We start from the raw sequence: 142,073 nt of genomic DNA, 5'->3' as shown, positions 1-142,073 counted from the left end.
CCACTTGAGAAAGTGAACGATTCCTACATGTTTCACCAGTTACATTTGGAGAAAATCGGAATCTTCAAGTGCAACAGGCATATATGCACCAAATGTAAATTAAATTTAACTTATTCACGACTTACACAACTGTCCGTATCTGCAAAAGAAACCGTCAGCTGAATGAAGATCGTAAAAGAGCTACATCAAACCACCAAAATACAAAATCATTACAAAATTCAACCTCATACATACACACACCAATCTAAAACTCTAACAAAGAAAAAAAATTCGTACACCAAAAAAATCAAATTAACAACTCAATTAACAAAAGCCTCACACAACACATCAAACGCAGATCAGTTCATAATGAAGTCAACGCAACTCAAACAACTAGGCAAAAGACAAAGAAACTCACCACTGACCCCAAAAACCCAAGCTTCCACCGAAGATCTGCGAGTTTATCATTTCCGTCACTCATTCACCGATCCATTGCTCGGAGTAACAAAGAACAACAAATCAAACGGCCTGAACCAGACAAAAGTCTTCATTATACAGATTTTACAAGTGATGTACACATACAGGGGGGTGTTCTACGTGTATAGGGGAGGGAGAAGTGCAGAAAATTCGAGAGAAAGCGAGGGGAGGTTTGTTTTGTTGTGCAGTCAAGAGGAAATGTGTCTGTATCCTAGAGAGAGAGAAAGAGAGTGAGAGAGAAGGGAAAGGAGGGAGGGGGGGTGCGGTTTTGATATTGAAATGGCGACGAAATGGAAATGCAAAGCAAATGAAATGAAATTATATTGAAATTGACGCGAAATGAGAAAATGGGGAGTCGAGTTATTTGGAGTGTGTGGGTCCATGAGGGGAAAGCAAAAGCGGGTTCGGAGCTTGGACGGCGCCCACTACGCCATGTTTGGCTACTAATTTTTTATTAAAAAAAAAAGTAAAAAAATTGTTAATTTATTTCTAAGCCCTTAATAAATTCTTTCAAAATTAATTATAAATTAGTACTACTAATCTTTTATAAGCTTTATAATTTTATTTTATTTAAATACTTCATGAACTCGTTTTTAAATAAGTTCTAAAATCCTATAAGCTCTATAGACATCTGATAATATATAATTTTATATGATATTTTAAATAAATTTAGTAATTACTCTCTTAGTTGTAATTAAATTTGTGAGTGTTTGAAAAAAAAAATGAAAAGTGAAAAGAAAAGAAATTGAAATTGGAGTATATGAAAAATAAGTTACTGTTGATAATTTTATCATAAGATGCAGAAGTTGGTAGGGAATTGTCTATAGTTTTGCTTAAATCAATTTGATGGCCATAAAAATAGGGTGGCCCAAACGGTCCAAAAAGAAGAAATGAATACATTACTGCTATAATTAAGAACACCAAGATAAAATAAATTAAGTAAGCAAGTATAGTTATTTTATTTTAATATATTTTTATATTATAAAGTATATGATGCACATACTTTTAAATTTTCGTATACATTACTTCTCCATATAAGAAAAATCAATTATTATATATTTTTATTTATCTGTCTTAGTCATTGTATATCCTACACACACACATACATATACATGCGTGTGTACCTTTTTGTGTGCTTGTTGTAGATGATATTATTATTTTATTACAATCTATTTCCATAATCATCTTATTTTATTTCAAATAATATTTATATACTATTAAAGATCAGTTTAATTTACAGTTTAATTCCAAATAAGGGTTTTTTCACAATCTTATTAAAAAATAAGGTAAGTTTTTTATATTTATTTTTGTTCTTCTAAAATAAATATATAACCATGTATATTTTACATATTGTAACTGATATATTATATTTTTATATTTTTGCTAACTATCAATACGGGAAAACGCACTTATTATAATCAATAATTATACCAAAAGCATAAATTGTCATAACGTATTAATATAATTATACAAGTGATTAATTCTATACCAAAAATCGCAATACTTGCCCCAACTCAATTTGACAGCAAAGTGCGATTTTGATAATTGTCAGGTTGGACTTGGACTAAGTTTTTCAAAAATCACAAAACATTAGGTTGGGGCGAAAAATTACCTAAATTAGCCCATACCACACCGCGTATACTCCTAGGTGGGATTTTCTATACGTATATACATATATATTATAAATATACAGTCGTATAAATATTATACATATAAAAAATACATAATATAATTTTTGTATATAATTATATTTATAAAATTAAATTTGATTTATTTTTCTATAAAGATAAAATCTAATGATTGTAAAATAAAAATACAAAAAAATAATTTTAATTTGAGATATTTGTTTGAATTTCTTGGACAAGACAAAGAAAAAGGACTCCTATTTAGTGAAGTTTGTAGAGGGAAAAAAAAATTGAAAAGAAAAGAATATTAAATATCTTCTCATTATTATCTTCAACTGTAATAATTGAGATATAATAATCACATAAATGGCATGTTTACTTTAATTCAATGGATAAGCTTAGGGATTCATTTACGCTTAATTTGGACATGTGGATTTGGAGTTAAGAATTTTACTTAAATTCGTAATAACAAATTACTATATTTGTTTGAATTATCTCTTATTAATTACAATGAATATAAATTCTTTAAACCCTTATTTTTAAACTATTTTTGGAGTAGGATAGATTTGAAATACACTTAATATAGAAACATTTAAAATAATTATGAATTTTTCTATTCAAATGCAACTTAATTTAAATTATGTTCCGAGGGATATATTTGGGAATACGAAATGAATTTGGAGATAAGAATTTATGTTGTGTCCCTATTGTTTTGAAATGCAGCAATTTACTTCCATTGTATTTTTTAAATTAAAACAATTTAGAAAAGCACATAGGGGCAAATTGCTTTATTTTGAAAAATACAGAGGATAAAAATCCTATTTTATTTCTGTAAAATGATAATTTGTTCAGTTATAACATCACACAAAGATAAAATCCATAACAAAATAGGTGAAAGAGGTAGAAAGATGTCAATCTGTTTTCTTTAACTCCTTCAGCGGGAAATTCTAGTCCAGACCGGGTGCGATCGAATCTGAACCAATCATATGGCAAGTGTATTGCACTTACCGTGTGATTAGTGTACAGTTCAGAGAAAGTGACCAATTCCATATCAAGTAAAATACACTTACTTTATAATTGGTTCAATCCAATTAAATTTAATTCGGATAAAAAATTTTCCCCACTCTAAATAGAAGAATGAGCCGTTCCCTTCAACTTCCTCCCCTTAGATGATTCTCCATCCTGAAGCATCGGACGCTTCTCAAGCAATGCACCGTTAAGACCATTATGAATTGTCGACAGGGCTTACATTATGTATGGAACGCACAACCATTGGCAGTAAAGGAAAGGACAGTGGCGGCGTAGACTGAGTTGGCGTGCATGCTGACAGTGTGAGTTCAATCTGTGTGTGTGTCAAAATTCGATCCAATCAATCAAAATTCGATTGGATGTATATGCCTCCTCCATCCAACGGTGCTTCACAAGTTTTCAGACCGGAGATAGAGAGGGCTTTGTCCGGAAATAGAGAGGAGAACAATGAAAGTATTTTAATACTTTTCCACTTTTCCACTTTTCCGACATGCCTTGTGATGTATTATATGCCTCAAAAGAGTATTTTTTTTATGAATTTTTTATTTGAAAAAGGAGTTATTTATAATTGAGATAAACTTTCGGAACGTGTTAATTAGTATTATAGATTAAACAATCCTTTTCAGACGAAACTATTCTTATAACGGTGAAAATATACCTCCTCATATGCATTAACGTATGACGATATATGAGCATAATTTAGTCATAAGAAGATTTATTTAACCTGCTATAGATCAGTAATAAGTTAATTAGAGGTAAATATAAATTTTTTTTTTAAATTTTTGTTAATATCAGCAAATTCAAAGAGTGTTTACTAACATACGACTTTTTATTAGATTGAAGCACACCTCATAGATGATAGACGAAATTTTCTAGATCATAAAAACTCTATATATAATTATACCAAATTTCAAAAAAGATGAGCGTGCTTTTTTAATTTAGGGGACGCCACATCACTCCCCTCTATGGGAGTCGATGGCTAGATCCAATGGTGGGGCTAGAAAGTGTGGTAGGAAGTTGTGTGGAATGAGAATAACTGAAATCAAAATACACAAAACTCTATACAATAGTAAAAAGTAGCAATATTTTAAGCTCATGCTCCAAACACATAATTTTTTCGGACCAAACTAAAGTAAATTAATTAAAACTGACATTTTTAAAAAATTATTGTCCTTAATCACTATGTATCGATTACTTTTCAAAAAATAAGGAGTATTTATAATTATGTCGGACTTAAGAAAAAATATTGTAATTCATCCTAATTACTATCCTGAAATGATTTTGGATAAAAAAAAATATCACTATCCCTAAAAAACTAAACTAAAATTGAAATTTTCCTGAAACGACAAATTCCCAAAATATGAGACGGACATCATGACACCAACCTAGAGCAACTCCATATCAACAAAGCAACTAATGATTATCTTGCAGTACAAAATTCATCAAACTTCTCTTCCAAAAACCAAAACAAATAGAGCACCACCCACACAGCAAGTGTCAATATGCCGTATCCCGACAGTGTTGCACCAAACAAGAGAAGCGCGGAAAAAGCAGCACAGAAAGGATCGAGTTAGCAACACAACATATTACATAGTACGTATCCGGAGTCAACCGTTCTTCTTGTTCTTCGCTTTCCCTTTAACGCATGATTTCACAAATTGCTTCAGACCCTTCTTCGGAGATGGTTTCTCTACCGATGCTGTTGAGTGTTCTTTGCTCCTCTCACCCTCTAACTCTTCTTCCCACTGCAGACACAGCTGACAACGAAAACAAGCCGCGACACAAATGTAAGTCAACCTTAACCTTATCAAGATTCACATGTATGCATGTAATATCGACGATCCCCCAACATCATCGTCAAAGTCTAATCACACAGTAAAACTTCATCGACATCCCTAAAGTTTAGATATATTATGAAAAGACCCTAAAAGGTTTCAAATTAACTAGAAATGATCATCATGTATTGCTTGTTATAGGCACATCATCATCATCTAATTTTTATGTAAACACCTCAAGAACTCAATTTTTCCTGAAAAATAAAATCCGATACCACTGAAAAGATCGTATAATATACTCATCCCCACAAAGTCATAATCCCATCTTTGAGTTTTTACCTTCAAGATACGATCCTCTGCGTGAACGAGTCTTTCAATCAACGTCCCTTTCCGCTCGACCTCCATGATCACCTCATCAACAGGGCGACAATGCTTCTCGAAGCCCTCGGGCGAGAAATCAGCCAATGAGAAGGGGTGGCCGTCGCTTGTGAGGGTTCCACTTGAGGTGGTGGATGCGTATGAACTCTTGGGAGAGTGGCCAGCACTCCGGATGTCCTCCAATTGTTTCAGCTGAAATCCATCCAATACAGGAACAAGATTTTTAACATAAATAAGAAACCAAGTTAAGCACTCCCATACCAACTGCTCTTGCCTGAATTACCGACGTACACAAAATTTAGGCCAATCGAACTATATACTACTACAAGAAAATGGAGCAACAACTATGATAACATTCGATGCTAAAATCAGCGCATCGAGCTAATTAATAAGTAAAATTCCTCATATATATTTTAAACAATTTATTGATAAATTCGTTACCAAGTAATTTTCGTTGCCAGCAAATATTTGCATCGAACCAAGTAGATTAACAACGAGAACGTTAGTTACTAAATATTCGCCTTGGGTTTATATAGCCGTAGCTAAAGCTCTAGCCACGACTTTTTTCTTTTAAGTATAGTAATTAGTTGAAACTAAGGATCAAACTTTTTTCTGGTGTGATACGAAAAATAGAGAGCCGTATGATTATACGTAAGAGATATAGCGAGCCATGGAAGCTATGTATATAGTACTACAAACCGTAAAAATACATGTATATAAATACGTATATATATGTAGAGTACTTACGATGTTATCAAGTCGATTGAGCCTGGAGAGGATTGGTTCTTCTAACCCCGTCATTCTTTCAGATGTGTTGTTGATCATTTCCTTAGCTTTTTTTTTTCTTTTTCTGTTTGTGCTCCCGAAAACTAGTTAACAGACAGCAAAAGGGGCAGAGACAACCGAAGTAATCTTCTTGCTCGTATCGATCGTCGCAGAGTGTGTGTTTTTGGTGTTTATTATATAAGGAAGAAGATGATGATGATGATGATGATGATAAGAGAGAGATAGAGTTAATAATGTCGGGAGTGGTGATACGTGTGGTTCGTTGTGGGTGTTGTAGTAAGTGGTGAGACGACACGTTTGATAGGGCATATGCAGATGTATTGGAGGCCACCACGTGTGCGCCTCTCTAAGATTGGAACTCTGGGCATTTGCAGGCATGTGGGGGTGTTTTTTTTATACAGTATCTATCGTTTTTACGTGCATATAATAAATAATTTTTTTATATTTTAAAATATATTATATGCGAATAAAATATATAAATCAGTAAATATATTATAAAAAGAAACAAAGAAAAAAATAATAATTAAATCAACGTAGCTTTTAAAAAGTTGAATAAGTTAGTTATTTTATCTTGAAATGCATTTTTTACTTTACAAAATATTGGTGGAGTGGGGTCATTGACTGTCGTTTGTGTGTAGAGGGATTTTTCTTTTTATATTAATATAGATCATAAGAGGATAATAGCATTTTTCTTTCTTAAAGTTTGCTGTAATTAAATATAATTTTTTATGATTAAAAAATTTATATTTATTATTCTCGATTTTTGCTTCTATCTTATAAATAAATTTCTTCATCGTTCAAAATTTATCAAATTTAATGATATTAATAAAGTATATTCAATGTAATCCCAATTGACCTATTACTAATTTATTGCAAGTTAATGATTCTTTTTATAATCAAATTAATTAACCCTTATACATTTTCACACGTCAATACATGTAAAGAGATATACTTTTACCGTTATAAAACTAGTTTAAGCGCAAAAGATTTGTTTAACCTATAATAAGTCAATCGAGTGTTTATATTAATTTTCATTCAATTCTTTTTATTAATTTCAATAAATTCAATAAATTTTGATTTACAGATGAACTATTTGTTAGTTAGAAATTGATTTTAAAAATATTAGATATAAATTTTTTAATTATAAAAAATTCATATGTATTAAATAAAACTTGAGGAGAAAAAAAAATGTTATTATCCCTATTATAAATGTTAGAGAGGTGTGATCACTTGTCAGCGTTGCATATTGCTTTGAGGATAATATATTGTAAGAGTTTAGGCAGGGCATGGAATTCTTGGTCAAAATTCATTGGGAATTTCAATGGAGTCATCTACATTGTAGAATTTTATAAAACATTAGAGGTTATATGGGTAAATTATATTTGTTGTCTCATAAGTGGACTTGTTTTTAATTTTGATTTCATACATAAATGTGCGAATTGACCTGATGTGGGATCAAAATTGGAAACAAGTCCACTTATGGGACAAAAAGTGTAATTTACCCTTATTTTGATTGTATTGACTAACGGAGAGAACAGTTGCGATTATCAATTGGACGGAAATCCCTCAATGGTCCACAATTGAAAAAAAAAAAAATCACATATGGGATTCAATGTGCGAATTGACCTGAATGTGGGACCAAAATTGAAAACAAGTCCACTAATGGGACTAAAAATATAATTTATCCGAAGTTATATCTTACTCGATGTGCGTGTGAGATAGGATAAAAAACTATTTAATATTTATATATATATAATTTTTATATACTAAATGTAATTTATTTTTAATATAAATGATTGCGTGTTAAAATTTGGGACGTGTAGTGATAAAATTTTATAATATTGTAATTATTTTATTAAATCAAGTATTGGATTATTGCGTAAAAATTTTATTTCATGTTTATTAGCAAGTTATTTATTTTGGATAAAAATATGAAATACCAAAATTAAACCATAAAAAGACAAATTGGTCATTATTAATTTTTTTTAATTTTCTTTTAGCAATTTTCATAGACTTTTGCTAAATCTTTTCCTTCTTTTTACATATCCCCCCCTCCCCCCCCCCCCCCAAAAAAAAAAAAAAAGAAGAATGAAAGACCACTCTTGATCTTCCTCTCATTTTTATACATTTTCAATTAGGAAAAAATGTAAGCAACTTTCTTATAATATTACAAATGAGCAAATTACCCCCTATAAAAAAAAATAGCAAATTATCTTTATGTATTTTTTAAAAGACAGGAATTTATCCCCCCTGTATTTATGAACATGAAGTAATTTATCTTCCTAAAAGGTAAATTACTTCATTTTAAAAAAATACAGAGATGTAAATTACTATTTTTTTATCATACAGTATAATTTGCTCATTTATAATATTACAGAACCCTTTTCATTTATCTCTTGTATTTTAGAGTTAAAATGGGGTCACAATTCTGGGCTGGAGCTATTTATATATATACCAACTGATTTTGAAATAATTAATTTTGTACGAACAAAAAACCCCAAATTTTAGTTTATACGAAATTCATATTATCACAATTAAATAACCCAAATAATTATATCCTAAGCTATCAAACACTTCAAAAATCACAATTAATCAAAAGTCAAAAGTAATTTGGCGTCTAAGTTGTTAAATATCCGTATGGGTGGCAATTGCATCCAGACCAAGGAAAATCCGTCCCGTTCGGGTCTAATAAATGGGGTTCGAGACGGGTCTCAAATCCTAATTTTTAGGACTCGTTTAGGTCAGGGTTAGGTGTCGATTCCATAAAAATTCACTTTGGGACTCCTCCCAGTATATACTTAATTTAATTTTTTAAAATTTTATAAATAAATATGTTATTTACTAAAATTGCCTTAATCCCTACCCTTTCCATTCCCATTTTCTAGTCGGTCCTCTCTCTCTCTCTCTCTCTCTCTCTCTCTCGCCCTAGGTCCCCTTCGTCCTAGTCGCCGCTCGACCTCTTCTTCTCTATCTTTTCTTCATTAAAAAAAAAATAAAAAATCAAATCTATTGCGTTAGATCTACCCAACAGGTTTTATAGCGTGGTGGGGCAGAATAAAATCTGGGGTCGGGTGGGTCGTAGGACCATTCCGAAGTTAGCAAGGCGGGTCTCTGGTCCACTCCAACCCCCTACCCACCCAATTGCCATCCCTAGATCTAAAGGGGTCTCTAACAGATTGAATTTTCTATTTCAAATCATGTTGCGTTTATATTTTATTTAAAAAAAATCTTTTACATATATTAAATTAAGCAAGAGAGCAATATAATTTAAAATAAAAAATCTAATCCAGACCTGAACGGGTCAATCCTTCTTTGTTTTTTTTTTTTTTTCATGGTATATATTGATCCTCCAATTATTTTAATGCCCTCCCCCAATAAAGTAAAACTTTCACTTCTAAATCCATCTCGACAGTAACTCCAAAATTTCCAACCAACTAAACTCACCCTTCTCTAATTTTTTTCTCTCTCTTCTTTGTTATTACATCAAATGCATTCCAAAATTGGGAATTTGTCGCATCATATGCGTACATGTCCTAAAATGCAGCAACATGTATACGAGCATACGTGAAATGAGTAAATACTTCCTTATAAAATTAGCAAATTATTTTTCTGTATTTCAAAAAATAAAGCAAATTATCCCCTATCAATAGTTTAAATAGAGAAATAATTTGCTTCATTTTCCAAAACCCAGAGAGTAATTTGCTAATTTTATTTTTCACATGAGTTTTTTTCTCATTAAATCGCATTTATTTTTCCCTCGTTTTAATGACATAAATCACTTTGCTTAATTACAATCATCCTAATAAATAGATACTCTCCTACAATTAATAAAGAACAAAAACATGAGAAAATCCAAATCATCCTAATCAAATGAATCTCTGCCGTCAATCTGTGTCCTGATCAGATTTTGTGCTATCATCGGACGGCCACACGATCGTCTCCAGAAGCCTATCTCTCATCAGCTTCAAGTTCTCCTCTGAGATTTCATTGTATATTTCCCCGTGGTCGCATTTCTGCATAAACATTATATTACAAACAAAGATTTACCAATTCAGACACAAATTTTATATAACTAACCAGCGATTTGTGCAGCACGTGAAGAAGTATAGTTCAAAGTCGGGGTATCGGAAATAATATCATGTATTGTTCAACGTAAATCTGTACAGATAAAGATATTATTCAACGATACAAAATAGATATATTATAAAATTTTTGGATTATTGTATTTGAAATTGGGAATTTTTCAGACAATGGGAAGTATTTGTAATATTAAACCTCGGGAGGTAGTTGTATTTTTCCTTGTTAAGTTACAACCTATAAATTCGAAAAATAACGGGCAGATTGGGATTTTATCATATCGATAAAGTCCGTCCCAAGTGTATATTAACTAAAATTATCATTAAATATCGACCGATATTTTGAACCATGTGCAGAAGCTTAGAATGATTGGCAAATAATATAATGATGAAGCATTATGTTACATTATTATGTCCAAATTGTACGTCAGGGATTGTTCTATCGATCATTGAAAATAAACTGACGAGAGTGTTGAAATGAGCGTATATTTACCTTAATCCATCGTCCGTAAAGGCTGAGGCGCGTTATCATCACTCGTTCAGCGAGTTCTCGCCGTTCCTGTAAACATCAAAGTAAGAATATTGTGGCAAAATCAAATTAAAATAGGCGATGTTTGATTGCTCGGAGGGCGTAACTAAAATACCTTGACGAGGGTCTGGAGAAAGCGTTGGCCGTTGTTGGGTACGTTATCGGCAACGAAGCTGTCAGATGCAGAAAGTTGATTAATTATATCAAAAGACCTGCTAAGAATGTGTCTTATATTGCAAATATGTGTGTTTATATGTATGTGTACTTGTTGAACCATTTGTACTGTGGGGGATTCATCTCGTAGAGCTGTTCAAGAACGGTCCTTACAGCTTTGAATGTGAAGTAGTTGATGAGTTCCTGCAAGTGTGGAGGATGTTTTAACTTCTTGTCTGAGAGAGCAAACCAAATGAGACAATGGGATTTGCACATATGACAACCTTAATTGAATTCTGGACTATATAACTCCTTTGATTTGAAGGGGGGAAGTAACAGAATGTGATCAGTGTGAGATTGTTGTGTTCTAGTTGTCCAGAAATAAGTCCATTTGCAGTATTGAGTTCTTGATGTATGCTGGTTATAAATGAGTATTCACAAATGTTTGGTAGAGATGTACTCAAATGACCAACATTAGATATTGTAAGAAGAAAGAATTTGGTAGTCACAGACTTGCAAATACACATTTCTATGGAATTAACTTTTAGAAAAAGGTAATTATTTTCCTATAATATGGAAAATGTGCAAAAAATTTCATGTAAAAAAAATAAGCAAATTGTTCTCTTATATTTTTAAAAATGAAGCAAAATACTCCTGTGGCCAGTGGTTTAGTAGACTCACCCCCTTGCATCTGTGCTAGATTTTTAAAAATTAATTTAATATAGTAATATTTTAAATATATTATAAAATATATATATAAAAATAATAAAATCTACATATTGATGGATTAGTTAAATTTGAACTTTAGATTGAAATCAAAATCCAACGATAAATATCAATTTAAATTAAAAAATAAAAAAAAATCACAGTATAACCCCCCCCCCCCAAACGTGTTAGGGGCGTTTTTTATTTATTTTAAAAATATAGAGGTGTAATTTGCTACTTTTTTTTTGGTCATATGAGGTTTTTCTCATTTCCCATGAGTTTAAATTGTATTTAACTCCTTTAAAAAATGTAACCGACTTTGGAAGTTTATTCAAGATTCTCTAATGAAAACTCTAGCCAAGAATGGGTTTGGCGATATGGTAAGTATAATTACACTTATTATGTACTCGATTTCATTCGATCAAACTTAATTTGGATAAGATTTTTCTGTACACACAATACTTCCACAGACGGACTCCAAGCACCCTCCCCAATCATCACGCTCCCTTCTAGTATCGACATTGAGGATGTAATAAGACACCTTAAAGAGCGAATGAGGAAACGCAACTCACCATTTTGACATCATTGAAGGTGTCATCATACTGCCCTCCCAACTCATCTACAACAATGAGACCCTGAGGCTGCTTCTGTCTCTTTCTTGAACTGTGACTCATGATGTAACATGAGAGCATTCTCGAAGACAACCGCCAATTGTGCCATGTATACAAGAAAGAACTGCTCAAATCTGTCATCCTCAGCTTCGTCAACTGCCCTCGTCTCCCTGTACTTCTGTAAGAATACGGCGTGATTTTTAGCCTAGTTGAAGACATGGAGTCCAGGCACAAACACGGGCAAGATGAAAGACTGTCGGTAAAAGACTTCACTGATGTAGCTCCTGCCATGTGAATTACTACAAGAAAGTGAACGTTATTCCCTCTTCTTGAGGAAGAAGTTCTGAGGACTCAAAAAAGAGGGCACCTGCAGTTTGTTGGAGTGTATGTAAAAATCTTCTGTTTTCTTTTTTATGAGCAAGAATCTGAATTCAGTTTGTGATATTTTATGTGGTTTTTATGGTTGTTTTGGCAAGTTTCTGAGGCCCCAATTGTTCCACACAATAGGAAACTAGACAGCCAATCTACTTCGGTGTTTTGTCATCTAATCATGGACTGGGCACATGTTGCCAACTGTTACCAATCTCTTATGGGTATGTAGTAATTAGGTACAAGGATTCTGCATAGCCTGGAATGGGATGTTAGAATCATGTTGCTTTCAGGGCATAGAGAGCAGAGATCCCTCTGGTTGACTGCTAAGATTCTTGCAATTTTAAGTGAAATTAGCACTAAAACTAATAAATGACAGTTCAGATCTTTCTATTCATGTATGTGTAGCATGCATATGCGAAATGCAATATTAGACACTGAACCACCAATATGATAGACATGATAAAATTGTCTTCCAGAAAACAAATCAATGCTTAAGAAACTTTAGAAGATATTTCAACGAATAAATTAATACATTAAAATATGGATGACGAGAGTACTAGTTAGTTACAAACATACAATTCCTTGGAGACGCGTTTGGGCGACCTTAATTAACTAATCTTTTGAGGATTAACAAAAAGATATATATAGCTTTCTTAATCTCTACACAAAAGTGAATTTCACACGGACAAAAAACATACACCAAGTTTGTGAGTGGATAATTCGTGCAATTATCACACATCTACCTCTTGAACTTTGAGTCCAAATTAGCAGTTAATTCCACACTGTTCAACGTCTGGACCGGTGACTCTAGTGGTGAATGGATCGACTCGCACCCACAACAAAGAAAAGATAGATGCAAGAAGAATGGACCATACGACAACAATAGTGGGTGTTCGGTTCTGGCGACCCATAAGACCTTTGAGGAAAGGATAGAGATGAACAATCACCCAGAATGCAAAGAACAGTTTCCCAAAGAGGGGGCCCCATGATTGGTAACCGCTGTTGATGGCATAGGAAATTCCAGCAACAACACCCACCAAGTTTATGATGAGGAGAGTCGTTGGGGGTATCAGAAGCGTAGTCCATTTGAACATGTAAAGCTCAGCAAAATCTCCATCTTCGTCTGAGGCCTTGGACGTAACAGTGAAGTTCGTGTCTATTCCAGCTAGCACTTTGAGCAACCCTTGGAAGACGGCAAAGAGATGAGAAGACACACCTCCGATGACCCAAAACTGCTCGTTCCTCCACCATTCATCAATTCCGACACCACTCCACCTCATTTCCAGTATACCAGTTGCAAAGATGGAGAGAAAGAGGGATAGAAACCAGATACTTGCAAGGTTACTAATCTGCAATACAGAATATATAGTTCTTAATATTTAGTTGTCCTGAAAAATTGTAGTGAAAGATGTGGACTTTGGGGCTGAAATCAAACCTGTGGGATAATGAACTTCCCAGTAAGCAAGCAGACAGCCGGGAGTGTACAATACAATAGAAGAGGAATGGCGGTCACTGGGTAAATTGTGGTATTGACATATGCAAATCTCTCTAGCCATTTTAACCTTCCACCATAGCCATACCATATTGGACAATGCCTGCTAAATAAAATCTCCACGGATCCCAAGGCCCATCGAAGCACTTGGTTCAAACGATCAGAAAGATTAATTGGAGCAGATCCCTTGAAGGCTGGTCTTGGTGGCATACAGTAAATTGATCGCCAGCCACGTGCATGCATCTTAAATCCTGTAAGAATATCTTCTGTGACAGAACCATAAATCCATCCTATCTGCATACAGTGCAAGGAAAATAAATCTATTAATAATTAGACTACTAGTATTTTGAAGTTAACAGGTGAGGCAAAAGAAGTATATTAGAGTGAAAGCATTTGATGTATTTCACTGCCATAATATTTGACTACTACAGTAACACCTATTGCCATTTAATTCAAATGCAAATGTAACAAAAACTATTTAGAATGACAATTCCAAGACGTACATATTCTTCACAGGAACAAGCCCTCAAAGGTAAAAAAGATAAAACAATTCAAACATCTTTAAAGAGATCTTTTGCAACTTAATACAGAACTGGCCCATCAAGATCACAAAGACTGCATTGAAAGAACCACCATAAAACACATATATGCACACAGAAAAACAGAAAAAGAAGAAAAAAAGGAAAAGCCTTCTACAGAAAGGCAAAGTTGGAGAGTTCAGGAAGGAGGAATATAAAGTCATGAGCCAATTCTGCATGAATGGAAGAAATGGCATAAAGAAAGTATGATTTGTTATGAGTCCTCGACCTAACTGCAATACAATATAATACAACTTCCCAGCGCTTAATGAATGTGACACGACACTAAAACTCCTTAAAATATTTACAAACAAAGAGAATATTTGACAATCTATGTTAGATTCTATTGACATATATCACAATAACTCCATTATTTAGGCATCTTACGATTCCAAGGAACTCTAGATGGAAAATAACGAAAGGGTTTACCTCACTTCCCCATTCTGTCTTATCTTCATACCCACAACTAATAACATGAATGGCCTCTTTTAAAAGAGTATCTGGTGTGGCAGACTGAGGAACACCCCCATTCTCCATTAGGGTAGATGCAACAAAAACTGCTGATTGACCAAATCTTTTCTCAAGGCTCATTTGGGACATGAGCAATGTCTTCTCATCATCAAACCCGGCACCTGATCAATCACCAAAGGTTGAAAGAATTAGCAACACTAAAACAAGATAAACTAATAGACAACATACAGATGTTCCCTTAAAATTCTATTCCTGTTTCTCCTTGTAAGGCACAAAGATTAAACTCAATATTATCAAGAAATAGCTGTGCAAGGGAGTGTGAAATTATGCAGAAGAATAAAGATGACTGGATGCCAAAAGCACAAAATTTGGCGTGTCATTAGTAATGCATTTCAGTTTCAATATTCAATGAAAGAACCATGAACCAGTGAAAGCATCTCAAAAGCAACAATTCAGCTGGAGATTTTATGGTTAATAACCCTGACTAATAATGAACCAGAGCTATTGATTTCAAGAGAAGCACACCTTCAACACCCTCCTCTATATCCTCCAAATTGAAGATGGGAACAGTGGGATCGACATGCTTGCTAGATTTCTTTTTATCTGATCCCTTCTTACTTGATTTAGAACTTTTCTTACTTGATCGACCAAAGCAGGAAGAGAACAACCCAGGTTTCTTGTGCTTAGGTTTGTGAGGAGGCTCATAACCATATAGAGCCGTTCTGTTAAAGACACATCCAGTGCCCACGTATACAGGGCCTTGAATGCCATCTAAACCTCTCAAGTTAATCTGATGGGCCAAGAAGGAACAAGTGCATATTAGTTGTGGAAAACAATAAAGTAACTTGTATCAAGTCAATTAAGAAGTCATCAAATAGCAAAGACCCAAAAATGGTTAGAGCAATGATGATAAACTCACATCAAAGAAGACTGTGTTGCGGTTGGCATATCGATCACTCCTATCTATACCATCAAACCTCTGTGGAAATTGAACATAGCATACATATTTCCCAAGATTTGGGTCCATCAGAAAGCACATAGCTTCACGCAAGGCCTTGCTGTTGTTTATATAGTGATCACAATCAAGATTCAACAAGAAAGGTCCGTTGGTAAGAACTGCTGATACACGAACCTGCAAGGTGTTGCATTTAAAATGTCAAACTTGCAAGCAAGATAAAGGTAGTGAAATTACATCCTTTTACCACTTACAAGTGCATTCATAGCACCAGCCTTCTTGTGATGCTGGAATCCTGGACGCTTCTCACGAGAAACATATACTAACCGTGGTAGCTCATTACCGTCACTGTCAAGACCTCCACTTTGGCCCAGGAAAACCTGCAAGCAAGAAATATAGGTGATATATATTTGGAAGAAACCGTGAGAAAATTTTAAGCAACTGTATATAAATTTGAGTTAGAATATCTGCTCATAATATGAATAGCTCTTGCCAAAAACCGAAAGAACAGAAAAATGAGCATCTTCAGATTCTATCGTATTTGATATACACTTTGATGCAAACCATATCACACAAAAAGTAATTTATATTAAGGGAGTTCAATCCTCAGAAAGTAGTAACCTGGATCATTCCTGGATGATCCCTTGTATTATTTCCAGGCCATGGTGTACCATCTTGCATGATCCAACCTTCTTCAGGAACTTTTTGGGCCTTGGCAACAAGAGCATTGATGCGAATTTTGAATTCTTCATATTCTCTCTGCAAGGACAAAGAGGAACAACCATAAGTACTTGACCAAATGTGAAGAGTCGACAGATTATCCCATGACGAAGAATTCTTACCTTCATAGCCCTACGGTCTTTTACAAAGGATGGCTGAACTTTATCTTTTAAGTAGTCAATCTTCTGAGCAAAGTACCACTCCGGAGCCCGTGGTTCAATATTGTACTTTTTGCAGAAAGGAACCCACTTCCTTGCAAATTCAGATGTTTCTGATAAAGCTTCAAATGTCAACATGGCAGCACCATCATCAGAAACATAGCACGAGACCTTGTCCACTGGATAGTCTACCGAAAGAATGGATAATACAGTATTAGCCGTAACAAGAGGAGGCTCCTTTAGAGGATCGACTGTACTGACAAATATGTCAACAGCAGCTAACTGTGATGGCTCTCCTTCACGATCATATCTGTTACACATAATTTTTGTAGTTTTAATAATCAGATGGAAAATAAATTTCATCTGTACATAGAACCAAAAAGAGAAGCCTAGGCAGAAAAGTGGCTTGTGGTAGTTTGACATAAGAAAATAAAAAAAAATAGGTAAAATATGCTGTTTTGTTCAGAAGCTAGACAAAGCGTCCGCATCATCTACCCATGACAGCACAAGAGTTCTAGGATAAACAATTAAAATGCTGCACCGATATATAGACACATGTAGATGGAAATTTTCTCACCTAAGAGCAAGCCTGTCAAGGTACGTTTCACGGTTTACCGGAAGCCATTTTGGGAACTGATCCAGAATCCAGGATATAGCAAACCATATCTCACAGATAACAGAAATTAACCACAAAGCAAATGCATTGGGTACAGGATTGGTTATTCGATAGTGTAAGAAAATGCACAGAATCACTAGCCGCAATACAATAACCATCCTGTAGGGGTTTATTTTTGATGATGGAATAGAAACCTTCCTTGATAGAGGTTGTCGTGCTTCATCATTCCTGCATGAAGAAGAAAAGTCAACTAGATTATTGGTGAGATTTTTGCAGACAAACGAGCACCAGCTAAGGAGTAAGGTCTTCTATGAACTTCAACATTGTAAGTGTTTTTGCAAAATCAATAATCTGTATGTATAGAAAACTTTGAGGACATAAATTAAAAACTCACAGTAGAGAGTCATCCACGAGAACATCTGTGCTAGCATCAATATCTCCAGCTCCTCTTTCTGAAGGAGGATGGCTAGTAGTCATTGGAACAACAGGATTTTCCTGCTTCATCTTCCAGCCATCAACTCTTTCTTTCCAGGCAACATTGCCTAAACCTGGGGATCCAAACTCCCTCACTGGATCTACAATCCTAGCTGCAAAGAAGAAAGACTATGTTAGACACTAGACACTATAAATCAGAGGCTCAAATGAAAAAATGAAAGAAAGAAAGAAAGAATATGATTGATTAAAGACACGCAAAAAGGAGTAGAAGTTTACGTTTCCCACCACCACCAGGAGGAGGAGATGCCATTGAAAGGCGTCCGGGTGATGCTGCAGACAGTTCCCCAGAAACCTGCAAACAGGGAAAGAGTTTTAGCCTTCTTATGATGCCAACTTTGTAGTATCTGCTGGAGAGTACAATATATACAAATAAAGCATAGAAACTCACATCTGTTCCATTTGTAAGCAAAGGAATGTGGTTGTGAGAGACCTCCTTATCATACTTTGGCGCGCCAACACCTTCTCGGCCATAATTCATATGCCAGCTCAACATGCGCTCTGAAATCTTCTGCTTGTCACCATGATTTTCAGAGTAATGGAGATCATCAGCAACACTATCCTCGTCTCCATCACCATGAATTGCAGGACTTCCTGTTTACAAGTATAAAATTCTTCTCAGAAAACCAGATTTTGAGTGCAACACTACAGAAAACTCTATGTTAAGTATGTAACTGAATAATATCTATGATTGAAAGATGGAAGAGAGGCACACAAAGGTAGCCAACAACTCCCCCCACCCCAGTGTAAAAAAGTAAAGGGTAAAAATAAATAAATAAACAAGAAATGAAGAGCTATGATTGTTAAAAGTTAGAATCCCAACCCCACCCCACCCCCACCTCAATAAAAAGAAAGGGAAAAGCGGTAAGTAGTTTTGTCTATTTGGGCATTACATATGGGATCCATTATCAAAGTTCCGTCCTATCTGATCTGGTTCTCACTTTTGAGGCAAATCCTCTTTCACATGAACCACATCTCTGTAAGGGGTCTTCTAGCTGTTATAATTGGTTGCCATCTCATTGTGCTCAATGAAATGCAATGTTATGGGCTAATATTAGCACAAAATCCTGAAGACTTACTTTTAATAACCTTGGAAATTTTCCTCCTAATTCTCCAACTCAAGATTACCGTCCACAATCAATAGTCTAAATTACAATTATCTCATGCTAGCACTAGACTAAGAGCATGATAATAGTTCCTCCAGATAGTGTGCTTTATGTTGAAAGAGAGTAGAAAGAGTCAAATTATTAAGCACTTTTATTGGCATTGAGTATACCTTTATGTCTCTTATATCTGGTTTTGCACTGAGGGCAAGACTGATTTCCATCCTTTCTCTCATATTCATAGCAGGGCCTGCAAACTGGAAATGCACAGACATCGCAAGCAACAAATGGCTCACCATCAACAGTCAAGCCCACATTATCACCACAGATCTGACAGACCTGACTGCCCATGTTCTTCAAGGTCTTTCCCTAGAAATCGAGTACAATAATTTAGTTAAAAGACATTTAATACTCCCAATTCCGGAATCAATCAGAACCACTTCATTACCAGATTTCATGTTGAACCCAACAGAAATCAAACTTGAAGCAAAAATAAAAGCTAAAAGACCAGTGTCCATCAACAAATAAAATTAAGCAATTCAATGAAGAGTCAGAAACCGGATTAAATCATTAAAAACTCAAACTTCAAAAGTATATCAAGCATCAAAACACAAAGATTCCACATTCATCCATAATGAATTGACCAGCACTCTTATACTAACCTTGGTTTCTCCTTCAGATTCCATTGTTGCTTAACTGCCCGGGTGCAATGGATTCACAATCAGCCACGAAGGAGTCTCACTCAGATTTTGACATCCCCAAGGCCGCTAAAACAGAAAGACCTGCAAAACATGATTCCACGTCACTCTTTCATCGGAGAAGCAAAAGAAGGTCACTAAACTTCCCTCAGTTCTCAGATCAGATCTACTAAACACATCAAAGGAAAACAGAGGAAGATATACATGCAAATAGAAAAAATGTAAAACTCCCAATCACGCTGCCAACAGCCAACAACACCACATTTTCAGTATAAAGTATGGAATAACGCCTCAGACATTAATTTGTTTGACTCCAAAATTAAGCAAATATTAAATTATCCCAAATAAGTTGAACCAAGCAACCCAGTACTCCGCTAAAGCTCACTTCCCTAGAAAATCCCTAAAAAATGCACTAGATTCCACTGCACGAATTACAAAAACTGAACAAAATTCTATCAACACAACACCGCACGCACACTCACGTATACACACATACGTGCACGTTGCATTCCACAGTGACTTCAACCAAACTAAACGACAACAGACGACTCACCTCGCGATCCAAACGCTACTGCAATCTCCGCCAAGTGAAGTACTAAATATCCTTTGCAATCAACTAAATTTCCGCCAACGCTCGGTCGATTCTCACAGATCCGGATACAACCGAACAGCAGACAAACAGAGAGAACCTCAAATGAAAAAAGAAGGACCACACATAGAAATGCAGAAGGGGAAATACGGAGGAGATGAGAGAAATGAAGGGCAAAGTGAGAAGAGCCACTGGCTGTCGGCCTCTTATTTTCTCTCTCTTATTTTCTCTCTCTAGAGAGACATATCAGTGAATGTATGTATAGCTAGCTGTTAATGAGTGGGCGCTTCCTAATTACAATATTTTAGTGTGATTTGGCGTGTAAGAGGAGAAAACGACAGAGGGAGCTGCCGAGTGTGAGCTCATTGTTTGTAGAGAGAGAAAGGAGAAGAGAGAGAGGGGGGGGGGGGGGAGGGAGACGCTTGCTCTAATTAGCCCACCGACAGTGCGCATATGAGGGTGGTACTCTCAACGGTTCGTCATTGTAGCGCTTCAAATGCTTGTACATCTCGGACCAATTAATCCTGTCTCTTGTCGGCGACGGGAATTGTGATTATAAACTTTTTGGCCCCTTTCCTCGTAAAATTTAGTGTAATTATTTATATTTTTTTTATTATTTAAAAATTTATGTCTAATATTTTTTTTATATTTATTTGCATTCTACAAACAGATCCTCGTTAGTTAAAATTTATCAAATTTATTGATATTCACAAAAAAATGAATAAAAATCGATATTTACACTAGATTGATTTATTGCAGGTTAAACAATTTTTTTTGACTAAATCACCATTGTAACGATGAAAATATACCTCTTCATATGCATTAATGTACGAAAATGTGTAAGGTAAGTTGGTCATTAAAAAATTATTTGGCCTCTGCAATAAAATAGTAATAAATCAATTATGAGTAAATATGAATTTTTATATGATTTTTTCATTAATATCATCAAATTCGATAAATTTTGAATAACAAATGGACTTATTTATTAAACGAAAATAAACATCAGCGGTACTAAATTTAATTTTTCAAACCACGAGTAGTTGTAATCAAACCAAATTTCAAAATAAAAGAGTGTAATAATCCATTTCTTTAAATACGTCAAACACTCAACAGAAACCTCTCATCTGTCCCGAAGGGACCCAACTTCTCACCAAATACTCCAACCATATTTTTATCGTGTTTTTTAAATAAATTAATTATACAATATCAAATATTTATAATTACTCTAACAACAACATCAACCAATCTAACAACTATTTGCAGGGGATGTGTCAAAAATTTATGCTTTTCTGAAAGTGTTCAGTTTCAGAATGAATAGATAAGTGATTAAGATGTTAAATTTAACAGTTTTTTAAAAAATAATTTGAATCTTTTCAAGACAGCTTGACTCCATGCCTCATGGGAAGGAACCCTCATTTTGAAGTTTTTCATCTTGAATATTTTAAAAACTTTTTCAACATACGCATTTTGGGTCATTCCCAACATCCTTCTAGATCTATTCCTATAGGTCTTGATGCCAAGAATGTATGAAGCCTCACCCAAATCTTTTATAGACAAATTGAGGGGACAACTATGTTTTAATGTCACCTAACATCTTGACATCGTTCCCAATGAGGAATATGTCGTCCACTTATAGCACTAGGAGCGCAACAGAACTCCTACTGACCTTCTTGTATATACAAGAGTCAAAGTCATTTTTGATGAAATCATAACCCATATGATGAATCATCAAAATGAATATTCCAGCTTTGGAAAGCTTTTTTTAGGTCATAGATGTACCTTTAAAGATGGCAAACATTATGTTCTTCTCCAACAGTCGTAAAACCCTCCGACTGATCCACTTCTTCCTCAATGAACCCATTAAGGAAAGCCATTTTCACACCCATCTACCATATTCATTGTCACACCATGCAGCTATGGCAAGCATAATCTGAATGGACTTGGCCATGGCTACGAGTGAATAGATTTCATCAAAGTTGACCCCTGAGTATAACATTTTGCCACAAGCTTGACTTTAAAGGTTGTTACCTCACCTTCAGCTCCAAGCTTATATTTATAGACCCATTTACACCTAAAGTGCTTAACACCCTTAGGTGGGTCCACCAAAATCCAAACTTGGTTTGAACTCATATAATTCGTTTCAAATTTTATGGCCTCAAGCCACTTTCCCAAATCAATGTCTGATATTGTTTCTCCGTATATCTTTAAATCGCTATCTAACTCACTGGTCACACCTAGAAACCTATACGTCTCACGAGGTTGGGATACTCTATATGACATACGGAGGATTGAATATCATCAGTGGGAGCAGTAGGTGCAGGCGATGTCGCTGTGTTTGAGTGACATGTCTCACTTCCTCAAGGAGCAACTCATCACGTTGGGTATATGTTGAAAAACATATTTTCAAGAATATTGTATTACAAAAACCTTTTACTCAGAGGGATCATAAAAATAATATCCTGCAGTTTCTTTTGGATAACCAATGAACCTACACAAACTAGACCTTAAATCTAATTTCTCTTTCACTAGTCTAGGGGTGGAAGACGAGTTGAGCCAACTAGTGAGCTTAGTGAGCAGACTTGATTTGTAGCTCAACTCGAGCTTAAAATACTATACTTATAAGCTCGCGATCCTTTTCTGCATTATATATATATATATATATATTTAATTTTTTTTTTATATATTTAACTCCATATTCAATGCTATATCAACTTTATATTCAAAATTAACCATATATTATAATTATTAAGTAATATCACATATTTAAAATTTGGCTAATGATAATATATGTTATTTATATATTTAATCTCTATACAAAAATAAGCTTAATTAACAAGTTAGCATGCTCGTTATTATTAATATATATTTTCTATTGTATATTAATTATTGATTTTTTAAATTATCTAATAGTTGAAGAAAACCAGGAATATATTTTTGTTAAAAATAACTTGGGATTGTCAATCTACCATAATAAATAAATATTCTAAAATAATTTTTATTTTAATTATAAATATAAAATTTTAAAAAGCTCGAGCTCGAGCCAAAAAGTTTTGAACTCGTCGAGCTTGAGCTTGAGCTTGAATTTTTAGTCAAGCTCATTTACACCCCTACACTAGTCTCTTGACATATTTAGGGCTACCCAACTCTCTCAAGTACTTGTAGAATACAAGTTTGCCATGCCATATTTGTTATGACATTTGAGCCACAGTTTTAGATGGCACCATGTTTAATAATTTAATTATCGTCTCAAGTGCGTACCCCTAAAAAGATAAGAAAAGTTTGGTAAAACTCATCATGGATGAGACGATATCCAACAAAGTCCAATTCCACTTTTCAAATACACCGTTCAAATGAGGCATTCTGAGACGTGTCCACTGGGAAATAATACCATTTTGCTTTAGGTAATATAAAAACTCACTACTTGAGTATTTGTCACCTCGATCTGACCGAATAACTTTAATTTTGCGATCAGTTAGGTTTTTAAGTTCAAGTTTGAACTCTGTAAACCTTCCAAAGGCTTCAAAAACTTCACGAGGTAACATAACCATATCGTGAGTGATCATCGATAAAAGTTATGATGTAAGATAACCCATCTCTTGCCTGCGTATTTTGTGGCCCACATATGTATGAATAGATCAAGTCCAATAGACCACTGGCAAACATACATTATCCAATAAAAGGGCCTCTTCATCATCTTCCCTTTCAGACAAGACTCGTAGGTTGGTAGGTTGTACAAATTATCCATATACAAACTTAAGTCTACTTACCTTCTAATCCTATCTTGAGAGATGTGACCTCTGTGTGTTTTCTTGATTATTTATTTTTTATTTATTTTGAGTAGTCATGAGTAATCAGACCTTTGCAGATTTAGTAGACCTAGTAGATGAGAAAATCTATCTTTTATCCAATAAAGGTAATTTTTATTAATAAAAATTTCAAAACCACAATTGTCTCCAGTGAAACAGAAATGATATTTTTAATCATGGTAGATACATAATTACATTCTTTTAATTCTAGGCTAACGTGATCACTACCAACTAAGTTGATTCATCCTACATCTTCAGCAGCAACGACCTTGCCATTATCAAACCTTAGCATCACCTCGTCTAGCCTTTTGCTTCTTTTTAGCACCTGCAAATTATTACAAATATCAGCTCCACATGCGATATCCCAAACCTAATAAACACAATTAGTAATCATATTATTCTCAACAACCAATGTACCTTGCTCGGAGAGGAGTTTGGGGCACTCTCTCTTTCAAAGCCCTTTCACACGGCAATGGGCGCAGACATCATTTGTCCTTGACTGTTGTTGCGAACCAACCTTCCTCTTTCCCTTACCCATCCCTATTAGGGGAGCAGAGCTCTCTTAGAGTTTTCAGTGGTTGTGAGTGATGGGTGATCGATCTATCTTGATATATTTCAGCCTCTGTACGTGTTTTTACTACACTAGAATAAGACTTTTGATGACCATGTTAAAATATAGTTATGTTAGCTAAGACCTAAATACCGTCGCCTCACGCACAAGACTACTGTGACTCCTCAAGTCTTAGGACTAAATCTTGTGCTATCGCGGTGGAGGATTTCAAGTCATACCGATTATGTCTCATGGATTTTCATATGGCAACTTATACGAGTTAGTTCAATGAACTTGACAACTCTTTGTGAAACACCCCACTAAAAATGCATAGATGTCGTACATTTGTCGTAATGAACTTGTTTCTCGTGAGGATCTCGAGACAGAACATCGAGAGTCCTATGAGACTTGCACTAAATATTGCAGCAAAAAAGAGAGTAGTGCAATTGTCATGTTTTATCAGCGGGAGACGTAGGTCGTCTATACAATTTTAGTAGGCTAGTTAGCAAGATAGTCGACTGACTGAATTGACTCGCGTGAATCATCGTATGAAAGACTTGAAAGTTTGGTCGGTATGACATGAATTCCCAATTTCAATAGTACGACATCAGTCCTCAAACTTGAGATTAGTAATAGTAAGCAAGAGGACTTTCTCAAAGGCAAAGAGATTCTTACCAAGTTCCATGTATGAGCGATTGTAACCTGCTTTTTATATATCAAATAAAGCTATTTTATTTTCATTTTAGTTGATCATCACGTAACATGTTTTTTGTGTATTATATATTGAAATGTAGTGTTAATCAATATATTGTAATAAAAATATATATAAGCAAACATGTTTTTATTTTAATTAATATTTTAAAATTCTAAAACTGAATGAAAAGAAAAAAGAACTGTAGTACTTATACCCCTCTTTGCAACCGCGGATTCCCATTCCTTCACCTCCACATAGAAAGGGCAAAGCCCAAAAGTAACGGGTCGGCTCCCAATTTAGTTAAGAAAACAAACCCTCCTCCATTTTCAAGTCCATCACTCATCAGCCCCCCACTAGAACCTTCGAAGAGGTGGCCTTCCTTCTTCTCTCTTACCCTTTCCCTAATTAACTTGTAGTAATTAGGGTTTCTCTAGGGTCTTACTTGGAACCCATTTCCCTCCAATTCTCAATCCGGGTCGTACAGTTGCAGAACCAAGATTCAATGGTCCGGTCCCACGGCATCCGCCTCGCCCGCCGCTCCCTTTCCTCCATTCTGCTCCACAATTCGCCGTCCTCTGTACACCTTCTCTCTCTGTCTCTTCTGTGTGTATATATGTGTGGGAGTGGTGTGGGTGTTTCGCTGTTACAGTTGTAGTGATGGGTTCTTATTGTTGTTGTACTTGATGGCAGTTATGTGATTCGTTGTTGAAAGAGGGCTGCAGGAACTTCAGCACTGCGTTGTTTGATCAATCTAGAGTTCCTTTTAGTTCCAATTTTGGAAATGGTACCTGATATTTTTGCAGTGAGGATGTTTGTGAGCTTTTTATTATTTTTTTCTTTTGGCTTAACTTATGTGGCTCTGATGCTCTCTGTTTTAATGAAATACAGTTGGTAATGAGAAGTATTGTATGAAGCTGGGATCATTTGGTGAAAATTTAGGCGCAGCACGGTCAATTCATAGCACTGGTAAATTTGACCTAGTGGAGTATTTTCCTTTTCTGTTCTTTTTCCTATTAGAAGTTTTATACTTGTTATTTGAGAATTGGATAAGATGAATCGTATTTCCATAAATTACACATAATGGTAAAGATACACGATCAGATGGTATATAGAGAATATATTTAGCACGACAAGTGCTCTCTAATTTCAGTGAATGCGAACAGAGGGATGTCAAAATTGATTGTTGAAGAGGAGCTATTACTGTAGTTCTGTTACATCTGCACAGTTCTGTAATCTGTAGAGCCTTGTCAAAAGTTACATGTTAGGTAATGGTGTTATCTTTTCTCTTACCCCCTGCTTTATGGTCTTCCCTGGTTAGGACATTTGTCAAGAGATTATTACGATGTACTGGGCATCAGTAAAAATGCAACTGCATCAGAAATTAAAAAAGCTTATTATGGGGTACGTTCCTGGCTCGTCACTTTTGGCATGTTGCTAATATATATGTTGGAATGGTTCCCAAGTCTTTTTCATTACTTATATGATTTACTTGATTCTGCAGCTAGCAAAGAAGTTGCATCCAGATACAAATAAAGATGACCCAGAAGCTGAGAAGAAATTCCAAGAAGTTCAGAAGGCATATGAGGTACATTGTGAAAATTTTTTGGTTTTGCGGAGCAGAACTCATAGGTGTTATCTATGCATGTATTTTAATCTTGTTTTGTGGTTGCAATTTTTGTAGGTCTTGAAAGATGAAGAAAAGCGCCAGCAATATGATCAGGTCTATCTTTGCTAATTATATATGACTTCTTGTAGTAATTTGCAGAGTTTGGTTCCAAGAATGCATCATAATTATTGCGTGCTCACATGGTTTCTAGATGTATATGCATGTACATATGGTTTGGTATATAGGACAGTTTATTCGGATTTAATAATAATTTACATAAAAATTACATAGCGTATGATTCATAGATTTAGAAGTTTGCTCTGATTTTTCCCTGACATCTTACCATGCATAGATACTCTTTATGCTTTTTAAGTGAAAGCTAAATGCAATTGAATCTTTTTTTACTTCGTCTAGATATATAACACAAGTATATTACCTGGTGTATCCCTTGTGTTAAAATAAATTTGAAATATTTAAGCCTACAAGTTGGTGGGAAAAAATATGAAAGCTGAATATGGACTTATCGAAGTGCTTAGGGGCATTTTCCTGTGAAAATTAACTGTATATGCGTTATACATGGATTATTCATGTTAATTGTGGAGGAATACATTTTATTTCCTTCATTCTTTTCGCTTTTATATTAATTTTCCATTTTCTGGGTCTAACTGTTTATGGCGTTTGTATTTTGACAGATTGGCCATGAAGCTTTTGAACGCGCTGGTAATGGCGAAGGTCCAGGATTTGATCCATTTGGAGGTGGCTTTAATCCTTTCCAGGACATATTTAGAAATGCTGATGTAAGTCTTTTGAAGAGGTTATCTCTTCTACTATTTCACTGCATATATGCTTTCATATTTTTCTCAATCAACTAGACTCCTTGAACTATGCTAGCGCTGATTGTAAGACAAGATTTTAATAGTCATTAAGTAGTTTATTGAGTACATTTCTAATGCTTAGTGTTGATGGGTGTATGTAAAAATGTATCTATTTATGCCACTAAATTAGGTAATTGTATTGCAGTACCTATTTTTTGCGGTTGAAGGTTTTGAATGTATACAATAATCTTGTAGCTGCTTTAGAATGGTGGTAATATGGAGATTGCAGGTGTATTTAGTTGTTCAACTCCTAAATTGCTTTTTTAGATCGGAAACTAAAAAAAGAGTTTTTATTAACTGGGATATACTTTCACTGTGGCCTCTCTTCATCTTTTATTCTTTGACTGCAAATGCTGGGCTCATCTGACCCTGCAGCTTTTAAATGCTATCTGACTAATGGCAAAAAGTTTCAAGTGGTGATTTTAAACTCTGTGTCCAATCCTTATACTAATTGCAGATGCAACAGCTATTAAAGTTTTATTCAGACCGCACGGCTGATTGGTTTATTGCCTTAACATATTAATATTTGCTAAGTTGCATTATAGTCTTGTCATTTTTCTCTTTGTACTTTTTATAACTTATTTTCTTAATTTGTGAGATCTAATGTGTTCTGTTTTGGGCATTCTGACATACTCGGTTGTGGAGATCAGATTTTTAACATCTTCAACAGGGACATGGGGGGCGAAGATGTCAAGGTTATGATTTGCTTTTAATGATAGCATTATGAAGTTAATGGTTTTCCTTATCTGAATTCTCACAAATTTCAGCTATTGACTGCAGGTTTCAGTTGAACTTTCCTTTATAGAAGCTGTCCAGGGATGCACCAAAACATTGTCAATCCTGACTGATTTGGCTTGCAATACTTGTGGTATCGCAATATGACTTTCCTCTAAGTAACTTAAATCAAATTCATTGAGTCCCTTAAATCACTATTAAACCATTACGTTCGAATCTTTTAAGTTGGTTACCTCATTTACTTATACATGGATGGAATTCCCGGTTTATAAATTCAGATTTTTATCGGTGATGTTTTCTTGTATTTGGTTCTCAACCAATCTTGAATTGTTAGGTGGAACTGGCGTTCCTCCTGGGACCAGGCCTGAAACTTGTAAACGCTGTAGAGGCTCTGGCATGGTGAGTACCTTCACATCAATACCATATCATTCTGTTGTCATATTGATGAAGTCATACTAATATTTAGGTTTTCCTCTCAGACTATATCACAAAATGGTCCGTTCACACTTCAATCTACTTGTCCAAATTGCGGAGGAGCTGGAAAAATTGTATCGGTATGCAATTTTTAGATATTCTGATAAGATGTGTTTTCGCATGCTCAGTGTATCAGCCTGATTAATTGTTGCTTGTCGCATATTTTAATGTGCCTGGTCTTCATGGGGGCGTTTAGTCTCCCTAGGTAGATTTTTTCATTTGCTAGGACATCTTTCCATCTATGCGGTGAAACAAAAAGTCACTGGTGCTTTTTGTTAGCACAACTGGTGTTATTCTGATTGCTACTTGGACGGAAGACTGCGGTCCACTTAAGAGTGCTGGTCTAGTACATCATGGTTTCAGTCTTCTTAGGAACATCTTTTGACTTTTCAAGAAACAATCAAGAGCACAAAGAGAATAGTTTCCTACTGCAGGACTGATGGTCCAGAGTCACAAAAGAATGGACTCTAACATTGTGATTGTCATGTTATATGTTAGTTGTGTCTGCTCATCTCCACATTATGTTCTTTGGCATGTGAAAATCTGATTGAAGTAATAGTTGATGAACTTGTTTTCATTGTTCTGCTCAGATATGAAGCTTTAACTACACTCTTGGAAGTTTTAAACTTTGTGCTATAAAGGAAAGATCTTGCAGCTAACTCTCTTGATGTATTTTGTGGCTTGCATTATGCATACAAAACAACAGTGGATTACTTTTAGAATGGGATTTTGGGATATTTTTTATGATTTAGAATAATGAAATTGGTGAATTAATAAGATAATTTATTTTCTTTTGGCAACAGAGCTTCTGCAAGTCTTGCAAGGGTAAACGGGTGGTGAAAGGGACAAAAACAGTGAAGTTGAACGTCATGCCTGGTAATTTCATGGAAAAGTTATTTTTCTTTGTGTCTATTTTGTTTTGTTTGCCTTCTTTAGAGTTCCATACTGCATATTTGTTCAGCAGTTAGAAACTTTAACGTACATCATATTCAATAATCTCATTGTTAAAGCGAGATTTGAAAATTATATGGCTCGTATTTTATTACTTATTTGTGTAAGGTCCATTAATAAGGAGCATTGTATCTTGATTCCACAATATATGCAGGGGTGGACAACAATGAAACTATTAAGATTCCCAGAAGTGGCGGAGCTGACCCTGATGGAAATCATCCTGGTGATCTATATGTCATGATCAAGGTTGCTTGATTGGCCCCATTACTACCTCTAGTATTTTTGTATTCTGCGAGGGTGGTCTCATTGTGGTTGCTGATATGCTCATAGTTGTGCTGGTGTATTTTTTACAGGTTAGAGAAGATCCAGTGTTCCGCAGAGAAGGGGCTGATATCCATGTTGATGCAGTATTAAGCATCAGTCAGGTATGCATATGAAGTAGTAGTTTGTGAGGTTTCAATTTTTTTTCTTTGAGAATGATACAGATTGATGCTTGTCTGTATTCTCTTTTTCATGCAAATATTCTTTATCTTGGTTGATATTCTTTTGTAGGCAATCCTGGGAGGAACAATCCAGGTGCCAACTCTGACTGGGGATGTTGTCGTTAAGGTCTGTCTATAGTTACTTTGACTTATTTCTTGTTAACTAAATAAATAAACAATGTGGTAATGGAAATGTGAACATGGAGTTTCGATCTCTCCTTTCGTCTTCAACATTCTCCTTTTGCATATGAACTTGCAATTACTTGTAGCTTTCTCCATTTTTTCCTTATCTTTTTGGGTTTTGGGGGAGGGGGGGGGGTTAGGGTCTATATTTTATGGTCCCAAAAGCATTTTGGTATAGAATACTTAACCATGAGCTATCATCACTGCTATTTATCTTTGGCTCCTATGAAATTCACTATGTATTTGTATATGTTACAGGTGCGACCTGGCACTCAACCTGGCCAAAAGGTGGTGTTGAGGAAAAAAGGTAAAGTTTACCTGGATACCTTTTTCTATGAGTCAATATCACTGATTGATATTCTAGAACTTGCTGGACCTGCATTTACATAGATGTGGAGATGCATGTCGTCTTGCTTGCAGGATGCAGTTACAAATAGGTTCACATTTTTTAGCAGATTTTTGGTTATTTATTAGCTTTGATTAATGGATATCTTATTATGAACTTCATTAAGAAAGAATTTGTCTGGAAAACGCATGTGAATGCTCCACTGACCTTGGAATGAGTTATCATAGCAATAGGCTTCTAGAGATAATAACATGATGATTGCTTCATCTGTGGTGTAGAACTTGCGAGTTTATGCATTTAGGTCATGCTGTATAATTAGTCTTCACTACAGCATTGAAAGAAGTTGTATTGTGTGCAAGACTGATCCCAAGAAAAGGAAACTAATTGTAATCGGAATCAACTGTGATGTTGCCTTTGGTGGAAATATCCTGCCATGTTTGACTAACATTCCATGCTGGATTTCTATTTTCTGAAGGAAGCGCGCAATAACAATCCTCTATATGTTTTGTGCAGGGATTAAAATCAGAAACTCTTTTTCGTTCGGCGATGAGTACGTGCACTTCAATGTCAGCATCCCGACGTAAGTAGCTAAATTGGGCTGGCTTTACTTATTTCCTTTGCGCTTTTTCGTGTAATTTCTTTTGTGTTCTCTCAATACTTTCATTTCTCAACTACAGTATCTGTTGTAAGAGAACTGTGTGTTAACATGAATTATGTTACATGGCCTCCTCTGAACATGTATTTTTCCATGTATGTGCTGAAGAGTAGATTTTATCCATCTGCTGGTGGAAATTTAATGTTAACATGTTCAGACCTCTATTCTTAATCGTCTTTTACATGTCATCTCACTATTTCACTAATGTCTTCCTATTACCTTGTGTCAGAAACCTGACCCAGAGGCAGCGCCAATTGATTGAGGAGTTTGCCAAAGAAGAGCAAGGGGAAGATGATAAAGGGGCAGCTGCAAGTGCATCAGGTTGAACCCTATAACAACTCTGTCGTGCATTAAATTGGCAGTGCTGAAGAAAAAGAATCATAAATTCATACATGGCCTTCATTTCCTGGAGGTGAAAGATTTTGGCCAAGCAATTTTGAGTTAGGAGGTAGAAGATTACAATATTTTTGTACCTTCCCGTTGTGGGGTAGGATATGTAATATTTCTTGGTATCCAAAACTATCCATAATAAACCTGAGAACATCAGAAGAACAACAATTGTTATAGATGGTATTGTGCTGAAAATCAGGTTGGCCAGCAGTTAACAATGTTGTACATAAAACACATTAGTTTTCAGAAGATGCAGCCACTAGATGCTTGTTAGTTTCATTTAGTGACTTGCTATAGCAGCTCACATCTCTCCGAGCTATATATTGATATTCCAGATCCGCATATAGACTCCTTATGCATGCAGTAATGTAAGGTTTTCTAGTTATTGATGTTCTACCATGAAAATCCCTCTAGTTGTGGACTAGAACTCAAGATCAAACAAAGCAAATTTCTGTTATACTTACCAGTACGGATAAGCATGATGAATCTTTGGTAATAGGTTGAGTCAATTGCAACCGGTTAACCTTGATAACATACATCCCCAAGATCTTATGCAGTGATCTTATCGCAAATGGCATAACTTTTGGACTACTGTTATATCAAGGTATGCAGGTCCATATGGAATGGATTCCATAAACCGAGAAGCAAAAGCAATCGTTGAATGTGACGCCATATCAAAACAAGTTAATAGATTGTTGGTTGAGTTATAGTTTTCTAAGCATGTGATACCTAAATGGTACAATGTCCAATGGACCTTGATAAACTTGTATATAATGTTCAAAGTACCAATCGGGTACGATTTTTAGATTTCTAATTTTGTTCATAACGTGTTCCAAAGAAGTCAGCCCTTCAGTTCGATTTTCTTTGTTGGGTGACTTTTTCAGACCAGAAATCGAAACCCTTGACAAGCTATTAACAACTGTAAGCCCACACAAAAAAAATCTTGGCAGCACGCAGTGGATTAATTTTTCAGGCAGGTAATTTGCACACAATAAATTATAACTTACAATAGCCCAAACTGGAAAGGTATAAGTAGCATGTAAAGAACAAAAATGGGCTTCCGGAGAATCTGTGATTCCATAAAAGCACAACGTCTTGGCTGCTACATGGAAAAGTACATACATTTCTCGGACAATCGCAGACAACTTTTCTCTCAAGACAAATTCTCTTGATTATTGAAAGATCCTCTAAACAGGTAAACGCAGAGCGCACATTTTTCATTCTTAAAGCAGAGTGCATGAATAATGCAATTAACTCAATTACGTTTGAAACTTCATTCAAACTGAAAACTACTCCTAAAAGGAACTAAAAGAAAAGCGTTATGGGCTTGGTTAGAAGTATCTTCGGTATTTCATGATGCAGCTTTAGCTTTCGTTTTCAGCTTCTTGGAATCCAAAGCAGCCAGGCCTGATCCTAATCCCATGGGAGCTTGATCTTTTTGACCTGGTTTGGATTGGTCAACTTCCGGTTCTTGTACTCCATTTGAAGTTTGCTTGTTTGATTCTTTCTTTTCCTCATTGTTTGTCTCATTTGCAGCATCTGGTGTGACTCCTGAATTTATTATGTTGAGGAGCTGCGTAAAAGGTGGTAAAGCCTGTACGGGAACACCATGTGAGCGTGTCAAAAGACCCCTTGCTGCTGCTTTTTTCCTCACTTCAGCAGCAGCTCTAGCGGCTCTTTCATCGACGCCCCTTCCTCGGGGAAGGGCTTCACCAATGACCGGACTGTTGAATGATTTGTTTGCTGAGGCGCCCGAACCCCCAGCTACAGCAGCCGCTTGAAATGCTTGTATCAGGTCTGGATGAGCCTGTGGTGTATATAGAATTTATATACAATGCCAAAATATTTACTTATATAATTATACAACAAAGATATCATAACTATACTTATTTAGGGCAACTTTGATGCTTGTATCAGGCAGCTTTAGTAAGGCTACCTCTACAGTTAAGACATCCTGAGTTGAGATTGAATTATGTGGGGATATTTATCCAACTACAGTATGTATGCTTTGATCTAATAACAGTAATGTACATATATTAGTCTTTGATATGTTAATAACATGACTGATGTGATCGATCTTTTCACTCAAAAAGCTAAAAGAATGAAAAAGAAAAAAGAACATTGTATCAGCTACCGATAGACCAGGGGTGCGCATGTTTAGATATAATCCACAAAAACTTATGCCTATTATTTGTATTCCGAATTTACTTTTCAAAAGCAATCAAAAGAGCTGCTCGGACAGACATCACAACTGAATATCGAATCAGTATGAATTTTGCCAATTTAATCAAGGGCTGCAGGCAAGAGACTCAGTTGTACACATTAAATAAGGCTGGGTCATTCCGTTCTTTCCTTTTATTTTGTTACCAAGTACAAACAGATATATGAAAACAAGGAGGAGAATGGATGTTGTAAATACCTTTAATATATCAATAGCCTTTTGAGCAGAAGCAGAATTCAAAGCCTGACCTTTCTGCTTTTGTGCATTCATCTGTCAATACAAAGCAAAGTTTATTTTCTTTCTCAAGCAAGTCGGTGGCTTGGCAGGTAAGGATAGTAATTTGACTAATTGAAATAAAAAACATATATGAACACAAAAAAGAATGAATCATGAAGCGACTAGGATAGAAAATTACTTGCAACTCACGCATCTTAAACGTTTTCATCCAGTTCTGGGAATCCTTTGTCCTAGAGTCATCCTCACCAAGTTGTTTTACAAGAATATCATATGTTTTCTTCTCATGCTGCCATATCAAAGATCAACAATAACATGAAGGCACAATTATCAGTGAGTTCATAGAATTGATATCAAGCTTTCAGAACATACCTGGTGAGAAAGCTTGAAAGCTCCCATACAGTTAAATGCAATAGCCAAAGCATGATAGCACACAGCAGTTTGAATATGTTCCTCTCCTAGCAGTTTTTCATTCTTTTTCAAGGCTTCTTGTAAATATCTAAGGGCTGTATCCATCTTTCCCATATCTTGATACATCATTGCAACATTTATAAAAGTAGCAGCAACATCAGGGTGATCTGGGCCAGATGACAAACTTAACAAAAGCAATGCCCGTGACATATGACGTAATGCAAGCTCTGTCTGGTTAAGACCGTGGTAGAACAAAGCCATATTCCCGTAACTAAAAGAAATAATATGATTCATTATTAATAATTTTGAGGGCACATAAAGTGATAAAAAGATCAAGAGCTACCACCAAAGCACTATAATATTTGCAGCAGGCACGCATCAAGACATACACACACCCCCACAGCGACAGATAAGGGGCCCAAAGGTACCACCTTTTTTGGTCTCCCTTCTTTTCACCAAAGCAAAAATTAATATAACATGTTATTAGGTATGAGATCAGATCATATAACTGGAGGCAGCTCCATAACAATCAATCTACCCTGAGATCCATAAATACTTTAGTCAGTGCTAAACTAACTGTATACTAGTGCCGATCCGTAGAAGAGAGTATTGGGCAAAGTAACTTATTATACTTGTTCACAGAAAATTCTGGAATGGCCTATAAATGTATAATATGAGAGGAACAGAGGAAAGAGTTCATGCCTGTGAGCAGTATCAGGGTGGTCCAGTCCAAGGCAGCGTTCATTTATGATTAGTTCCTTGTGCTGTTGCATTATTGCTCCAGCCATATCCCCAGCATGATACAAGACCATGGCCAAGTAGCTGTAACCAAAGGCCAATTTTCAGTAGCAGCCAAAACATTGTTTAAAGAAACAAATCTGATGACTGGAAGCCAGCTGTAATGAGTAATATTTCAAGAGCCAGTATCATTTCAAAATATTTAGAGTACTATATGATCATGAAAATGCATAAGCAGTTACGGGGAAATACCGGCAACAATTTGCAACCTCTCGATGCATTGGACCAGTGACCTGCATTCATTGTTGGAACATTAGCATCTGTCCTAAAAATTAGAAGTACCAAGAAATCATATAAGTATATAATCATACCTGCTGGAGAATTGTGAAAGCTTCAGAAAATAGTGTGTATGCCTCATTAAGCATTCCCTGAGAAAAGCAATTGAGGAATTCCAATTATAACCATAATATACAAATAAAAGCTCTTTCACACAGCTGTGTCACAAAATTTATAATATCCGGAGAGAAATGTCTGAACTGTGATTTCCTTCCCATCATAAATAGCAGGTGGAAAATGATCTGGAAGTTTGTTGTTGTATTGGATAATGAAGAGAGAATGCCCTTTCACAAATTCTACGACTACATGTACTGCTTACCGCGTAAAGTAACAGGAGATACATATAATTCGAATTTCGACATGAGCGATCAAAGTAATACATACCTCTGCTAATTGAACTTTGCCAGTTTCAACCAGATCCTTGGCTTCGGAACAGACTGGAATTGAATGCTTCACTACTGGTTGGACATTCAATATATCTGAAACTTGGAAAGGTGCCGCAGCATCAAAGTCATACTTGCGAGCAGCAATGGTGATACCAACCTGTCCAAGGGACAATATATAGTCATGCAAATGATCTGGCATTGGAATGACCTTCAGTGCCAAACCATACATGCATCCGGCAATAACTCTTCCTTTATTTGAGAATGAAGAACAATAATTCAATGCAAAAACTCTACCATAAACAAATAGGAAATAAATAAATTTACACAATGGTGCAGAATCACCGACTTATTTTGAAGTAATGGTATTTCTATGTGATTTAGACCGGCAATATACGACTAATACATGCCAGAAAAGTAACTGTTAAAGCACAAAGGACCCAGAACATCCTCAGAGAATTTTCAACAATCAAGTACATTAATCTTAAACAGCGTAACCAATTTTTGCTGCAAAGTTTTCACCTAGAGAGCATATCATGATTATTAAGTGCAGATCAGCAGTTGTCCTCTTTTTCTTCCACTAGGTCCATCCCTTTAGTAATAAAAATTTTCTAAGGATCCATATGTTATGTCAAGGGTTGACCCTGGTTCACTCCTTCCTCAGGACACCTTCATACTTCTCCAAGCCCATGATACCGAGTTCATTTGGCCTAAAAATGCTGGTTTATTCCAACCCCCTCTAGGAAACTTACCTTGCATGCCCTTACAAGATACCAACATTGTGGGTAATCAAAGGTATATGTAGCTATTCTTTTGGTATCAAGAAGGCCCCTTAAAGAAGGAAGCACCAGCTTCACTGGATATCCTGAGAAATTTGTATATAGAAAGTGTGCAAAGACAGAACATATCCTTCCACCAAACAAATACTATTGAGCATGAGAAGTCTGACTGCCTATATAATGACAGAATAATAAGAAAAAGCAAAAAACTAGCTGCCATCTAGGAATGCAGAGCATCAATAGCAATTGCATTGCAGCAACTAAATTGAGTGCCTGGTGAATTTAGAAAAGAAAAACATCACGAGCACATCTGTTGAGGAAATACTGAGAACAGTGGACTACGGCGAACACACAGAAAAATACCCCAGTAGTTACTAATTCAACTTGTGCCACCATATCATACAAGCATACACAGTGGACTAGAAGTATGTGGAGAAAAGAAATAATGGTGGTTTGAGTTTGAAAATTTTCATACTTTCATTGAAACATCGTTACTATTCCAGCCTATTCTACCAAATTGTACACAGTGTATTTCTGCACCCAAGTGAGTAGATGCACAACCAAATTATGAGCATAAGATGGGAATACAATGATGCCATAAAGTAAAGTGCCGCTACCACCATGCATGATATAATGACCACTTGGGTGGGAACAACATGAGCCCACAGACATATATGTTTATACTTGTTTAGTATTTTATTTACATTTGGAAATATGAATATATATATATGTATCCTTTAATATTTACACTAAATTCCATAAAATGACTCTCTGGGCAAGCTTGTGGGTGGTTGACCAAACCCATTTGAATCCAGATTCCAAAAAAGATAAGCGTAATGCATTTCATAACCTGTTTGTAGACCAAATTCCACCCCATTCAGCAAGGATAACCTATTAAACTAGCCCTATTGCCATCCCAATATAAGCTGAAATGACATGACAAATCATGGAAACAACCATTCTTCAAGCCACTCCACAGGGCATGGCAATTGTTGCTGCCATAGTGTATACACATGCAATAACAGTTGGCATTTCTCAAGGAATATAATTTTATTTTCCCATAGATAGGTAAAATTTTAAAATTAGAAACAAATATAAAGAGGAAGAGAAAACAGCCCCTTTTACATAAAAATACACAGTGAAAGTGTGTGCCAAATTGAATTACTTACACGTACTCACAACTAACACTTCTAGTTACATGATATGTTGAACCCCAAAAGAGAACAGCTTCTAAGAAGCACATTCTTCTCCAATTAGAAAATTAAGGTTTCTTTGAAAGATATGTAAAAACGATTGACACTTCAGTAAGATAGGAACTACAGTTTTGTCAAGGAAAAGTTACCTTTTGGCAAAGATTTCGTATAACTGAAATTTTCTTCACCTGATGCCTTGCGTCTTCTGGCAACTCAAACTGCAGAACGAATAGTTCAACAAAATAAATATGCAATTCTACCAAGAGACTGAGACAGATAAATAAAGTAAATCCAAGCTCCAGAACCTGGTATTTTAGTTTAGCAAATTCCTGAATGTCAGACCATAAACTTTCAGAGGTAATACTAAAATACAAGGACTGCTTCTTTCTCACAGATCCTCCATGTCGTGACTTAGCTTGTGCCTTTGAAGACTTCCCTAAAGCATGATGTCCTGAATGAACCTGTAAAACATACTTACCAGGATTCAGGATTAAAGATACTATATCACACACCCAAACACAAACATGGAGCCAGAGGTTAGTAACAATCTCATGACTCATTTTAGATATCACATGCAAAATTACAAAATAAAGTGCCAACTGTTAAATAACAATCTAATGACAACACCATTATGAAATTTTTACATGATGAGAACGCTATTCTACATGATTAACTGCATCTGTTTACAAAGAACTTCCTCAATGCAATGCAGAGAAGCAAGTACTAAAAGCTTCCAGATGAAGAGAGCAGAATATCAGTAAATATCCGATATCAGAAAAATAAACCTGTGACAAGATTAATGGAGCACATAATATACCTTTTTCTGGGTTTTGGAATGTGCACTGTTCATAGCACCTCTAGTAGAAAGAGCCTGAACTTTTCCTACGAAACAGTTGAAAAAATGTGAAATTGCATGCCCAAGATCATGATCTGCTGTATCTCTTAAAACATCCTGCATGTTCAGAGATTGGCCAGAAATGAGGCAAACTTCAAGTAAAACCCAAGAAATTACATATAATATTGGAGATAGATAGTTTCACCAGAGTAATTTAAATCTTGGCCAAATAAAAAGGAATCAACAACAAGATAGCACCAAATATTTATTTGAGAAACACAAACAAAACTAACACAAGCAAGCCGCAGGTAACAGCTTCAACCCCAATTCCATTTGTCACCATCAAGCAAGGGTACCATATCTCAAAAACACCAAATAAGAGTGAACAGTAAGTCTAGCATAGAAGGACTTCCCAAATATTACATGATTCATTGATGAAAACATCCTATCAAGTGCAAGTGAGAAAAAATGGAGACAAGCACAACAAATTGGTCCAAAAGAAGGAAGTTTAAATGGATCGAACAGAACAACTAAAGGTCACAAAAAAACCAATATCAAACTCTCTTCTTAAGCACCCAGCAAGAGATTGCCAGACGAATGTGAAGATAATATACAGAGACTAGATATTATATGTAAAGAAATATATTGCATTTTGGTGAGACCAGAAAGACAAAATGATAAAATAAGTTAACACCTCTCTCAGATTGGATGCCAACCCACCATTCAGTTAAATGGTAAAGTTAATTTAATGCGAACTCCAATTCCATTTCTGAATAAGTAGGTGAGCACAACCAAATGAGCCTAGAAAGACTAGGAACCAAAATGCTATCTTGGCAATGATCTTCAAACATTACCATTCATAGAAGAAAGGTTCAGCTAGTAGTAAATAACTTGAGGATTTGATACCCAAGATAGATTGAATAAATTATGAAACTCCCAGCATTTGTAGTGGGGCATGATTGTCAACCTTGTCGACCAACATATTTCATACCACAAAGATAACCAACAAAACTGACACTGCATTTCAGTAGATAACCACTCTGATACTATCATCATGCTGTAATGTTTTCTTTTTTCTCTGTGATAGGTACCCATTTATACAACTTACAGTCTGACCACAGCTAAGATGAAACCAATGCAAAGCTTATGCATTCAAGTTAAAATAACCATAAGAGAAAAAAAAAGCTGCCCTATCAGAAGCAAGCAAAATAATATTGTAAGCATATTTGAGAAAGAATTCCTCGTCACAAATCTTGACTGTAATGTTAATTACTAAGTTGGTACCTAAAATAAAACAAGAAAAGTATAAAGTTCATGAAATAATTACCTTCTTCCTTTTTCAGGATTCCCATATTCTTTACTATAAGGATAAATGAAAATATTGCAAATCACCTAGTCAAGGAAGTCCCCGTTAAGTGTCCCCTTTAAAGTAGAATGGAGTTAGAACTTTGAGGTCTAAGCTAGGGGTGCAAGGTGAGCCGAGCTCGCAAGCCGGCTCGCATTCAAGCTCAGCTCGAGCTTGAGCTCTATACGTTGTGTTCGTGAGCTCGAGAGCTGGCTCGTGAGCTCACCCCCTTTTTTTTTTAATTTTATGTATATATTATTTAAGTACATATTCAATACTATATCAAGTTTATATTCAAAATTCACCATATATTAGAATTATTAGTCAATATATCTCTTATTTTAATTTCATATAATGATAAAATATGGTATTTTTATTTATATTATTAAAAATAAGCTTAAGCAACAATTTAGTAAGTTTTGATACTTTTTTTGTAAATAAATATTTAAAATTCATTATCAATTAGAATTATTAGTCCATATCTCATATTTTAGTTTTAGATGATACTACAATATGGTATTATAGTTTATATTATATCTAAAAAGAAGCTTAATCAACAATTTAGTACATTTTCATAATTTTTTGTAAATAAATATTTAATAATGCATATGAATTTTATTGTTATAATTTCAATACCACTACAACAAAATGCATTTATTTAAAAGTTCACCATAAATTATAATTGCTAGTCATTATATCATATTTTAGTTTTAGATGATATTAAAATATGGTACTTTGATCTGGTACCACTAACCACTTAGAAATATTTTCCGAAAAAGACCAAAAGACAGATGAAACACTAACAAATTGCCCAAGTTTTCTCAAAACACTCCTTTTCTTAGACAACCCAAACTGAATCATCACAAAAAGTGAACCTCACATTAGTTTTAGTATACTTTAGCCCATTCATATTTCTTGAAGTAAGCGCAATCTCTTAGGAAAACCTAAATTCTAGGCCATGAACAAAAAAAAGATCCGCATATTTATAAAATTAAGAGTTACTGAATTAGGCTTGGATATGATCATCAGCAGCCCCACCATACAGTCAAAACACTAGTTAATCATCATTAAGACTGCTTTCAAATGGTGGATAATTGAAGAGTAATCACCACATCTATAAGTCAGCTGAGAGAATCTAATGTGCCTGATAAATTCTTAGTCACCTTGGCAATGTGCTTAGCAGATCTGACAATAATCTCACTGGAACAAAGATCCCATATATGAGGCATATGTCTGGTCCCTTCAGCTACCTGTGGCACCAATTAAAATAGATGAGTACATTAAAATAGATAACACAAGTAAGCCAGCCCAGCCTCTTATTCGTCGCTCAAGAAACCTGAGTTTCCAATTCAAGCTACATAAAAGGCAAGGCGACATATAATATAAGAAGAGGGATTACACCCATCAAGAGCTTGCAGACCTTTCCAATATAACGAACATTAATCCCATGAGCATGGAGTGCTTCAGTTAAAGTTTGTCCATCCATTGGTGAAACTTCAAGGGTGCTAAGATCATGTATGAATTTAGGCAGTACAACATCTTTAAGATATAGACTTGCTTTCCTCACATTTTCCTCATCTGCAGCTATGTCCTGATATCGTGAAGATTTTAACAACATAACCTCATGGGATTATTGTGCAAAGGAAAAGTTTCCGAAGATTATTTAGCTACCTGTGGATTCCCAGCTAGCTTAAATTCAGTAAAAACGTTAGGATTGAAAAGTATCTCTTTGCTTGTGTCTTCACTCTTTGAGTGAGAACAACATTCTTGAAACTTCTGCTTTTCACCATCCACAGCATCCTGCGGAGAACCATTTACAATCAAATGTGAGCAGAAACTAGGTGAAACATGCAAAATATGTTATATGCCCATGCAACCATGACAGATTATATGCCCATGCATACATCACAGACAACTAAAATCTTGTATCCTACAACCACCAATCCCTTGATTAAATTTTGTAAGCTTTAAGTGGGTTAAGAGTAGATTTCTCAGTTATCCTTTACATTAGAGGCAAAAGCAAATTATTATTGTGTGATAGGAATTTAATCACACTGGAATTGAACAATACATTTGACAGAAAAAATTCGACTCTTTGTCCAAATTTGCAACTACGCAATGCAATGAATTTGGTTCTAAGACAAGTAAACACTAAATACGCAGGCCAGCTTACAGAAGATATTATCTTTCCCACTCAAGCTACAGAGCAAACAGCATCAGATGTTGTCTTGCTTATTACATTAAAGAGTTTAACTGCATGAGCGAGCCAATGACACATTCCAATGGCTGGTTAATTATTTCAACAGAAGAACTTGTGACAGTCAAGTTGCATATGTCACAAGCAACAAGTAGCAAACACTCGAGAAGGTTTTTAAATCCTAGATATTATTATGCAGGTCTTTTCCTTGTCAATTTGTTCATTGTATCGAAGTTCTAGGATCACTTAGGTCCTTTATGCATCTGAGTAGACTCACCAGGTGACAATTTAATACAAGCTGAAAGTAGTCTGAGCTCTGAAAAGAACTAACTTCTTAACGTATGACTTTTTACTGACATGATTTGGTAGAAATAATGCTAGTTGCATTGCTTTCTTTATAATTTGATGAGACAAGGGAGTGCGTGATGGATGAAAACCCCATTTCACACATTCAACTCCAGATGCATGAGAATCCTCAAAGAGAATATCTGGCAGAAAAAGTCCAGCACTGTTGCATCTGCACATTGAGAATGCCAGTATGCATCCAACTTGGTCAAGCTTGATATCCTCACAGAAGAGATTATTGGTCTAGGTCTCCAAGATGATATCAGTAAGCAACTAAGAATAGATGAAAAGAACACCTGATACTATTATATATGTGTATACAGAGTCATTGCATGCATAGCCTACATGCTTATATTCATTGCACCAGAGGATCCTGATCCCATACTTGCTATCATTCAAGTCAAAGCAAATAAAAATTATTCTCACAAAGATCACTAATACCTGTGACTCACTCGTTGATGCTGCATTTGCCTCCGCTTTCACCAGCTCTTCAGAATTACTGGTATCCAAAGAATCAGAAGCGACGGGATTCTCTCCTCCTGATTCACACCCAGACTTCGACTTCTCAGCTGCTTCAGCCTTGTCATGCATATGAAAGAAATTAGTATAAGAATACAAAATACCCAATATCATTTAGAACGGCAAGCTGGAAAGCTGAAACTTACATGGCAAAAGGCAGTTATAAGTTCAGGCCTCAAAATACAAAATCTTGAACCTGCTTCCATATAGTTTGCATCACGAGGAGTGACTCTCATCAAGTCCAAAAGATAATGCCTGGATACAGGACAGCATAAACAGAATGAAACAAGAGACAGCACCAAAAATGAGTCAAGAAAAAGCTACAAAGTTACATCCTCATTGGTTGCCGTAACAGCCAAGAAAAGGTTTCCGTATGTCGCTCGAAAAGTTTTAGCAGTCAACGAGAAGAAAATGCAAAAGATGGACAAAGAAGTTAATATAAGTACAGAATGATTAATCTTGCCAGAGAATTCCCACATTTCACATGTAGCTGACACTTGACTAGTAGGTGAACATGGTCAATTGGGGAATAGAGCGATCATGAAGTTTCTTGTAAACAACTTATCCTCCAATTGAAACCAAAAAGAAACAAGAAGATGTATTAGAAAAGAGCCTGATCGAGGAAATTGCCATTGTTATAATTGCAAATTTTTCTAGATGCAAAGGAACGGCAGACAATTCACCAAGGAAAAGAAGATATTTAGATCGGTTAATGAAAGAATCTAATAAACGATCTGAAGCCAAGTTCACCTGTCATCACTACCAACAATGCCCTTGCACTCAACTGGTGCAGCTAGCTTGAAAACATTACCAGATCCATCAAGCACAGTGTGCTCCTTCAGATGAAGACGTTTGGCTGCTTCCAGTACCTAAAAAATAATCAGAGTTGGCTAATAAATGTTGATATGCTAAGGAAATTATGACATATTATAAAACCGCTCCATATACCAAGACAGAGACAAGAAAACTATTTCACATGGCAAATGGCACAGTTGCAGTGATGAGAATTAGAAGCCAAATTGTAATTATCATATGGAGTTTCACCCTCATGCTTATAGAAAGACAAGGTAACAAACAGAATGTCCAGGCAACCTCAAGAGAAGCAGAAAGCTAACTGCTTGGCTTAAGAAATGATATATGAAATCAACCAAGCAAATCAAAACATCCTGGTGATAATGAATGTTTTAACTTCTTTGCAATTTATTGCCAAACCCCTTGAGGTAGGAATCCACCACCTTTCTCCAAAAAGAAAAAAGAAAAAAGAAACAGCAAGGCATGATCGTGATGATCCTGATTACTACTCCCACTAAATGCATGACACCTGAAGAAAGTGGCCTATACCATCCTTCCAGCAATAAAATTTTAAGGAAAGAGACTCCTGCATTCATGACAAACAAATGTTGATGGCCCAATTCCAATCTCACTAGTCACAAAATCTGCAGAATTGCATCCTCGGTCCTTCAATTGCAGAATTACTTTTTCCAGCTTCATAGATTTTTGTTAAGTCGGAAAGGCAAGAAATAAGTAAATAACCGATAATGCACACACATGTGACTCTGGGTAGTTTCGAAACAAACAGTAAGCCTAAATTCCTCCAGAAATAGTTACGAAGGCAGAAGAATATGCTGCAGTCATATGACAATACTAGAGGTGTGCATATCAAAACTTTCTATGAGTTAAGTACTCTTTGGAGTATGCACACACAAATATCTTGTTCCAATGATTTCAATGTGATAGGTGAGGCATAGAACCATGTAAATAACCAGATAGTAGAATGACTTAGCTCGTTTCTACCTTTGCGTGAAAAGCTTCATTCCAGCAAATTTTCTTGCCATTGTCAACAGAACCATATAGAAGGGAGTCTGATTTATCACCTTGAAGGATTCCAGGCAAGACACTCTAGCAGGAGGAAAGGAATTATATTCAGTTAGCCAAAAATAAGGCAATGTTTGCTACCATCTTTAGATAAAGTTGTTAGAATGAAAAACTTGAACAAGTGAATTCAGTAGCTGGTCATACAGAAAGGGGTGACAATTGAAACAGGGGGTCGGGGTGGAGATCTGATCTTGTTGTGGTTAATGCAAAAGATGCAAGTTGGAGAAATGAAAAGGATACTTTGCAACAAAATACCTACCGTTAAAAAGTTTCCATGCGTGCATATATATAGATAAAGAAAATTATATTTTCCTCAAACATCTAGATGAAACTCTATCCTGATCAGTGCCATGTCAGCATTTCTAAAGTTATAAAGAGACCAAAACTTATATTTTCCTTAAACATCTAGCCGAAGATCTATTCTGATCAGTGCCATGTCTAAAGTTATAAAGAGACCAAACATTCTGTTGGAGATATGTGTGACTAGAGATGCACCTGTGCTACCACTCTATGACCTCTGTAATCGATTATGGCCATAGCAAGATTATACAATCCAGGAACATCAGCTTCCTGGCATGCCTTGGTGCCTTTTAAGTCATTGTTAGCACTTGCATACGTGGCTTGCTCACTTTCAGCCAACTGAGTCTCTACAGGTGCATCAGGGGACAATGTGTGAATGCCATTAATATTTTGCGTATCTGGAATAGAAGATCCATCCGCACTGGAAACTCCAAAAGCTCCTTGTGACAGATTGTTGTCTGTCTTAGAAGAAATGTGCGATGAGGCTGTGGTCTCAACTTTGGAGAGCTCTTCTGATGCCTGTTTCTGGGGCAATTGCTCAAGGTCCGCATCAACAGCAAAACTGAAGAATATGTTGTTATGGACATACCTAAACCAAGAACAAAGAATTAGCAACATAGTGCAAATGAAAATGTGAAGAGCTAGAGATACAATCACTAGAAGTTGCAAAAGAGGACTACACGGAGATTGTGGTCTGCAGGGATACTAAGTCTAGCTTTCCTTATGAATAAGAAGTGGGAAATTCATGTTTAAGTAAAGCTAAAAGAAATGAGAATCATGTATATGAAATGTAGATAAGCATACAAAGTTCAAGTGCCATAAAATATAAAAACCCCTTGGAATAATTAAACTAGAAGTGGTGAATTGGTCGCATTGTCATTAGAAAAGTTGCAAATCCTGTCATAATTCTCCCTGAATTCTAGCAAACATATGCAAACGAATTTCAAGAAAATAAACCTCATGAATTTCATGGATAAAATAATAAATGATTAGGATAATGACCGTAATTGGACATCAAAGTACTGTACTTTTTTTGTATCGCTTACTCACATATGGAAGCACTCTGGATCAGTGGGATTAATAGGTGGAATACATCTGTTAATCACTCCAATAGCACCACTAGTTGCAGCATCAACAAAATCAGAAGTCACTTTGTAAAGAGCTCTATCTCTCAAGATCCTGCAGTAAAAGTATAATCAATAAGTAACAACATCTGATGATCTTACACAGATGGTATACTAGCAAGCAAAGAATGTATAAAGATATATAAGGTGCACCTTTCCTGATGCGTGGCATGTGGGAACTCCCGACAAGCCTGCAGTTCTTCATTCCAATCTCTCTGCATGCCAATCAGTTCACTTCCAAAAGAAAGTGTTAAAGAATTTTCGGCTCTGGCTGCATCACGTTTGTGATCTGGAATCACCGGCATCCAAAGGCAGATGTCAGAATACTTGGAGATTACATAAAGATGCAAGCACGGCGCAAGCACAAAATAGGAAAAAGAAGAAAAGGAGATGATCACATAGAAAGGCAAATCAAGATCTAAAACAACCCAAAAAATAATAAAAACTTACCTAAAATGTTAGAGAGTAGCTATTAGAAAAGTGTTAGTATATGTCAATTCTCCAAGCATCAGTGAAACAACTGAGAAGATGTCATACAAATCCACAACACACAAAAACAAGAAAATAAATAACATATCTAGGTGATTTGGCTTAATAAGCCTTTATCTACAAGTGAAGACGAGTAATAAATAGAAAAAAGATATGACGAACATTTCTTGTACATTTTGTCACAGAAACCTTTGTACATATGCTCTCAGTGTCTTCGTTAGAATTGAGTTCTTGCCCATGATATAAGCCTATCCAGAGCCTCTATAAATAGCCACAGGTCAAACTCTAGCTGGAAACCCTAGGGTCTTTGCCTGAGTTATACTTTCTTCATTACATTAAATCAGGCAATTCTAGCCCAAAAAGAAAGAGATATCAGCAGAATCATACTGAAAGGATGGTATGAATTAATTTACCATTACATCTTAACCACAAATACAATATGAAATTCAAATATCTTTGCTAAAAGGAAGTTAAGATAAGGATCTTAAAGAAGATTAGAAAGAATTTCAGAACAGTCTTACTCCCATGTTTTTAAGAATTGGAATTTCAGGACAGCTGATAACTAAAGAGAAGGATAAATTGCCTTCCAATCATCTAACAAAATTGGAAAATGGGATTATTTCTTTCAGATCGGAAACCTCCTCAGAGAATCCTAATCTGAAAATCTGGGGAAATGAAACTTGCTATTAGAAACTTTGATAACATTAATTACCCAAAGAGACATATTTTGTAAAAAAAGAAATCATAATTATTATTAGACTCATATGCCAATAAAACAACTCATCCAAACATATCATAAAATTATTTTAATTTCCATAAACCTGCTTTTTCTCATAGAATTACTTTTGCGGAAAGAATCATGAGTTCAATTTCAGCATTTGATTCAATCCGTCTGCTATTTGACCTTTGAGCATCGAATAGACTGCGAAACAGGACTTACCAGGAACAGGATACAAGCCAAGCCATGCATTTGGTGGCAACAGAGATGGAACATTCTCAAAAGGATGTGCAGAGGCCTTGCGCTCCAAAATTTCTCGAAAAGCTTGAAAATAAAAAGACAAGTGAGTGAGTCATAACAATTAAGATAATCATAACATTTGAAATAAAAAATATTAGGCTGGTGAGAAGTAGCAGTATTTTTTTACCTTTCTTGAACTTGGGACTAAGTTTTTGCAAAAGTCCGACAAGGGTTGTTGCTTCTAAAGCAGCTTTATTTGGCCTTGGATCAAGAATAGTCCCTGTGCTGGAGTTCACATAGAAAGACTTTGTTGTTCCAGTAACACAATATTGATTTCCTTCCAGTGTTACTACATCCAGATAAAGCAAGTCACCAGAAAGCCTAATGTAACCAGCAACATAGTAAGTTAGCATGGATCTTCAGCAAACAACAGAAAAGGAAGCGGAGAACAAGAGAAAGAAAGAAAGAGCGAGAGACAGATGGTGAGAATAAAAGAAAAGAATTAACAAAATCTAGTATTTAAACTTATGCAGATTATTTGAGATTAGTACAACCTTCTGCGGCTTGGAGGAGGATTAAATGAAGAGAAAACAATGCTTTCGACACATTTGATCTCTTTGGAGGGTGATGACAACAAATTACTGAGTGAACTAGTAACATTCTCCATAAAACCCAGATTATTGAGTTCCGGCATTTCAGCTTTCACAGCATCTACATATAGAAATAGGAGAAAGGAATTATAAATCTACTCCAAAGTGGTATCCAATTGGGGAAATAAGATAATGAATAGGCACCTTGAGAAAAGGGAAAACAGAGAGTACACGTAACAACAAAGATGAAAAGACAAATCACAGACCTCCTAAATTAGCAGATGCATCTCGACTTGTTTCATGTTGTAGTGCAAGCGTTGTGGACAAAGAGGAATGCAATGTCGAAAGAGAAAGTAACTCTCTAGTTCGGTGAACATGGGCTCTGATGGATCGATCATCGTATAATGCTGCGAAAGATAGCCTCGAGTTAAAACCCATAAGCAGTAATAGCCAAAAAGCAAGAGAAACAAGCTTCCGTCCTCTTCATATAAGACTATTTTCTGGACCACAAAATTAATTTAGGCTATGCAGTAAAAATAAGTAAAAAATTGACAGATATAGAGAAATTACAAGTTAATACTTAGAAATTGAGAACCTATGCTAGAAGCAACCAAGGAGTATTAAGCTTACCAGCAACCATTTCCAAAAGGCAACTCCCAGAAGTAATATCAGCAACTTCAGAAATTTCATTGTAATCTTCTAAATGATGAGTAGAACCATCCTTTGTGTGCAGTAACAAATCATAGCAAGTAACAAAGCATGTTTCTGGTGCATCAAGAAGAAACTGCCTAACATCCATTACTGAATCTCCAGGACTCAACTGTTAAAGCCAATTTGTTTAAATCCATGAGAAACAGGCATTCAGAAAAAAAGGTCCATGTCGCAGGAAGAAAGCATCACCCAAAAACTAAACAGAGAAGAGTAGTCATAGACTTCAAGGTCAGATTATTGATAGGCATGATACAAATGAAAACAGACTGCTGCTGCAAACAAGGGAAAGCACATATACATGAATATGACATCAGAAATTTTAATTTTTGACTTCAACAATTAACTTAGCTTACTTGTAGCTCGAGCTTGTCTCCTCCTTGTGTTTTCACAGAAACAGGATAAAGATGAACATCAGCTGAAATGAGAGGGAAATATCAGTCATCTCATGTATGAGCGGATTTGTGCATTTGCAAGATCAGATCTAAAATTGCTGTGGCGACAATCAGAAAGAAATAATGGAGGAGCTGGGGGAACTTTGCTTGATCTAAATGCTTTGAATTGTTTTATCTTAATTAAGAAAGAAAATACTATAAAATCGACCATTTTGGGCAGGGAGTCATAATGTGGCAATAAGAGGTATAGAGATCAGAAAAATGGTGAGCACAAGGATAGATCGTAAACTCATGTTTGAATGACTGGCATAAAAATAAAAAAAAGACATGTAGAAGAGAAACGCCATCGTCAGTTGTACATAGACAAAACTTCTACTTGATCAAATGAACAATTCGAGGAAGACTGATCTCTTTAGATAAACAGATCCATTATGAAAGTTACTCGTTCCAAGTAGTTCCTAAAAGGTCAGACTACTGACATAGTGAATACTTGAATTCTCAATGTAGATGGTCATAGTTGGTTCTCATTGTGCAAAGACCTTAAATATAAAAGGAGCATCCATCGCCAAAAGGATCCCGCTAAGATGATCATTTTATGGCTATTCACTTGGACAAGAAGGCATAAAATAACTAGTGCCATTGTCAACATGTGATGAATTAGAATCCAACTGAATCAGCTGACAAGATCAATCCTAAATCACTTAAAAATCAGAAATAACACAAAACAGTGAATCCTTCACGTGTCATGTTTAGCATCAGCATGCATGATTTGCCCTTCTTCAGCAAGGCCACCCTTCTTGAGTTAAAAACATTAGATCTATACCTTTTAAGCATAATACTGCCAATATGTTAAAGCCGTGGATGCATGCCTATCTTGTGTGCTACTTTGTTTTCTTGTAAATAGTTGTGTAGCAGTAAGACACATTCCTCGCCTTATATACCCACTGCCATCACCAACTTTTCTTATATTTACCTATTAATACAGGGGAATGAGTTGTTGAAGCCAGTAGTTAGCGAGCTACACCTACCACATTTAATGTGAGTATGCATATAAGATAACCACCTCCTTCTCAATCAATCATCAAGTAAAAGACTAAGTCAGGAGAGTACTGATATCTCCCAATATCAAGTAGTAGACTTCTGAGCTAAAGAAAATTGATTGGAAGCAACTAACCAAGAAAAATTGAAGCATTGAATTGTAACTTAGCCTATGAAAGAACCTTTAAAAAAAAAAGCATAAAGACAAAAACATTGAGCATCTGCATCATAAAACATAACTCCATCGGCCTATCAATAGCAAAAACAAATTCAAATTAGAATGTGTTGTTCCAGTTAGCAGCTATTGTAGTTGCTAAAGAGTAGGAGCAGCATAATATTGCACGTCAAACATGAAATTGGAGCATAGCCAAGCAGGGACTTTAATATCCTACTGATAATGATTGTATATTCAACTTAGTTACCCATAGCAACTGGATATGATTGTTGCTTTCAAGTTCCAACCAATGAGCAAGAATGAAATAATTTCACTAAATAGAAGATTTTCTCCAAGATATTTGTTTATTTAGTATAGCTATTGATAAAAGGAACTCAGCATGATTCATTACTGTACTAATGGATATATCTGGTTGTCACCAATCTAAGGACCAAACAATTGAATATCACTAGCCCACCTTGCTTTCCTGGATGCGGCTGGGATGCCTTATCGTGTTCCTTCACCACAGAATTTGTGTCAATTGATTCAGTCAAGGGCACATCTCCATTAGCCTGTGAAGCAGTCAAACTATCATTCAAGGGTGCATCAGAAGTGACGGCCTGCTCTGAAGAACTTGTAGCACTTTGCTGCAACCCCTTACGGTTCTTTCCCTTATTGGACTTTCCCGCCATATTTGGTCCTTATATCAAGAATACATACATTAAAAATTAGTTAAACAAGCATCTGATGTCCCACTTATTAGTAATTCATACTGAACCAGAAAAACAGAAACACATAAATACGATCTTATAAATGAGCACAGAAGGAAAAAGAATGAACTAATGATAAAAAGTCAAAACCTTTCCGCTATATCCAAGATTCTTACTGAGCAAGATTTCCCATTCAAAAAACGCAAACTCAGCTAAAAAAAAGTTGCCAGCAATTCCGTTTCCGTTTCCATTTCCATATAGAGAAAAGACATTTCACATCCATAGCACAAGAAAAGAAGAATTAATCTCTTTAAATAAGCCCATAAACAAGAAATTCATATAATTAGCATAAAATATTAAATCCCAATAATTATACTGACCAAACAAAAGAAGCCCATTTAACATATAGCTTAAAGACAAATCTTTAATAGTAGCTAACCACAAATCCAAAAGGGCGTCCTCTACGATCATATGCATACGGATACAACACATGTAAATATGAAAATGCAGAAGCACACAAACTCATATATATTCACTTGATAAAATTCATCATTCCGGTAATACCAATTGAGCAAATGTCGGAATCGCAGCTCAACTCTTTGATTAAATGTCAAAAAGAAACTTGTCAACAGTGGGTTCTTGACTGTAGGTCCCTGGGGTTTTGGGTTTTGGGGGACTGAGGTTTTACGAATTTAGGGGAGGAGGAAGGAAGAGAGAGAGAGTGGCTAAGAGACGGCGAATTCTTGGAGCCAATTTTATACTACTGTATTCTTTTCTATTTTTCTATAATTGGCACATGGACTTGGTATTCTTTTTAGTACATATGAACGTATACTACTAAAGACATACGGATTGGCTGAGAATCAAATCCCATTTGCTCCAATGGGCTTCGGCCTTTCAAAGATTGGCTCTTCACCATATGTATAATTCTATAAAATTTAATGTGGTTTAAAAAATTATGATTAGTATACCTGATATTCGCTTTCATTATAAATAAATTATTTTATCAATTAAAATTTATCAAATTTATTAATATTAACAAAAAAAAATTATATTTACCCCCAACAGATTTATGATTGATTTATTGAAGTAAAATAAAACAATTATGACCAAACTACACAGCGGTGTAAGAAAGTATGCCTTTACTCTTATAATAATAGTTTGGTCAAAATATATTTATTTGACTTATAATAAATCGACCATTTCGATTGAATTATGACATGTATTTGGATCATGGTATACTTTAATATTTTAGTTCGAAACGAAACTCAAGATATGTAAATGACGATAAGATTCCGATGAGTTTAAGTTATTAAATGAAGTTCGAGATTGATAAGATATTATCTGATTCACTTATCTTTTAATAAGACATGTGGTATGTATTTTATTCAAATTTTTATATTAAATACGTCGAATGTAGATATGTGTAACATAATTATTTACCTTATAATTAATCAACAATGAACAATGATTATATTCAAATGATAAACGAGTTAAATAGCTGTGAATATACTCAGTGTGGAATCGTTTTACAGTAGTATAATTTTGAAATGCTTTTATTGTATTTTGAAATTTTCAAAAGATTCGCACGTCAATTACACTCTAATTTGTGATTTGAAAGTACGATAGAAGATCTTTATGTGACGGATTTTCTCTCTATATATAGCTTTTCTATCGGAATTCTCCTTTTTGTATTTATTTATTTATTTATTTTTATGTTGATCAGTTGTAGTGGATTTGTTTAAGTGTTTATGTGAGTTCAGATATAGTAAATAGAAGGGTTAATTACACTTAGACTCCATACAAAAATATGAAATTATATTTTTTTCAAAAAAAAATTAAAATTATACTTACACCCCCTTTAAAAATTCTCCGTTTACACATGACCCATTCCATTAGGGTTTTGACAGAAATTGCTAATGTCAGCAAAAAATTATGTAATTTTTTAATTTTACGCTTTATTTAACATTACCCACATAATAATTTTTTTTTCCTTATCTATACGAAATTATTATGTGCGAATGTTAGATGAGGGGTAAAATTAAAATTGAACATTTATGTAAACTTTTGCTGACATCAGCATTTTCTGTCTAAAACCCTAACGAAATGGGTCATGTGTAAATAGTGAATTTTTATAAGAGTGTAAGTGTAATTCTGAAACTCCTTTTAAAAAAAAATTGTATTTTATATTTTTTTAGGGGGTTAAATGTAATTAACCTATGACTGTTGTTTTAAGTTGATTTACAAAGACTCATGGGAACAAAAAGGTTTTCTATTAATGGAACAGAATAATGAACAGGTGAGCAATAAGCATTGTTCATATAATAAATCCAGTTGATATTTTGATATAGAATTGACAGATAGGGACAACCGTCACTCTTCTTAGGATTTTAATTTTAATTTAAAGTTTAAATTTAACTAATAAATCAATGGGCTAGATTTCATCTTATCCGAATCAACAGTTTAGATTCAACTAAATAATAATTAAAATATATATCAACGTATCTAGAAATATATATATATATATATGTATATCTAGAAACAAAAAAAGAGTGATTGAGAGAGAGAGAAGGGGAGGTGGTGCCAACGGGGAGGAGGGGAGGGGCGGCGGTGGGTTCGGGAGGAAGGGGAAAGGGAAGGGGCAGCGGGGCTAGGGAGGGATTGGATCTAGGGATAGGGGTGGGGAAAAAAGCGGATTTAAGCGTAGGGAGGGGCAGGGGGCGATCTAGCCAACGAGTGCTAGGAGTTGGGAGGGTGGCTGGCGCAAGGAGAGGGGGTCAACGGTGGGGTACAAGGGGAGCGGCGGTGGCCGAAGGAAGAAGAAGAAAGTGACTATATGTGTGTGTATATATATATATATTCTTTTTATAAATAATGAGTGTATTAATATAAAATAATATTTTATCGATTAAAAATCAACTCCAAACGCAAAGAGGGCGTCTGTAATGCACTGTTGGTATAAGGGGGTGTTTTGCTACTTATTTTTTTTTCACATGAGGTATTTGCACATTTCTCTTAACACCAGGGGAGGGGGGGGGGGGCAAATTGGATTTTTTTCGGAAAAAGAAGATACACAATTTTAGTTGTGTAAATTAATAGGGGTGGTAATATTGGTTCTGTTCAAATTAAAATTCATAATTCGATCTTATAAGTTTAAAATTGTAGAAATTTTAGTCATTTCTAACCAAACAAATATGGTGAGACGTAGGGAGATTGATTTGGTAAATTTTTGGAATGCTACAATCCTTAATGTTATGATAAAGGTAATTTTTTTGAAAGAACTCGAGTATGATATCTCAAAATTCTTCCAAGATCTAAAAGAGATCCAAAAGAGAATTCAAGAGTATTTGACATAAGTTAATCTATATACTTATGAAAATATAATTCTTGAGCTAAAAGATGAACGAGATATCTTATTGTTGGTATTTTGCTTGGATCCCGGTGGATTGTAGACGTCTTATCGTATTTGTTGTTGTCTGTTGTTAAAAGAGCCATGTGAACCATCTGTGGCAGTAACGTGGTTGGAAAACTTTCGTAAAATCGAGGGCTTTGAATACCTGATGGCAAGGCAGTTGAGCTAAGGTATGAAGTTTATCGAGGCTTAATTTTATTTCGGAAGTATGATGAGTTTGGTGAAAAACATGTGATATGACTATTGAACTTTTATCATAAAATAGCAAAATCGTCACTAGTTGAGCTTAAGAATGAAAATCGTCATTGTTTTGAAGGATAGAGGACTAAATCGCTACATCCAAAGTTAAAAGATCAAAATTGTTGACCCTTTCAAGATATAGGTGTAAATAAAAATTACAATTTGGATTGGCACATCATGGAATCACCAGAAGCCCCAATTAAGTGATGTCATAGCTAATGATATGGAATTTTCCTATCAAATAGGCCGAAAAAGACTAAATTTGTCATCATTTTTAAAATTATAGGACCAAATTATAAATTTAAATTTGCATAGGACCAAACTTTATCGCCCTTGCGTGTACATATCAACCTTTTTGTTAATTGTTCCATCCTAGGGATCTAAGGTGGCTCTAAGAAATTTCATTACCTTTCTAGGACAGATAACTTCGTCGTTTAGCAAATTATTCCAAACTATTTGTATATAAATAAAGGGGTTAAATGCATTTGACCTCCCTGTGAAACTTTTAATGTTCAAAACATCGTCCTATAATAAAATAAACAACAAAAAAATCTCATGTAAAAAATTTATATAGGCAAAACCACCTCACGCTAGCTGTCATGGCACATCGTCCCTACGTGTATATAATAAATAATTTTAATAATTTTAAATATAAATAAAATTAATAAATAGACAAATTCATTTAAGAAAATGCATTCTAATTATAAAACTATACTATACTATTTATTATGGAAGGGGTGAAATAACTATTTTAGTAATTAAAATATGTAACAATTAAACTACCCACAAGCATATTTATTCTTACATAAATAACTATTTTTTTCTAATTATATTATTAATTAAATAAATATAATAAAAATTTAAATTATGTACACATGTTAAATTATAAAAATTAGAGGGTCAAATGTGTAGTTCAAACCAAAAGCGGGAAATAAGAGAGGCCAATCACACCAAAATACGAAAATTTCAAACGAGTCCCAAATCTCACAACATCCTACGTGGACACATATAATTGGATACCTCACATGCTAAATGGATCACTAGCCAAAGTTTCCAATCTGCACCGTCCAACCCATTTCTAATCTACGGCCTCGGTCACCCCCACCCCCAAAAGCCTCACCCTCCCGCTTCCACTCCTCTATTTAAACCCCCCACCACCATTCCCACCCATTCATCACACACAACGCACAGTAATCTATACATACACTTTCCTGTTTGTGTACCCCATTCTTGTGGTTTTTCCCTCTTCCCGTAGTTTCAATGGCTCGTACCAAGCAGACTGCCCGCAAGTCCACCGGAGGCAAGGCTCCGAGGAAGCAGCTCGCCACCAAGGCCGCCAGGAAATCTGCCCCGGCGACCGGCGGTGTGAAGAAGCCTCACCGTTTCCGCCCCGGGACCGTTGCTCTGCGTGAGATCCGAAAGTACCAGAAATCCACCGAGCTCCTGATCCGCAAGCTCCCGTTCCAGAGGCTGGTACGAGAAATCGCTCAGGATTTCAAGACGGATCTCAGGTTCCAGAGCTCCGCTGTGGCGGCGCTGCAGGAGGCGGCGGAGGCTTATTTGGTTGGACTGTTTGAGGACACTAACCTCTGCGCTATTCACGCTAAGAGGGTGACTATTATGCCCAAGGACATTCAACTTGCCAGGAGGATCAGGGGCGAGCGGGCTTAGATCGGGTTTGATGTTTGGATACGCATTGGTGTAAATTTATTTCAGTGTAGGTTTTAGGGTTGTAAACTCTTGGTGTAGTTTTTCTCAGTTTCAATGAAATCTATCTTGGTAATTTTGTGGTTTCTATATGCAATTTTCCTTTTAAGTTTTTGAGCCATTAATTCAACAAATAGTTTTCAGCTTCTTTTGGTTCAAAGATATGGTTTTTGATTTATTTGGTACATTCAACTGTTAAATGTTGGTAAAAATGTATTCATAACTAAATTAAAGAATATATCCAAAGCAATAAAGAAAAAAAAAAACAGTTGTTCATAGGGTCATTTGATTGCTTCCCTAATTATTGAAAGATTTTGGATATTTTTACTAGAAAAAATACAATTTATTTTTTGTGATATTTAAAAGAGCAATTTTTTTTGTTAAAAATAAAATGATAACTTATTTCTTATTTTTGAAAAATAAAATAAATTATTATCTTTTTTTTATCAATAAATTATTTCTTTATTGATAGGGGTAATTTGTTTTATTTTTTGAAATATAACAAGTAATTTGTTAATTCTTTTTGTGGTGAGTATTTGTTTATTTATCATATAATAGGGGTAAATTCAATTTAATCATATTTTTACTTTTTTAGTGTAATATTAAGTGTAATTTGACAGATTTCTTAATATTGAGTGACCTTATTGCCAGAAATTTTTGATTTGGAACTTGTTTCTAAAAATGTATTAACTAATTCATTACATTAGAAAAATATATATAAAGGAAGAAGGATACTAATTTATTAATTAATAAAAAATTTAAAAAAGTTGAATAAATAATTATATTATCAGTTGAAGTGTTTTTTAACTTTATAAAAAATTATTATTATGGTGTTATTAATCATCGTATGTGAATGTGTATGATCTTTTTTTTATATTAGTATAGATAAAATCATTTGTCATTCAATTTTTATTTTTAATTTAAAAAAATAACCTGTTTTATTTGAAATAATTTATCATTGGCCAATTATTCAGATAGTTATTTGATTAACAATATTAACATAATTATTGCGAATTTAATGAACTTGTTGAATTTTTCAAATTAAAAGATATTTGAATAACTAAGTCGGAGAAAAAAATTTGAATAGAAAAATAGAGCAAACATATTTAAATAAAAACTTCTAAAATTAAAACATAACTAAGAAAATAAAAATGTAGCTAAAATATTAAAGAATGAGGTATATAAAATCCCTAATTCATTCAGAGGCTCTCTTTTTTTTTTGTTTTTAATACGAGGGACAGAATTACAATCAAAAGTAAAAAATGAAGCACTAAAATAGTTTTTTTGTAAAAAAGTGTAATATGAGAAAATTAAGAGACTAATTTAAAATGAGTTGAATAAAGAGACTATTTTAAAATTGAAATTAAATATCAAGGATTAAAATTAACTTTACCCCACAAGATATTATATGTTTTTCAAACAAGGTGGCCTCCAAAATTCTGGCTTAAACTTTGCTTTCATATTGTGAACATACATTAATATTGAGAATGAAAGTCTTAGGCTGCAGTCAATATTTTGTGCACAAACACAACAATGAATGATGCACACCTTAATGTATCAAAATTAGTTGAGTTTGATGCATTCAATGTTAAAAGGACCAAACATAGGAAACAAAGACCAATAGGTCTTAAAACTTGTTGAGGTTGGACAAAGATAAATAATGCACGAGTGGGGCTACCACTTGTTGACCTATATAATCATATCTTAAATTGAAATATGGATATTTTTGATTCTTGGTGAAGACTTAAATCTCAATTTTTCTCAAAATACTGTTAATTATGTTTTTTCTTGCTTTATTTATTTATTTTTATCAAAAATGGCGAATTTGAACTCTTTAAGGCACTATAGAAGAGTATTAAATTCCAACGACATTTGATACTCTTTGCCACATACAATGACGGATCCAACCCTCAAGTGGCTATATGATCCCAATGTCGAAGTATATTTTTTCGACCTCTTCAAACTTTCATTTTTGGATCTGTCCTTGTTCACTGTAAAAAATGAGGTGTGTATTAACCGTTTGACTATCTGATGTATTCTATACTGAGTCTAATATCTATGAGACTGGTGTAAGAGATATATAGGTGAATTCTAGTTCTCCAAAACCAGTAAACAAGTGGGAAGGTCATCAATGCAATCATGTCAACATTTCACAAGTCCAGCAACAGACTGGGGACTCACAACTGACATGAATCAACTGTGACATAGAGTTAGGACAGAAGCACCAAAAATCACACAACCCCACCCCCATGCCACTGCAGATCCTTATATATCCAAATAAACAATCAAGATTCAAGATACAAACTCCTTACAACAAGATAATGAAGCTTTCTCAATCGAAGACCTTGACGTTGCTGATGCTTGTGCTGGCGATGGCTGCTCTGGTGCAGGAAAGCAAGGGCCATCCCTGTGGGAGCACCTTCTTCGCCACCCTTGTTCAGCTCATACCTTGCCGGGCGGCAGTCGCTCCATTCAGCCCTGTTCCTCCCAACGAGGCTTGCTGTGCATCCATCAAAGCTCTGGGGCAGCCCTGTCTGTGTGTGCTCATCAACGGCCCCCCTATTTCTGGCGTTGATCGTAGCATGGCCATGCAGCTCCCGGATAAGTGCACTGCCAACTTTGAACCATGTAACTCTACTTCCTTGTTCAAGATCGTTTCGTTTATTTATACAGTAATTAAGTATATATAACAAAAAGATCTCTCAGTTTTAAAAAATCCCAATGACAACTTCTACAACCGTGTTGTATCAGTAGAAATTGAGGGCTGTTTATAATTCAAATGTTTTGCATGTGCAGGTGAAATTTCAAAATAAGAAGCTTTAGAGCCTGGAACAAGTGCAAGAATAAGTCTGTGTAGGGCTACAACCTTGAGCCTGGGTGTAGTATGGGCAACTGCTAGCTGTAATGTGGTCAAATAAGCATCTAAGGAAATTGTAATAGTTTGATTTATCATGTTTAGATTTGTTCCAGTTATTGTTGTCTTCTTTTGTCATTCTTGCAGCCAAAATAGTTCCTCTACAGCAGTTTTGCTCTCAGCAGCAGCAGATGTTGCAAGCAACACCAATATACATGACTTCAATTACTGTCCTAACCATGTTTCAGACAATTAACAGACACATTTACCATACAAGATGTAAATTATCAGTAGTAGCTAAAGATCTTACCTGCATGGGTTGTTCTTGAAAGATTATAGGACTGCAAACTACGAGACAATCACAGCCTTTTTTTGTATAGCGGGACTCATGTAAAATGAATTTACATAAATAGTTGTGATTACCTGGACATTTGACTTTCAAAACGTCTAACTATAAGCACAATAAGGCCCCAAAAGAAGAGATATAATTTGGTAATGATGCTGAGCTTGGCAAATACCATTTCCATCTTCTACAATATTTTCGAGGTAATAAATTTCGTATTACCTTGAAAACAATCCGACATTACACTAAGCACTTATATACACGAATTTATTCATAAAATTATTGACTAAATCGATTTAGATCATACACTACGGATTACACCTGCTACTTTCCATCTTTTCTGCAAGAAAATTTCACGACTTATCTTGCTAAAGGGCCTTGCTAAACGTGTCGACTTTCGGTGGAAGCAAGCAATGAGCTTGTTAGGCGAAAGGTATATATAGAGCAATTGTCTCGTCTACCGAACTCCTAGTAGCTTTTCCAGGAACAACTATGTGGTAGGACTTGTTAGTTGAAGTTTGCTTGAACAGACGCACTTTGCCCTTGTGTCTGTTAGCGTCTACACAAGAAAGGAGCAAAATATAATGAGGCAAGTTGAGGTTGTTCAGAGGTAGGTTTCATGTGAATCCCAATCTTCTGATGTTGAAAGAGATGGATCTGTGTTATTACCTGGACTTGTTTCTGGAGGTTTTTAATGTACTCAACTGCCAACTCTAACATTTCAGCTGTGTTTGTTTGCTGCCCAAATATGAATGACATCAGGGTAATGACTTTTGTTTAAAGAATGGGAATATAATTAAATATACACCCCTCAACAATCATCATGTCACAAAAACCACCCTACTGCTTGAATAACTACACAGGTAGTGTCTGTGTATTATTTAAACAAGGATAATGTTTGTAATTTGACCAGAATTCAGGAGGTGTTGGTGTAATTATCCAACAATAAAAATGAACTCCCAACATCTACTAGCGAAAGCACACAGGACTAGAATTTTTTACCTTATCCATATTCGGGAAAAGATCTTGCAATTTCTTCATTTTCTCACTAATTCGTGTTCTTCTCATCTGCAAATCATCATATTACACAATCATGTCATAAATCTTGAGTTTCAAGTACCATATGTGTGTATATATATATATGTAATGTCTTGTTAATGGCGGGGAAGAACTTTTTGGGCCGAAAGCAGGATAACAATGAACAAAATCCCTGAGTTATGAACAAGAACTTTTACCCTTTCGGCGATACTTCTTGGATGAGTGGCGCAGCCTCTCTTGGCTCGAACTTGACATCGAGCTGTCGTGTCTTGTCCGAATTGTAGGTAATTTTCTCCAGCAGCCATTTCTGAGGTCGTTCTTGGCAAGCTCATATGGTGAACTAAACCAAGGGGCTTCTTTCTAGTTTCTCCATTCTGATAGAAAATGGACATCAGCAACAAAACTAAAGTTGCTAATCAAAAATAGGTTGACAACACCAGAAGCATGCAGTCAAATGAAACGGTTTACACCTACCGGATCTTCCAATCCACTGAAATTGGAATACATCTTCGGATGGCCATCTCGGTCTCGTTTCAAGCTGTTGTTGAAGGGAGCTTCGTTCCAGGAATCATGATGGAGGGAGGGCTCAGGTTCGTATTCTCCGCAACTAGCACTATTACCATTTCTCAATCGGCCGTTTTCAGTGGTACTTCTGCCGAAGCTCTCGTTATCAGTTTCTGGAATACTAGGCATGAACATCGAGCTAGAAGATGGAGAGGATGAGTAGTTCATGTGATTGCTCAAACCACCGGCTGATGAACCAGCTTCTGCATGATTGTGGACTCTGTAGTTTCCTACCTCTCCCATTACACCAAATCCTGAGGTCCAAAAACAAGTTTTAACCAATACATTCCCAATATTACCAGAGCCCACAAGAAACTAGGCTATGGTTCATATACTTTTATCAGAAAGATCACAAAAAGAAGCTACAAAAATATACTACAATACAACATATTCAATCTACTCGGACGGGATTTTGCAGATTACTAACTATATACCTCTTCTCACCTAATTTTTGTTTTGCTTATAAGGAGGTGCTTGCAATAACTTTTATTTGGGGATAAATGCCCATGTGAAATGAGGAAAATACCTCCTATAAAAAAAATAGCAAATTACATAGAAGTTAATTTGCTATTTTTTTTTTCACAGTAGATTTTTGCCGAAAAAATGCAAACAACCCCCATGATATGTGGTAAATTGTTATTTTTTTTCTATAAAAAATTTGCTCATTTACAATATTAAGGGAGTTGACATTTCTCATATATCCTCTCTTACCGCAAGGGGATTTTATTTGGGGGAGAAAAGGCTGAAGTTGGGATATTTAGGAAAATAAGTTCAAAGTCAACTCATCAACTAAAAGCAACAGACTTTTTCCCCCATATATACCAATCCCCAAAACGCGTCAAATCTTTCCAAAATCAAACAACCCATGCCAGCAAAAGAACCAAATTACAGGAGATTATAATGAGAAAAATTCAAGAAACACATAACTAAATAGTACCATTAAAGAATCCAGCAGGAGAGCTGCTTTGCCTGACAAGATTGGCGCAATTACTCTTATTCCCATTGCCGACAGAATAAGATCCCACAACTGCACCCCCACCTCCATTCACCGCACTCCCGTACCCGGTCACTTGCCCATGTTCTCCACATCTGGGCTCCGCCTCCAGGTCTGACCCGACTTCCTGCTTCATGGAAAACTGCATCTGGTTCTCATTATTCTTCTGATTGGGATCACCAGGCCCATCCATCAAGGCTGAGAAAAAAGCTTCACATTCATCACCGCTGCTGCTATTATCAGTAGTAGAATCCAAAAGGGCCACAAGAAATGAACTTGGAGCCGATCGATATCGCGCTAATCCACCCTGATTTTGGTGGTGCTGATTCTGATTCTGGTAAAACTCAGAGCCCATGAATTCTCTACTCTTCGAGAATTCCCCCACAGCTGAAACATACTTGAAATTGCTCTGATTTCTGGGATCCGAGTGGAGAAAGCCACCGCTTCTCCTCATGTCCGGTGAGATTACTTCTGAGCTAAACATAGTTAAACAGAAGCTTAAAAAAAAAAAAAAGAGGAAACAACTCTATGTAGAAAAATCAGCACAGCCCATTAATGGGACTCCAAGAATCGGTAGATTCGAAACGAAAAACTCGGATTTAAAGGTGTCAGTCAGGTAGAGCGGATGGACGAATGCGGCAAACTACCTTTTCAGCTTTTTCTTGAAAAATGAAAGAAAAACGAGGTTCAGAAAACAAGGCGTGGGTTCAAGCTTTTGCAGTGCGAAATCTACAGAGTGAAGAGACAATTTTTCTGGAAAGAAGGAAAGAGATTTTGCGGTATTTGTTTGAGCAAAACCAGAAATGGTAAAATCCCCGAAAGCCCATCTATTTATTGACAGGAATTTCCACACACTGCCCTCGGTTTTATCCATTTTTACACATACATATCCGTTTCCGACGTCATTGGGTCCACATCTCATGATCACTCAACCAATTCACGCTTACTTGACGAAACTACCCTTGTCGTAGGCACTTATGTTTCAGATCATATCTATTACAAGTTAAATGTAATTTATATGTGAAATGAGCAAATAGATCACTGTAAAAAAAAAAATTAATAAAAAAAATAAAGTTTTCTATTAATACAAGAGAATAATTTTTGTTATTTTATTTTTCATATGACAGGATGTAAATTGCATCTTTTCCTATTTATTACGGGTCGATCACAATGCATTTGCAACAGTTTAAAATAAATGTGTATGAGTTTTATTCAAAATAAATTGAAAAAATATTTTTATTTTATGATTTCTTATTAAACCCTTTAAATTAATTTAATTTAAATAAAAAGTTATAAATAGTTTTTTTAATCAATTTTTATGATTTATTGACAAAATTATAAATATTAAGATGTTTTTTTCAAATATTTTGACTTTATTTTTTTTATCACCTTTTATTTTATAATCAAATACTCACAGCTTCCAATATAACTAAATTTATAACTTTAACCCCCAATTTATTTTCACCATAAAAATAGAAACTATGGTAAATATCTACATAATGGCGCTTACAGGGATTCATATGCTTAATATGTCAAGTATATATTGCAAGCCTTCTTTCTCTCCCTATGATTAGTATCGCATTCAAGTCCTCAATTTCAACTCCTAATTTGAGAAAATTTAACTATTAATAGCAATAAATTTATTGTAAATTTACCACAACATTTGGCGCTGTATGTGGGAATAAGGTGATGTACCGTCCCAAGTACCTCATCTGAAGAGCTGATGATGTAGACAAGTGTCCCATATCAGTTTACAAATTAAAAGCTTAAGTGTCTTATAAGGCCCACGACGTCTTCTTCCTAATGAGACGTTTTTTCATGATAAAATCGTGAGTCTCATACACAATTAAAACAAATGATATATACATTGTGCAATAAAACACCGATCAGTTCACAAATCATATATATATGTTTTGATTCACACACGCACTTACTCACACGGTGCCCAATAAATTTAGAAGCCAACATCTCAACTATAAAATATTGAATTGTTCATATATTGGGATGTCCCTTAAGAAGTATGTACGTGTATGTATATATAAGAATAAAAAAGGGACACGAGAGGTGGAATGGAGAAACCTAGTAATAAAAGAACAAACATTAAAATAAAAATCAGAGCCAAACAAGACAACTCATTAAAAACACCAATTAATAATCCTTTTCCTCTGAAAGAGGATGTCTTGTCTTTAACCAGTATTAATTTATTAAAATATATTATAAAAAAAATGGGATGGAGTCCATGGTTTGGTGGGAGGGATACATGGTTTTGCATTTGATGAGTTGAGTAGTTTTGGGGGGTGGGTCAGGTTAACGTTATCTGAAACCTTTGAAGCATTCAACCCTTTACTTACGGCATAAGTCGTCGTCTTTGTTCTTTCCAAATTTGAGGGGCTGCTGCCCTGTCTTCAATTCACGGTACCGGATTTTTTAGGTACTGTTTGAGTCCAAACAATGGATAACGGGGTGGGCAAAAAGATCGGGATGAGATGGGTCTTGAGTTTGTGTCGGAGCTCGCTAGCTGAGTCCCAAATCCACTCGAACTCGAGTAAGATTATTAATTGATAAAATGATTTTTTTAATAATGTGGATTGAAGTGTGGAGTCTGATCCAATATTATTTTAAAGTCTAGCTACTGCAAATTCAACTATGTGCTGAGTTGATAGAGGTTGCTGGGAGCTGGCTCCCTACTCGAGTTGGGGGTTTCGGGGCTGTTACTAACTCTCTTTTTATTTTCTTTTGTTAAGGGTCAGAACTTTTTGTTTTCTAAGGTGAATAGTTGATGGGTAACATTGAAAACAAATTTGAACAATTGTGGATGCATGTCCGAGAATTTTTCAAATCATATAAATTTTGTGTCTCATAGTTATATGCTTTTCATATTTTTCAACGCACGTTCATAATTTGACTAAACTCAATTTCTAACAATATGACCGCCTCAACTTTCAAGAAAAGATAATGCGGTTCCTTGACACAGGAAGTCGTGAGATTTTTTCTCAAAACTTCATGTCGTATTATTAGGGATAATTACACTCCACTCTTATGAAAGTTTAATAAAATTACACATAGGCCTCTTGTACTTTGAGAAATTACATTAAGAACTGCTAAAATTTGCTTCCGTCTAACAAATAAGTCTCTATTAGTCAAAATTCACCAAATTGTTAATATTAATAAAAAAACTGAATAAAAATCGATATTTATCCTCGATTGACTTATTACTGACGTATTGCAGGTCAAAGAACTTTTATCAGGCTAAATTACCTTTACAACAGTGAAAATATATCTCCTCTCATGCATTAAAACGTGAAGACGTATGAGGGTAATTTGATCATAAAAATATTTATTTGATCTGTAATAAATCAGTAATAAGCCAATCGAAAGTAAATATATATTTATTTTTTAATTATTTTGTTAATATCAGTAAATTCGACGAACTTCGAATAACGAAGGGACTTACTTATTAGACAAAACAAATCTAGAGAGTATTAGATATAAATTTTCAAATCATAGAGAATCTACGCATACTAAACCCCAAAACTGAGGAGGGGAGTATAATTATTCCTTATTATTATTATGTTTGGGGGGTCAAAAGGTATGTGCCTATTAATATATTGAAAAGGAGTGAAATACAAAGAACATCGGATGGGGGGTGGGGGGGGGGGTGTTCCTTGACTGCTTGGGAAGTGAGAAGAGGCAAATGGGGAGTTTTGATGAGCTGTAATTAGCCAATAATAATAGTGCTTAACATTTCATAATATAGAAAGAAAGACAATATAATCTTTGTTTTAACTATAAGTTTACAAATTTATGTTTTCAATAAGGTTGGTGTCCTATATCTATATCCTTTGACCCATCCAAAAGACCACTAAGCCCGGAAAAAAAAAAAGAAAAAGAAAATTGAAGTGTAGACATATAATTTCTTTTTTTTTTTAATTAAAAAAAGAAAAAAACTCTCTCTCTCTCTCTCTCTCACACACACACACACACAACATACTTCTTTCTCTTTTATTTTCTAGCTTTTAATAAAAATAATTAATTTTTGGAAATAACATAAAATAAAGAAATTGAGATCTTGGTACCCTTTGGAAAATAAAATATAGTGTAACTTCATTTTGTTTTCTGAACTATTTTTGATTTCGTATTTATCTCTCTAAGTTAAAAAATGTTATACCTACTTTTTGATTGGACAAAATTACCCTCATGCGTTAAATAATTATATTATTCTTAATTTATATTTTTAGTATTTTTGCACATTAAATCCTCTACAAATTATTTTCTAACAACCGAAAAGAATTTTTAATAAGTGAAGAGTTTAAATTAAAAGTGTGGTAATAAGTTAATATATATAATATATACACAACAACTATAATATCTCAATAATTCATATATACTTTTGAAAAGAAATCGATAATATATATGTATATGCTTAACCAAAAGTTAGACACTTCTAGTAATGAATGAGTATAATAAATACACAAAAAGATTTCATCTAAAAGATAATTTAATGTATAAAATATTAAAAATATATTGAGAATAATATAATTATTCAATGTATGAGGGATATTTTTGTCCAATCAAATTATAGGTGTTATATTTATTAGTTTAAGAGGGATAAATATTACATCAAAAACAGTTGGGAGGAGGCGGGGCGGGGAGTGTATTTAACCCTAAAATATGTTAAGTGACAATAATTTTAGTTTTATAAATATATATATATAATTTGCACAAATAATAATTAGTAATTTCTATGAGCCGTTCCTGTTGGTAGGAACATGCTATTGTCATTTACATTAAGATCTTAGTATACATATGCTAAAATTATATGTAGTAACAATTTTATGTCGCAATTTTTCTGTCATTGATTATTCCTAATCACAACTTTTATACAATAATTGTCACTATTAAAATTATAAAAATATTACAATAAAAAAATAAAAAATTTACCACTTCATTCATATAATCAGTGATAATTTTAATATATATATATATATATATATATATTTGTTCGTTAACATCCTTTTGATTTGTAGTAAGGCAGAAGGGTTGACCAATTTATTTTTTTGAAAAAAAAAATAGGAGTTGACTATTTCATGCAACTTGTTTCCTGTATCGTAGACTTGAGGTTTGGGCATAACTCGTTTTACGGATTTCGATAAACAATATTTTATCACATATTCGTATTATATTATTGATTAAATGTATTGTATGTGGTTTTATTTTTAAATTATAAATTAATTTATTTATATTTTTTAATTTTAAAAAATACATATCAATTACTCATTAATATGACAGCAGAAAATTGAACCTTGTGTAATAGAAAATATTCAGACATAATAAATTGACTAAAAGTCAAAGTAGCTCCAAACTCGTTTGTTTGGACTTTTGATTTTTTCTTATCGTAGCTTTGAATTGCAAAGTCAACTTTTGAGGGTCAATTATAACTATTTCAATGTACTTTTTTTTTCCAAGTTTTATAATTTCATGGGATAATTACATTTTTCTTTTTCAAGATTTATGTAATTATATGTAACTGGGAAATTATATCTAGCAGTCTTGAAATTTGCTTCCATTCAGCAAATAAGTCCCCCAAACTAATCAAAATTCACTGAATTTGTTGATATTAGCAGAAAAATTGAATGAAAATTGATATTTACCCTAGATTTGGTGTAGTTATATGTAAACCTTCTGTGGTTTGAAAAATTACATCTAGCATTCTTGAAGTTTACTTCCATCTAACAAAAAAGTCCCCCAGTTAGTCAAAACTCACTAAATTTGTTGATATTAACAGAAAAATTGAATGAAAATTGATATTTACCCTAAATTGACTTATTACTTAGTTATTGTAGGTCAGTTAATTTTTTTGGACTAAAAAACTACCCTTATAATTGTGAAATATACCTCCACACATGCATTAACGAAGACGTTTGAAGGTATTTTGATCATAAAAAGATTTATTTGACTTGTAATAAATCAATAAGGGTTAAATATTTCCAATTTTTATTGTTACAATCAGCAAAAATTCGGTGAATTTATCTAGCGGAGGGACTTGTTTGTTAGATAAAAGCAAACCTTAGGGGTATTAGATGTAATTTTTCAAATTACAGAAAGTCTACATGTAATTATATCAAATATCATGAGAGAAGAGTGTAATTATCCCTAATCTTATTCATCTAAGTTAATTTAGTGATTTTCTTGCTTGTTTAAGAGCATATGGTATAGTAATTATGCAATGATTCAAAAGTAAGCTGTAGGAAAAGTAAGTACAGCGTTTGCGGTTGACAAATCAGTTTAATTCTTTATTTTTAAATAGAACTGTCCGCAATAATGATTATTATTTCTTATGGCAATTTTTTAAGAATAATTACATTCCCCTTCTTTCAGGTTTAGTGTAATTACACAGAAATTTTTTGTTGTTTGAAAAATTACATCTAGTATCTCAAAAGTTTGCTTCTGTATAACAAATAGGTCCATCCGTTAATAAAAACTCTTTGAATTTGTTGATATTGATAAAAAAATTGAATAAAAATTGATATTTACCATCAATTATTGACTTATTACGGGTCAAATAAATCTTTTGTGACTAAACTACTCTTATAATGGTGAAAATATACCTCCGCACATGCATTAACATATAAAGATGTATAAAGGTAATTTGATCATAAAAAATTTATTTGACCTATAATAAATCAATAATAAGTCAATATATGGTAAATATGATTTTTTTTTCTGTTAATCCTAGCAAACTTGGTGAGTTTTAACTAATGAAGGGACTTATATGTTAGACAGAAGCAAGTATCAAGAGTACCAGATATAATTTTTCAAACAACAGGGGATTACGTATAATTATACCAAATTTCAGGATCGTGGAGTGTAATTATCCCCTTTTTAAATATACGATTAATTTTTTTCAAAATTATAACTGACGTTGCAGCACTAAGCCGATTGGCGCAAAAGATAATTTTTACAAATTATGTTTTCGCTTAATGGTAAAAATTTCATGAATAAATTTAACAATATGGGTTCGAATTTCACCGAATATGTGGGTAGTATCCAACACTGTATGAGTTTATTATAATTCATTTTATTATATTTTGTTATATTATTATATTGCTGAAATCGATATATTGCTCATTTTATTTAAAATATTGACATAATTATGTAATTACTGTTCTTATTAATAAAATAATTAAACCCAATTAAACTATTGGTGAGAGAAAATCAACAAAACAAAATACAAAGAGACAAAATGAAGATAATTATTAATTTCTTGACTGGAATAACTGTTTCACTGCTCTATCTGACTTTGAATTGTAGGATTGTTAATTGCACGTTAATAATGGTAATTAATTGGTAAGCTTGCTTAGTTCTACCATTTAATTTTTTTATTTAATTAATTAGTATAATTAAGTGGTCCTTAATAATGGTCAGCTCTGTCAACTAGCCTTTAAAAGTCAAATGATGTATTGAAATTCAATTTTTTTTTAGTGAATCGATTTTGACTATCACATGATTTTAATCGCTAGCAATTATAGTGAGTTATTTAATTTTTTATTATCAAATTCTTTTTTACATTAATATAATTTTTTAAAATATATTAATAATAATATAACGAGTCGTGATTTAAAATAACGACTCATTAAAAAATTAAATTTTTTAAAACAAAACAAGCCTGTCGCAATTCAAGATTGCGACTCCAAATTAAAATCATGGACAATTAGAAACATCTCCTTCATAACATCAGCAGATATTTATTATTTATAAAATAAATACTTTTGGCAGCTGCTGACTTATAATTATTTGATTAAATAAAAATTGCACAACTTTTAGTATGTTGGTGGGGTTACATGGTCAAATCGAGCAATGTCCTAATGAAATAGTATGATTTGGCGGTGATTGACTTATAATACAGTGAAAATTGGCTTCATTTAGTGTATTGTTGGTAGGATTACGATGATCAAATTGGGCAATATCGTAACGAATTATTGTAATTTGACAGTGTTTGGCTTATAAATATTTGAAGCAGTAAAGATTGCTTAACTTAGTATATGTGTTGGTGGGATTATGGTGATCGAATTGAGCAATGTTCTAATGAATATTTTGGTAGTGTCTGGCTTATAAATGCTTGACATAGTAAAAATTGAATTAACTTTTACTATATGTTGGTGGGGGTTACGGAGATTGAATTGAGTAATGTCCTAACAAAATATTATAGTTTGGCATTGTATGGCTTGTCAATACTTGACGGGAAAAAGTATTATTTTAGTTTGCTAAGTATGTCTAATTTTAATTTTAGTTCGATAACTATGTTCATTTTTATTTAGGTCCAGTAACTTACGAAATTATTTACTTTTAGTCCTCTGACAGATTTTCGGACAATTTTACCCCTATGAGTGCATATGGACTAAAACTGCCTTTCAAAAGTTGCAGGGGTAAAATTGTCCGAAAATCTATCAGAGGACTAAAAGTAAGCAATTTCGTAAGTTACTGGACCTAAACAAAAATGGACATAGTTATCGGATTAAAATTAAAATTAGACATATTTAGCGGACTAAAATAATACTTTTCCCATATTTGACGAACTAAAAATTTGCTTAACTTTTAGTATGTTAGTGAGGTTACGGTGTTCAAATTGAGTACTATTCTGGCAAATTATTATAATTTGTTAGTAATTGGCTCATAAATACTTGATTCAGTAAAAACTGGCTTAAATTTTAGTATGCTGATGGGATTACAATAATCAAATTGAGCAGTGTTTAGAGTAATTATTATAATTGGCCGTGCTTGGCTTATGAATTCTTGACGTAGTAATAATTGGCTTAATTTTAGTATGTTGGTGAGGTTACGATGTTCAAATTGAGTACTATTAACAAATTATTATAATTTGGCGATGTTTGGTTCCCAAACACTTGATTCAGTAAAAAATAACTTAAATTTTAGTATTCTGATGGGATTATAATGATCAAATTGAGCAATGTCATGAGGAATTATTGTAATTTGGCAATGTCTGGCTTACAAATACTAGAAATTGCTGTAATTTTACTACGTTGGTGATGTTACGATGTTCAACTTCAGTACGGTTCTAATGAATTATTATAATTTGGCGATGCTTGGTTCGTAAACGTTTGTTCAGTAAAAACTAGCTTAATTTTTTAGTATGTTGATGGGGTTACAGTCATAAAATTGAGCAACATTATGCGGAATTTCTTGGCAGAAGAAACATTTCATCGTGGTTACGTTAAGTTTCCTGACTACAATGAATTTAATTTAATTTTATATATGTATATTTTTTTAAAAAATATATGCTTACTAAAATTGTGTTTTTCTACTATAAAAAAATTAATATTATTTTTTGCTTATCAAATAAGTCAATAAATATATTCAGCAAATAAAAGAAAATAAAAAAAATGAGAGAGAATAAAGCTGCATGGTTGACCAAGAATCTTAGACAAAATAGAAAATGAGAGATCATTTCAGGGTAGCCACAAAAAAAAAAAAGAAAAAAGAAAAGTTGAACTATTGTTCCTTTGTAAGATATGAGGGAATAGAATATTGGAATATTTGTGTCATGGATTTGGAGAATGGTTCTTCTACCTAATAATATTACTGTTTTAAGATTGAATGTCCAATTGATGTTGTTGATTATTAATTTGGCTACCCTTTTTTTGATTATTATGTTTAGAGATAATTATACAATTTTATGAAATTTAGTGTAATTATACGTAAATTTTTGTAGTTTTAAAAAATTACATCTAATTATATGACGTTTGCTTTTGTCTTACAAAAAAATCAATCTGTTAGTCAAAATCTATAAAATATGTTGATATTTAATGAAAATTCATATTTATCCTCGATTGAGTTATTATTGAGTCGTTACAGGTCGAACAAATCTTTTTATGATCAAACTACCCTTGTATTTCTTCATACGCTAATGTATGTAAGGATGCATATCTTCACTTTTACAGAGGTAGTTTGGTTAGAAATAGATTTGTTTGACTTGTAATAAGTTAGTAATAAGTCGATCGAGAATAAATATAAACTTTTATTTATTTATTTTGCTAATGTCACTAAATTTAGTTAATTTTGACTAGTAGAAAGATTTATTTGTTACACGCAAATAAACATTATGGTACTAGATGTAATTTCTCAAACCACAAATAAGGTAATTATCGCTTATGCTAATTTGACTACTCTGAATTTTAGCAACATCGAATCATATAATAAACAAGGTAATCGTATTGACATCTTTGAGGTTAATTCTAAATACACAATGACCTTTACCTTTTGGTAAATTACAAGTACACCGTTAGAAAAAAAGGTTAGTTATACGTAGATTCTCTTTAAAAATGTGAAATTATACTTTTTCAAAAAAGTTTTGAAATTATACTTACACCCCTTCAAAAATTCATTGTTTACACTTAACCCACTTTTGTTAGGATTTGGATGAAAAATGCTGATGTTAGCCAAAAATAAAATGCATAAATTTTTAATTTTACCACTCATTTAATATTTTCATATAATAATTTTGTACTTATAAAGAAAAATATATATAATGACGTTAACCTCACTCCATATATATATATATATATATATATTACATATATCCATTTATAAAACCACAAATGTATATGAAAATGTTCAATGAGGGGCAAAATTAAATTTATGTGAATTTTTTTTCTTACATCATCATTTTTCATTCAAACCCTAACAGAAGGGGGTTAGGTGTAAATCGTGATTTTTTGAAAGGGGTGCAAGTGTAATTTCAAAATTTTTTTAGGAAGAAAGTGTAATTTAATATTTTTAAAGGGGATCTAAGTATAATTAACTTTTAAACAAAATAAAAAATATGAATAAATTATGTCTGACACCCCAATAAGATTAGACTTATATTGTACAAATACTCCAATATCTTTGTAAAATTACAAGTTCAGTCCTTGATATTGTCGTTGGTCACAAATATACATTCATGAGTGACAAAATTTTATAGATAAAATTACTGTGGTAAATTACATCGACACATCATGAAGGAATGTGTTTACAATTTTGTAAATAACAGAAAGTAATAATGCTTAATCTTAAAGGTTGTCGATTTAATCTGCTCTAAAAATTACTTGAAAATCAGTATAAAACAATCAAAAAGCATAAATTCTCACATAATAAATAATTGATTTTATATTTCATGAAAAAGGGCATAAAAATTTGATTGGACAGCAACATGAGATTATTTTCTTCTTTATCTTTTTGGTACCTTATTTGGATTCTCCTTGTACTTATACTTCAGTTAAGATATGTGCTTATTCTCTTTATTTCTCATATAAAAAGTAAAGTGACTTTTTTTTAATTTGTTAATTTACATTTATGCTCCTTTCAAAAACTATAATTGCACTCCCTCCTAAAATTCTTTACCTACCATTTTACCCCTTTTGTTAGGATTTCAATAAAAAATAACGATATCGACAAAAAATTTAAGCAAACTTGTAATTTGATCCCTCATCAAATATTTCCTATAATCTATTGACAACAATGCCTAGTAATATATTTATACCTACAAGGGGATAAGTGTAATATATATAAAATCAAAAGAGTGTGATTTCAACATACAGTAGACATGTGATATTGGACTTTGGTGATGGACTCGGGCCAATAAGTAAAAAGATTTGAGAAACGGAACCTGCAAAACAACACTTTAGCACTCCGATGTTCAAGTTAGTATTGGATTTAAGAGAAAATAATTGCGAAAAGTAAATCGCAATAAGAAATCGAGATATGATTATCAAATCTGTGATAGAATTCATGTTAAGAGTGCAATTTGAGTGCAAAGTAAGAATTAACAACAATATTTCAGAGTCTAGAAGTGTCCCATGCCTGGGGACTAAACCTATATTTATAGGGGGTCTTTCAGTGGAATTCTGCACGTTCTCTCTATATTCAAAAAAAGTAGTTAAAGGCTATTAGGATAATTCATAACCTGCTTTTATCCCATGTTGATCTTTTTTTTAGGTAAATGTAAGTTTTATTAATAAAATAAGATCGTACAGTACAACAGTGTTCAACTGGTGGTTTCCCCCTCGACAGGCCAAGGGATACGCCATAATCTATATAACGCACATGAAGTAACAGAACGAGATAAATTAACACTGATAATCTTCTGTCTAATCTTGTTGATGCAAGTCTATCCTCCATGTTGAGGGGGATTCTTCACCGATGAGTACTCCTAATCAACAAGGAATCATTCTGACCAAGGAGTCCAGGACTTTAGGGGAACCTTCCTTGTCTCGTGCTCTCCATGTTGGTTAAGAGGCACACTTGGCGATCAAGTGTACGCGACATGGGATGACTTGACATGAGCCTTATGCCGATTATCTCTTGCTGGGCCACATTCTTGGGCCAGATCTGCAGGTCTCTTGGATTGTTGTCCCCTTCATGGGTTGTCGGGTTGATAGGGGAGACCCTAGGCTTTTTTATTCTTTCTTGGGTTGTCGGGTTGATAGGGGAGACCCTAGGCTTTTTTATTCTTTCTCGGGTTGTCCCCTTCAGATGCCACTTCGAAAAGAACGGGCCCTGGCTCGTGTGGGTTTCCAAGTAGCCGAACGGCTGCTTATCGTTGATAGATGAGGAAATTGACGAAGAGGAGGTAGGGGGAATGAAGGGGAAGGGTCTTCTCCTAAGAAAGAAGAGAGGGAGGAGCCCCAATCGCTAGTAGATTGGGGGTCATCCAGTCTCAAAACCTTTGTTGTTGATTGGTTGATAAATGACTTTCATATTCCCTCATCTTTTATTTATACTTCATCCCCTACTAGTCGATTCCATTCCTCTTCTCCAAATTATTTCTATTTCTTTTCTGCTCAATTACTGTCATATTTACGCTTTCCCATTTCTTCTTTCTATGCTGATGTTGCTTGTCTTTTTCAAGTGTCCTTGAACCAATTGGTCTCAAACTCCTTTAGGGTCTTCACTAGCTTTTATATGATTTTTCGCTTCCATGGGTCCCCTATTGCTGCTAACATTATTGCCCAGTGTTTTCAATTGAAACGGGCTGAAAGGGTTATTTTTATTTTTTTTTCCCATTTTATGCCTCGGTGTGGGGTATTCTTCCTACCTGCCCCCTCATCCATGGACTTTCCCAAGTTATTGGATATGGGATGCCCCTCTCTCTGTAAACATCGGAGCAAGGATAGTTGCCTTGTTTGTCTTCTTGAACACTTTGAACGAGGGCCCCTATGTCTGTCGGTCTATAATTTGATGAAAGGCTCTAGGGCACTTTTGGCTTAAGTCCTCGGATGGAACCTTTGGAGGACTCCCTGGGTATTTTATATTTCTCCTTATTCTTGATTGCTTTATCTTATCACGATCATGACTGCATTTTATTCTTTTTCTTGACAGTGGACATTATGTTCAGTAAGATAATGCGTGATCACGCTTCTGGGGGTTGTGTTGGGGGGATCCTTCCGAATCTCCTAAGGAGACCCTTGCATCTAGTAAGTCTAAAGGGAAACGTCATGTCTCTCCTTCTCCAAGGGTTGTGCTTGGAGGTTCTTCCAAAAAAGCTAGAATGAGTTCCTTGGGTACTCTCTCAATTAGCTCCACAAAACTTTCTTTTGGACCTCCCCCCTCCTTCTTTCAAGGATGAGATGGGTGCCCTCCTCAAGCCTTTTAATGCTTCCTTGGGCTACTTGCATACTAGCTAATTTTTAGAGCAGGAGAGAGGTAGGAGCTCCCCTTTGGTGGCCGAAATTATGAGGGGGACACTGACCTCTGGGGATAGGCACCTCCTGGCCCCCATGTCTTGAGAAGAGCCTGAGATGATAGTCTCCTCATACTTGGTTAAGGTATGTTTTCTTGATTTGATTATTTTTCTCTTTTTGGAATGCTTCTTGATATTTTCTTCGTTCGCAGATGGCCTCCATATGTGAGGAATTATTTTCCCGATCCAAGGAGACCCCTCCATCCCCCAGAGTGAGGCTCAAAAGCAAAAGTTAGATGAAAGGGTGGAACGTCTGGGTGTTAAGAATGCCAAATTAAATGAGGCAAAGAAGGAAGCCACTAGCCATTGCCAACAATTGGAGAAAGATCTGAAAGGGCTGCAAAAACAAGTTGTTGGCCATGAAGGTGCGATCAAAAAGGCGATTGCGAAGGTTGTGCTAGACTTTTCTTCTGGTCCGGATTCTTCATTCGGCCCAAAATCTCTTGCTCTAATCGTGTTTGCATTCTCAGCAGTGGATTGTGCGTTCTCACAAACGATCACAATTGATATTACGTAAAAATGTATAAATATAACGGGATACAATCCTCGATATGCTACAAACTTTCCAATACAATACATAGCCTTCTTTCTAGAGTCCAACCTCCTCACTGAAAAACTGAGGAGGTATATAAAAGATGTGATTCTAGTTTGGTATTAAGAGGGTTCATACTTCACCAATGAAAAAAATACCTTGACAAGATCAATAAGTAGGAATTATTTTGATTTTTGTTTCTACCTCCAAAAAGAAAAAAAAAATAGAGGTAGTTGTTTTGTAGATAACTGATTTCATCTATACTATCATAAAATTGAATGGATAAATTACAATGAGCTATCCTAATATTTAGTATAATTATGAATACCTTTTTTTGAAAAAAAAAAAAAGTAGTTCAATTAGTGAATAATTAGATTAAAAGATTCTGAAAATAAGTAAAATAAAATTTATAGACATAAGGGAATTTTGATCAGTTCACCACAAAAAATAGATAAAAAACTAATGGATTGAGCTAGTTGATATACAGCTGTTAAAATCAAAAGGGCATTCATAATTGTGCAAAAATTAAAAAAAAATTGTTGTAATTTACCTTACTCGAAAAACATCCTTTTGATATTTTCAATCTTTTTGTCAGTCATTTTTTTTAAATTTTCTAAATTATTTAATTAATCTTCGTTTCAATTTCCAGCTTCCTCTCTTATCGACTTATGCATCTCTTTTTCTTTTCATATTCTCTTTTTCAATATTTTTTTCTATTTTTTAAAAATAATAATTAATTTTAAATTTAAAGATAATTATGCACATTTATTTAAAATGCAACGTATACTAGTGTGTAAGCGACAACATTGTACTACACAATGATGATCATATTGATTGTCTCTAATTTTTTACTCGAATTTTATAAGTTCAAATTTGATTGAAAACATAAAATTATGTGTATGTATTATACCATAAACAGTCTCTGATTCAGTGCATTTATGAAGTAATAATTACCAAGACAGACATGTTCCAAACGAAAGATACATTGCGCAACAGTATAATCCATCCTAATCTTTAACAACAACTGGGAATTCATTATACGTAGAATTTGTCTAAAAATATAAATTACATTTTTCTCTAAAAAATATTTTAAAATTATACTTACGCTCCCTCCAAAAAAATTTTACTTACGTCTGATCCCTTTTTTCATAAGGTCAATTATACGTAGAATCCCTTTAAATATGCGAAGTTACACTTTCTCCAAAACTCATTTTGCAATTACATTTACACTCCTTTTGAAAATTCTCCATTTACACTTGACCTCCTTCTGTTAGAATTTGAATAAGAAATACAGACATTAATTTTGCTCCTCACTAGATATTTCCATGTATTTTTTTAATTTATTAAAAATATATGTATATTTTTGTCCAAACACTAACGAAAAGAAATCAGATGTAAGCAGTGAATTTTTTAAGAGAATGCAGGTATAATTTTAATATTTTTTCGATGGAAGTGTAATTTCGCATTTTCAGAAAAAATTCAATTATAATTAATTCTAATAATAATAAAGAAAGTCCACAACCTTCTCTATGATGTAATAGTTGGTGTATCTTTTCCGAATATATTTTGAGAAATTAGTCAGCTGATATGATACTGCAGTGGATGGGGAATTGATATAGGCATCAACATCTTTCTACTCTATTCTTTCTACGTCTATTATTGGTGAGAATCTGTTTCGAGTTCAACCCTTTGCTCTCTTTATCTCCAGAAATAACAAGAATATGCGCATTTTCATGTAGGGCAACCTAAATTATGCCTTTCCTAGGGTTGGTGTTTGCATACTCTATTCACTTGATCTTTAACCTGTGTTGTATAAAACGAAGCAAAGGTTAAGTTTTAAAGAACAGAAAGCAGCACCTCGGAGACCGATCTAAATAAGTACCATTAATTTGTGAAGAGGAAAATTTAGCCGAATACTCAAAATGGAAATAAATAAAAAACCATTTAATTGACACAAAGTTGAATTGAATTCATCAGTTTCAATAGTTGGAGAACATAACTACACTTGCCATCTTAATAAGAGGTACCAAAAAGCAAGCAGCTTCAACTACAAGGAAGTCTGATTATTCTCCAGCAACTTCTTGAAAAGTCATCAGTAATATGCTTTTCTTGGATTGTTCTGCAAAGATTTATATATTCAGAGAGGGCAGGGGGGTTAATAATTCAGCTGGAGATAAGTATGTTGCGGCTTAAGGGCACGTACAATCAGGGAAAATATTGATAACAAAATTAACTGCATGCCACATGTTGGTAACTAGATGAGAAGTATGAAAACCATACCAAAGGATTTGGCCTGTGTCGATAACCAAGCATCATCCGCTTCTTATACTGTTCATAGATGTCATCTTCAGCAGTAACCTCGCCTGGAGCGTGTGCGCCGACACCCAAGTTATCCTTTTTAACATCTCCTGCCATAATAGGGGTTGCAATTCCACTTCTTGAGCTCCCTAGGCCCTCACCTGCAATTTTTACAGTCCAGTTAATGAAACAAGAATTCATTCACTAATTGTTCAATCTATTCATATGCAATGCAATCCAATACTGAATCCACCTGCGGTGACCACAATCACCCACTAGCATGCAGTTAAAGGGTGCAAGGAGATGTTTGCAAGTACTGTTTCCAGGAAGGGCAGGCAGCTAACACCTCTCAAATGTAAATTCTTATTTAGTATTTATGATCATGTTTTTCAACCAAAGCAAATTGCCATCTCTGCAACTTTGACAGAAATGATATCACCTTTGATAATAATCATCCTGTTGAACATAACCAAACTTGAAGAACAATCGCTCCTTGATAAAAGCATCATCGATATAGTTAAACCACTAATGTCGTCATATCCTGTGGGTAAAACATGCGTCATACCAAAGTACCTTCATTTTTGGACAATTTTAATACACATTTAGTGATGGATCTTCACCTACCAGCACTAGCATAGATAAGCTAATTGACTACTGTAAGGTATTGTTCAAAAGGGAGTCTAGAGAGATCCTCCACAAAAGGATATCTTAAAGAACAGTCAGCAAAAGGTAAAAAGAGAAACAAAAAGTCCAAGAAAATACTAGCACTAAAGGAAGATTGCAGTTATGTGATGCTTAATGTAACCAGCTCCCTTTACCTTCCTTCCACCCCATCTTAGATAAAAGTCTGTGACCGACATTATCAGCCTGAATTTTAGCTTTATCTGCAGCCTCCTGCGCAACTTTCTGTGCAGACACGTCATTACAGGTAGCCAAGAACTTCTCAAGCTCTTCAGGAGGAATATAATCTCCCATATGATGCCCTTTCTTCATAGGAGCTGTGTAAAGTATTATGCAAAAATCACCCGTATAAATATGAGAAACAGTGATATTCTAGATGATGTCAAGCATAACAATTGAATAGGAAAAATTGAATATAATCATTAAAATCTGTATCAACCTTGGAGGGAAGCTGGCGGGGGCATCTCATCTTTTGAGGGTTTAGGCGGCCTCAGCTTCTCTTCTTCTGCAGCCTTCTTCATGTAATATTCCATCATAGCTATAGGGTCTGAACCAGTTGTGGCACTTGATTCACCTATAACCAATTGGCACAACTAGGATGAGTCAAAGACAAAAACAGACTCGTCCTAGCCCGGTAGGCATAAAAAGGACAAAAACATTCAGGGACTTGTTCTATCCCAGTAGGCATAACAAAGTACGCCATGTACATTTCCGAAAAATGAAAAACGAATGCCGGGGGAGTGAAAATCGATCACATATATGCACAAAAAGAAGTATTAAATCCTTTAGCCCGAATACCAGTCATAGCTAAAGAATGGAAAAAATATACTATAACTACATTTTCAGTACTCCTCATACTAGGATACAAACACATCTTTGACCCTAGGGAATTCCTCAATGAATTATACATATGAACCACACACAGGAGCCTGGATGAGTCCACCACCTGAAGGCCCAACATGTTGGACAGTTATAAACAGCATGTTTGTTTCCAGGTAATTACAGTTTTTTTTTAAAGGGGAAAAGGTCCAAAAACTTTCTATAGTTGCCCTATAATCCTATCTCCAAAAAATCCCTAAACTGAAGGAGGGCTTGCTACTGTAACCATCTTTCCCTCTTGATTCAATGCATCCATAAAAATAGAACAAAAGACCATAACTTGATCACAGGAAAGGGGGTGGGGAGGAGGACGATGAGGATTTCAGCATTGTTAATAATCTCTCCCTATTGATGCAATGAATGCGTAAAAATACACCCAGTTGGGGTTGGGGGAGAGGGGTTTGCGAGAAGTACCATGTCTTCCTGTCGTTTGTGATGATGCATGGGAAGATCCTATGTTCTCTGTGGCCTCGTATAGAGCTGAGGCAGGAGTTTGATATTTCAATTGCTGATGGTGGGGTCTCTGATAACCAGCTGCTGAATTAGGAGTTGTAATGCCTAAACCACCAGCAGATTCAACAGGTCCATATTAATTAAACAACCAATCAGAAAAGAATGGTGATGAATGCAAAAACTCATTTCATGCTAATTTAGTTGTTATTTCTGTAACACATGCGACATGGTCCCTTCGTAAAACATGACAAATGACCAATCAGGATAAAAGTGATTAGATACAAAACAATATCCACTAATCATGTTAATCAACAAAGAGAACTCCTGGTTTTCTATGTCCAATATTTTTAAATTGAGTTAGTCATGCCAACAATATAACTCGCATGTGTTATTTCTGTAACACATGCGGGATGGTCCTGTCGTAAAACATGACAAATGACCAATCAGGATAAAAGTGATTAGATACAAAACAATATTCGCTAATCATGTTAATCAACAAAGAGAACTCCTGGTTTTCTAAGTCCAATATTTTTAAATTGAGTTAGTCATGCCAACAATATAACTTGCAAAATGCAGCTGTAGCCAGGAATGGAGCAGAGGTGAAGGTGTAGGGCAAGATTTTACTCAGCCAAATTTTTGTGCTATCTGATTTTTGTATATAATCAATCCAATTTCTTCTGAAAGAAAGCATTATTGACCACTATAATCAGAGAAATAAAAGAGGGATGCAATTGGTCTTCACTTTACTTCCTCTGACAAGTCACTTAGTTTTTAATCTCGACATGGTCCTCGATACAGCAGAGCGTTGTGCAACAGTACCCACATTTCACATAAGTAATACCATATAAGTAGGTGACACTAGGGGCTGAGGTAATTTTGATTGCAGAATTGCATGATACAAACTGCTCAACAAGGAGAATATCAGTGCAATGCAAGATACTGCAAATGGCTTCCCAAAAACTATGCATAACAAATTCATAATTATCTACACAATATGGAATTGGTCATATTCCCTGGATACTTCTCTGCTCAAAGAACTTCAATGTTTCCAAAGAAACTTCTGAATCAATACACTGACCACTTTGTGACACTTGGGAATCCCTGGTTTGGGACAAAGCCTTCTGTTCTTCATTAAGTCGATATTCATAATACTTGTAATCTGAACAACTTTCATCAAATAAAAACCTGCAGAAAATGAAATTGATTCAAACCATGGACGATAAAATCAAGGAGAGTTACAGACAGTTCGTTGAAACTTTAAGAACATATAGCACGCAATATTCCTTAGCATATAAGTTGTCATACCCAGAAATAAACAAAAATCACAAAAGAAGGCTATTGCATAGGCAGCTCCATTTTCTGGAGGTGATCCAGAAGTAATACAAAATACTTACATACTTGAAACCACAATGTTTGTGTTAAACCACTTGATCATCACATTGTATAGTGGTCCCATAATTAAACAATAATCTCAAAGCATTACCGTGCATAAACATAACCATGAAGAAGGAAAAGGATGAAGTCGAAAAGGACCAAAGAATCTGCCACTAAAATTTAGAGCTTGCAATCAACGAAAGAGAAAAAGAAGAAGCTGAAAGATGGGCTAGAAAAAGAAAATTTATGGGAAATAACAGTCCTAAGTAAAAAAAAATTAAAAAGAGAACAAAATACAATATTAGCAAAATGAGAGAAAGAAAAAGTTTGTTAACAGCTGGTGTACACGCCATTATCATTCTGAAAACCTTGAAACAAGTGAGAAACCTTAAACAGAGAAAGGAAAAATCAGAGACCTATAAAATCTTTTTGTGACAACATTGACTCAATCGGATAGAAGCCTAGAAGGGGCACTAAATTGTGAAGAACGGACAGCAAGTTACCTTCCCAAGGTGACAGGGGCCAGATCTCATTCTACAGTTTATCCTGGCATGTCTATTGCCTTAATACTCATATGAGGCACAAAAAGGTTTCAGAACAGGTAGTTCACCAACACAAGGAAAACTTCCAACATAAGGACTCCAGAAGTTGGACATTTGCATAACAACTACCACAACAATAAAGATCCATGTGTCTTTAATTAAATAACATGACACAAATGGATGGTAATCATGCTTAAGACATAGTTATTCCTAATCATACCAAAAAGAAAAATCTAAGCTGTTCTGAAGTACATATCTTGGTTTATATTTGATGTATCTGGCTTGCATAGTTGAAGTTTAAAACCAGTTATTTACTGAATCGAGTAGTAGATATGCTGGTAATCTAGAAATTCATCATTTTGACAATATTATCATGTCTATGGTCTCATGTTAGAGGAAGAGATGACAATATCATCATGTCTATGGTCTCATGTTAGAGGAAGAGAAGTCTCTATGATGCTTTTTCTTTTGGATAAAGTATTAACAATTATCGCATACACATGACTTTGGAACAAAGTTCTTCAAATGGCATAATTGGATTCCATTTTAAGGGGGTCTATCTACCAAACAAGCATATTTACCTCTCTCTAGAAACAGCAGATATTAAACAACACTATGCATTATTGCTGACATCATGTTGAACATGCTGGAAACCCAAAATTAATAAAAAGGAAAAAGGATTATGCTCTTTACTCTACAAGGCGTACTGGTTCCTAGAAAAAATAATTCAAGGTAACAAGAAGATGGTAGTATGAATGAATATACTGGGGGCAAAATATAGTATCTGCTTCTGCCTACAGAAATATAATTCTGAGAAGCATGATGACCGAGAGATGCACAACAAAGGTAAGAAGAACTAAATGACTTCTACATAAATAAAGAGACATAAAAAGTGAAGTCTACATACTTGAAGGGGGTATCACCAGGATTTTTCTGTCTTGTTACATGCTCAAACTGCCTCCCATTCTTGGCCACAAAACTTGCTAATTTGTCAGCAACATTCCTCACTGTAGGATCACTTGGGGAAGGTGGTGCTGCATGTCACTTAAAGAACTGATTAAATTACGGACACCATGAAGAAGTGAGTGTTAATTACTCTTGTAGCAGGCCTGCCACATATTCAAATCTTTCAGTGAACATCTCTTTTGACCAACTTCGATAGGTGGTTAAGTAGAAGTTGCATTAATTGGGTAAAAGTAAATGAAGAATGTTATGACCTATTTATCTGCCAATCAGAGAAAAGAACCCCCAGGACAGTGCCGCAGAAGCCATGTGTATTGCATCACTAGAAATTTTAGCAAAACAACCTAGCAAATAATGATCTAACTAATTGGCTCAGGCAAGTTAGGCTTACAGGGACCTCCAATCTAAGTTATCAGTGCTTAGACCAGCAGTGTCGGAAAAATACAGGGATTAAACAAAAGGAACAAAGATAAGTTACATAACTAAGAGAAGTGACTCCAGGCAATACACTAAAAGCTAAACGGTGCATGATGAGTGCAGGATGAATGCACAATGTGTCTCAAATGACAGAATTGATGAGGCCATAGCCTCAGGTATGTCAAAGTCAAATGCTCCAAGCTTATTATAAGCATGATCCTGAAAATTCTTCCCAGCGGAAGATAAACAATGTATATATATATATGTGATCCAGTTAATTTCACTCCCAGTGAGCATATAAGAATAGATTAGCAAAAGAAGTTATTACCAACATCAGCTAGTCTGGATGACTGATCAGAGGCATCAAGCTGGGCCAACTTTGGCCGCTTTACTGACTCACGACCTGGAGAATTTCCAGCATCTCCTTCATCTTCATCCTCATCTTCACCAAACTTAATAGGGGGTGCGACAAGTTTTGACTTTTGTTTCAAGCTGAATGCAAATTTTCCATTTGAAGGAGCTTGTACTGTTTTCTGGGAGCCATTTGGCCTAAAGTTGATCGTTGTTTTACTAATGACAGTCTTCGGGCTCGAACTTACAAACGAACTTGGGCCTGACCTAGGTTTCTCCAACAGTTCAACCTTCTTCTCTTTCTCCTGTTGAAGCTGTTTGAACCTCTCCATGAATGATCCATCATTAACAAATAAGCCAGGATCTTTTGCTTTATCCATAGCCTAAAACCAGGTGTGTTCCCTGCTTACAATCAGCCACTGCATAACGTGCAAGGTCACAAGATAGTTAGCCACACAACTGACTCCAAATAAGCAGCATTCTCAAGTATTAAGATAAAAAATAGTTCTTATCCTGAATTACAATAAAATCCTAGGTGTCAAATATACATATGTATAACTCTGCCAGTGAGCAATGGAAGTAGGAAATAAAAAACATAAAAACTGCATCAAGGAAACAGCTTTTTTAAGTACCTATCTGACAACTTTCCAGTGACCTGTAACTGCAGATGTTTATACATAGTTGTTTTAAATGCAATCTTCTAAATATCAGGAAAAAGACAAATGAGAAGTGAAGGAAATGAAAACCAATACTACTCCTCAAGATGCCACCTCAAACCTTCGCTATCGTAATGAAGATGCCTTCTTTCTTAATTTAATGAAGACGAATCCATTCTTGTGGGCGTAATATATTCCATAAACGCCAATTTTTCAACCAAATAAAATAACCATTTGAAAATCTAAAGAAACAGCCATGTACAAATAATATTCCCAATGACTCTTCCCTATATGTGTAATAAACAAGAAAATAGATAAATAGAAGAATGCAGTTGAGAAGAATTAAAAGAATCTTAGCTATCCTAAAAGTAAAGGGAGGAAAGAGTCTCCACAGAAACATAGATTCAATCCAATGGATTGACATTCAACCAAGCATGCATGCCGTCGGTACACTTCTTAGAACATATGCGTTTCAACAACAGAGATCCACCAAGAAAACTTTACTAGAAATATAAATTCTAGGTTTAAACCCCTTAAAATCACTAATCGTATCAACACTCCATCCAATCATACACCAAGCCAAAAGATAAGTTTATCAAACCCCCTCAACTTAATTGATCGTTTCAATCTAATGCATGAAAAAAAATTAGATCAACTAAGATTGATTCATTTAAAAACCCCAAGAGATTCAATCCGCGAACAGTATTACCAACACGACAAAAACAATGTACCCAAAAGAATACAATCTAAACCCTGAATTTGGAAAACAAAACAAGTCCATCAGCATCGGCAAGCCTTTGCTTACCTGATTAAAGGTGCACTGAATCGATTAATTGCAGTGCGATTGATGAACGAGAAAAATCGGAACCCTAATCGAGTATATTTGGAGAAAAGTCAGTCGCACAAAATTAGGGCAAGCGTTCTTTCGTGAAGAAAATGTTTTGAGGAATGGAGAAAGACGAGTCTACATTGGACTTCGCTTATCATAAATTTTAACGAAAATTACTATGATTGGAAACGGGCTGGGTTGTCAAGCTCAAGATCCGACCCGTACAGATTGTTTTTAAATTGGGTTACGACTTACGACCCATTTAGATCTGATTGATTGAATTCCTTAGACTCGATTAAAATAAAATTAAAATAACTAAAAAATATTTTTTAAAAAAATAATACTATCTTAATTTTAAAATAAGAAAAAATATTAAATTTTTACTTAATCTATTTCAAATTTAAATTTTCAAAATATATGTAACTTATGTATATATTAAAACCTAAAACTAGTTTTAAATTATTATTTTTATAGTAATATTATTTTATGCATTATATTTAAGTATAAATAAAATCCACATACATTTTTTATATATGTATTGTACATTACATATATATATATATCATAAAATATCAAAATTTTGTATTTAACCGCTTAATGCTTGTTGGTTCAAGTGACAGAGATGGATGACTTCCGGTCATATCGTTGAGTCCAACTCCATACGGCAGCATGGGGGCTGTGTTGTCATGTAATTTATACGTATTTTCTATAAGTGATCTATGATTTTAGGAGTATAGGTATGCTTATCAACCTTTTTTCTCCAAATAAAAAGTCCGAAGGGGGCAACTGTTTTATATCTATTCATACTATTAATTAAGTGGGAACAACCCATAATAAACCATTCAATTGGTTTCATTTTAATCAATTGAGCTCTATCGACCTTTTTAAATAAATTATTTTATTTAATCGGACTATATCCGCCACTTTGAAACTGTAAATTAGGACTTGTTTACTTAGTTGGATTGGATCTGATATTCTGTCCAATTGAAGATTGTAACTTGTTTGTTTGCTTCACATTACTTGACTCAAATATTAATAACGGACATTCGGGGATTTGGCCTGTCATATTTGGACAAGTAATGCACCCAATTTGGTGGGATTATAAATCTTTTTGGTTATAGATTAAGTTTTCCTTACCCCTATTATCCAAAATCATATTATGTTATTTAAAATAATTATCATTGCATGAATCCTATGTGGTTTGAAAATATCATTACAAAATAATTGTTCACGTTCGTTATGTAATATATTATTTTTCTTAAATTGTATATTGATCAAAATATATGTGTATTGCACTTGTATTCATATTTAATTGAGTCGGGTCCAAATTAATTTTTTTTTATTTACTTTTTGCTCATTCTTCTGTATAGAATATTTTTCATATATATATATATATGTTTCACAATAAACATGAAGTGAAATGGAGATAACAAAACAATAGCGGGCGAGAAATGGATGTAACGGGCCTGAGAGCCCTAAACGCGATAACCTCGGCATCTTTGCTGCACTTCCGCTCCAGAGCTTCTCCGCCTCTCCGCCACCCGTTTTTCTCAGTTCAATGCATACCCAATACTTCCCACTTTCCTCGTTCCCTTTCCTCTTCGGGCTTCTCCGTGCTATGCTCTCTATGTATATCTGCATCCTTTTCACTTTGGAGCAATTTGGATTGCCAAAAATGACGTGTTTTTGTCTGAATTGATTTTTGCTTGGGCAATTGCAGCTGAAAGGTGTCGAGCGGATGCATCGCCAAATGGGTTTGGTGGGGCGCCGAGCGAAGTTCCTAAGAGCAGAGAGTTTCTTCAAGTGGTGCTAGTGTCGCCGCAGGTATGCTGCGCTTATATGCGTGCTTGTGATAGTAAGTGGTTTTCGAGTTAGACTTCGACAGAGTTCATTCTTCATGTACCATTTTGGTGTCACTATGTGTTTGTCAGTTGATTGAGTTCCATGTTGTTGCGAAGTGGCAGCATTTGATGGGCGTGTGTTGCAGTACGTGTTTAGGTTGATTCGGTGAATTTGGTTGGGTGAATTTGTTTGAGAAGAAAAGGAAGTGAAAAGTGACTTCTTTTAGTTAATCTTGTTAACGGAGTTCGAATTGCCTCTCCTTCTCGCCAATTTTCGTTCACTGTTGCTATGGGGTGTGGATTTTGGTCGGAGGGTGGGGGGATAATGTGCTATTTCCTAAATGGTACGGTTACTGTGGATGCTGAAATAGCCTTGAGCAACTTTGAGAAAAATGAAAGTTCTGGTAATTTTCCAGTTGTTGATGTGAGAAAGATGCCAAAAGAGGGGTAGATTTTCGTGTGAACTAAAAGTATTCCCCACTTGACTGAAGAGATTGTGGTAATTTAGGATTTGAAGCATTTCTTGCACCAAACATGCAGTATATTTCTATTAAGGAACCATGATTGAGTATGTTAACACTTCAAAAGGTAAAAGAAAATAAGTCGTATAGATAAAGAAATGGAATATACAAAAAGATGTACTTCTTTCGTCCTGAACTGAAGATTGGCTACCACCCATCTGATATTCTAAAGTTCTTTGGACATATTAGACCTAATATTTTGTTACTGGTTTTTTCTTGAGTTTTGTATTGAAAAGAGAAAAACACGGAATTAGATCAAGTTAACATCCCGTTTATCTTATGCTTTTGTTCCCTAATTTATCCTTTTAATATAGTATGATATATCAAGTGAATTGTTGAATAGACGTCATTATCTTTAGCTCCATGTAATATTTGATTGCATTTCCTATGAGAAATTTTACGTGTACGGTAGGATTGGTTAGCGTTGTAAAATTCAAAGCTGATGCCTTCTTTTGAACTGGAGACACTTAAAAATCTGAAGACTGGGTTTTGGATGTGTCTTGTTCTTGATAGATTCCTGGAAACACAGGATGCATTGCCCGAACATGTGCTGCATCAGCTGTCAAATTACACTTAGTTGAGGTAATTATTTCAAACTTTTATCAGTTTTCATTGATGGATGTGGACCTAGATAAAATGATCTAAAAGTTACTTTTTCTACCTCTTACTACCTGCATGCACTTTTCTAGTAAGGTTTCTTATTTCACCTCTTTGCTGCTTCAGCCATTGGGGTTTCAGGTTGATGATGCAAAGTTAAAGCGTGCTGGACTTGATTACTGGCCGTATCCTTTTGAATTTGGATATTAGCGTATAAGCGTGTGTTTTACAACTATTGAAGTGAACGCTCCCAGATACAAGGATCCTCAAGAATTATGGTTGTCGTGGATAATGAAATCCCACTTGAATTAATGCACAACTTCAATAAATTCTGTAGATTTTGAAGTTCATGATTCAAGATTATGCCAAATGATTTAACCCTTTACGTTAGATATGTTGTTGTAAAGGTGCACAGTTCATGGTCAGAGTTCAGTGAATACTTCAGGAAACAGGTTTCTCTTTATCTTTTCTCAATAGGAATTAATACAATATATTATTCCGCTTACTGAATGCATAAATACCTTCTTGATCATGTAGGATGGGGAGAAGAGGTTACTAGCATTTACAAAGAGAGGGACGAATATTCACTCTGTAAGTTTTTCATACATTATTCCATTGTTCTGGTTTCAGGCCTTTTCTTTTAAAAGTACTTGGAACCAACAGTTAAAAATGCATTAGGCAGTGTTTTGTCTGATAAAGGAGATGGGAATGAAATCAAAAAGACGAATACAACCCTCTCATTTCAGGCATAACAATTCTCTAGAGGATCCATACACTGGAAAGTCTTGATTTCTGAGAACTTGATATTGGTCATTCCCTCATATCATTGTTTGGCACTTGCCACATTTGAATAATACTGTTTTGAAGTATTATACCTTGTGAGAAATAGCAAGGTACTATATCTTTGCCCTACACTCCGTAACAACCACTAACTGGTAGCTAGATCATGAATCTGACCCTAGCCATATACACCATTCTAACGAACCCAGCCTCCAACTATAGCTACATCATGAATCTGACCCTCACAACCATCCCTTACTCTGCCATGGTTGTTCTCCTCCTCCGATCATTGAACCTCTCCTCTGTCATACCTTTCTCTTTTTCACTAACGTTTCGTACTGTCTTGAAATTGCTACTGCTCATCCCTCCTGCCGAGTTTAAGAAAACCCACTAGTGCTTACACATTCCTCCTTTATGATGAAGAAAAGATTGATTTCTGAAACATGAGTTCGCCCCATGCAGGAGTTCACCTACAAGAAGGGTGATTGGCTTGTATTTGGCTCAGAAACAAGTGGTTTACCACCTGAAGCCCTACTTGATTGTAAGAGCGAATTGCTGGGTGGCGGTACCATTCGAATTCCCATGGTCGAAACATATGTTAGATGTCTGAATCTATCTGTGAGTGTTGGCATTGCTTTATACGAAGCTTCTAGACAGCTCAACTATGAGCAGCTGCAAAATCCATCTGAACCTTGTATCAACAGTGAGACACCCTTTCTAACTGAAGACATTTTTGCCTAGCTTTTCTATATCAGAATCAGATTGTGTATGCAAGTTGATTTAAGTTTTTTATTTTTGTTGGGCTTACACTCCCAGAACCATAACTTTAGGTAATGAATTTGGGAAAAAGTTCTACATAGGATAAGCAGAACTGGTGTGAAGCTATGTGTTCACACTTGAACATCAAAACAATTGAGTCTTTGTACCTGGTATGGACTTTTGCTCTTCTCTTCAAAGCAAGTTCAATTTGTACTTAGCAAAGTTGAGGGTTCATGTACTTTCTCATCCAGTCAATATTTCTTTGACTGTTTCCTTTCTTCTTTCCCTTCTTACTGATAAATTCCGACGATGATTTACAACATCCATCGTGTACATAACCTTTGATTCGCCTGCTCGCACTCCCCACCCCCCCAAGAAAAATAAAAATAAAAATAAAAAAACAGACGGAGAATAGAAATATCGTACACTTAACACTGAACTACTTATGAAACAACGGAGCAACAGACTTTTTGACTCAATCTGCATCTTCTAATGGTATTATCTATGATTTTTTTATCAATGTCCTCAGTCCTCAGTTTTTATAGAGTTTATAAAGATTCTATACTAAATTATAAAAATAATAAATTTTTGGGTACTATTTATTTTAAATAATGATTCAAATTATGTTTTAGGGTAATGATTGTAATAAATATATTTTTAAAAGTGTAAATAATAAGAACATTTTCGTCATAAAAAAATTGGTCTGTATCATGAGGGAGCATTTTGTTATATACTTTATAATTTAGGGGAATAAATACACTTCATGCATAGTTCAGGGCATCAGAATGTATTAAACCCTAAAAAGAAAGGCAGTTTTTGTTGTATCGATAATAACCTTAAGTTGGTTTTCTTCTCTCTCTCTCTCTCTCCCTTTTTTTTATTTTTTTTTTGAAATACAATATGTTGATTTATATACTTTATTCTTAGTTATAATATATTTTAAAGCGTGAAAGATTATTTCGAATATGTACCAAGCACTAGAAAAAATATAATTTTTCACTACGATAGTCAAAAGAAGAAAATCATGGCAAATACAAATCAAGCACGGCTTCAACAACTATTAGCCGTTGTTTCTGCAAGTGTGGTCAAAACCATGACAAATATTTGGATATAACTAAAAATCCTGGCGAATAATGATTAATCAGTATAAAAATTTAAGTTTTCGCTTTAGTTTTGTTTATTAGTGGTTATAGTATTGATTTACCACGAGTTTCAATCATGGTCATTTAAAGTACAACAAAAACTTAATATTTTTGTAGTGAAAAGACGATGTGCTATGATAGTTAGTATATATAAAATATGAATGATATGATGGGTTATTTGCTATAATGCATAGACATTTCAAAAAATTACTTAACGCAATATCAAACAAGAACACACCTTGAATATATATATATATATATATATATATACATATGGAGATTGAAATAAACACAATGCATCTTGTGTGGTGAACTGACCTGACTGATTCGTCCACCAAATTCTATCAGCTGAACCCACCTGAGTAATGACTCCTATGGAATGCCAGTTGAAGAGGGTCTTGTAGGATATTTTTTTTTTCTTTTTTTAAACTAAGAGGGATGAATAATTATTAATTAAAATAAATTGATTATAATGATTCATATCAAATATCAATATTTAACAAAGATTATTATAATATTAATTACAATCATTCATATCGGATACCAACGTTGATTACAATAGAATCATGACATATTATTCAATGGATACAATATCCTACACATAAGACGTTATTCGAACTCATGACCTCTAAAATCATGAAATATCGATTTCACCAATTGAACTAGGCCTCATTGGCCGTTTGTAGAATATTTATGGATTGTAGGACCAACCTGGTGCCAAGAATCCGGCCACAATTAGAATGTACAACCATCTCTAATGTTGTACTCTACACCAGCCAAAAGCAAGACCACTTCCAACAATATTTTCGACCAACTAATATTTTCGTTGGAATATTTATAACAATTTTCAGATGGTTTGTTACCGGAGTCAGAAAATATGTCCGTAGAAGGAAAAATAATACTTTATTTGTGACATAATTTGAGAAGGACTTTAGGACAAAAATTGAGGATTTTTGAAAAATTAATGCTTTATTTAAAGAATTCTTTAAATTAAATAATTTATGTAATTTTTATACATATGGTTTGTATATATATATTAATTAAAATAAAAAATTCAATAAAATCTATACCGGCCAAAATTCAAGTACACCTGTACGTATAACGGGCTAAAAATAACATTTTAAATAGATAATGTGTAGTATGGAAAGTACTGAAAATACAGTATATAGATACATTAATTTGAAGTAATAATGCCGAACATAATATATAAATAAGGGGTAATTTGCTATTTTATTTTTTTACAAAGAATTTTTTGCTCATTTATCATATTAGAGGGGTAAATTGCATTTTTTCCTTTCTTTATATATTTGGTACACAAATATTTATTTAGAATTTTTAATATTGACCAATTTAAATAATTATTTTACATTATACTCTTTTAAACTCTATTTAGATGTTTGAGTTTTAGATACAATAAACCCATCAAAAAAATATTTGTAAATTAAGCATATGAATAATGCATTTTCCAAAAATACAATATAGATGTATGAATATATATGTTATATTTAATATATTTAATTTTTTAGTGTATGTATAATTAAAAGACAATTTTTTTTACTCAAAATTTTATTATAATTCGCTGAAAAAAGAAACTAGTATTGAGAAACCGTGGACGTAGAAGCAATATTTTGAAAATTAAATTGAAAATCGATCAATTAAGTTACCAGATCACTGATCTGGTCGGGTCGAATCAAATTAAAAAAATTAATTGACCCTAACCCTATTTTATATATATATATATATATGATGAATTGTTCCTCTCTTGTTTTGTCTGTCTTCCACTCTTTTATTTTTTTCATATAAAGGTCAAAACCCGATTTTGACCAGTTTTAGGGTGGACCGCTTTTGACACATCTGCACTGATTTTAACGCCAACAATTTTATAGCTATGAATCGGACCGGCTGTATGACTGGTTTTCGGTCGAATCGGCCGATACGGTCTAGATATGATTCTTGCGTCGTAGAATTATCTGAACTACGTAAATTTTGTGTCTTGCAATTGATTTTCTCTATTATATATTCTGAGCTAAAACAAATTTTTGGGAATTGAAGCGTGTGGTCTCTATACATTTCTATATATTTGTAGTCTTAATTCAAATATAATAACAATAAAAGATACTATGAATCTTAACTAAAAATTAAAACAACATTAAGAAAAAATAAAAACTCTAGCAAGAAATTAAGTGTGAAGCATTAAAGAAAAAAAAATCATTATCCGGTAAGTATCCCTATTTCTCTATTTATTTATGTGTGTTTTTTATTATTTAAAAAATTATAAATATATTTTAAAAAAAAATTATGTAACTCCTAAATATTGAGGGAGGAATTACTATTTTACCCTTATTGATTCTTTTTTATAAAAAAAAATGTCTCAAAAAATATCAAAAAAATGAGGTACGCTTAAAATAAATAACCATAAAGCATATTATTCCATAAAAAGTATTTTGAAAACTAAAAAATATATATAAATATTATCCATAATTCAAATGGCATTTTGGACAATTTATCATGAAACTGGTTGGAAATCTAACAGAGATTAATGAAATTAATGAGTTATTTGTTCTATGGACTTTAAAATTAGATAGGGTATCTGTAATTTCCTTGATGATGAGGATGTATTTGTAGTTATGCCAAATTTCAGGTGAGATGGTTATAATTTACTGGAAAAAAAAAAAAAAAACATAATAAGACTTAGACCTTAAGATAGGGACGCATTCGCGATGAATATTTGATCCCACTTTATTTTTTTATAGAATGCAATTTATTATATTATTTAAACATTTAAACTAAAAAATCGATTCAGTATATTAATAATTTACAACAAGACAAAAAAAAATCAAACTATTATACTATAAAAATAGACATACATGTACATTCGTAGGACTCGAAATCATGAAATTTTGATCATAAATAACAATTAATACATAATTGCAGCAAAAGGGTGGAGATTGGAGTCAATCTTGAGACCTTAAAAATGCATAGAATCTGGTAGTTTTTCAGACATAATTGTCTAAGTTAGCTTTACAAAGAAGCAAATCTCACACATTTCTTGCAGCAAATACTCACTGTATTCTGGCTAATTGTTTTGTCACTTGTCAACATTTCTTTTTGTCAAGTTGTCAAGGTTACCATTTATGCAATTAATTCAAATTGTATCAGAAAAAAAGAGAGACAGTGTGATCATTTATCACATTTTAATGTTATACTCTCACAACAATATGTGATTAATACATGTCACTTTAGATAATTAATATATATATATAATTATATTAAACTGTAATTTTAAAGTGGGAATGCACACCGTACATTCGTTGCATCACACCAACGTTTATCATCAAAATGAGATAGAAGATCTTTCGTCTAAACTCAGTTTTAGATTCCACGAAGTACTTTGCCGATGACCTTAGGTAACAATTTGAGGTACATAAGTTGCTAATTTGAACTACTAATGAGGATTATAAAATAGTAAGAACGAACGTTCTGAACCTGAGTATATAATATTTAATTTTATATTATCTTATTTCAAAATTTCATGTATTTTGAAATTCAAAGTTATTTATGTATTTTATCAATTGTAAAATTATAAGTTCACATTGTCGTTAATGTTTTGGAATTCTAACGATATTTTTTTTCTTTTTTGGAAGAATGGAAAAATAGGGGTGAATCTAAAAACCCGCAAGGAAGAATTGCGCATGCATAACGTGTGTCGGCTATGATCAGAACGTAATTTTAACCCCATCAAATATTTTGTTAAGAATTTGAATCCACATTATGGATATGGAAAAGTTCGTCGACCGTAATTACTACTAATGACAAGTGGTTTGGACGACATAACATATGCAATTTTTTACTGAAAAGATATATTTTAATACGGGCTCAATTCCCATCAGATATATAAATATTTATCTTACTACATATAAATTATTAAAATTTAATATTTTATTGTTATATGTAATTCAGTTGTAATTCTAAGAATATATTGATGAATCCAATGATTTATTAAAATATTTCTCTATAATGCAATTGTCGCTTTTCTTAAAAAGGAAAAAGAAATGATAATTCAATCCCAAAAGTAGAAAACAAGCTAATTAGTCCAAAATTGTAAAAATCATACCCCATCATCGTCATATAAATTCATTATATTAATATGATATAAGTTCATACTATTTAATATTATCACAGTTAATTCGTAAAAGAATATCTCATGTAATTTAAATTCTAACTATACAATTATGCCATAATTGAACTTTTGATTCCACTAAAAAGCGCATTCTCACTTTTGATCCCCGTTTTATGGGGTGAACACTCTGAATCCTAAAATTCTAAAATTTTAAAATTATAAAAAGAGAAAAATAAAGATAAATAAGTGTATGTTAAAGATAGTATGTATGTTTGGATTTGTTTTTGGAGATAATTTAAAATAAATATGGTATGTTTAATATTGTGTTTTGGAAGACAAGAATTACTATTTATTGTCAAATTATGTCTTTTTTATATATACTTATATATGTGTGTATATATATATAGTTATGCTAAAACAATTAAAAGCACCTAGATAAGGTGTTTCTAAATTATGGCAAACATTGAATATATTTTAACTCGTCACGAAAATAACTTAAAAATGAAAAGTAACATAGTGGTCGTGTTTTAAAAATAGGCTAAAAAATCCTCGTATTTAAAAACAAAATTAGACTCAATTTGACTAAAATACCTTCCATGATTTTGTAAAATCACCCTCCTTTGTTTTTTTTTTTTTTATTTTGAGATTATTCTTGTGGTCTTCTTTTTGTTATTTTTCTCCCTCCCAAAAAAATAATTATTTTAAATATTAAAATACCAAAAAAGTATATCAAATTTTAAATTTTTTATAATTTAAATTAAAAATTGAATCAATATCACATAAAAACTTAATATACTAAAGTTCATTTTTAAAATTTTGAATATCTACCTAAATATAAATAATAATCAATTATATCAAATATATTATTAACTAATTTAAATTATTTAATTTTGATAAAATATTATTTATTTAAATATTATTTAAAATGAAACCTCCATTACAAAAAATAATTGTAATTAAAAAATAAAATTACCAAATTGAATCCAAAAAGAGACTTTTAAAAAAATACATTAGGGTGTTTTGCCTTTTTTAAAAAATATAAGGGGTAAAATAGAATTTGACATTTATTGTCAAATCAATAAGGGCATTTCCGTCCCATAACCACTTATATAACGTTGTAAACACTTGCGCTGCTGCAAACTCATCCTCCTCGTATTTCTAACACGCACATACCCCTTTCGTTATCCTCGAAAACACGCACCAAAAACCACAATACTCTCACACAAACACACACCCAAAGTATACATACAGATATATACAAAGACATGAGACTGACCGGAGTTCTCCTGGTCACCGCACTGACGCTGCTGCTGGCCGTGAATGGCTGCCCGCCGTCCGACAGGGCAGCGTTGCTGGCATTCAAGGCCGCCTTGAACGAGCCATACTTGGGCATTTTCAACTCATGGTCAGGCTCCGACTGCTGCACCAATTGGTACGGCGTCAGCTGCGACCCGGAAACCAAACGGGTAGCCGACATTGTCCTCCGGGGTGAGTCCGAGGACCCCATCTTCGAAAAAGCCGGCCGGTCTGGTTACATGACTGGCTCCATCTCTCCCTCCCTCTGCCAACTCGACCGCCTCACCACCCTCGTCGTTGCCGACTGGAAAGACATCTCCGGCGATATCCCGCAGTGCCTAGCTTCCCTCCCCCAACTAAGAATCCTCGACCTCATCGGGAACAAATTATCTGGCGAAATTCCGGCGGATATCGGTAAACTGAGCCGACTCACTGTTTTGAACCTGGCCGACAACCAAATCTCCGGTTCAATCCCCGCCTCCATTGTTAACCTTAAAAGCTTAATGCACTTAGACCTCAGCAACAACAAACTCTGCGGAGAAATCCCATCAGACATCGGGAAGTTATCAATGATGAGCCGCGCCTTACTGAGCCGGAACCAACTCACCGGCCCAATCCCAGGCTCTCTCGCCAACATCTACAGACTGGCGGATTTGGATCTGTCAATGAACCAAATCACCGGGTCCATCCCGGGTCAGCTCGGGTCAATGCCGGTCCTCTCAACTCTAAATTTGGACAGCAATCGACTCTCCGGCGAGATTCCGACACGTCTACTCAGCAACTCGGGCTTAAACATCCTGAATCTGAGTCGAAATTCCTTGGAAGGCAACGTGCCCGACGTCTTTGGCCCGAAAACTTACTTCACGTTGCTCGATTTGTCGTACAACAACTTGAGGGGTTCGATTCCGAAATCGTTGTCCTGTGCTAAGTACATCGGACACTTGGACTTGAGCAACAACCACCTGTGTGGGGCGATCCCGGTTGGGTCGCCGTTCGATCATCTTGAGGCCTCGTCGTTTGCTAACAACGATTGCTTATGTGGGACGCCGTTGCGTACATGTTGATTGATCTCTGTTGTTTTCTGCAATGTTCAAGGGTTGGTGGTGGTGTAATGATGGTAATTATGGGCTGTGTTTTGTTTGAATTTGTTGGTTTTAATGTTGTACTCGAACAAAGTGAGAGAATCAAGTGTGTTATGATGAGCAAAGATTGTGTGCTCTATTGTGTACCGTTGTATCTATGTGCTTTTTGATCAACTATGATTATTCCTTGAAACTTAGGATTGTTGTTCATGATTTGAAAATCACAAAGGATACAAATGCAAGAAAGAATAAAAAAAAATTTAAATTGATTTACAAATTATTATTTTTAAAAAAAAGGAAGAGAAAGGCAAATGGGCCCTAAATATATTAAGTATGTTGTACACAATTAGGTGAAATGACAATGCCCATACTATATTTTACATGCAAAAATAAAATTAAAAATAAAAAAAATAGGAGGGAGGGCCTCTTATTTCTCATAAAAGTGACCTTGGTTGGTATTCTCATTAAAGACTGAGATATAGCTGTCTAGTGTCAATGTATGTTGGAGAATTCTCGTGCCTATAATATAAATTTGTACTCACATAAGCCGTAAATTATTAAATTACCACACGATAATGGTATCATACACTGTCCAACAATTGATGACTTATGTAGATACACAACACGGGCGACATCACCAAGTCCATGCGTGTTGCAGCTATTAGTCCTTGAAGCATCGAGAGATCTTGTATCATGTTTTGATGATACGTTTTGATGTTATGTTAATGCATGGTCGGTATGTGTCCTATACTTTTGAGTTAAAAGTTAATTTAATTATTCTTTTTCATTAATTTTAAAAAAGAATACGTGTTGATGTGATATTAATGTATAACACTAAGTATGATAGAAGATCCTTGTCTGCCGTCGCAAAATTGTCAAGTGTGGTGTATAACACTAATTGTTCCCTGAATAAAAAGTCTTGATGCATATAATTATACTGCATGGAGTTATTATGGGACCACCATTTTATTTTTTTTTAAAAAAAATAATAAATTACAACGACCTCCTCTAAGATTTGACATAAATATGAATACCTCCTTGTTGTTTGAAAAATTACAAATACCCTGCAATATTTAATGAAATTATGTAATCATTAGGTGGAAGTATGAAATTGTCAACTTTGCACTTACTGTATTTTTTCATTTTTTTTAAAAAAAAATTATAAACTTATAAAAAAAATCAAATGAGATGGATGACAAAATTTTAAAAATAATAAAATATTATCCACTTAGCTCATAAAAGAATTTTAAAAATAAATAAAGTTATAATTATTAACCAATAAGCATTTTGATCAGTTCACTATAAAAAAATAGATTGGGGTAATTGTTAGACGATCGTTAAAATCAAAAGGGTATTAATAATTTTTCAAATAATAATGATATTCATAATTATGACAAATTTACCTTAATTTTATTGTGAAGAAACTCATTAAATATTGAAGGAGAAACACAAATATATGATCTAGGGGAAAAAAAAAACAGACACCCTTATGGCATGGGGTCTAGAACATCAGTCCACTTAAAAGGACCAAAATGCCCTTAATAATCAAGAAAATTACAAAAGAACCATAAATGATTAACTTGCAGTTATATGATTATTGGGAGTTTGACTAAATTTATTTAAAATATCTCATAATAATATGTTCTTGGAGTTTATAAATATTATATTTTATTTAAAATTAATTTAGTGAAGTGTCGAGATAAAATAAGATTATAAAACTTATAAAATAATAATATGGTACACTTATGAAGGAATTTGTTAAAAATTTAGAAATAAGTTAGCAACTCGTTGTTTTATATTTTTTTTTAAAAGAGCTTATAAGTTTCTAAAATTTTATTTTTAAGGATTACTCCGAGAACTAATATGAGGTTGTAATAAACCACTCACACAATCATGGGGAAAAAGAAAAGAAAAGGTAGAGGAACATTATTTTTAGAGTAAATTAAAATAACGTCTTTTGAGGTTTATCATAATTAAATGTATTTTTTCGTTATTTGAAAAATTATAAATATTCTCTTAAAATTGTAAATACCTTAACAAAACCCTTCCTGCAACGAACTTATTACATGGGGTATTTGTCAGAATATTTATAATTTTAAGGAAGTATTTATAATTTTTTAAATAACAAAAAATACTTATAATTAAGACAAAGCTGAAGGGAGCCCCTTATAATTTACCAATTTTTCTTTTTTTTTTTTTATGTTCGGATTGGACTGTAATAGACAAGAAAATGCAGGCAGGATATAGGTATAGGTGGATGTTTTTTTAATTCCAAATAGTATCCCATTTAATATACAGTCAGGATGTGTATGAAGATTACGTTATTTATTTTATTTAAAAAATATTTTATATACATTAAAAAAATAGAATATAATTTCAAGATTTGAACAAAAAAGAAATCCAATGGAAAAAATGTGATTGGTGGGAGGCATAAGCATTGAACAACAGCAGACTGCAAAGAAAACCGGGTAAGGAAAGGGACAGAGGTCAAAGGTTTTGCAGAGGAAACAAATGCATGTTGGAGTGGAGCAATGTGCCCATGTGATCTGTCTGCACATCAAAATTCAATTATGTGGGCCTCACTCACTCACACTACGGATAAGCCATGGAAGGCTGCCTTAATTATTTTTTATTACATATAAAAAAAAATATAAAAATATATTTATAAAACGCCAGTATGAACATTGACTGAATACTCATGTTGTCAAAATTGTAAATCGATAATCTTCATGTGGTAAGTGGACTCAATTTGGCACCTCTTGCTTGCACGCTAAAAAAGTATGCAATGGATACATGATTCAATGGTTAAGGAATATTATGATTTAATGAATTATAAAAATATATATTCGAAGTCTTTTGAATCTTTGAAGTCGGAAGATTATTGGGATGTCCTGCAATTTAAGTTGCTCCACGATACTACTATTCGTACTTCTACACATTCTAGTCGAGACCAAATATCACGTATTCAAAACGAGATAAATTGACCACAAATGCTTGAAATACAACAAACTCAACAAAGTGGAGATACTTCAAAAAAATCAAACACGCCAATGTGGGGTTGTCCATAATAAATAATGTAATAGTTAATTGAATTTTTTTAATTAATTAACTTTTAACATTATTATTTATTGAATTACTAAACTACTTAAATTAGTTTGGATTTAAAAACTTAAAGTTATTATAAATTATAGTTAATAAATTATTAAAATTAATAATTATAAGAAGTACTAACATATATAATTATTATTTATTTTAACTAGTATATTATTAATTGTTTAATTATTTATCAAATATTATAGAATAATTTTGAAGTTCTTATTAATCCCAATTTGTAAATTTAAAATTATAAGTAAATATAAGAAATAAATATATTTTTTTTAAAGAATTAAAGAAAAAAAAATGGGGAGTGGCGACCCAAGTCAAAAATTAAAAAAAAAAAATATTTGGTGGAGCGCGGAATGTGTTCCCGACTCGTATCATTAATATTATATGAATTATTTTAAATATATATTTATAATTTTTTTATAATAAAAAAAAGTAATTAAGCCGCGAAAGGGTGTTGCAATAATTTTGAAATAATTTTATTTTTCATACCCAAAGTATACTCCTTTTTCAATTTTAGTACCTTAGGTTTTTGAGTTATCAGATTTGATATCTAAAATTTTTATTTTAATCCGCCTGAGTACCCTCCGATAATTTGACCGTTAAAATAAAAGGTCAATCCAATTTTGGAAGGAAAATTAGATAAAAATTTTTCTATGTAAGGGCATGTTTGGCTTTCATTTTATTCAACACACAAAAAAAATTGTATTTTGATTCATTTCGATTTCAATTTCATAATTGAAGACAATAATTTAAAAAAAGTTAAATACATATTTAATCCATTTTCTATAAAGAAAAATACTAATTTTATTGAAAAAAACACATTTTTTTTTCCTTTTTTCTTTTTGCTTGGCCATAACGCCATAATCAAGGGTTTATGCTGTAACTTTTTAAACTTTTTTTTTTAATTATTTAAAAAAATAATTTTTTTATGACCAGTGAAATAGAAAGTTTTAATATTTATAAACAAAATTCTATCAGCCAAAAATAATGATTGAAATGTATTTCTTACTTTCTCACCAAACAACGGTACAATATATTAAAGTATGGATGTGCAATTTTATTTGACACGAAAGTACATTGAAACCCTTTGAGTGACTTATTCGATTTTTTTTTTATTTATTTTTCGTGAACAATGCGAGTAGTGGTTGAACATAAGACTCTGTTAGTTTTCTTGAATATTACTAGGCGACTATCTATACATTACTCTGCATTTAGCATACATTTTTATTTTCATAATGATTTGAATTGATATTTCCATAACGATTTAAATTAGTCTTTTTTTTTTATTAGAATTGAGTTAAAAAATATTTTTTTATATATTATTGTCCTCAATCAAACAATTGAAATCAAAAATAGAAATTTTTTATGTATTGAATAAAATGGAAGCAAAATATGTTCTTATATAGATAAGATCCCGCCTAATTTTCCTTTCAAAATTGGGTTGACCATTTGTTTTAACGGTTAACCTAACGGAGGGTATTCAAACGGATGAAAATTAAAAATTTTGAGTATCAAATCTGATAACTAAAAAATTTTGGGTATTTAAACTGAAAAAGGGGTATAATTTGGGTATGAAAAACAAAATTATCTCCAATTATTTTTATATTTGTGAGGAGATCAGTAAACGTTGAAATCTTTAAAAATAAATATTAAAAGTAAAAAAAAAATAAAGTTTAAGTGCTTGAAACAATATCGTAAAATTTCTAAATTTATAAGTAAATTGCATAATTCAGTAGGATATTGTTTATAATATTTGATTTAAATCAACTTAATTTAATTAAATAGATATGGCACAGTCTTTAAAAATAAAGATTAATTTATGACTAAAATCAGATAAATAATTAATATGAGTGAAAGTAGAGGATAAATATCAAAATATATTGGCCGTTAAAAGATGGTGGATCATTTAAAATAAATAAGTAATTATATTGGTATAAATATTTAAGGTGCTAATGGTCCACTTCATGTAATTTTTTTTTTTAAATTCGAAAATTGGCAAGTCATTTAAATCTCAATCAATGAGATCCCAACCCTAATTTAAATATCCACGTAGAAGCCACGTGTAAATTTTCGATGGTCTTGGTATTTTTCCGGTCAAAATAGTACTAAAATTGAGCAATTCAATTACATAAAGGACCAAATCCAAACACTAAAAAGATAAAGGACTAAAATGAGATTGTATTTAATCCTAAAAGTTGCACTGTTTCAAACTAATTTTCTTCTTGTGAGAGCTAGTGAGGAAGAAAACTCAGGTGGATATGGCTTACAACCTTGAATCCCTTGTCCAAATCCTAGAGCAGTTGCTGGATCATCAGCAGCCTCTTTGGATTCTTGATCCCAACAAGAAACCACGAATTGAATCCCTCTTAAAGAAGGCCTGTTTCTTGAAAGAGTTTTTCGAAAAGTCTTCTTCAGCAGCAACTAGCTATAGATTACAAAGTGTGGAGAGTCGAATCAGAGATGTAGCGTATAAGGCAGAAGATGTTCTTGAATCCCATCTCGTGGATCAACTTCTGTCAAGCCCTAAAGGCGAGAGCTTCATTTTCTCCCCTCCAGATCTGGATTTGGAGAAAGTAACTGGAGAACTTGACTCTGCAAAGGAAGAGATGATGGCGATTATGGAAGGGCGTGATATGCATTTGAAATATCGACTCATAGGGGGAAAATCTGAACTTGAGGTTATCCCTATTGTGGGCATGGGAGGCATTGGTAAGACTACTTTGGCCCGAAACCTTTATCACGATCCCTCTGTTATTTCCCACTTTGATGTTCGTATATGGGCTACAATATCACAAGACTATAGTGAGGGAGGGATTCTGAATGGCCTCCTTCGTAGTGTTTGGGTTGGTCACCCGCTTTTGGTGCTTAGTAATGAAAGAATGGTAGAGGAATTGTATAAAGGTTTGAAGCGTCGGAGATATCTGATTGTTTTAGATGATATATGGAATAAGAAGCCGTGGACAGTTTTAAGAAAGTGCTTTCCGGATGATGGAACCGGAAGTCGGATCATTGTCACCACTCGGCTATTGGAAGTGGCTGATTACATTGCCTCAGGGAGCTCATATCACCACATGAATCCTCTGAAAGATGATGAAAGCTGGAAGCTTCTTCATCAAAAGGTATTTGCACCAGAAGAAACTTGCCCTTCTGAACTTGTATCTATCGGGAGAAATATTGCAGAAAATTGCAGAGGACTACCTCTTGCAATTGATGTGGTTGGTGGACTTCTATCTCAGGCAGAGAGATCGCAAGTGTTCTGGGAGCAAGTTGCAAAGGATATAAGTGAAGCCGCAGCTGACAATAGTACTGCACACTTGTTCCAAATATTATTAGTGAGTTACAATTATTTACCTCATCATCTTAAACCATGTTTCCTTTATATGGGCATTTTCAAAAAAGATTCTAAGATCCGTGCCTCCAAACTCATCAAATTGTGGGTGGCAGAGGGATTTCTGAAACCAATATCAGGTAAAAGCTTGGAGGAGGCTGCGGAGATGTACCTAAACGCTCTCGCTGACAGAAATCTTATTTGTGTCCCACGAGAAGAGTTTAAAGGAAATGTGAAAAGGTACAGTATACATGATCTCTTGAGGGACCTGTGTGTGAGGAAAGCTTATGAAGAGAACTTTCTATTCCTCAAGGAACGGTATATCCCAGGAGACATACATTCACGTCGTGTCTGTGCTCATAGAATTCAAGATATTGATAGACCCTGGGATCAAATGCAGCTAACCCGTTCTTTTCTATCCATGGGTGATGTTAGTTGGGAGATATTATCCCCTTTGATTTCTGCATTCAGATTGTTGAGGGTACTGGATATATTGAGCATACGACGTATACAGTTTCCAGGGGAAATAATACAATTGGTCAACTTAAGGTACCTTGCTCTATGCACTTCCAAAGTACCTTCCTCAATATCTAGACTGTGGAATTTGCAAGTTTTAATTGTTAAAGCAATCGTGTACTCGATTAACCGGCATGTAGTGACGCCTGAAATATTAGAGATGACACAATTAAGACACATCAAGTTCAAGGGATTTTCTGTTTGGTATGATGATCAGTATAGGGAACATATTGTGGTCCAAGATCAGTTGCAAAGTCTATCTACCATAGCAGTCTCTGGACTTACTGACAGGGTTCTTCGGACAATCCCAAACCTGAAGAAATTAGGAATCTTTTGTGATGAAAAATTTGATCATGTGAGAGATCTTTCCCGTCTTCATAAACTCCACTCACTCAAATGTTCATCCTGGCGTGATGCCGACTTGTCTAATCTCATTTTTCCGGATTCTCTGAAAGAGTTGGCTCTGCATGATTGTGTAATTCATGATCCGCATATGAGTAGAATCGGTAACCTGCCCAATCTTCAAATTCTCAAATTCAGACGTTGTGGAATCAAAAACCGAAAGTGGAAGGTAAATGAAGGGGAGTTCTGCCAACTAAAGTATTTGATAATGGCCAGCTTGCATCTGGATTTCTGGGCAGCCGACGATATCTGTTTCCCAAGACTTGAGCACCTGATTATTCGACGTTGCCCAGGGCTCCCTGAAATCCCTTATGGCATCGGAGACATTCCAACACTCAAAGTAATTGAGGTGCGTCAATACTTCCCTCCTCTGCTGGATTCAGTAAGAATGATACAGAAAAAACAGGAGAAAAATGGCAATGATGGCCTTGAAGTTCGTTTAAGCACCACCACTCGGTTACGGTAATAATCTTAACTTCTTTTTTCTATTAAAAAAAACGGATCTTATTGTCTCCCGCACCGATATTACATTGCCCTTACTTTTTGGCTTATGGGAGATTTTTACCTATTAATATTTTCACAATAACCCAAAATTATACGTGATGAAGATCTTCATTACTTTAACCTGTAATTAATCAAACAAATAAACTCATTTTGTCCGGTATCTGGATGATCTTGAGTAGAAGAGGAGATTAAATGAGATATCTTGGTTATCAAACAAATCAACTACCAGATAACACAAATAACAAGGTTCACAATCACCTTTCATCCCTTGATCTACTGAGCCTTTGTTTTACCCCAAACTCTCAGTCATATCTTCCATAATCCAAAGCGCTGAACAAGTATTCAAACTCGAGGAGCATTTCCAAGAATGAGACTTGTAGATGATAAAATGTCACTCAGGAAATTGTATAAACAGTGCTAAAATATCACTCAAAATTGCATAAATAGTGCACGTAACTCACTTAGAAAATCCAGCAGGACATGCATGTTAGTAGAAGATCAAATCTGTCCAAAACAAGCACATAAAACTGTGGCACTTCCCGAAGACAAGCTACAGATAGAGCAAGTTCCGTCATGAGAATACCTGTCTCAAACCAGGTAGAATTGCATTAACAAGTCTCAGTATATCCTTCCCATGAGTTTCTCTAAAGATAGATGACCAAAGAGGTAATGCAAAATTTAACTTAGCAAATCATTCAAGACAGAAAAGTTTCACTCTTCCTCTTCGATGACTTGGGTGCCTAATCCCTTCAACCCTCCATCTGGAATTTCGGCAACAGTTACCAAAGAGTAAAGCTCCTCCTTGGCATCTTCATCATCATTTCTCTTTCGTGCAATCCGAACACGGATTCTTCGTGGTACGCTTCGGATTCCACGGCTCCAAATGTGTTTGTTCAATTTGACGTCAACTCTGACATCAGTTGTTCCCATTGCCTTGTGGGCAAACTTTCTTATTTCCTTTATAGCTTTTGGTGCCTTCTTCTTGAAGGTGCTGCAATACAGTCGTTATTATGAGTGTTATACTAGAAAAGTACCAAATAGTGAGGGGTTGGAATATTTTTAAGCAGACAAAAAATAGAACCACGGCTGAATCATTAGAAGCCAAACTCTTGGATATAAACACTACAGCACTGCATACAAATTGTGTATAATCATTATTTTAGCAATTCATCTGGAAATGAGTCCAATTAATCACTAAGAGGAATCCCTCATTTACTCTTAAACAAACTTTGACTATACAAATTAAGAAGGGTCAACCAGATATCATGTTAAACAAACAGATCTCAAGCAGGTATCAGATTATTTGCAACCATATTAAGACTATATGGCAAAGTCCTTACCGCCCAAACCCACTATGAAATATTACAAAGCAATCCCGTGCCAGCAGCCAGCAGCACTAGGAGCTCCATCGTATCGCTCCATAAAAAAAATCAACAAAGACTGGTGATTAAGTGAATTTAACCATAGTTGTCAAACATCCATTTAAAACTGCACAATCAGTCCAGTCTATTTTCAAGGCAACAAAAGGTTTGGCCCAGTAACATCTAAAAATTGAAAACACTTGTTTAAAAGATCACATATGAGGACACTCTTGCTATTACAAACTTCTACTCTTTCCAAATTTTAGCAGTTGGAGGAATTACAGGTGCTATTGACTCAGCTGAGTATGATTTCCTGTATTCTCCTTCGAGAATTGGAGGATTTTTGGTTGGGTGGGTTCAAAGTGGTCTTTCAAGGAGGCGGCGGGGATTTGAATTCCCCCAGGGGTAAGGTACTAAAAAAGGAAGTTGACCATGGTTTACCAATGAGCCTAAAATTGATACATGTGCACTCTGGGTTAATTATTTTTTTATTAATAAAAAATAAATAAATTATATTAATATAATAATAAAAATATTACGAGTCGCGGTTAGAAACCACAACTGGAATTAAAAAACTATTTTTTAAATTTACCTAAGTCGCAGTTTAAAACCGCGACATGGTGTCATGGTTTTTACCCGACTTGTGAATTGGGCCAATTATCACAAATTATATTATTTTTTTAATAAATTAATTATATTTAATTAATTTTTAAAATTGTATTAATTTTTAAAATACAATGAAACATACAAATGTAATAGTGTATTTTTCTATACAAATCTAAAAGTACAATAAACTATATTGATAAGTTTGCACCAGTGTTGAAACCCTTCATTTGAAGCCCGAAGCCATATTCAGAATTTAGAAAAAAATGCAAGTAATTCTTGTGATACTATAAATGTATAAATTATTATCTTATATAAAAAGTTAGCAATTTACTTTCATTTATTTTTAAAAATACAACAATTCATTAAGCAATTTATTTTATATTAAATACAACAATTCATGAAACAATTTATTTTAAAATATACTGTATTTTTTATTCTTTTGGAGTGGCTACCATCAATATCTACTGGAGGGCAGCAGTGAAGGCAATAATATATACAGTAGTTGCGGTCATCTTTTTGTCCAAGTCACTTCTTTTTTTAGATCGATCGGTTTCGGGTCAAATGGGAAGAAAAAGAAGATTCCACCTCGAGCTAGAATATCAAAGAGAGAAGGTTGGCTTTGGCTAGGTGGAGTTTTGGAAAATTGGTTTCACAAATCTTTACAAGTATCCTCTCCCTGCAACTTATAGAAATAACAAATATCTACTACAAATAACAAGCTTTTGCTAATTTTTTATATGAGAATCACAATGGCAAAAATTAAACCACCCATTACAATGGTGTATTACAGAAAACAACAGTATGGAAGTTTAACAAGGAGATTCATAGTTAGAAAACGCAGTTACACTACCAACCCCAACCCCAGTCAAACTAATTTTATAAGTATCTATATTCCATAGTTACACACACACACAGACACCTTTCAAAGACTGGGCAACAAATTAGTAGCTACAGACATATATCTTCCTTGAATTTACTCCAAAAACTCTGTTCGCTTGGTTTATGTTGTATCTCGGGACCAAGACGTGTTAAATTGGGCAATTAATACACTTGTGCGTAATTCAGAGTACTAAAATGCAAAGAAGTTCACAATACCATTCTGCTAAAACGAATTCATCCATAAAAACCATCACTCATTAAGATTCACTTACCACCCAAAAAAGTCCTCACATCACATGTACAAGCAAAATAGAAGACGAATAATAAATCGACTCCCCAGATAAATGAAATTCATGATACCACATTCCCAACTAATGAAGATCTAAACTATGCAGACACACACACACACATATATAGACATATATGTATATATATACACAGAGAGAGGGAGAGAGAGAGAAGGTGTGTACCATCCATGGAGGCGCTTGTGCAGATTGATGGTGTATTCCCTGGTGACAACCTCCTCCTTCCTGGGCTTACCCTTCTCCACCATTTTTGCTGCTGCTGCTGCTATCAAATCCCACCTCCTCTTACTTCCCTGGAGATTTTGTGCCGATGGGAAGAAAAACCCTAGTTCTGAGGTCTTTATATAAGTTTGCTATTTTAACGTGAATTGCCCTCAACTTTCTTTAGAATCACGAGATTACCCCTGAACTGTCGAATAAAGCCCTTGATTTTTTGGGCCGAGTATTGAGTTGGCGTAAGCCCAGCCCAACACTGACGCAGAAAAAGTGAAAGTTTGGTGAGATCATATGAATAATAACAGTAATAATAATAAAATAATAATAATAATAATAATAATAACAACAGCATATTAAAGTAGTTGGAGATATGGGTTAATAAGACATATTTGGTAAAATTCCATTAATTTTTTGCTTCTAAAAATGCAGTAATTGTCTATATACTCCTCTAATTGAATAGGTTAAATCTATGTTTCGAGTATAAAAGCAATTTTATATTTGGACGCCTTTTGAGAATAATTACTGTTGACATTAAATTTTTTTTGTAATAAATTATCAAGTAAAGCTCAAATAAATTGGCTAATGATTGAGTTTCAAAATGGAAGATCATAATAAATGTGGGCTTCTCTATTTTCAAGAAAATGAATTCATAATTTCATACCAACTTTGAGTCTTATGTGTTTTTATGGGTCAATTCAAAATAAATATAAACTTATTTTTTTTATTTTGGATTGACTAAATTAAGACCAAATATATGTTCAAATATAATCTGTCAAGAGAGTAACTTATGTCAAAGCTCATAATGTTCAAATCTAATGAAAATGAGTCCAATCTACCTGAGCTCTACTTACACCTATAAAAAGCAGGTCTTCATCTCTCATAAGTCATTACATATAATATAGCAAATCCACAAAAAGAGTAAGTTCAAAGCTTTTTGCCGCGACGAAACTCTGCAAACTTAAGGTTTTGATACAGTGTCTCAAGGTAACACGCGATTGTTTTCCACAAATCAGAAAAAGATTGCACGCCTGACTCAAAGAACAAGCTTCATGCCCAAATTAGGTGGTTATTTTGAATACATAGATTGTATTCAAGACATTTATTTAAATCAATAAATCTAATTTCGTCTATATGGTTTATTGTCTTGTAATTACATTTTACAGACACAAAACTTGTGGACAAAGTTCTGGCATGCTCAGTTGGATAATCTTTCACCTCATCCCTTCCTCCTACATCATAATTCAAAACAACTAAATTGCCATGAACAAGAAGAATGTCATCAACGTCACTATTGCCCGTGAATCCTCCACCAGGGGCAAGATCGTTGCACCACTCCTTCTGACGATTCGAACTCGGCAAGCCTACTAAGATCAACTCAAAGTCTACTCCTCTTACGACTCTTCCCATGATAACTGAAGCCATGTTGATGGAGGAACAAGTTGCTCAGATGGTCCATGTCGTAGCCAACCTCTAAAAGATTGTAAAAGACAAAGATCTTCAAATCGCTTATTTGATGAACAAACTCTAGCCCACAAATCATGGAGAATCAAGCCACCATCGCTCATCCTCTTCAAAATATGTTAGAAAAGAAGAGCAAACAGATGAGGAGCTACGAATGCAAAAGTATGTTCAAAAGTCAAGTCATTTGGCAACCTCATTGTTGCATTGTCCGTCCAACAGTTGCTTGAGATGATTGTCAATACCATCAAGGCCCAATATTAGGTAGATTTGCCCAACACTTAGTTGCCTACTCAAAGCCATACACCAAGTGAATTGACACCTTGAGAATATCGATTGGCTACCAACCTCAAAACTATAATAAATTCGACGGAAAGTGCAACATAATGCAGCATATCGCCCTCTTCATCAAGACATGCAACAATGCCGTATATTGATCGCGACCTATTGGTGAAGCAATTCGCCTGGTCACTCAAAGTTAATACTTTTGATTGGTATTTAGACTTAGTGTACGAGTAAATTGATAGTTGGGATGAGATGGAAAGAGAGTTTCTAAACTGTTTTTATAGTACTTGATCCAAGATGAACATGATTGAACTCACCTATACAAGACAATAAAAAGATGAGCCGCCTGTCGACTATATCAACCGCTAGAGCTCCTTGAGTTTGAACTACAATAGGCGTTTAGGATAGAAATATGCATTCAAGGAACACACTAGAAGCTCCTCTACATTCTGCAAGGGATCATATCAAGAAATTTCAAATAATTAGCTACTCGTGCCCATGACATGAAATTGAGGATTGTTAGCCACAAAAGTGCCTTCTCAATTGACCATCAAAGAAAAGACAAGCAAGACTCAAAAAGAAGTGAGAAATTCACCATGCCCAACATTCAATAGTCCATGGCCATCAAAATGGCTCTTCTCAAGATTTCTTCCAATCATTGAAAGAATTTGAGAAAGCCTGAAAACCATCGTGTGACAAATGTTACATGTTGGCCTACACTGAAAGAGCTGCAATAAAGGAAATGTTCTATAGTTACGGTAAAAATGAACTTGTCACTTACCTAAAAATTTATGTCAGTATTTTCTTTAGCAATGATTATATTGAAATATCTCAATAAGTTGAGTAATATATCAAATCAATCAACACATCAATATAATAAAAAATAATTAAATAAATTATAATATATTATTATAAAAAGAGACAAATGAGTATTTATTTTAATGGGGCCGCAAGCAAGCCCACTGGAAATGTTGGCCATTTGCGTTTAAAGCGGCCCAATTTCATCCCTGGGAACTGAACTGCAGAAGTGAATCAGAGGGCGGGAAAAAGGAAAATACTGCAGAATTAGGGCACAATTCTCTTCTGCGTTCCCCTTTTTTCAGTTCCACGGAAATCGTAAGTCACATTTTCTCCACCTAATTTACTTGCATAAATCACTATTTTTCCTTACTAATTCCGTTTTGTTCAGAGTCTCCCGACGACTTTTGTCTAATATCTTCGTCTGCCACTGATTTGAGCAACTTTGGCAGTCGATCGAAGCTTCAAATGGTATCCCTTGTGGGCGTTTTGTATGTATATTTATCTATATATGGGCGTCCGTGATTACAAGTTCCGAGAGTAGCTTGATTTTAATACTCAACCAAATGTTTTATGTTCTTTGGTTTTTTCTTTGTTTCAGTCGGGCAGAAAGGAAACAGTTTTGGATTTAGCGAAATTCGTGGACAAGGGTGTCCAAGTCAAACTAACTGGTGGAAGACAAGGTGTGCGGCGTGTGAATTTGGCTTTTTACTGAAGTTTCTGGGTTTTTCAATTTATCACTCCTGTTCATAGGTTTCTACTTAGATTATGAGTTTTGTTTTTCTATAACTGTTCGTGGCTTATAGTTATCTTTTCACATTCTATCTTTTGTTCTACTTGAGTGACAACAAGATCATGAAAGCTGAAGACACAAACATAATTTTTAAGAATTATTTTGATCTTATTTTGCATGCTTGTCATATTAATCTTCAGATTGCGAATGATATGAAGAGACATGACGAGGTCTTATTTTGATGAAGTTTTTTGTGATATCAAACTAACATACCTTCTCTGATATTTGGGGAAAAGAATTTGGTTCAGACATTTTCTGCTTGATTGGCAATTTCTTCTTTCTTCTTCTACACATTCAGCTATATGCCAATCAAATGAACATTGTGATAGCCTGTCATCTTCTTGATTCCAAGAATTTGCTGTAAGAAGTTAATTGTGTATATATTTAGAGAATAAATTTTCATAACATTTCTTTTATTATTTATTTCAAAATCTTTTGGGATAGGCTGCCTGATTAAATTTTAGATAGTTTTGGATTTTAGGAATTATTTATTATTCAAATGATTACATTTTAAATTCAAAATTTTACTATAGTAACTTATTTAGAGTCCAAATCTTTTTCATAATTTTATAATTAGATGTTGAATTTTCAAAATTTGTTGAATTAATTTATCATACTTCACAGAATTATATTCTTGAGGCTCAGACACAATTGAGCATTTTCTTTTTTTTTTTTTGGGGGCAGGGAGGGGTTGGTTGTGGGGGTTGTAGAGTGTTGGGTTAGAGTATAGTGTGGTAATGTAGCATTTACCCTTTCACTCAGATTCTGTACACCCATTTAAGTTATTTTTAAACTTCTATCTGTAAAAGTACATTTTCTCCCGACTTCCAAGTCCCTTGTCCTCCATCATCACCATCTTTCCGGCCAACAGGGCGACCACCATCTCTCATAATCAACATTTGAGAGTCTTTGCTTAGGGATGCATCTTCTACCTTCCGGCATCCAATTTTATGGTTATTGCTTCTGATTTGTGTGGATAAACTAGTCTTTGTGAAGGTCTTGATGCTTTAGGATTTTCTTTGTTATTGTACATTGGGTTTCGGTAATATAGGTTAAATTAGTGTATGATATTTCTTCTGATATGTTTAACAGGTCTTCCATCTTTTTCCAAGAAAACTATGTATTTGCACAAATATGCATCTGTTTTCCTCCATATGCTTTGTTTTCTACAGCAATTGCTTCAGCTAGTGAAAATTGGTTAAATCTAATTGACATAAAGCAGATAATTTCCCAAGTTCCTGGAAAAGATACAAGCTGAAGTCCTTATTGTTGGATTTCGTTGCTAAAAGTTTTGGTCATACTTTTATACAGTGCACCTGTAAGTGAGTGATGACATAGCTAAGGCAGCTTATGTATAGGACCAAGTTATCCCCTTTATCTTCTGCTTTATGCTCTGGTTGAACCTCATGCTTGATAATTTCTGGTTACGCTTGATTTATTGGTGCCAGATGCCTGAATTACCACAGCTTAATACATTCTTCCTTTCAGTGACTGGAACTCTGAAAGGGTATGACCAATTGCTGAATCTTGTTCTGGATGAAGCGATAGAATTTCTTAGAGGTAATTCTACTTAGTCTCTGCAGAAGCAGGCAGTAAATAATGCATTACACCCACAGTTCAAGCTGCTTATAATAACTTCTATGCCTCTTTTAGATAAAAAAAAGGTTATCCGTTTGCTCAACCACTGTTACTATCAAAGAATTTTTTATGTTAGTTTCTTCTGAATAAAGATTGGTTAACTTCCAGTCATGGCATTGGTTTATTCACTCTTCTTTGAAATGATGGTTAGCAGGATCTCGTCAGTTTTAGATCAATTAAAGATGCAATCTGCAAAATATTTGTTCAGTTGGTACATATATATATATCCTTCGTGTCTTGCTTTGAACTATCTAGAAGGATATTCAACTGCAGTAGATTTCCCTTTTATCTTTGCAAATAGGAAAAGTTGCTGGATATTGTAACATTTGTCTGTCTGCACTTTTTTCAGATCCAGAAGATCCGCTGAAGACTACTGACCAGACCCGTCGCCTTGGCCTCATAGTATGTCTTGTCATTGTCCACATGTAATTGTGGGTCGTCTTTTATGTATAAATAAATAGCAGAACTTGTTTTTGAATCTTTTTATTGACCTGCATATTTGCATCTGACCCATCTTTATTCATTAATTTACTGGACTTTATCCCGATGCGTGCTATAATTGCTATTTCAATAATGTACAGCATGAAGTTCCTTCAGAAGTGCGACTAAATTAATACTTTTTGTTCCTTACACAACTCTTTGTTCGTTCTACTTCAGGTTTGCCGCGGAACGGCTGTGATGCTTGTTTCCCCAACAGATGGCACAGATGAAATCGCCAATCCATTCGTCCAGCCTGATGGGGCTTAGAACTTTTCTCTAACATAGTTTCTTGCGATGCCCCAGCTTGTCAGCATGGTTAAAATCACGACTTTATGTGATCATCTTCGTGTACTGTCTGGGCAATCATTAGTTACAAGGATGATTTGTCTTAAACTACTTGACTTACCTATGAAGTAGATTCTATGGCAGTGATTAAAAACATAATCAATTGTGTTGATTCTCTCCTGTGAAGTATATGTCTGGATGTTTATGAGGGGAACTAGGTTTGGTGGATGTCCTACTTTCAATTTAGCTGCAGTTATCTTGATTCTCTAGTCTGATCTGAAAACCCTTTTTTTTCAAAAAAAAAAAAATGTCGCGTTTTATATAAGCAGATAAATAATTCATGTAATCTAAACATCTGGCTGAATATGACGGGGTAGGTCTTCTATCTACTATTTTCTTTTATATATATTAGCTGTAGTGTACGATTTGTGCAAGCATATAAAAAAAAATATTTTGTGGGGTGTACATAAATTATTAAAATTGTGTGATTAAAAATGTAGGGTATGTTGAGAAATAAAACATAAATGGTATGAAGATTTACTAAAAATATGAAAGCTTGTGAGTAAAAAAATACGGTGAATGTGAGAAAGAAAAAATGAATTATAATTATAAATTTCTTAATAATATGAAAGTTTGCGAGGAAAAAAACTATGCAGAATATGATAAAGAAATATAGAATAGTGGGTTGAGAAAAAACATTAAAATTATGTGATTATTAAAAAATTATTGAAATTATTATTTTGACTAAAAAACATTTAACGCAAGAAATGAATTTAAAAATAAATTTGGGGTATTTAAGAAGTGATATGACAAAAGGGTTTGGAGATAACTTTGAGAAAGCCCTAAAGCAACCTCAAAATGCAAAAGAAATATATCATACTTTACAAACATAGGTTAGGTTTGAAAAACTTCTTACCATCAGCCGTCGTAATCCAGCTGTTGAAATCAAATGTTCATCGATGAGATATCGTTTGGAATTTTTGTTTAGGCATTTGGGTGGATTAAATCATATTTTGACGGGTTGAATATTATTAGGGATGATAATTCAATCCGTATTTAATAGAATCCTCTTTGGATTCATCTCTAATAAGGCGAATTTGGGTTTAAGAAATTGAATATGAAACGATCAATAGGTCCTAAAAATTGAATTCTGTCCAAGTTCAAGATATATCGTAGGTCCTTACGGATCCGATCCGCCTAGAGCCCCCCCCCCCCCCCAACATGTATTTTGGTAAAATAGCGAGAAATTTCTTGTGTTAATTTTATAGGTAAAAAATCCCGTGTTATTCATGATCCAACAAAAAAGCCTATTTCCATTAGAAACTAATGGAGAATGCTTGACACTCGTCTATTGCGCAAGTGGGTATCGTTTTTTACCTTCTTTAGGATTACTTTACGTATGCAAATGTCTATCTCCCCTTTTTGATATGCAAGTATACTTTAAAAAATACTACATTATTGATTATTTAATTCAAATATATTTTAATAAATTATATTAATTAAATATAAAAAAACCTAAAAACACCATTTCCAACTCAACATAGTTCAAACATCCCAAAGGACAATAAATTCTTTGTTGTTAACTGATACATCAATAATTGTAAATCTGGACCAACCAGTCATATGGATTTGAAGTTGGAATTTTAAATTATTAATAATAACTTTTTTAACTATATTGAATAATTTTATATTATATATGATTCCGAATATTTCAACTTTCATTTTGAATTACGTTTAGTGAAAATTCGATGCATTTCATTTTTTTTTTAATATAGAGCTATGCATTTTTTCTTTTTTGAAATTATTCCCTCAAATTCAAATCATTCCATTAAAATATGATTTTTCTTAATATATAAAATAAATTCACACTATGATGCCCCTAAGACAAAGACGATGTTAACAATTTACCAAAAAATGTACAAACATTAATAAAATAAGAGAAATAATACAAAATATTGATACCATCAAAAATTGAAAAATCGTTATCCAATTCGAACTTGGAAGAAGCTCCAGAAATTAGAAGAAAAAAATGAACATAATGTTTGGATTTGTTTTCTAAATGTTTTGTTATGTTTTATAGAGATAGAGAGAGAAAAAAAAAAAAAGATAAATAAGTGTGTGTTAGAGATAGTAGGTATGTTTGAATTTATTTTTGGAGATAATTTAAAATAAGTATTATATGTTTAATGTTGTGTTTGGGGAGACAAAAATTACTATTCATTGTCAAATCATTATCAAATCATGTCTTTTTTATATATATTTATGTATATGTGTGTGTATATATATGTATGTATTTATACTAAAACAGTTAAAAACATCTAAAATTAGATGTTTTTAAATAGTGGCAAACATTGAGTATGTTTTGACTTATTTAAAAAATAATTTAGAAATGAAAAAACAAACACAGTAGAAGTTTCCCATTAGCTTTAGTGTGCCTCCTACTTGGCCGAATCCGCCTGTTGGTTGTTTCTTCTTCAAAGGTTCCGAATTTCTTGATAAGGCCCCAACAATCGATTATACTTCTCAATGAGTAAGGTATTATCCTATCTATATAAGAAAAAAAAAAAACTTTGTATCTCTTCCCATACGCTATCCAATGGGTAAAAGGTCATACCCTACCCTAAATCCATGAAATTGAATGAGTGGGTATGGGTAGGGTCTAATACCCTAAAATACTTATGGGTATTGATATAGTTTAAGCCCAAAGATGTTCATTTATTCATTACTTTAAAATTATTGCATTCGTAAATTTTTTAGTAAACTGGTCGACTAGTTTTATTTGTTATTTAAATAAATAGTATAAAATCATTTCATTACATATTTTATTTATATTAATTACTTATTGAAATTTTGACCAAATATGCAAGAGTTTTTCATGTTGATTCCGTAATTGCTCAAAATTAATTTTATGATTGAACTAAGCAAAACTTAATTAGCATGACATTTAGGAAATTAAAAAAATACGAATTGACTTAATTTAGTTAAATTTGACTAATACATGGAATAAATGAAATTTTTTCGTCTTCATCTTTATTTTGAACTTATCTCGACTTCACAATATTATTGGTCCATTATTTGGATAAGTTTAAGATTCTTATTTAAAATTTTATTAATATCTGTCCTCCATTTTATTTAAAATTCTTATTTAAAATTATTTGGATAAAATCAAGTTCATCATTTAGACTCCTCAATTTGCACCAATTGAAATTTAAGTAATTATTTTTAGTTTATCGACCGACGGGTCATAAAAATTCACTACTAAGTTAATTTAGTAACATACATTGTTGAATTGAATGTAAATTTAAAATTTAAGAACTTTTAATCTTTTAAATATATTGCAAAAGAAAAAAAAAAGAACAAATGGATATCCAATAGGTCCGAACTCTACCTTTTTTTTTTTTTTTTTGGTATAATTTGGATAAAACCCTATATTTATTTTCTAACATAGGATATGAATAGGGTATGAAAATAATATCATAGATATTTAATTTGAGTCGGAATAGAATAATACTCGCCCATTGACAGGCCTACAAGCGGCCCAATGGGATGTGTATCAAATATCTTCATTTATTTATAAGGATTAAAGATAAGTTGGAGAAATAGGAAAATGTTGGTACAGCTTTTTCCCCATGATAGATACATCGTTTCTATCCAAACGTGGCATAGTAGTTACTCAGTGTCGTGTTTGACAGATTCAAATTCCTTAGGATTTTTCTTTCTTTTGGTATGTTAAGATTAGCCATAGTGGTACACAGTTTTTATATGCGTGTAATAAATATTTTTTATATTTTAAAATATATATAAATTAATAAATTATATTTTTTTTAAAAAATCAACTTAAAGTACTATCAAGAGATACAAAGGAATTAATGTGATGGTGTTAAAAGTATGTGGAGTCACTTTTAATAATAATAAAAAAAACATTTACAATTAATTTTTAGAATGATCGAATTTGAGGTATAATCGTATATTAAGTAATTAGTACGATGAAATCACTATACGAGTGTAGAGGGTTTTCTTTTTTATATAAATATTATTATAGATATAGGTGGAGTTATCACGTTAATTTTCTTTATTTCAGAATTAATTAATTTACTATTGTTATTATACATATCAATTCATAAAGTTTGGTGTAATTATATATAAATTCCTGTGGTTTAAAAAATTACATCTAGTATCTTGAAATTTACTTTCATCTAACAAATAAATCACTCTATTAATTAAATAGATAAAATGCGAACCCCCCCCCCCCTCCCAAAGTATAGGGTCATTTGCACTTTTCCCCCCAACCTTTTTTTTTACACTTTCCCACCTAACCTTTTGATTTTGTTGCACTTTGTATTTTTTGAAGAATAATAATGGAATATTCCGTCCGTGGACATTTTAAGCCTTGCTCCATGTAGCATATAAGCTCTGGTTCGTGTAGGCACATAAGCTCTACTTCCAGTAGACACTCTAAGAGCCCTTTCGTGGAGTGTCACAAGCCCTGCTTCATGCAGGCACTTAAGCCCTCATCTAGGGAGACACCAAAGCCCTGTTCCGAACAAGCACCCTACGCCCTCTTCTGGGAAACACATGCGACCTGCTTTGTGCAAATACCTAAACCCTCCTCCATGGATGCAGAAATACAAATCTTGCTTTGAGTAAGCGCCCTCAAACAAACCCTTCTACTTGGAAGCACACAAACCCTCCCAAGTAGGGGTCATTTTCCATATTCAAACACTCTATCTCAAATTGTACAATTTTATTTCACCACAAAATCACATTAATTCAAAATTTTTCTCATTTTAATCTATTAGATATATACAGAATTAAGCATTACAGTATTAATCATTGTTCTGTAATTTAATCCTCCAAAAAACATACAATTAAGAATTTTGAAAAGATCTTTCCATCTTTGTGCAATTGCCGGACACATCAATAATAAATAACATGAATTTCACCATGCATTAGTGATTATGATTTAAACTAAATGTTAACCCTTTTTTAAAATCTAAAAAAGTAGAGCATTGACGGGACATTATCACACTTCATTCATACATATGGGATGGGAGCAAAGAACCACCCTCGGGGCCAAAAGGACAATGTCTCCTCATCCATTCATCAAAAAGACACCATGATCCACTCCACCATCATGGCACCGTGAAATGACATATTTACGCTTCTCTTTCTCTTCCAAGAACAAACATTGCTGGTAAAGAACCATCACATACAAAAAATTCAATCCAATAATCATATTCAATCTTCTATCGAATTGAAGCACAAACCTTCATCTTATCATTCACCTGGGAAAATACCATGCATACATTAAAAATTAAGAAGAAAAAAACAAAGAAAATGCGGATCAGAAAATGAAAAATCACACAAAAGAAGGGAGATCTCCATAGTTTCTTTCTTTTCTTTATGGTAAAAATTATTTTAAGAAAAGGGAAATAAGTATCGCCTGAACTCTCCACCTTCTCCTTTTCAGCTTCATCTCCATCTGGAGAAGACCCGTCTCGACGCGGAGAGAAGTGCAGCAATAGTACATATATTTTTTGAGCCACGATATTCAAATCTTCGTTTCTTGATCTTGATTGCTTCTGGGTATCGAGAATTTCATTTGCTTTGTCTGCATATGTAGGTTGGTTGGTGTACGCGTTACGTCCGTTCTTTCTGCCTTCAAATTTTGACTATCTTCGCGGCTTTGACCACCGGGTTCTCTCTCGCGATCGCCTCCCGGCCGGCGGTTTTGTAATCGTAGCTGCAATCGTGGCGATCGGAGTACCGATGATCGGCACAGAAGAGCTCGCCGCAGCGGCATCTAAACCCGGTTAGACCTACCTTCCTCCTACAACCGGAGCACCGGTTGACCTCCCTCTTCACAGGCGGTGCAACATCGGCCGTTTCCGATGCCTCTTTCTTCAGATCTCCACTCGTTTCAGACATGTTCAAGCTCCTTTCCAGAGAAGACCTTGTCGATGAGCTAGATCTGAAGGATTTCCCCACAAACACATGGTTTTTAGGTTTCGGTCCGCCTGCTGATGCCGCAGGCGTACCGACGGCGGAGGTGGACGCCGCTGCGGGCGTGCTGTAACACGTCTGGCATAAATTATTGGTGGCGGAATTCCCCGCGACGCCGCATTTAACGCACAGCGTGATGGTCTCCGGTACGACCTTGAACTCCGTCTCTTCTTTCTCCGTTCTCTGTGCCATCAACGCGTAAAATTCTTGCCAAGAAAACACAAGCCAAAAAAAATCTTTGCCACAAAAAAAAAAAAGAAGAGAACCCGTAAAAATCAAGAAGAAAGGAATCGAAATCGTGTATTCTTATTCGTGTATCGATCTCCAGAGAGAAGAAAAACAAGAGAAATTTTGTAGAGAGAGAAAGAAGGTGGAGAGAGGGTAGCAGGTGGGTTGGAAGACGAAGAAAGGGGGGGGTGGTGGAATTTGAAGGGCGTGAAGTCGGCAATGGTGCAGGAATTATAGCCTCATAGGGACGCGTTTGAGGTAGGCGGGTCAGGGGTGGGGGGATTGGAAAGGACGAAAATACCCTTGTGACTTTTATGGAAAGGCCAAGTGGGTGTTTCTAGATCAGGCTGACGTGGCATTACAGGCACGATCGTCACTCTTTGTGGATATTTTGATGTTTGATATTATTTTATCTATATATTACTGTAAAAGAATTTATTTTTTAGTTTTTGAATATTTAAATTTATTTTTTAAAAAAATTTAGTCAGAACAATTAGCTTAATATTTTTAATAATCTCACAATTATATGTATATTTTTTTCTGTTAATCACCCAGTAGTTTATATTTCTCTCTCACCTTACTTTTTATATTTAAAATAATTTATTCTTTTTATAATTTTTTTTATCGTTTTACATTAAGATTCTTTCTACGTACTTGTGAGAACCATATGCGACAATATTAATTTATTTAGATAGGAATTGTTTTAGTTAATTGGGGTAATATTAGAAAAGTTACTTGCATTATGATGATTAGGCCTTGTTTGGTGTTGTTACATTCCCCAACCTGCAATTTTTCAATTCTAAGTAGGTTTTTATTTTTATATTAAAATTTGTGTGTGAAATAAAAATATGTTTGAATTTGTATCTTTCTGAGTCTTTTGTAACGTGATAGAATAAAAATGAATTTAGATTGTAATATTTTGTAAGAAAAGATGTTATAGAAATAATTTTTTTTGAAATTTATAGTTTAACTCCAAAACAGATAGAAAAATCAATCGAACATGATCACATAGTTTTCACCATACACTTATATTTCACCATTATTCTCACTTATTTTCAAGTTCTCTTTTACTTTAAAAGTATTACTAACTTAAGTATCAAAGTATTTACCTCTCTTTGCAGATTAGCCTGCCTCAATCTTAGGATTTTCTTGAAAATTCTTCAATCTTTGTAGTACCATTTGACCCAAGTATGCCTCATTGGTGCCATCTATGAAACTTTAAGCTTAAGACGTAAAAAATGGCCAACTCAAACAATGGGCATGACAATGGATCTTTTGACAGCAACACCTTCTTCCCTATGCTGGATCTGCCATTCACCTCCAAATTAGATCTTAGGGTTGCTAATATCCGACTCCAACTTTCAACCTAATAGTTGGTCCTACTACCATGAACCCGCTCTTCTATGAATAGCTCAACCAATTCATAGTAGAGACCAGCCACTCAACCCTCCGCGTCCCAAGCTAGAAGAGCATGACCCTCTTCCCAATCGAAAAGAGGTGGAGCAGGACGTCAAGGCATTGATGAACAAGTCCCTATTAATCTCTAGCAGGGTAGACGCTTACCTACTAATTTCACTAGCAAAGAAGCAACCACCTTTCAGTCTCCTGCAATCTGGCACTCGTTGAGGAAAGAGATGGTGGAGCTCTACCAGCAGGTAGTAAGAGAAACCCTGCCAGCATAACGCGATATTCCTTTTAGAGATGGCATCATGGTAGAAGAATTCTCTACTCATTTTCGAGCACCTTCGCACCTACCTGCCTATGATAGCATCACTTACCAGCTGAACATATTCATAAGTTTGAGAACACGGCCTTGCTGTATAGGTATATTGATGGCATTACATGTCGTATTTCTTACTGTAATAACAAATTCTGCCCAACAATGGTTCGACCAGTTTCCAGTCAGATCAATAAGATCTTTTGCAAAGTTTAGCTCCCTTTTGCTACACTAGTTTGTTAGCAGCAAAGAGTACCGAAAGTTGGCTATCAACCTTTTCAGGGCCAAGTATAAACAAAAGAAGACTTTTAGGGTGTATGTCCAACACTTCAACACAACCATCTTGAAAGTTCCAACAGCTCACTAGGAGAAGTTGGTCAGCGCGCTTACCTTTAGGGTCCTATGTTAAGGCAGAACTAGCTATAGTAGAGGAATGACTCTTCAACAGGGGGCGCTTGGCAAAAGAGCCAGCACTAGGAGACCTCCCCTGCTAGAGGACCTTATCTTGCAGCATCTTGTTGAACATACTGACTGCAATAAAACATGTACACAATGCATATCATATAGACTAGCTAAACAACCAAGAAAAATTACAAAGAAAACACACGAAAGCTATACCAACAGCATCATCCATGACGGTCTCCTTAGGACTCGGCCCAAAATGATGGAGAATGGTTAGATGTGCTAATTTGTGGGGATCATAGTGGGAAACTTTTAAGAACTGGAAAGCAGCCAAGCGATTATGACTAGATTGTTTAAGTTCGTCAGGCGGAGTAAAAATCCACATAAAAAGAAAGCGCCAGGGAATAGGATAAGAAATAAAGAAGAATTGACGATTCCACTCTCTCATAGTGGAATCGGAAGGTAGAAATTGGGTATTCCCCTTGGAAGTAAAATAAGACAAGCCAGCACTGGTCTTTTTCAATAGGAAGAAGAATGAAACTAGATAATAGACGAATCTCAAGGTTGCTAACTGACATGTAAAACCAACTAGCAAGCTAAAAGACTTGGGTACCAGCTGACAAAGGAATCCTAAACAAGGTAGATACCTTAGGAAGGAAAGATAAACATGAAAACGCAAACCCACCTTCCAAGCTAAATAAAAGCAAACAAAACCATGTGGAGGAAAATTTGGGGTTCATCAACAGCGCGACTCGAATTAGAAAATCATCAGGTATCTCGTAATTAGCTCTAATAACCCCTACATCTTTTGAAGCAAAATGAGAATGAGAAACCCTAAAAATCTCTATACTAGAAGCTACTATCTTGTCTTAGGTAATTTTATCTCCAACTCTTCTTTGTTATTTACCTCTGCCTCGCCCTCACCTCCATGGCGACGAGCGGAGTTGGACAGTTGGTCTCAAACTGGCTAGCCCATGAACAGGGATGTAAAACCTATAAAATCAATTTTTTTATCTTTACTAAATTGACAAACCCAAAGAGCAAGCTCATTATCAGTTGAACATATCGTTGAACAGCTAGGCGGATATGTCATATAGGTTGCCAACATATTGAGACAAATCATGCTAAACTATGTCCAGCAAACTCCTAATAATTTGGTGGCGACCTAGTCGATAACTAGCAAGTAATAGATTCTCAAAAAACTCAGACAGATTAGGCAAGACTCAATTAAAAGACCATAACTCTTTCAAGACAAGTTCAAATTCTAAAATATTTTTCTGTTATTTAGCTAACATATGTAGCTATCGAATCCACCGGGATTCACCCTAACTACTCTCAGAATCCTACTCCATGAAGGCTCATAAATAGAGGCATCATGCAGCCCTTTGATAATAGGAATCCTCACACTTCTATACTCATATTGTCTCTTGATTCGAAGGTTGTTTTAAGCTTATTTTGTGCACTTTACCCAAATTATGACACCAGACACTCTTATTTCACCATTATTATCATTTTTAAGTTTTTTTTTACTTTAAGAGCATTACTGATTTAAGTATCAGAATACTAATCTCTCTTTGTAAGTTAGTTCTCCTTAATCTTAGAATTTTTCTGAAAATTCTTTAATCCTCACTGTACCATTGGATCAAGGTATGCATTAATATATATATATATATATATAACATGACAATTATTAAAAAAAAAAAAGTATATATTGATCGAAAAATCTCATAATGCACGCGCATGTAAAATTATAATATATTTTAATAGTACGTAAAAGAACAAAAAGAGCGTTCCCAATACACACACCAACTCCATTACCAAACATGTCTTTACTTGTCTCTAAATGCAAGAAAGCGAATGCAACACTCAATTTTTGTGTTTGGATTCATTTTATTCAACTTATTCTTTTGAAACATAAATTATATTTTGAGTCGACGCCGAAATGATGCCGAAATAGGTCCGTCAAATATTGTAAATTTTGGAACGGTCCTTATAACACATTTTTTAAATTTTTGGCTATTCTAAATATTAATTTTTATTTTTTAAAAAAATTATTCATAAAATATTAAATATTTCACAAAATATTAGATAATTGGAATGGCTATTGGAACAACTCATGGACCGTACAAGTGTAATACATTTTGTAACGGCTTTATATTCGATTCTTGGAACGAAAGTTCTATTTTTTTCAGTGGCCGTTACAACACCAAAAAGGTTGTTCCAAAAACCATAATAAATTTGTAGTGGTAAGAATTTTGTAGGTGTTTGTAACGGCCACCGCAAATTATATATTTAGAACCGCCTTTAGACAAGAATTTGGAACGTTAAGCTTTCACAAAAAAATAAGCCGTTCCAAATTTTAATAACAATTCCAGACGCCGTTCCAAATTGTAACGGTCAAGTTTTTGTAACGATTTTACGAATACGACTGTGTAGGTACGACTGTCTATCAAAAAACATGATGTCAATAATTGTTTTCTGTTCCAAAGTTGTTACAAAAAGTCGTTACAAATTCTATTTTTTTTTTGTAGTGTATTATAATTTACTCCTTTTAAAATTAATTTAACAATTAAGTTATTTGATAACCAATTGCACGATCGGGTATTGAATACCAAAATAAAGCAAGATAAAAGGGGTAAAATTTATTTTGGTATCCAAATTTTTTAATTAATATTATTTTGGTATTTGAGTAATTATAAATGACATAATTGGTAGCAGAGTTTCACCGTTAATATCACTTTGATACCCAATTTTATGTGTTTTATTTATTTTTCTATTATATTTTAAGTAAAGACCACTTTACCCTTAATCATTAAAATGAAAAACAATAACTTTACTTAAGAAAAAATTGCATGAATATCAATCAATATTTTTATCTTTATTTACTTATTCTACTTTTTATTTTCAAGATTTTTTGGTATATTTTACTATATTTATTTTTCATATTTATAAAAAAAATCATTATCAAATAATATATATAATAGTCAAGTAAAAATCCATTCAAGAATAGATTTAAAGTAGTAATTATGTTCTAATTAATGTAATTAAGGTACAGGAACTAAGTAGTTTTATTTATCAATGTATTTGTTTATATTTAATTGAAATATTAAAATTTGATTGCAAATACTTAAATTATGTATTATAAATTTTCAAAAATTAAATAAAAATAACTTTTTTAGGTTGCAATGTGTTTTGGATTTCAATTTTAATGTAATTAATTATTAAACAGTGAGTTATCTTATATAAATAAAGTTAATGAAATGCTAAAAAAAAGATAAAGTCAGTGGAAAATAACAAAACAAAATATTATTGATACCCTCTCTATATTTCTTGTATCGGCTCAAAACATATATGTTAGCCCAACTGGTCCCAAATAGGTTGGCCCTTGAGCAGGTATATAAGGCTCACAAGACCTTTCTCGTATCTTCACTAAACTAGCACTGTCATTATTAGCCCGACGTGTCATCAAATAGCTAGGTGGACATGTTACCCAAATTACCAATACATTAGAACACACTCTAAAATATCTCCAGCAGGGTCCTATTCATCCGGTGGCAACCTTACTGATAACCTGCAAGTAACGGAATCCCAAAAAATGTAGATAAATTGGACAAGACTCAGTCAAAAGACTGTAACTCTTTTAAAATAAGTCCAAATTCTAAGGTTTTTTTTCTATTATTTAGCTAACTCATTTAGTTATCCAATGGCACCGGATTCACCTTAACTATTCTCTGAATTCTGCTCTACGAAAATTTATAAATAGAATTCATGTGCAGTCATTTGGTAACAACTACTCTCACACTTAAACACTTGCTCACACTCAATTCTCTTGTAGCGACTTTTGACTCACTTTCTATACTCCACATGAATTATATTACTTTTATCATCATATTTTACTATTATTCTTATATCATTTCGAGTTTTTCCTTCATTTTATCCAGTAAACTATTACCCCCTTAAACATCAGAGTGCTAAAATCAATTTTACAGGTTAATCCCCCATTAATTTTAAAATTTTCATGAAATCTTTTTAATTTTTGTGGTACGATTGAAATTCAGTATGCAATAATTATTATCAAGTATAATAATCAAACTTATATTGGTTCTGATAAAGAGAAAATATATTGGTTGAAATTTATACATTTTCTCTTTGATGCATTAAATATTTTCATTCGAGTATCTAAGGGTAAAATAATCGCTACATAGATAAAAAAATATGAATTAGATATCAAAATAATATTAATAATAAAATTTAAATATTATCTGAGTTATTTAATTTATTAATATATTAATTGACATTAATAACAAAATTTGAATATTAAAATAAAATTAATAAAAAAATGAAGTATACTCTACATGCATAAGGAAAAGCAGAAGGGGCAAAAGAGAGAATTCACAGAACCTCGTAACCCCACAGGCCACTTCGCTGGCTGGCGGTGTTCTCAGCCGCCCGCTCTGACCGCCTCTGCCCTTTTCACCCACTTTCCGCGTGGCACACACGTGCCTATTGAACGCGTCGCCATCCATTTCACCACATGGGATTATGTCATTGGATTTCCCGGGAAGCCGTTTTTGTCATTTCCCGGTATTCGCCGGTTCCTCCTCCCGGGACCCACCTTGAACTGACATTTCTTCCTACACGTGTCGATCCTGTAAGGCAAGATGTATGAAGTGGTTCTGCCGTCACCCGTAGTCAATTGCGCTCTGTGGTCAACTCCTTTTCATTTTATTTTTTTTTTTAAATTTCCATTTTTTTGGTAAATAAGATATAGAAATATTATAACATAAATAAATAGATTTAAAATTGTTGAATATAAGGTTAGTAATTTGGCATTAGGTTTATGTTAGTATATCAAAATTAAACTGAATACCGAATTTTTTATACTGCTCGTTATTAAATTTTTCGTTTTAATTCTTCTCTTTTTATTAAATAAATCACTCTATAAAATCATCTATTTAAAATTTGCAACCTGTCTTTCATTTAGTGGGATTTTTTTATTATATTTTAATCTCACACGTTAATATCATATTAATGTGATACTGTATAAAAAATTATAATTAAATTAACCTATAATTTAGAGTAGATCTGTATAAAAATATATGTGTGAGTGTGATACTAATACGAAACACTAAAACGGGATAAAAAAAAATTTCTCCCTTTTTTCCTAGCATGGTCATATGGCTCCGTATATCAGTCGTTTAATTTTTTATTTTTTTTACGCTAGTAAATAATTTGCCAAACATACTGAATTTGCTGACATAATCAATATTGAAAAATTATGAAAATTCTTAAAATAATAATAATATTCTATATGATAATTTCCACGTGTGTTAACGCGTCTTTTATATATATTAGATGTGAAAATATTAAATAGATGGGATCCTTATATAGTAGTATAATATAAATCTCACTGCTAAAATATATAAGATTTTTGAAACTAAGCATCATATTTTCTTGTAACTTTTCTTTAAAACTCCTAATTATTCGAAATAATAAGGGAAAAGAAATAAAAAATATATATTTCCCTCTTGAAACGCACCACGTATATATATATATATATATATCACTCATTCTCAATATAAATTAAGAAAATTCTAATTCGAATTGGGTTTGGTCAAACTTGAAGCAATTATATAGCTAGTGTAATACATCTGTCAGGTGATTAATGTACAGTTTAAATAAACTAATCAATCATATACCAAGTGTACATGATACTTATTATGTGATTAGTTTGGTTCGAACGACCCTGATTTGAGTAAAACTTTTTGGTAAATGGGAAATTCTACTCCCTAATTTGGGTAAGAAAAGGGAGTGTTACGAAGGAAATTAGATAATTTTGAAACTGTCAGATACTTTTATTTTTTTAAAATAAAAAAATTATTTTTTTATAATTTCGATAGAAATGTACAAAAGTTTCAACGAATCAATAATTTCCTCCATAACAGTTTTCTTTTTTTATTTACAAGAATCGAATATACATTCTTAAATATAATGTTAATTATTGAATTGAGAATATATTGATTTCAAAAACATTAAATAATATCATGAAAATAGAATATTAATTAGGAAGAGGAAGAGAATGAAATAAAATAGTATTATAGTAAAGCAAAAGGAGAGAGGGAATGGGGAAGCAGCCAATGAGAAATGGTGCATGTGGAAGTAGTGATTGGGCCAAGTGCTCTATCATTCCTCCTTCCCTCTTTCTTGTTTTTCCAAAGTTTACATGAAAAAGTGACTGATACTTAGGAATGAAATCAGATCAGTATAAAATATTTTAAAAGCTTACAATGATCTTTCTTCAAATTTGACATAATTATGAATATTTTATTAAGAAGTGATTGGGTTGAACATATATTTAAATATAATTTATTTACCTGTGGTAAACGAAAATAAAATTGAAAGAAACATATAGACTTTTTATTTTGTTTTCCTCTGACAAACGATAATTGATATTCTTTTTCATTGTTTCTGTGTCCGAGGTAACGGAGAAATAAATCTTAAATTACGAATAATCAAGTAAATTAAATTTAAACTTCTTTTTTTCTAATCGTTTTGACATCAATACAGACCCTTCCCCCTCTCTCTGTACCCTCTCTTTCTGCTAGGGACGACGCTCAAGAAGGGCCAAATACACAAACATTCCATGCTTTTTGCAATAATTACAGTTACATCCTTTTAGTTTATAGTTGTAATCGTAATTACACCCCTATTTAGATACAAAACTTACATAAATGCTCTCTGAAAATATTACACTAACACCCCTCAGGGGTGTGTAGCTGTAATTTTATAAACGACAAAAAGTATTTGTATAATTTGGCCTAACTTCAAGGGTATCAATGTAATTTTTCCTAAAAAGTAATTAAATTTTCAATCTTTTGAGCTTTATACTTACATTTTTAAGTCGTCGATACCCAATTAGCATCAGCAGAAGTTTCCTACGCCTCATTTTATTTCGAATCTAATTATTCATGACATTAGGAATTGGTCATAATAATAAACAAATCTGTTAATTCTTTAACTTCTGTTTTTTTTAAAAAAAAAAAATTCAATTTTAATTTACCCAAAATTGTGTGTTTTTTTCTTTTATTTGTATATTTTTCCTAAAATATATTTTCCTACTTTTATGTATGTGATGGCAGCTTACAAGTGTGAAGTGATCCCATAAATAACTAAATATGTTGTATCACCAACTTGTCATGACAATGACACTCACTTCAAATACGACACAGTTTTGGCATCTGAAATGATGTGATTTGTCTAAGGATTGCTGTGATTTGATTGATGTGAAGTCTTCTTTACACTCTAATCATCACCCAATTTCAACAAACTCAACTAAAATAAAAATGCACAACTTTCTTTAATAAGTGGGTAAATTAAATTTTGCCATCTGAACTATGTTTGTTTTTATACTTTGTTATTAAATTTTTTTTTTGTGTGTTAACTAATCATTTCAATTCTACGAGACTTGCATTTTGCCATATATGACTATGTTTTGATTTTTCTACTAAAAAAAAAAACATCACATGTTGTGCATAAATGAAAAATATCACATCACGTTATCCTTAAATATAACATTCCACTGTATGTGATATTTTTTCGATAAATACTTGATTGAGAGACAGCTATAGACGACAAAGTGCAAAATTTTATAAAGTTGAAATGGTAAGTTGACAATAGAAAAAAAATAGATGTCAAAGTATAAAATCGATCATAATTCGAATGACAAAATGTAATTAACTCTTAATAATTTCTCAAAAGTTAGTGTAAAGTTTGATGTTTTCATTTCTTCTTAAATTTGTGAAAATCTTTATTTTGAGTATTAAAATTAAATGAACTTTTTTTCAATTATATCCTTTTTTCTTTTATATATTCATTGTTAGAGACAAGCTTTCGGATGAGATTAAAACTATCGGGGAATTATTCTAACGAACCTTAAGTCTTTTATTTTCTGTGATCTTTGCAACGAGCTCAAGTTTCATCCACTATTTAAAGTAGTATACTGCTATATGCAGGTGGGAAATGGTCCACTATATTCATTTCCACTTAGCAAATGGACAAAGGGCTAAAATAGTTTTGAAAGGCTCGGCCGGTACATGAATGAGTGGCGCATCCTTCGACATTGATCACATTATTTTACCTAATTTATTGCATCTTTCTCGAGGGTTGGCTAAAAATACCTTGCCAATGCACATGGAATCTTTCTCCACAACTAACATAGTCTTAAATGTGTGTGCAGGATTGCACACCATAAGTAATATTTGTGATAATTGATTATATTTTTTTAATTAATATATTTTTTAAATTTATTGTTTGATTATGATTAGAAAAATATTTAAATTTATAGTTATAGTTGATGTACACAGGAGTAGTGAATTTGCATAACTAATGTACATATGAATTTGTTCATGTTAAAAATATAATTTTTTTCATATTTAAGATATTATGTAATAGCTTTTTTTTAAAAAATATTTTTTAATAAATCATAGAGATGCTTAACTGGTTTAATAACTTAAGAGATAATTACACTCTATTTTTCTGAAATTTGGTATAATTACAAGTAAATTTCATATAGTTTAGAAAATTACATTAACTTTAAAATTTAATTCAATCTAACAAATATATCCGTCCATTAACCAAAATTCATCAAATTTGTTGATATTAACAAAAAAATTGAATGTTATCCTTGATTGACTTATTACTGACTTATTGCAGGATAAATAAATTTTTTTTGAACTAAACTATCCTCATAACGGTGAAAATATACCTGCTCACATACATTAACGTGTAAAGATATATAAAAATAATTTTATCTCAAAAAATTTATTTGGCCTAGTATAAAACAGTAATAAATCAATTAACGGTAAACATAAAATTTTACCTAATTTATTTGTTAATATCAGTAAATTCGATAAATTTTAACTAACGGATGAACTTGTTGATTAGACGGAAGCAAATAACACAAATACTAATTATAATTTTTCAAACCACAAAAATTTTACGTATAACTACACTAAATCTCAGAACACTAGAGTATAATTACCCATAAATCTAACTCTTGATTCCGAGTTCTGGTCTTGGTCCATGAAATTTAATAACATGAACTTAGCCAAATCGTTGTCATCTCTACCCAACACCCTGGCGCTTATGCCACTCTTGCTTTTGCTACTAATATCAACTTGTTATGACCATTTGTATCATTACTATTTATTAGCACTTTGAACGCATCACATTCTGCAGTAACTCAGAATCATTATTGCTACAGACGTAACGGAGCAACATATGTGATGCTGCAATTGAGCCGTCTCATAGCTAAGATTTCACATAAACAAGCTACATATATTATTACTAGATCTAAAGCAACACTAGAAGAAAGTCCAAAGACACATCAGCAATCATTAATAACCATCAAACCACAACTCAAACAAGCACTAGATGGAGGATCATAAAGATTATATTCTTGTTTTAAACAAGAATATTACAGTTTGCTTGGTTGGAAAGATGCCCCTGCATTGCGTTCGTCGACCCACAGCCAAAGGGCAACCTTAAGCAGCAGTACATTCTTCCACATCTGACGGATGAGAAAAACAGTGTGCGTCAACAACCCGAACCTTGTTTTCTATATCTTGTCAAGCTTTTCTGCCTTGACAATTGGGTTGGCTTTGGCTATAGCTTCCTGCCCCACAGTACGGTAATCAAAGGGGCAGTTGTGTTTGTCAGAGTAACGATGAACGGCACAGTAAATACTGCCACACCGACAAATAAACCCTGTCAAACCAACACGCTTCCTGCAAGCGCCGCACCTTTTTGGGCCATCTTTAACTTCCTCACTTGTCTCGCTTGCCGGCGATGCAGAAGATATTTGTATTGTAGCCACCGTGACCTCTGATGAGGCGGCCTGTGCTTCCTTGACAACAGCAACATTTGTTCCTTCGATACTGGAGCTCCCGTTCACAATACTTTGAATGGATGAAGCAGCAAGTTTAGCCTGTTCTTGCTTCATAACGAGGTCTTTGTAACACTTAGAACACATGTTCATGGTTGCTGCTGTTCCAAAGAACCCACAGTTGTTGACACAGAGGATGGGAGCTTGAGGAGTTTGGCATCCCGTCTCATTTTGTTCCATTTTTGTTTTTTCCTGCAATAAAGTGTCTCATAAATATAGTAAGCCTACTTTTCCAGAATAGCATAACATATCCATGCAGCCTATTGGGATTCTACAATTGCTTTACAAGCAAACATGTTGAGCATATAAAGTTCATACCATTAATTCCTCAACCCATAAACTTCACGACATGTGCGATCCAATAGCACGTATACTGTGTTCATTGGCAGATACAGCCATTCAAGTTATCCCCAGCACCGACATTCAGAAAACTAAAATCATGGAAGAAGGATAAAAAAATTTGCAAGCACAGTCGCAAAAAAGCGTTGAACTTCGATCTTTTGCAAGTCGTTGGTGATACATGAAAAGCATCCCCTCCGAACAAGAGAGAAAGAATCAAAAGGAGGTAGTCAAAGACTAAAAGGAGGAAAGGAAGACATGCCATCCGAGATAAGGAAAAAGACAAAGAGACGAAGAGTGGAACAAAGCAGATAACAAGACACGACAGACCTGCAGGTTTACTAGATGACTTTTCTACATGACCTAAATGATGTGACAGGATCCAGGAAGAGCATTCTTTCATACATCCTTTTAAATTCAAATTTGTCAAAGATCTTAGATAATGGTGCATGAAAGAGTATTTCCAACACCTGAACTTCCCAACCACATCCTTGCATTCAAGCAAATGGAATAAGAAACCAAGTACTAATTTATGAGCTTGCTCTCCAGTAACTGGGTAGGATTATAAATTCAAAGAACATACATGAATATATAAAATAACTAAACCCCAAGAGCCAAAACTCAAAAGTTATACATGTCGAACTCTTCATATATGATAATATAAAAATGATCATAAGAGATGCTAAAGAAGCACAAAGCCAGAGAAACCCTTGCCCCAAAGCTATATAATGCAATAGAACATCTGTTCTCAACTCAAGAAAATGGAATCTCCAAGCCAAATTCATTCTAAGTCTAAACAAGCCATTCATCCACTTCTTTGAAGTAGTAGGATGGAAGCAGCTCGTGTACAAAATCTTTTAAGATAACACAGACAAACCTATCAACAACCTTAAGAAACCTTCATAACAATTATGACAAGTGTTGGTTATTACAATATTTCAACATCTGAAATTCATACAATGGCATAGTTTCCAACAATTCATCTAAGAGCAAAATGATGCGAGACACTAGTTGCATCTGAACGCACTGTATAAATACAGCATGAGAAACAATAGTGTTCGATGTATTCTGCTGCCAATTACGATATTCCTAATTAAGTAAACCCCTAATAAAGCAAGCACCTGGGTGCTTAGACAATGGAGTTTCTCTAGCCCTACTTTTGGTCTTCTCATATGAAGAAGTGTGTCAACCACTCGCCAGATGGAGTCCAATGCTAAACACTACAATTCGTCCCAAATAAAATGCAAGTCGAACGTACAAAATGATAGAAGCACGGCGCCAGCAAGGTGACCATGCCAATCAAGACTCGTATTCATAATTACCTAATTTACATTATCGTCTTCCCAATAGTGTTAGAATTGTGACCCTTCCCTTTCGTCATGCCACCTCTCTTTCAGCTCTGGATTTATTTTATCAGTTATGGCAACTTGTAGGATTTTGATGGACATTCTTGCAATCATTTCACAGGTCATAATACAGAGAGAGAGAGAGAGAGAAAGAAGAATAAGAACCTCAATAATCTCAAGGAAATGCAAAATATATGCCTTTTGGCACCGTGTATGATACTTGTCCCTCCCCTCCCTTTTGTCGTGCTTTATCCTAATTACACTTCCCCTATCTGTTTTTCACCTAATATTTCATTAATGTGGTTGATAATCTCTTCTACTTGTTCCTAGCCAATCCGACATCACTTTAGCTACTACTCCTGAATTTGATGAACACAACAGGTAAGTCAATAGGATTGACTTTCTACTACACAGTATCATTGTCGCTGCATTTGATGAACATGGAAAGATATAGGATAGAATATGTTCAATATGAGTTATTACTGAAACTAACATTACAAAATTAAACATGTGGATTTGTCCAGGGTTTTACTTAATTTTTCCATAATTTGCATCAAAAATAGTGTGTATCCTCTGAATCTATAACAAAGGCTGCATTGCACTTGTGATGTGCACTTCACTCAACCCAGTGTCTGGCTGTCCTGATAACGCTTAAGCCCAAGCACCTCAATGCTTTTTTCTTATTTAATAAATAACCAAAAAGTCTCGAAAAATTTCACCTTTGTTATCAAAGAAACTTTATGATAGAAACGCAATTAAGACCAACTATTAGTCTATTATACATTGAAACTGTTGCTACAGAAATAATTCTCTTCACCATCCAGAGGTCTTGGAAGGCAACAACTTCTTCTACTTTGAGATCCTGTTTGGAGCTCCAACCTAAATATCTAAGCCAAATACTGGTAATCAGATGGACAACACAACAAAAAGTGAAACCATTCCTCCTACTCATCAAATCTTACTAAACAGTCTTGCAAACACTATCTGAAGATTTTGACCACGTAATCAAATTATTACAATATCAAAATTGCACTATTTGATCAGACAGAGAACTTCTTCATTAAATTGACCTTTCCTAACAAAAATTCAACTTTTTGCAAAATAAATAATAATACATAGATACAATAATAGGACTAAAACACAACAAAAATAATACAGGAAACAAAAAAAGCAAGTACCGGAGAGAAACTGACCTGTTCGCCGAGGAGACAGAAGAGAATAATTTGTCAGAGTTTCCCCTTCTAATCCCCTGTTAATCAACAACAGAACAAATCAAACCCACAAAAAACAAAACAAAAAATCAACAGCTAATACTATAATGGCAAGTCGAACAGTTTATTCCTCAATACAATTACATCTAAACTATTAAACAATAATTTGAGAGACTAACCCTAGAATCGAACAGGAAATGATGTGGGATAGAGACAGAGACAGAGAAGTTTGAACACACAGGGTACTGATAAATGGGAAATGAGCTGGTTATCTACTCTCGGTCTACCTGATCTTGTGCCACGTTTCGCGTGGTCACTGGTGGGTCACTATATTAGTACGCATGCAGCCAGTTGGAAGCGGGGTTGCATTGAATGGTGATGGAAGGAGGGGCATGCGATTATTATGGGTGGGGGCTCATTATTTTTTAAAACTCATAAAAAATATTAATATTTTAATAGTATAGATTATTAGCAGATACGTGGCAGTAGTTGGCTGACTATCTTGTTTCATTTTTGGATAAATTGCAGTTCACTCCCTCGATTATTATTTTTTAAAGAATAAACCCTTAAAAACGCAAAACTTAGAAAACGCCCCTTGAAAATTAAAATTTATTGAACATTATCCAAATAACGATGCTTATATATGAATGTTCCAAAGACTTCATTCTCGGGGTTACCTGGTATATTTTAATTTTTCAAGGGCACGATCTCACATTTGAAAATATAACTAATGCGTACTAGAGTCTAGTAATACCATATAGATCAAAAGTTATTTTGTGTGTCGTGAAATAATTAAAGAATTAATGTGCAAAATAATGATTAACACTTCAATATTTAATTAAATATGAGTTTTGAGAAAAAAAATAGTAGGGAATCTCAGTTAAAATGTAAGATTTAGCAAGTTTTAATGTATATAAATTGTGTGAAGAATGCTGGATATTTAAGAGAGTGCTAAAGCTCGTGTGTGGAGAGTGAATATCCAGTACACTTTGTTGAATGAATGTGTTATCTCTTTGACCTATATGGACCCCTGTTTATTGAAACAAAAATTTTGAGAGAATTGTGCGGTGGTAAAGGGATGTTAAAATATCCCCATAATTTTTAAGGATGTCTATTTATTATAATAAAGTTTATCCACCTGTTTTCCATGTCATGTGGTTCCCACACGGACAGAAAGTTGATAAGCCAAATCAGCAGGAAAAGTAAGCTAAATTTAATGGGTGTCTATCTTTACCTGATAGGCTACAATTAGCATGTTCCTTGCTCTGGGATGAGGTGTATCTTGTCAGTGACGATGAACATATGATGGGTGATAACTCAAGCAGTCGTCGTTCTCGAGAGGATTATGAGGATACAACATTCTTCGAGTCACAACTGATGCTGAAACCTGGCGGATACTTTCTTACTCCTGCTGCATAAAGCTTTACATCACCATCTAGTAGCAAGCGCCCAACAAGGTATGGGATGAGCGAATTGCAAGACAAGAAGTGTGAGACAATGGACAAGTTGAGTGAGTCATTGCAGAGAATATTGACAGAACCAACCCAAAAGCTACAGAGTTTATCGAGCGTTGCATAGATGAATTGATAAAGTTTAAGGATCTGCATGACGTCATCTTCACCGCAACATTAGAGTGTTTTCATAGTCATAGCACTCAAATGATCTTCCTCCATCTAGATGATGACAATAAATTGCGCTGGTGGTACTCATTGGGAAAGTAATTCATGCTTGTCATAGTGTAGGGGCCATGGGTTAAAATAGCTATTTGTTGTTTTTAATTGGAGTGTTGTCGGAATCACCATGGGGCTGAACATTCGTACTTTGTTAGTTTAAATTGATTGCCTATCTATTATGATTGTTGATGTTTATTGTCTCAACTTAAGATCCCACATTGTGTCTCTTTTTTTCATTTTCTCGTGAAGAACCATGGCGAGTGCGAGTGCGAGTGCGAGTGAGAGAGCTGCTTAGGACACAAATTCCTCCAGTGGCAGCGCGGGGACACCCGGGACTCCAAGCAGCAATGAATCTGCTGTCCTCGAAGAGTTTTACGCTTTTAGAGATTTGATATGTTCGGAGTTCTTTAGATAGAATGTGCCCGTAACACTAGTGCGCTACAAGGCGAAGGATGGGTAGCCGAGATAATGAATACCCCACACACTGACATGTTTTATGACAATATTCGCATGATAAAACCATGCTTCTACGCATTAGTTGATGCATTAACTTCTAGGTGATTGCTGCCTCATGGTCAGACCTTGAAAGTTAGCTTCATTGAGGAGGTTGCACTCTTCATGCAGACGGTTGGCATGCATAAATGACAACGTGACAATATGGAGCGATTCCAACACTCACTTGAGACTATTCATTGTAGATTCCATTGCGTGCTTTCCGCATTATGCGCTATGGCACCGAACTAATCACTCACCCCAATTTTACAGACACTCATTCGAGTGTAGCTAGCAATTCAGATTTCTATCCCTACTTTAAAGTACAAGTTGTATCATCATGGTTCTACTAGAGTCCGCCTTGCATTGTCAACTAATTACTTGACAATTCATAGGCATATAACTATTCTCCATTAACACTTTAACACAATTTTCAATGAATCATAGGATTGTGTTGGAGCGATGGACTTGACTTTGGTGCCAGTATGGATCCCATAGATAGATCAAAATTAATATCGAACTGCTAGACGACTAGCACAGAACGTTCTGGCTATCTATGACTTCGATATGAATTTTACGTACATGTATACTCGGTGGGAAGGGAGTGCTGCTAACGCACATGTCTTGAACTATGCTATATCACAGGACCCAATGTTCTCTTTTTCTCCAAATGGTGAGTAATCTAGTTAACACCATTCCAGGGTGACATGCAATTCTTGTATATTAATTCTGATGTTGATTCACGAAGTACTGCAGGCAAGTATTATCTAGTGGATGCTGGGTTTACAAATTACCAATTTTTTCTTGCGCCTTACCGAGGTACTCGATACCACTTAGCCGAGTATAGGGGTCATGGTCATCGATACCAACAGGACCTATTTAACTATGCCCATTCTCATTTGGGAAATGTACTTGAGAGTTGCTTTGGAATACTGAAGAAACGGTTTCCAATATTGCAGTGTGGGATGCCGAGCTACCTTCTTCAACACCAAGTGGACTTAGTTTTCTCTTGTTGTACACTCACAACTTCATCCGTGGGTTCAGTCATGATGACACATTTTTAACAAACTAGAAGATGAAATTCCTCCCAATATGAATACTTTTTACCATAGAGGACATCCTATCGTGACTGAATTAAAAGCACAATGCAATTTACACGACAACATAGCAATGCAGATGTGGGCATCTTATAATCCAACCTAGGCATTGGTAAACGTACAATTCACACGGCCGCGTGTAATGTTAATGTGCAACTTGCACTTTTGATTAGCGTGTAACAAATACTAAAGAGGATTGTGAGTTAAAATTGGTTAGGGGCGTTACAAAAAGCCTAGTATACTACCTTTAAATGTGTTTGACATATAATTAGATGTTCGTATAATTTTATTATAATTTCAGACCGGTGTATACATGTTTGATATTTTTTACTCTTAAATTAGTTGTTGCAAATTTGAACATATACCAAACCAACAACGTTCCTTACCTAATGATTCTAGCTCACATTCTTCTACACACTAGTATGAGCATCTATTTTCCAGGCATGGCATATCGCAGATACTTGAAGCGGATTGGGTTTCCACAGGAGGAGCATTTGACATTAAGTGTTGAGCAACGTTTAATGTAGATGATCGTTGACGACAACACTCGGGTCCCTATGAGAGATGATCATCGTGCGGAAGCACACATGGCTCAGTGGGTTCTTGGATTACGACATCATATTGGGTATCATTCAGGTCCTTCAGAAATTCTACGAATTGAAGGAGTGATTTTGTTAGTTCCACGAAATCACTCAGATACCAGGAATTTATTATGATGTTGAAACATTTTATATGGATTTTCCTGACGAGCTATGACCACATACGACACGGGTATGTCATGTTATCACTTTAATTCAAGAATTGCAACCTAACAACTGCCATTTCCGAATTAGTAATTATTTTTCAATGATCGGTTGGCAATATGGATCTGTTGCAGCTCTGCTCATTGGCCAGACGGTACTACCAGTACCTAGAGCTTCATTGCCCCAGCATGTTCGATATATGGGACCCAATTAGATTGTCGCTTGGTTCAACAGAGGTATACAGTGATGCACGACATAGCCAGAGTAGTAACGCTTTGTGTAGTTCTGTGAAAAGCGACGAAGAAGCCCCCATTATCATCTCAAGACACACTACACCAACCACCCAAACGCATACCTATATTGCTAGTTGGGATGTAGTGGAACAGGTAGCTCGTAGGGAATGGTGGCTCATGATTGGTGCGCATTATTTCATTAGCACCACGTCGAAGTCTGGACATGGGTTCGGAAGTTTGAGGGATTGGATCATGGACAGATTACATTCGTCACTTTGGCGTGCAGTCCGACTGTGGAGGCCATTCACATAATGAGGGAGACAGTGTAGCACTCTCTGGACAACTAAATGGAATTCCACCACGGCGACGTGACGATCCTTAGGTAGCAGTGGTGTTGTTGTAGAATATGCGAGCCATTCACTTGTTGTCATATGTTAATTACAAAGTTAATAGGAACATGATTTTGTGCCTCTTCAATGACTGATGTGTCCTGATTGTCGTAGTTTAATTGGACACAACTCCATATTAATGCAAAATATAATTTTCGAACCATCGCAATATGCAGTTATAAATTATAATTAGTTAATATTGCATTCTGTGGATCTTCAAAATTATTAAAAATGAAGGATGCATTGGAGGGGTTGATTTACATGTTAAATATATAATATTTTCTCCTGTGAGGTTTGAATTTAA

The 142,073-nt window shown here is 34.1% G+C and overlaps 17 protein-coding genes across 21 annotated transcripts in view; 7 read left to right on the top strand and 10 right to left on the bottom strand.

Annotated features, from left to right (window-relative positions):
* Positions 1–715, bottom strand: part of LOC105173491 (zinc finger CCCH domain-containing protein 30) — a 3,885-nt gene extending 3,170 nt beyond the window's left edge. The window contains exons 1-2 of one of the 3 annotated variants that reach the window (XM_011095247.3): positions 398–715; positions 126–180 (exon numbers count right to left, since the gene is read on the bottom strand). The gene's annotated coding sequence lies outside the window, so the exon portion shown is untranslated. The remainder of the gene's footprint in view (positions 1–125; positions 181–397) is intronic. The other 2 variants (XM_011095246.3, XM_020697695.2) reach the window with 2 other exon arrangements.
* A 3,770-nt stretch (positions 716–4,485) lies between these two features.
* Positions 4,486–6,250, bottom strand: LOC105173488 (uncharacterized). Its single transcript, XM_011095242.3, has 3 exons — positions 6,011–6,250; positions 5,225–5,455; positions 4,486–4,867 (listed from the first exon to the last, which is right to left on the bottom strand). Exons 1-3 carry the CDS (start codon positions 6,086–6,088, stop codon positions 4,718–4,720), a joined length of 459 nt encoding a protein of 152 aa, XP_011093544.2. The 5' UTR covers positions 6,089–6,250; the 3' UTR covers positions 4,486–4,717.
* A 3,523-nt stretch (positions 6,251–9,773) lies between these two features.
* Positions 9,774–12,575, bottom strand: LOC105173489 (chaperonin-like RbcX protein 2, chloroplastic). Of its 2 annotated transcripts, none has more exons than XM_011095244.3 (5): positions 12,085–12,575; positions 10,929–11,011; positions 10,770–10,827; positions 10,619–10,684; positions 9,774–10,062 (listed from the first exon to the last, which is right to left on the bottom strand). In XM_011095244.3, exons 1-5 carry the CDS (start codon positions 12,412–12,414, stop codon positions 9,934–9,936), a joined length of 666 nt encoding a protein of 221 aa, XP_011093546.2. In that variant the 5' UTR covers positions 12,415–12,575; the 3' UTR covers positions 9,774–9,933. The 2 variants fall into 2 exon arrangements, with proteins under 2 accessions (XP_011093546.2, XP_011093545.2); XM_011095243.3 differs by having other exon boundaries at positions 10,920–11,011; positions 12,085–12,573.
* A 431-nt stretch (positions 12,576–13,006) lies between these two features.
* Positions 13,007–20,711, bottom strand: LOC105173490 (cellulose synthase A catalytic subunit 3 [UDP-forming]). Its single transcript, XM_011095245.3, has 15 exons — positions 20,332–20,711; positions 19,743–19,862; positions 19,254–19,449; positions 18,369–18,571; positions 18,197–18,272; positions 17,880–18,072; positions 17,447–17,713; positions 16,834–17,179; positions 16,613–16,750; positions 16,246–16,371; positions 15,956–16,168; positions 15,562–15,826; positions 14,995–15,197; positions 13,931–14,281; positions 13,007–13,844 (listed from the first exon to the last, which is right to left on the bottom strand). The coding sequence occupies exons 2-15, from the start codon at positions 19,764–19,766 to the stop codon at positions 13,260–13,262; spliced, it is 3,186 nt and encodes a 1,061-aa protein (XP_011093547.3). The 5' UTR covers positions 19,767–19,862; positions 20,332–20,711; the 3' UTR covers positions 13,007–13,259.
* Positions 20,712–25,670: 4,959 nt separating this feature from the next.
* Positions 25,671–32,393, top strand: LOC105173487 (chaperone protein dnaJ GFA2, mitochondrial). 2 transcript variants are annotated; one of them, XM_011095239.3, is made up of 18 exons: positions 25,671–25,994; positions 26,108–26,201; positions 26,306–26,383; positions 26,736–26,818; positions 26,919–27,002; positions 27,099–27,137; positions 27,716–27,820; positions 28,549–28,593; positions 28,679–28,766; positions 28,968–29,032; positions 29,113–29,187; positions 29,911–29,983; positions 30,213–30,304; positions 30,412–30,483; positions 30,611–30,667; positions 30,982–31,030; positions 31,583–31,649; positions 31,954–32,393. In XM_011095239.3, the coding sequence occupies exons 1-18, from the start codon at positions 25,920–25,922 to the stop codon at positions 32,048–32,050; spliced, it is 1,338 nt and encodes a 445-aa protein (XP_011093541.2). In that variant the 5' UTR covers positions 25,671–25,919; the 3' UTR covers positions 32,051–32,393. The 2 variants fall into 2 exon arrangements, with proteins under 2 accessions (XP_011093541.2, XP_011093543.2); XM_011095241.3 differs by lacking the exon at positions 25,671–25,994 and having other exon boundaries at positions 26,108–26,219.
* A 779-nt stretch (positions 32,394–33,172) lies between these two features.
* LOC105173486 (clustered mitochondria protein) lies at positions 33,173–52,783 on the bottom strand. Its single transcript, XM_011095237.3, has 29 exons — positions 52,556–52,783; positions 51,760–51,981; positions 50,051–50,112; positions 49,617–49,806; positions 49,253–49,393; positions 48,951–49,107; positions 48,584–48,777; positions 48,379–48,480; positions 47,103–47,238; positions 46,876–47,004; positions 46,021–46,414; positions 45,445–45,549; positions 44,401–44,519; positions 43,797–43,905; positions 43,573–43,710; positions 42,261–42,389; positions 42,010–42,180; positions 41,753–41,839; positions 39,227–39,361; positions 38,715–38,870; positions 38,559–38,627; positions 36,439–36,597; positions 36,090–36,146; positions 35,971–36,011; positions 35,683–35,802; positions 34,942–35,251; positions 34,751–34,858; positions 34,534–34,605; positions 33,173–33,921 (listed from the first exon to the last, which is right to left on the bottom strand). The coding sequence occupies exons 2-29, from the start codon at positions 51,971–51,973 to the stop codon at positions 33,466–33,468; spliced, it is 4,260 nt and encodes a 1,419-aa protein (XP_011093539.2). The 5' UTR covers positions 51,974–51,981; positions 52,556–52,783; the 3' UTR covers positions 33,173–33,465.
* Positions 52,784–56,804: 4,021 nt separating this feature from the next.
* LOC105173485 (histone H3.2) lies at positions 56,805–57,426 on the top strand. Its single transcript, XM_011095236.3, has one exon. The coding sequence runs from the start codon at positions 56,904–56,906 to the stop codon at positions 57,312–57,314; it is 411 nt and encodes a 136-aa protein (XP_011093538.1). The 5' UTR covers positions 56,805–56,903; the 3' UTR covers positions 57,315–57,426.
* A 2,180-nt stretch (positions 57,427–59,606) lies between these two features.
* LOC105173483 (Bifunctional inhibitor/lipid-transfer protein/seed storage 2S albumin superfamily protein) lies at positions 59,607–60,286 on the top strand. The gene is made up of 2 exons (XM_011095235.3): positions 59,607–59,978; positions 60,147–60,286. The coding sequence occupies exons 1-2, from the start codon at positions 59,672–59,674 to the stop codon at positions 60,161–60,163; spliced, it is 324 nt and encodes a 107-aa protein (XP_011093537.2). The 5' UTR covers positions 59,607–59,671; the 3' UTR covers positions 60,164–60,286.
* A 403-nt stretch (positions 60,287–60,689) lies between these two features.
* On the bottom strand, positions 60,690–63,962 carry LOC105173482 (transcription factor bHLH130). The gene is made up of 6 exons (XM_011095234.3): positions 63,087–63,962; positions 62,060–62,403; positions 61,783–61,959; positions 61,550–61,615; positions 61,217–61,285; positions 60,690–61,106 (listed from the first exon to the last, which is right to left on the bottom strand). The coding sequence occupies exons 1-6, from the start codon at positions 63,625–63,627 to the stop codon at positions 61,038–61,040; spliced, it is 1,266 nt and encodes a 421-aa protein (XP_011093536.2). The 5' UTR covers positions 63,628–63,962; the 3' UTR covers positions 60,690–61,037.
* A 15,374-nt stretch (positions 63,963–79,336) lies between these two features.
* Positions 79,337–87,003, bottom strand: LOC105173481 (SURP and G-patch domain-containing protein 1-like protein). Its single transcript, XM_011095232.3, has 9 exons — positions 86,833–87,003; positions 85,349–85,790; positions 84,548–84,674; positions 82,803–82,909; positions 81,686–81,829; positions 80,832–80,966; positions 80,530–80,709; positions 79,694–79,872; positions 79,337–79,532 (listed from the first exon to the last, which is right to left on the bottom strand). The coding sequence occupies exons 2-9, from the start codon at positions 85,749–85,751 to the stop codon at positions 79,506–79,508; spliced, it is 1,302 nt and encodes a 433-aa protein (XP_011093534.1). The 5' UTR covers positions 85,752–85,790; positions 86,833–87,003; the 3' UTR covers positions 79,337–79,505.
* A 1,271-nt stretch (positions 87,004–88,274) lies between these two features.
* Positions 88,275–91,576, top strand: AGL26 (tRNA (cytidine(34)-2'-O)-methyltransferase). The gene is made up of 7 exons (XM_011095231.3): positions 88,275–88,485; positions 88,577–88,680; positions 89,732–89,800; positions 89,942–90,000; positions 90,207–90,267; positions 90,353–90,406; positions 91,058–91,576. The coding sequence occupies exons 1-7, from the start codon at positions 88,308–88,310 to the stop codon at positions 91,334–91,336; spliced, it is 804 nt and encodes a 267-aa protein (XP_011093533.2). The 5' UTR covers positions 88,275–88,307; the 3' UTR covers positions 91,337–91,576.
* Positions 91,577–97,747: 6,171 nt separating this feature from the next.
* On the top strand, positions 97,748–99,191 carry LOC105173479 (uncharacterized). Its single transcript, XM_011095230.3, has one exon. It carries the CDS (start codon positions 97,882–97,884, stop codon positions 98,974–98,976), a length of 1,095 nt encoding a protein of 364 aa, XP_011093532.2. The 5' UTR covers positions 97,748–97,881; the 3' UTR covers positions 98,977–99,191.
* Positions 99,192–104,303: 5,112 nt separating this feature from the next.
* LOC105173807 (putative late blight resistance protein homolog R1B-14) lies at positions 104,304–106,864 on the top strand. The gene has a single exon (XM_088875620.1). It carries the CDS (start codon positions 104,358–104,360, stop codon positions 106,809–106,811), a length of 2,454 nt encoding a protein of 817 aa, XP_088731746.1. The 5' UTR covers positions 104,304–104,357; the 3' UTR covers positions 106,812–106,864.
* A 490-nt stretch (positions 106,865–107,354) lies between these two features.
* LOC105173477 (large ribosomal subunit protein eL31) lies at positions 107,355–110,327 on the bottom strand. The gene is made up of 2 exons (XM_011095226.3): positions 110,166–110,327; positions 107,355–107,840 (listed from the first exon to the last, which is right to left on the bottom strand). Exons 1-2 carry the CDS (start codon positions 110,246–110,248, stop codon positions 107,561–107,563), a joined length of 363 nt encoding a protein of 120 aa, XP_011093528.1. The 5' UTR covers positions 110,249–110,327; the 3' UTR covers positions 107,355–107,560.
* A 2,611-nt stretch (positions 110,328–112,938) lies between these two features.
* EMB2816 (Small nuclear ribonucleoprotein family protein) lies at positions 112,939–116,112 on the top strand. Its single transcript, XM_088875264.1, has 6 exons — positions 112,939–113,075; positions 113,151–113,228; positions 113,359–113,440; positions 115,039–115,110; positions 115,538–115,590; positions 115,846–116,112. Exons 2-6 carry the CDS (start codon positions 113,226–113,228, stop codon positions 115,933–115,935), a joined length of 300 nt encoding a protein of 99 aa, XP_088731390.1. The 5' UTR covers positions 112,939–113,075; positions 113,151–113,225; the 3' UTR covers positions 115,936–116,112.
* Positions 116,113–121,207: 5,095 nt separating this feature from the next.
* LOC105173475 (zinc finger A20 and AN1 domain-containing stress-associated protein 5) lies at positions 121,208–122,395 on the bottom strand. The gene has a single exon (XM_011095224.3). It carries the CDS (start codon positions 122,146–122,148, stop codon positions 121,615–121,617), a length of 534 nt encoding a protein of 177 aa, XP_011093526.1. The 5' UTR covers positions 122,149–122,395; the 3' UTR covers positions 121,208–121,614.
* Positions 122,396–133,618: 11,223 nt separating this feature from the next.
* On the bottom strand, positions 133,619–137,445 carry LOC105173473 (zinc finger A20 and AN1 domain-containing stress-associated protein 8). Its single transcript, XM_011095223.3, has 3 exons — positions 137,322–137,445; positions 137,125–137,180; positions 133,619–134,438 (listed from the first exon to the last, which is right to left on the bottom strand). Exon 3 carries the CDS (start codon positions 134,424–134,426, stop codon positions 133,920–133,922), a length of 507 nt encoding a protein of 168 aa, XP_011093525.1. The 5' UTR covers positions 134,427–134,438; positions 137,125–137,180; positions 137,322–137,445; the 3' UTR covers positions 133,619–133,919.
* Between the last annotated feature and the right edge of the window lie 4,628 nt (positions 137,446–142,073).

This window comes from Sesamum indicum, linkage group LG11 (assembly GCF_026168435.1).
Source record: "Sesamum indicum cultivar Baizhima isolate 11 linkage group LG11, ASM2616843v1, whole genome shotgun sequence".
NCBI classification, from domain to species: Eukaryota; Viridiplantae; Streptophyta; class Magnoliopsida; order Lamiales; family Pedaliaceae; genus Sesamum; species Sesamum indicum.
Note: the sequence above shows the minus strand (reverse complement) of the source record. Positions and strands in the feature narration are given on the sequence as shown.

What these genes read in the sequence shown, in the direction of transcription:
- LOC105173477 (XM_011095226.3), bottom strand. Translation starts at nt 110,248, where the DNA reads ATGGTGGAGAAGGGTAAGCCCAGGAAGGAGGAGGTTGTCACCAGGGAA. An exon ending in CACAAGCGCCTCCATGGATG is followed by an intron (nt 107,841 to 110,165) that starts GTACACACCTTC and finishes ACTGTATTGCAG; the next exon opens with CACCTTCAAGAAGAAGGCAC.
- LOC105173485 (XM_011095236.3), top strand. Translation starts at nt 56,904, where the DNA reads ATGGCTCGTACCAAGCAGACTGCCCGCAAGTCCACCGGAGGCAAGGCT.
- LOC105173482 (XM_011095234.3), bottom strand. Translation starts at nt 63,627, where the DNA reads ATGTTTAGCTCAGAAGTAATCTCACCGGACATGAGGAGAAGCGGTGGC. An exon ending in TTTTCCCGAATATGGATAAG is followed by an intron (nt 61,286 to 61,549) that starts GTAAAAAATTCT and finishes ATATTTGGGCAG; the next exon opens with CAAACAAACACAGCTGAAAT. An exon ending in ACCTCCAGAAACAAGTCCAG is followed by an intron (nt 61,107 to 61,216) that starts GTAATAACACAG and finishes TTTCTTGTGTAG; the next exon opens with ACGCTAACAGACACAAGGGC.
- LOC105173479 (XM_011095230.3), top strand. Translation starts at nt 97,882, where the DNA reads ATGAGACTGACCGGAGTTCTCCTGGTCACCGCACTGACGCTGCTGCTG.
- LOC105173475 (XM_011095224.3), bottom strand. Translation starts at nt 122,148, where the DNA reads ATGGCACAGAGAACGGAGAAAGAAGAGACGGAGTTCAAGGTCGTACCG.
- LOC105173486 (XM_011095237.3), bottom strand. Translation starts at nt 51,973, where the DNA reads ATGGCGGGAAAGTCCAATAAGGGAAAGAACCGTAAGGGGTTGCAGCAA. An exon ending in ATTCCAAAACCCAGAAAAAG is followed by an intron (nt 38,871 to 39,226) that starts GTATATTATGTG and finishes TATGTTTTACAG; the next exon opens with GTTCATTCAGGACATCATGC. An exon ending in CTTTCAAGCTTTCTCACCAG is followed by an intron (nt 34,859 to 34,941) that starts GTATGTTCTGAA and finishes TTGATATGGCAG; the next exon opens with CATGAGAAGAAAACATATGA.
- LOC105173488 (XM_011095242.3), bottom strand. Translation starts at nt 6,088, where the DNA reads ATGATCAACAACACATCTGAAAGAATGACGGGGTTAGAAGAACCAATC. An exon ending in TCAATCGACTTGATAACATC is followed by an intron (nt 5,456 to 6,010) that starts GTAAGTACTCTA and finishes GATGGATTTCAG; the next exon opens with CTGAAACAATTGGAGGACAT. An exon ending in CAGAGGATCGTATCTTGAAG is followed by an intron (nt 4,868 to 5,224) that starts GTAAAAACTCAA and finishes TTTCGTTGTCAG; the next exon opens with CTGTGTCTGCAGTGGGAAGA.
- LOC105173473 (XM_011095223.3), bottom strand. Translation starts at nt 134,426, where the DNA reads ATGGAACAAAATGAGACGGGATGCCAAACTCCTCAAGCTCCCATCCTC.
- EMB2816 (XM_088875264.1), top strand. An exon ending in ACTAACTGGTGGAAGACAAG is followed by an intron (nt 113,441 to 115,038) that starts GTGTGCGGCGTG and finishes TCTTCCTTTCAG; the next exon opens with TGACTGGAACTCTGAAAGGG. An exon ending in AGCGATAGAATTTCTTAGAG is followed by an intron (nt 115,111 to 115,537) that starts GTAATTCTACTT and finishes CACTTTTTTCAG; the next exon opens with ATCCAGAAGATCCGCTGAAG.
- LOC105173807 (XM_088875620.1), top strand. Translation starts at nt 104,358, where the DNA reads ATGGCTTACAACCTTGAATCCCTTGTCCAAATCCTAGAGCAGTTGCTG.
- LOC105173490 (XM_011095245.3), bottom strand. Translation starts at nt 19,766, where the DNA reads ATGGAATCTGAAGGAGAAACCAAG. An exon ending in TCCTGGTGGTGGTGGGAAAC is followed by an intron (nt 18,073 to 18,196) that starts GTAAACTTCTAC and finishes TCTTCTTTGCAG; the next exon opens with CTAGGATTGTAGATCCAGTG. An exon ending in GCAACACAGTCTTCTTTGAT is followed by an intron (nt 15,827 to 15,955) that starts GTGAGTTTATCA and finishes TTGGCCCATCAG; the next exon opens with ATTAACTTGAGAGGTTTAGA.
- AGL26 (XM_011095231.3), top strand. Translation starts at nt 88,308, where the DNA reads ATGGATGTAACGGGCCTGAGAGCCCTAAACGCGATAACCTCGGCATCT. An exon ending in CTCCGTGCTATGCTCTCTAT is followed by an intron (nt 88,486 to 88,576) that starts GTATATCTGCAT and finishes GGGCAATTGCAG; the next exon opens with CTGAAAGGTGTCGAGCGGAT. An exon ending in TGGTGCTAGTGTCGCCGCAG is followed by an intron (nt 88,681 to 89,731) that starts GTATGCTGCGCT and finishes TGTTCTTGATAG; the next exon opens with ATTCCTGGAAACACAGGATG.
- LOC105173489 (XM_011095243.3), bottom strand. Translation starts at nt 12,414, where the DNA reads ATGGCAGGAGCTACATCAGTGAAGTCTTTTACCGACAGTCTTTCATCT. An exon ending in CCTTCAATGATGTCAAAATG is followed by an intron (nt 11,012 to 12,084) that starts GTGAGTTGCGTT and finishes CCACACTTGCAG; the next exon opens with GAACTCATCAACTACTTCAC. An exon ending in TTTACGGACGATGGATTAAG is followed by an intron (nt 10,063 to 10,618) that starts GTAAATATACGC and finishes ATGTTTATGCAG; the next exon opens with AAATGCGACCACGGGGAAAT.
- LOC105173483 (XM_011095235.3), top strand. Translation starts at nt 59,672, where the DNA reads ATGAAGCTTTCTCAATCGAAGACCTTGACGTTGCTGATGCTTGTGCTG.
- LOC105173487 (XM_011095239.3), top strand. Translation starts at nt 25,920, where the DNA reads ATGGTCCGGTCCCACGGCATCCGCCTCGCCCGCCGCTCCCTTTCCTCC. An exon ending in TCCACAATTCGCCGTCCTCT is followed by an intron (nt 25,995 to 26,107) that starts GTACACCTTCTC and finishes ACTTGATGGCAG; the next exon opens with TTATGTGATTCGTTGTTGAA. An exon ending in GAGCTGGAAAAATTGTATCG is followed by an intron (nt 29,188 to 29,910) that starts GTATGCAATTTT and finishes TTTTGGCAACAG; the next exon opens with AGCTTCTGCAAGTCTTGCAA.
- LOC105173481 (XM_011095232.3), bottom strand. Translation starts at nt 85,751, where the DNA reads ATGGATAAAGCAAAAGATCCTGGCTTATTTGTTAATGATGGATCATTC. An exon ending in TTCCCAAGTGTCACAAAGTG is followed by an intron (nt 81,830 to 82,802) that starts GTCAGTGTATTG and finishes CTGGTGGTTTAG; the next exon opens with GCATTACAACTCCTAATTCA. An exon ending in ACAAACGACAGGAAGACATG is followed by an intron (nt 80,967 to 81,685) that starts GTACTTCTCGCA and finishes AATTGGTTATAG; the next exon opens with GTGAATCAAGTGCCACAACT.